This window comes from Lissotriton vulgaris, chromosome 5 (genome assembly GCF_964263255.1).
Source record: "Lissotriton vulgaris chromosome 5, aLisVul1.2, whole genome shotgun sequence".
Classification (NCBI taxonomy): Eukaryota; Metazoa; Chordata; class Amphibia; order Caudata; family Salamandridae; genus Lissotriton; species Lissotriton vulgaris.
The window spans coordinates 1,707,857,116-1,708,001,294 of NC_141693.1; the positions used below are offsets into that span (position 1 = coordinate 1,707,857,116).

The window sequence follows — 144,179 nt, forward strand, 5'->3', positions numbered from 1 at the left end:
TGTGGCTCACTGGTTAGAGACGGTAGACCCGGAAGCAGGTGGCAGACCCGGAAGCAGAGGTCGGCTGGGACCAGGGTTTGATTCCCGACGCGGCAGGGTCTTGAGCCATGGTCCGCGGACTCGATAATTCTCGCCTCGCCTACTCCAACCATGGGTCCCACTCAGCAACTCTTGGCAATAGCTTGCTTAATCTCTACTAACGGCCCCATCAGCGCTGAGGATGCTTGTCTTCACCTTGGAGATGCCCAGGAGGGACCATCTCACAGGGAAAGCCAGGATGGGTTCCCCAGCGGTATACAGCGCCGGGACGCCCCTTTGCTGGGGCAGCTGTGCGCTTTACAAGCATACGACATTTAACATATAGAACATTCTTGGTAACTTCTGCTCTGTAAAATCTATTGTCACAATCTGCAGATTACGCAGCCAAATAATGGTTATGTGGCAAACATGGATAATACATAATTATATGAAATGGTGCAGGCACCTAATTTCATAACTCCAGGGGCCATCATTATGAAAGGTGAGATGCGTTGAATGACAAAGAATGTGTCGTACTCTTGGCATAAATAAATTAATAACATCAGCAGAGACATTTTATAAATGTCTCAATATATGGGCACCATTAATCTGAATTGCAGAGGAATCCCAGTTAGAACTAGCAGTTATGTTATGTTAATTAATTTTCTAACGCGCACAGCTACTCCAAGGAGTTTCCCGGCGCGAGCACAGGGGACTGAAAGCACGACCAGTCTAAGCAAAGAGATGAGTTTTTAGCAATTTTTTTAAAAGCCACAGGATCATTGGGGATAGAGATAGTGTTACTCCCCTGAAGCAAATGCAATAACTTAAGTCACAGACCAACCAGACTTCCAGCTGTGGAGCACGCCCCGTGATCTATGCCTCACTACGCAGACTATGCGTGTGATAATCTTTCCCATAGCCGTGTGTGGATGTATTCATATATGCGTTCTATTTTTCTAGTGAACACCTATCTACAGGGCAATGGAGCATTGCACACTGGAAGGAGGTGTACCCATGGGGAGCTAGGCCAACTGGGGAGAAGCAAGAGGACTAAAAATTGGAGGATGGAGGGGAGAGAGTGGAACAGGGCAATGTATCATAGAGAGAGTAAGGGAAGGGTTCAAGAGGAGCATATTGTTTAGGTGGGGGAAAGTAAGTGGGAATGTGATACAACATGTAGAGATACATGCAGAGGGGAGGGGAATGGAGCCCTAGGAGGGTGGAAAGTGACATGGGAGAGACATAGGAGGCTACATGGTGACTTACAGCAGCGGCCGGTAGCTGGCAAGGGGCAGTGGGATGGGCAGTAAAGCAGGATACTGGGAACTCATGGGAACGGAGGTATGTATCAACTTAGGAGCTGAGTGGGCAGATCAGAGGCTTCAAGGGATCCTCTTCAGGTGAGCTTGCTGGAAGAAAGGTCGCCTAGTGGTGAAATCTTGAGTGAAGAGCGGGGTTTTGCGTTCCTTTCTGAAGGATGAAGTTGCCTGGCAGATTCCAGACGGCGTAGTGCGCACATCCTCACCACATAGCAGGTAAAGGCTTGGTGTCTGGTCTTCACCTTTTATCACTTTCAAGTCCTTAGCCTGTCGATACTGGGTGCCTTCTTTATATTAAAATACTCTAAATATTTATGCGTGTGTATAACAGGAAAACTTAGAAAGGAGCACTGGCTTCAGGTAACGCAAGGAAAGGGGATTGAGCACTCACACATTCTTCCTAAAGTTTGCAGTTCTAGGTCCAAGAAAAGCGATGACATTTTGAAAGGAACTTCCGCGTACAAATCGGAAACATTATTCACAAGCTCATGATTGCATCAAATGTCGAGTAAGCTAAAATCTTCTTGGTTTGTGAGTACAACGTTTGAATTTAGAAAAATGTTCACTCAGTGTACCTTTGCTGTGAGTTGAGGGTAAGAAGGCTCAAGCGCCAATAGACCTTATAGTCAGGAGCTTAAGTAAACTGGGTTTTTTCAGATCCCATGGCAAATATAATGTACATGCAGTGCATAACGACCAGCTGGTTCTAGCAAACATGACCCCCAAAGAGAGCTCGTGGCCCATCCAAAGGCCCATTCACGAGTCACAGAACCGCAGTTTCGATGTATTTATTTTTTGCAGTTTCATATGGGTCTTTGAGTACTAACTTTCCTGGTGTATTATATATGTTATATACATACTATTTGTTTTAAATTAAAACAAAATAAAAAAATTACATATGTAATTGATCTAGTGGTTTTGCCAGTGGCTTTTACAATGCTGCACATCATCCCCAATATGTCATGGCTAAAGAAGAATAAAAAACCTTATGACAAAGCCACTGTCGTCATTTTGGAGGTGCTCACATACATATGCCTTCTAGAAAATGGCTGCGCTTCTTTTTTTTGTTACTGAACCGAATTTGATTGGTAAATATCAAGAAAAACAATACACAGAAGTGTGTTTTTTTAAGTGGATGTGGGAAGCAACATGGTGGGGGAAGAACAGAAGCAACACGAGGAGTATGGATGGGGCAAGCAACACGGGGCGGTGGGGGAACCAACACACAGGTCACAGATGAGAGGGAAGTAACACAAAAGATGCAGGTGGGGAGGCATAGAAAAGCATGTGGGAGAGAGCGATAGCAATGAACAACATGAGGGGAGTAGCATACGGTCGAGAGACCAACGTGGAGCAGGGGGGAGAACTGCATGGGTGAGTAAGCAGTGAAAGCAACGCAAGGGGGATGCACATGGGGACTAGCACTTTACTGAGGGGACAAGGGAGAAGCACACAGGTGAGCAAGAGCAACAAGGAGTATGGAGGTGGGAAACGAAGCCCACTAAGGAGACAGCCGGAAAACACATGCACTGTCCTGAAGCACTTGAGATAAAAGAAAAAGTAGTTCCTTAAAAGTGAGCAGTGGAAGGACACAAGTAAATTGGGTGTGCTCTAGGGGAAGGACAGAAACAAGTTAAAAAAGGCAGGCCATCAATTATGAAGCAGGTAAATGAGTGACAGTAAAACCAATAAACAGTGAGCAACAGGCAGGCTGCAAGCCATGCTGTGTTCTTGTTCAAGCAAAAACAATTCCCAACAGGTATCATGTAAAGACAGTTTCAATAATGTATGCAATATGCATTACACAAAGGAAGAAACCAAGGAGTCATTTGAGTTTTTTGAAAGAAGGCAGTATTATTCACCAAGAGACAGAAGGGAATGGTCTTTCACATGGCAATACAGTTAAAACAGCACTGTACAGAGTAGATCATGTGACAACCCAGTGGCACTTGGTGAAAGGTGCTATATACAATTGGTGATGGTGAAGGTGCAAGTGCTAAAGTGAACAGCGTGATTGACGCATGAACTAAAGTATATACATCAAATAATAGCTCCACAAAAACAAGTTGTAATCACTTTAAAATAAGATTTGTCAACATTTGAGCAGGAGCACAAAGCGTGAAATGCGTCATATAATTCCAGCTGTGAAGTCGACGGCGTTTCGATCCCCTTTAGTCGGGATCGTCATCAGGACAGGGTTGTCGATGGAACCAGTGCTGAGGGCGAGAGAAGGGCAGTTTGAGCGGGGGACCGAGTACTGGGGTAGGGAGTGGGGTAGGTGAGTAGGTGGGTGAGTGGTCAGGTATAATTATCAGAACAGTGAAAGTCTAGATGTGGATGTGGCGTGATGGGGGTGGAGGCCGGAGCAGGGAGTAGTTGGAGTGTGGGTTGGGGGTGACTACGGTGAGTGTAAATGTCAAGAGTTGGACAGTTGGGATAGTATAATTCGCAGGTGAAACAGTAGAGTGAGAGTGATTCAGGATTACGCTAATAAGTGCGAGGTAAGAGTTGGGTGGTGTGGGAGTGCGGAGGTAACGGAAGGGAGAAAAACTTACAGTGGTACCCAGGCCGGGAAGCGTGGGTAGCCGAAGTCCAAGCGGTCGCTCAAAAAGTCGAAAGCTGCGGGGAAGCAAGCTGGGGTGGGGAGTTATGAAAACCTGGCCAAGTACAGGTTCTACCCACATTTATATCCTGGAGATTTTATGATATGCACATTCACGCATGTTGTTTACAGCATGAGCACTTTTCAAATACTGCGTGGACGTTGTATATGAATCACCTCGTTCAAAAACACTGACGTTCTTAAGCATGGTTTACACCCGGCTGCATATGACACTCTGGCATGGTATGGTTCATGAGAATTTAACGCAGTTGATTTAAAGGCCCTGTGTATTGACATGTTTATCCTTTCATGTTTTTTGTTTCCTACTTTCTTTCCCCCAAACATTTTCTATTTTTAGTATGGTACATTGTTTCCCATGCAGCAAATAATTCTTTGAATATGAATTATTTAGGCAAATTATTTGTGTCCTGAGGCTGTGGTTCGAAACGTCGTCGACTAAAAATGCACTAAATGCATAGCTGATACAATATATACATGCATATGTGTATTGCTTTTGATTGTCTGTTATATGACTTACAATAATCAGACTACGTGCAATTTGCCTGCAAAGAAATTTTGTTCCTTGTTTGTTGTTCTTCAAGTGTGTTAGCCAGACATCGGCAGGTGTTCTGCTTCTACCGCACCTTGTGTGAAATTGTTCTATGACATTTTCTCTATCTATTTAATTAAAGTGCCCGGCTGGGCATTTCTTATAACAATATAGCTCCATTTGGCCTATATTTATTGTGTCCTAATATTCCTTGACTGTCTAAGGACCGTTGTCTTTGAAAAGTAACATTTACCCATGGTCCTTAGCTTATTGCGCCTTGGGTTCCCTTGTCTTAAGTAAATAACAAGTACAGGGTATAGGCTAGATGGAAAACCACGTTTGAAGTGGTTGATCGTTGATTGTATCTGATCAGCGGGCGGGACTTGCAGCGCCTACGGGGAGGAAAAGTACTGGGAGTAAGAGAGAGTCGGTTTGCGTGCAAGACCGTTGATAAACCTCATACTCCGATCGCACCAAATGTGCGGGAATTGCGCTTACCTGAGTGAATCAGGGCTGTGGAAGGCAATTGGGGCTCTTCTGGCGGGTGGCTGCGAGCAGTAAATGCTGGAGCTACCTGAGCAGGTATGAAGTCTGCATATAAATGAGGAAGTGAATGGCAAGGGGCGGAGTGCGGTCAGCGCGGGAGGCGGGATAGGGGGCGTGTCGCGATGTTACCGAGGTAACATTGGCAAACAGGAAGTGGCGAGGTAGAAGAAAGAGATTCAGGGTTTGTCGGATTGTTGTCATGGCAACACTGACAGACAGGGCGCAAAGGGAGGGCGTGATGGATGGGGAGGTCTGCTTGAGTCGAGGAAGAGGCGGGGTTGTACACGCCGTGGTGGAATCGGGAACGGACACAGTACAAGTTACACAATCCATCATATATACATTTCATGGTATCAAATTAGACATTGAGGGATCGGTCAAAAATGAGCACGGGGAGGGGTATATGTACAGTTGAATGGTGTTCTGTTGGATAATTGGTCTGAAACCAGTGGGTTATTTACATCATGCTATGCTCTGTTCACAGGGGAAGAAAACATGGACATAACAGGTAGTAGGGTCCAACAGAGCACGCAGTTTAAAACCAGGGAGTTAAGTACATGGTGATGGTCTATTTGGGTAGGTAATGGATTCAAACAGTGATAGTATTTGTCCATTCATCAAGAGTGTTTAACCCATGGTTGACCGAGTCAACTCGTGCAATCCATTTACATTCAGCTCTATTGAGTAGAGTGGACCCTCTGATGGGTAGTGTGGGTTTTTCAATGACCATCCATCTGAGATCTGTGTCAGCATGTGATTTTTCCATGAAGTGTGTGACTAGAGGAGCAGTAAGTACTTTGCAGTTAATTCTGCTCTTATGTTGTATTATCCGTTGTTTAACCATTTGCGTGGTCTGGCCGATGTAGATAAGGTCACATGGGCAACGCATGGCGTAGATGACATTTTGTGTTTTACAGTTCAAGTGGTGGGAGAGTTGATGGACATGTCCATTGTAGATGAATTATTTTGTGTTTAGTGTCAGCTCACAGACACTACACGATTGGCATTTGAAGTGTCCAATGACTGGGTTCAGTCCCCATGCGGCTGTGATGGTGTGTTTTTCAGTTGTGGTGGTTGGCCAGGTAATAGCATGGACAAGATGGTTGGCGATGTTGTTGCCTCTTTGGTATGAAAATAAAGGTGGTGCATGAAATTGTTCATCAAACCGTAGCATATGCCAGTTGGTATACACCTGTTACAACGCATCTTTTACAACTACCTACTATTACAACGCAACTTTTACAACGCATACCATTACAACGCATTGCGCTGGGGGGCGCTCTAGGATAGGGAATAAGTATAATTTACTATCCAACACCTTCCCTAGTGTCCACGGGGACTGGAGTTGGAATAGTAAATTATACTTACCACTATCCAGCACCTCTAAGCGCTATGCGTTGTAATGGTATGCGTTGTAATGGTCGCGTTGTAATAGTAGGTAGTTGTAATGGTATGCGTTGTAACATGGTACATCCATGCCAGTTTTTCTTGATTATTTTAGCCACTTTGTTGCTGTCTGGGCTGAACACGGAGACAAAGGGGATTCTGGTCATAGATTTTTTGTTTTGATTAGGCATCAGTAAATCCTCACGGTGGTTGTACCATGCTCGCTTCTTTGCTTTTGTGGCGAAACAAGCGCCCATCGATACACCTTTGATTTGCAGGTAGTATGTATTTTTGTACATGAAGTAGTTATTTTGAAGGGCCACACGTAGAAGGTCCATGACGAAATCAACTACAAAAATACATACTACCTGCAAATCAAAGGTGTATCGATGGGCGCTTGTTTCGCCCCTAACTTTGCCATCCTATTTGTACATGACCTGGAGAAATCACTGATCCTAAACCCCATCAATCCATATCGGCCCCAAATCCATCTATGGCGCCGATACATAGATGACATTTTATTGATCTGGAATGGCACAGTTGATACCCTCCAACCCTTCATTGAATGGCTAAACTCTGCACAAGAACACCTCAAATTCACCAGTGAGTCCAAATCTAATGACCTACCATTCCTTGATGTCACTATCCACGCAGAAGAGGGGACCCTTGGAACGTCTCTTTTCCGCAAGTCCACAGAACGTAACACCCTGTTACATTACTCAAGTAACCACCCTAGAGGCCTACGCGATGGACTTCCTTTTGGCCAGTTCTTACGAATCCGCCGCAATTGTAAATGGCGTAAAGACTACTTCAGGGAGGCAGACGTCTTGGTTATGAAACTGATCAATAGAGGCTACCCACGACGCTTGGTCACAAAAGCAAAGAAGCGAGCATGGTACAACCACCGCGAGGATTTACTGATGCCTAATCAAAACAAAAAATCTATGACCAGAATCCCCTTTGTCTCCGTGTTCAGCCCAGACAGCAACAAAGTGGCTAAAATAATCAAGAAAAACTGGCATGTGCTACGGTTTGATGAACAATTTCATGCACCACCTTTATTTTCATACCAAAGAGGCAACAACATCGCCAACCATCTTGTCCATGCTATTACCTGGCCAACCACCACAACTGAAAAACACACCATCACAGCCGCATGGGGACTGAACCCAGTCATTGGACACTTCAAATGCCAATCGTGTAGTGTCTGTGAGCTGACACTAAACACAAAATAATTCATCGACAATGGACATGTCCATCAACTCTCCCACCACTCGAACTGTAAAACACAAAATGTCATCTACGCCATCCGTTGCCCATGTGACCTTATCTACATCGGCCAGACCACGCAAATGGTTAAACAACGGATAATACAACATAAGAGCAGAATTAACTGCAAAGTACTTACTGCTCCTCTAGTCACACACTTCATGGAAAAATCACATGCTGACACAGATCTCAGATGGATGGTCATTGAAAAACCCACACTACCCATCAGAGGGGGAAACATGTCCACTCTACTCAATAGAGCTGAATGTAAATGGATTGCACGAGTTGACTCGGTCAACCATGGGTTAAACACTCTTGATGAATGGACAAATACTATCACTGTTTGAATCCATTACCTACCCAAATAGACCATCACCATGTACTTAACTCCCTGGTTTTAAACCGCGTGCTCTGTTGGACCCTACTACCTGTTATGTCCATGTTTTCTTCCCCTGTGAACAGAGCATAGCATGATGTAAATAACCCACTGGTTTCAGACCAATTATCCAACAGAACACCATTCAACTGTACATATACCCCTCCCTGTGCTCATTTTTGACCGATCCCTCAATGTCTAATTTGATACCATGAAATGTATATATGATGGATTGTGTAACTTGTACTGTGTCCGTTCCCGATTCCACCACGGCGTGTACAACCCCGCCTCTTCCTCGACTCAAGCAGACCTCCCCATTCATCACGCCCTCCCTTTGCGCCCTGTCTGTCAGTGTTGCCATGACAACAATCCGACAAACCCTGAATCTCTTTCTTCTACCTCGCCACTTCCTGTTTGCCAATGTTACCTCGGTAACATTGCGACACGCCCCCTATCCCGCCTCCCGCGCTGACCGCACTCCGCCCCTTGCCATTCACTTCCTCATTTATATGGAGACTTCATACCTGCTCAGGTAGCTCCAGCATTTACTGCTCGCAGCCACCCGCCAGAAGAGCCCCAATTGCCTTCCACAGCCCTGATTCACTCAGGTAAGCGCAATTCCCGCACATTTGGTGCGATCGGAGTATGAGGTTTATCAACGGTCTTGCACGCAAACCGACTCTCTCTTACTCCCAGTACTTTTCCTCCCCGTAGGCGCTGCAAATCCCGCCCGCTGATCAGATACAATCAACGATCAGGTAACTCCACTTCAAACGTGGTTTTCCATCTAGCCTATACCCTGTACTTGGCCAGGTTTTCGTAACTCCCCACCCCGCTTGCTTCCCCACAGCTTTCGACTTTTTGAGCGACCGCTTGGACTTCGGCTACCCACGCTTCCCGGCCTGGGTACCACTGTAAGTTTTTCTCCCTTCCGTTACCTCCGCACTCCCACACCACCCAACTCTTACCTCGCACTTATTAGCGTAATCCTGAATCACTCTCACTCTACTGTTTCACCTGCGAATTATATTATCCCAACTGTCCAACTCTTGACATTTACACTCACCGTAGTCACCCCCAACCCACACTCCAACTACTCCCTGCTCCGGCCTCCACCCCCATCACACCACATCCACATCTAGACTTTCACTGTTCTGATAATTATACCTGACCACTCACCCACCTACTCACCTACCCCACTCCCTATCCCAGTCCTCGGTCCCCGGCTCAAACTGCCCTTCTCTCGCCCTCAGCACTGGTTCCATCGACAACCCTGTCCTGATGACGATCCCGACTAAAGGGGATCGAAACGCCGTCGACTTCACAGCTGGAATTATATGACGCATTTCACGCTTTGTGCTCCTGCTCAAATGTTGACAAATCTTATTTTAAAGTGATTACAACTTGTTTTTGTGGAGCTATTATTTGATGTATATACTTTAGTTCATGCGTCAATCACGCTGTTCACTTTAGCACTTGCACCTTCACCATCACCAATTGTATATAGCACCTTGCACCAAGTGCCACTGGGTTGTCACATGATCTACTCTGTACAGTGCTGTTTTAACTGTATTGCCATGTGAAAGACCATTCCCTTCTGTCTCTTGGTGAATAATACTGCCTTCTTTCAAAAAACTCAAATGACTCCTTGGTTTCTTCCTTTGTGTAATGCATATTGCATACATTATTGAAACTGTCTTTACATGATACCTGTTGGGAATTGTTTTTGCTTACACAACACACCCATCTCAACGAGGTTTATGGGTTCTCTCCTGTTGTTCTTATACAAGTGTTCTTGTTCATGCATAAAAAGAACAATGTCGCAACAGGTAATAGTGTATAGTCGATTAATTATGCATGCACACAGCATTGCTGACAAGGAAAGAAGGAGAACACTCTTTGAATTGAATAAAGATAGTTAATCATCCAGCAATATTCCCAGAGGATCTTCTCTCTGAGCTTACGAAATTAACTCCAGCACGCCCCTACTCAGACAACCAAGTCCTGATGACAATCCGAACTAATGTGGATCGAAACGCCGTCGACGTAACAGCTTATTAACAGGCGTATTTCTCAAATGTGGCTCAACACCAATTGAAAGAATTTTGTAATCTGTGATATCACCTTGTCACACTACTTGAGCGACCCACTGTAAATTATTTGCACTTTGTTCACAGTGCGCCGTCCATGCTGTACACTCCTTCACTTGCGTCGCCACTTTCACCACAGTCACGTTTTTGAGCACCAAGTAGATTATGGTTGTCACAAATTTGTTTTATGGAGTGCTGCTTGAAACTGTATATATCCGACCATGAACTTGTGTTACAATATAAGATGATTAACTATCTTTATTCAATTCAAAGAGGGTTCTCCTTCTTTCCTTGTCAGCAATGCTGTGTGCATGCATAATTAATTGACTATACACTATTACCTGTTGGGACATTGTTCTTTTTATGCACCTTCCTTACCTAGTCCCGATTTGGTATATGGGTCACACTCCTGTAAACCTTACTAGAGTGTTCTTGTTCAGCCAGTGGTCGAAGTGGGTGAGATCGGCAGGGCATAGCGTGCCTCTACTTCTTTAATTCAATAGATTCCGTTCCCCTACTTTTTTTAATTTTACACCTGCGTCCCAAAATGGCAGAAATAGCCAAGGCCAAAAGATAAGGCTTCATGTTCAGGGGCGGGCGAGGTGGGCAGAGAAGGAAAAGGACTCTTTCTTTTCCTTTTTGCCCAGTGAAGACCAGGACAGTGTCCACTTCTGCTTTGCCCCTAGCAGCTGCCCAGCTCTCTTTCTGTCTAGCTCCTCCTCACTTACTGAAAACCATGACTTCAAGAAACATTTTGCACCCTCTCTTTCCTCCATTCATTTATTTGTTCCCCTGTGAAATGGATCCAAAAAAGAAAACAAACAGTTGCTGGAAATGTGTCTTTTTCTGACATTTTTCTTTTCCAAAGTGCAGCCTCGGGAATAAAAGGTTTAAAATATGAAAAATAACTAAATTGAGCCAGACAGGTTTTATTCACACTCAAACACATTAGTGCCACTTTACAGAGTTTGCCAGTGAAGCGCTACTTTTATTTTCTTGTCTTTCTTTGAACAGCAGTAGTTTTCATGGGTGGGGAAGTGCTCCAACCTGGAGATACTGCAATGCCTGTTTGATGGTGAGATTGTAAAACAAAATGTGTGCAGCTCTGTGTTCACGGATGTGGTCTTTTTAAACTATATTGTGTCGGTTTTGCCAGGATATAAGCAATGGGCATTGAAACGGGTCCCTTCCGGGGCCTGTAGTCATGCCCTAACGTTTCAGGCAAAAGACCTCACTGATTTCTGAATAATGAGTGTAAAATTGTAAGGTAACCATGTTGTTCTGCATACATTTCACATGCTTTACTTACATTTCCATTCTCTATGAGTGTTTGCTTGTTCCAGGATGTTGTTACTTTTTTTTAGGCAGGATGTTGCTCTTGTCTAGTGCGTAATTTGAATTGAGTTGCATCCAGGTGTTTATAGCGGGCACAGTTGGGTTGTAGCTGAAAACAGTGCAAATTTCTTTTAGTGGGACAATATGGTGTTCAGTGAGGGAGAGGATATGGCACTATGGCCAGAGCTGCCGAATTTAGAACTAGGGAACATGGTTCAGCCTTTATGATCAGTCCACCAGACCACTCTCCTGATGGAGCGCACTCCCATGCTAGACCTAGAAGGCCCGAAGTCCTTAGAAACCCGGGTGTCTTAGCACCACAGGTGGACCCTAGCGGTGGCAAATGTGGCTTAACCTTGAAGGCTTGTTCACCACAATCTATACTGTAGTTCACCTTCAGTCTTGCAGGCAGGCCTATGAAGCAGCACACCCTAGAGCAGGGGTACTCATAGTACGGCCTGCAGGCCGCCAGCTGCCCGGCAAGCCTTCCCTGGTGGCCCGCGGACCTTGAGACATCCATGTTTTTACATTTTTTCTTAAAAAAGAGTTTCAGCAAACGGCAGCGCAACTCAGAGACCTCAGAGATTCTGCTGCTCTGTGGGGGCCGGGCGATTCCGGCATAGTCAGAGTGGGGCTGCAGGGGCGCTAAGTGGTGAAAAGAGCCTCATTAATATGCAAATGGTCTTTGAAAGACCTGTGAAGTGCTCGGGTGCGGCTGTGTGTGTGTGCCTGGAAGCTGTCTCAGCCCGGGCTGACACACAGGCAGGGTGTGATGAGAGAGGGTGACAGGGGGGAGGGAAAGGGAGGGAGACAGAGCCAGACAGAGGGAGAGCGAGGGAGGGAGTGAAAGCGATGGAGAGCGAGGGAGGAAGGGAAAGGGAGGCAGACAGAGGGAAAGCGAGGGATTGAAAGGAGGGAGGGAAAGGGAGGCAGACAGAGGGAGAGCGAGGGAGGGAGAGGGAGAGGGAGGGAAAGAGAGGGAGGGAAAGGGAGGCAGACAGAGGGAGAGCGAGGGAGGGAGGGAGACAGGGAGGGAGGGGGAGGGAAGGAGGGAAAGGTAGGGAGAGCAAGGAAGGGAGGTAGAGCGAGGGAGGGAGGGAAAGGGAGGGAGACAGAGGGAGGGAGACAGAAGGATGGAGGGAGGGAGACAGAGGAAAGGGAGGGAGAGGGAGACAGAGGGAGAGGGAGACAAAGGGAGGGAGAAGGCGACAGAGGGAAAGGGAGGGAGGAAAAGGGATGGAGAGGGACGGAGGGAGAGGAAGAAAGGGCGAGGGAGACACAGAAAGGGAAAGAGACAGAGAGAGGGAGGGCGACCTCAGAGTGAGGGAGACCTCCAAGTGAGGGAGAGGGAAGGAGAGAGAGGGAGACAGAAGAAAGGAGGGAGAGGGAAGGAGGGAGAGAGAGACAGAGGGAAGAAGGGAGAGGGAGACAGAGTGAGGGAGAGGGACACAGAGTGAGGGAGAGGGAAACAGAGTGAGGGAGAGAAAAACAGAGAGAGAAAGGGAGACAGAGAGAGGGAGAGGGAGGGAGGGAGGGAGGGAAAGGGAGGGAGAGGGAGACAGAGGGAAAGGGAGGGAGAGGGAGACAGAGGGAGGGAGGGAGACAGAGGGAGGGAGAGGGAGACAGAGGGAGGGAGGGAGGGAAAGGGAGGGAGAGGGAGACAGAGGGAAAGGGAGGGAGAGGGAGACATAGGGAGGGGGAGAGGGAGACAGAGGGAGGGAGAAGGAGACAGAGGGAGAGGGAGGGAGGAAAGGGGAGGGAGAAGAAGAAAGGGAGAGGGAGACACAGAAAGGGAGAGAGACAGAGAGAGGGAGGGCGACCTCAGAGTGAGGGAGACCTCCAAGTTGTTGTCCAGCCGGTCCTTGAATGCAGTTTTCTTAGTGGCGCGGATGAGTTGGTGGTGTTTTCGGGTGGCAAGCTTGAGGGCGGTCATGTTGTCCGGTGTTGGTTCCCTTCTCCAGGCTTTCTCGAGGGCTTGGCAGTTCTTCTTGGAGCTCTTGAGTTCGTCGGTGAACCAAGGGGCCTTCTTGCTGCTGGGTCTGCTAGGCGGGGTCCTCAGTGGGGCGAGTTCGTCCGCGCAGTTGATGATCCACTTCGTGAGGTTGTCGGCGGCCTGGCTGGGGTTCGCTGAGCTGGCGGGGGGGTGCTGGCTCAGGGACGAGGCGAGCTGGTCGGCTGTGATCTTGTTCCAGCTTCTTCGAGCAACCGGTTGCTGGTGGTGGTGGATCGTCGTTCTTCTGAAGGTGAAGTGGACTCAGCTGTGGTCCGTCCAGTGGAGTCCAGTGGCGTGGCTGAAGGCGATGTGTTTGCTGGATGAGAAGATGGCGTCGAGTGTGTGTCTGGCTAGGTGGGTGGGGGTGGATACCAGCTGCTTGAGTCCGAGGTTGGCGAGGTTGTCAAGCAGGGTGATGGTGTTGCGGTCGTTGTTGTTCTCCAGGTGGAAGTTGAGGTCCCCCAGGAGGATGTAGTCGGCGGAGGGGAGGGCATGTGGGCTGATGAAGTCGGCGATGTCCTCGCTGAATTGTGTGCGTGGTCCCGGGGGTCGGTAGATCAGGGTGCCTCTGAGGGTGGTCCTCGGGTCGGTGCGGATCTGGAAGTGTAGGTGTTCGGCGGTTTTCAGGGTGTCGTCGGTGTTGGTCGTGATGTGGATGGTGTCCCTGTGGATGATGGCGATGCCTCCTCCCATCTGGTTGGCGGTGCGGTCCCTCCGGGTGATCTTGTAGCCCTCGGGATGGCGATGGCGATGTCGGGCGCTGAGGAGTCCGTGAGGTTTCCGTGAGGAAGGCGACGTCAGGAGCTGTGGTGTCGAGGAGGTTCCAGAGTTCGATGGCGTGCCTGTGGACGGAGCGGGTGTTGATCAGGATGCACTTGAGGTGGTTGCTGCTGGTGATCGGCTTGGCGGGTGCTGGTGTGGGGCAGGTCCGGATGCAGGTGAACTTGCAGGCGTTGCAGCTGAAGGGTCCGTGGGTGTGCTTCGGGGTGGCTCGGTAGCATCCAGGGATCCCGCCGGTGTTGAGTGCGATGAGTTCGGTGGCGTTGTAGGAGAGTCGGGTCGTCATCCGTCGGTGGGGGCCAGGGGTCCTGGCGCTGGGCGCGGTCCAGTCGCGGACGGGCGCAGACGGGCTTACCTTTGGGGCGCCTTCGGCGCACAATCGGCGCGCCCGCTGCGCGAGCCCGCTGCGCGTTCGCACGGTCGCCATATATGGCGAAGTGCGAGGGAGGGCGGAGCAGCTGGGAGGCGGGAGCGGGGAGGGTACAGAAGGAAAAAAGGGGCGGGGTTAGCGGCGGTGGCGGGAAGCGGGGAGCGGGGAGGGATGAGACGGGGGCAAAATAACAGGCAAACAGGCACTGAACAAAACAATATTACAAAAGACAAATTACTACTCAATACAATAAATACAGGGGTACAAGGCAAGAAGCAGGTCAGGCGAGCACAGACCACGCCGCTCGATGGCAGGGGGCGTGGTCACGCGGCGGCAGCCGGAGCAGCGAGGCAGGCAGGCGGGAGGCACACGCAGCAGCTGGTGGCCGTGCGGCGCGGGGGGTGTCCTAAGCTAGGTCACACTCACCTGCGTCGCACGGTCGCCATATATGGCCAAGTGCGAGGGAGGGCGGAGCAGCTGGGAGGCGGGAGCGGGGAGGGTACAGAAGGAAAAAAGGGGCGGGGTTAGCAGCGGTGGCGGGAAGCGGGGAGCGGGGAGGGATGAGACGGCGGCAAAATAACAGGCAAACAGGCACTGAACAAAACAATATTACAAAAAAACAAATTACTACTCAATACAATAAATACAGGGGTACAAGGCAAGAAGCAGGTCAGGCGAGCACAGACCACGCCGCTCGATGGCAGGGGGCGTGGTCACGCGGCGGCAGCCGGGGCAGTGAGGCAGGCAGGCGGGAGGCACACGCAGCAGCTGATGGCCGTGCGGCGCGGGAGGTGTCCTAAGCTAGGTCACACTCAACCACACTTCTTGTGTATGACTTCACATGTTAACTGAGAAATATGAGTGCTGCCTAAAGGTCAGAGATACTGACTTTGGATCTGAGGAACCAGGTTTGAGTTGCACACATGCCAACAGAATCGATTCAGGAGGAAGACTTCCGATTTTAAAGCCAAAAAATGATTGCTTTCTTTTAGCTGTCTCTTGTCTGAAATTGGCTCATTTTCAATGTTAGTCTATGAGGAAAATAAATTTCCATGATTTGCATATAGCTGTGTCTGAATTAGTGTGGCGAAGTGAGCTAAAGAACGATGATGGATTCAACCCAGATCTGTGGCTGGTGGTGAGTGTCTGAAAAGTTTCAGCACTCCATCCATTATCTCCTTGTGTCTGCTTTGTTCACCCTAAGTAGGTAGGGTATGCCTAGACGTGGGTCCCTTGCTCACTTTACCACTGGATTCAAGCTAGCCAGGCTGATGAGGGCTCTGAACCCGAAATTGGTCCCAGGATGCTTGTTTCCAGTCCAGGGAAGACATGGCTTGGCAGTTTGGGCTGGATTGTTCCCATGAGGCAAAGGGTCAAGACTGATTTGCATATAGCTGTCTGAACTAGGGTTGTGAAGTGAGCTAAGGAACGATGATGCATTCAACCCAGAACTGTGACTGAGGATGGGTGTCTGAAAAGTTTCAACACTCCGTCCATCTTCTCCTTGTGTTTGCTTTGTTCGCCCTAAGTTGGCAGGGTATGACCAGACGTGGGTCCATTGCTCACTTTGCCACTGGATTCAAGCTAGCCTGGCTGATGAGGGCAGTTAGCTCGAAACCGGTTCCAGGATGCTTGTTTCTGTTCCAGGAAAGACATGGCTTGGCAGTTCGGGCTGGACTGTTCCCATGAGGCAAAGGGTCAAGACTGATTTGCATATAGCTGTCTGAACTAGGGTTGTGAAGTGAGCTAAAGAACGATGATGCATTCAACCCAGATCTGTGACTGGGGATGAGTGTCTGAAAAGTTTCAGCACTCCATCCATCATCTCCTTGTGTTTGCTTTGTTCGCCCTAAGACGGCAGGGTATGACCAGATGTGGGTCCCTTGCTCTCTGCCACTGGATTCAAGCTAGCCTAGCTGATTAGGGCAATTAGCTCGAAACCAGTTCCAGGATGCTTGTTTCTGTTCCAGGGAAGACATGGCTTGGCAGTTCGGGCTGGACTGTTCACATGAGGCACAGGGTCAATACTGATGTGCATATAGCTGTGTCTGAACTATGGTGGCAAAGTGAGCTAAAGAACGATGATGAATTCAACCCAGATCTGTGACTTGGGGTGAGTGTCTGAAAAGTTTCAGCACTCTGTCCATCATCTCCTTGTGTTTTCTTTGTTCACCCTAAGTTGGTAGGGTATGCCCAGACGTGGGTACATTGCACACTTTGCCACTGGATTCAAGCTGGCCTAGCTGATGAGGGCTGTCAGCCTGAAACCGGCCCCAGGATGCTTGTTTCCGGTCCAGGGAAGACATGGCTTGGCAGTTCGGGCTGGACGGTTCCCATGAGGCACAGGGTTAAGACTGATTTGCATATAGCTGTCTGAACTAGGGTTGTGAAGTGAGCTAAGGAACGATGATGCATTCAACCCAGAACTGTGACTGGGAATGAGTATCTGAAAAGTTTCAGCACTCTGTCCATCATCTCCTTGTGTTTGCTTTGTTCCCCCTAAGTTGGCAGGGTATGGCGAGACGTGGGTCCCTTGCTCACTTTGCCACTGGATTCAAGCTAGCCTGGCCGATGAGGGCTGTTAGCCAGGAACTTGTCCCAGGATGCTTGTTTCTGGTCCAGGGAGGACATGGCTTGGGAGTTCGGGCTGGACTGTTTCCATGTGGCACAGGGTCAAGACTGATTTGCATATAGCTGTGTCTGAACTAGGGTGGTGACGTGAGCTAAAGAACGATGATGCATTCAACGCAGATCTGTGACTGGGGGTGAGTGTCTGAAAGGTTTCAGCGCTTCGTCCATCATCTCCTTGAGCTTGCTTTGTTCACCCTAAGTTGGCAGGGTATGACCAGACGTGTGTCCCTTGCTCACTTTGCCACTGGATTCAAGCTAGCGTGGCTGATGAGGGCTCTTAACCCGAAACCGGTCCCAGGATGCTTGTTATCGGTCCAGGGAAGCCATGGCTTGGCAGTTCATGCTGGACTGTTCCCATGGGGCACTGGGTCAAGACTGATTTGCATATAGCTGTGTCTGAACTAGGGTGGCAAAGTGAGCTAAAGATCGATGATGGATTCAACCCAGATCTGTGACTGGGGGTGAGTTTCTGAAAAGTTTGCAGCTCTCCGTCCTTCATCTCCTTGTGTTTACTCTCTTGTTCCTACTCTTGTCTTGCGAAGGCTTCGATAAGAGGCTGTAACTGAGCATCGGGAGATAATGGCACTAGGATTGTGGGCAAGGTTTGCTTTCAGCCTGGTCTTCTACTCAATCATGTCATGCTGGCCTGTTGTGTCAGGAACACTACTCACTGCAAAGCAACTGACAGGAAGGCCCTGATGGCCGGCCTGTGAATTCCCTCTATTCATTTGCAGCCAAGCACCAGTCGTCAGCACTGCGCTCAGCAAAGATTCCCACAGTGACTGAGAAAGAGGTCAGCTCCAGTCTTGGCTTGCTCAGCTCATAGCTCTTGTGTGTCTGGAACACGTGCCATGACCGGCGGACCAAAGTAGCAGCATCTCCATTTGAATATGGAGAACAACAAATCACAAGATATGGGGTGGAACTGGGACAATGCGCAAACCATGTGGCAGGTTTGGGAGGGAGAAGTCAATTTCTTCTGCCATTATCCCAATCAAATCATTAGGTCCAGAGTGAAATGAGACTCGAATACGTACCAGATTTCAAGAGTGGTTGGGTGATGTTTCTTCTAATTGTCCAAGTCCAATGATTAGGTGAACTGTGGGTACCAAGACACAACTTCTGTGCCAGGACTCTGGAGCGATAGGGCAACTTGTTCTGCCCTAATCCAAGTCAATTCATCAGTCTTGCTTTGAGGTGAAACCTGACAGAAGTCCTGGACCAGAATCCATCAGTAATTGGGCAATAAACTCTTCCCTTAGCAACCCCTATTTGTTAAGTGCCAGATTTCATGACCGATTGCCTTCTTCACCCCTTTACCCAGCCAAGCCAATTGATGAGAGGTCAAGTACAATAAATACGAATCCTGTGCCCAGTTCCTGAAACAATAGGGCAACCTCTGTTGTCCTTCTCCCAGTTACATATTTGGGTGTGGGGTGGGAGTGGAATGATACATGAACCAGGCCTATGTCACGAATAGGGAGATCTCACCTGCTCTTCTCCTAGTTAAATTGCTGGGTGAAGTAGAACTGGGTTTGACGAGGGATAGGGACAGGGATACACCGAGAAAGCTGCAGGATGTGCATCTCTCTGGCTGAAAATATTGTGTGTCTTATTTTGCATGTTTTTGTCAGCAAAGTATTACTTTCAGATATGAAATACATAGTAACATGGCAGCGCAATAGATCACAGGCAGCAGAATGGTTACACAGATCAATAATGGGTGTGAAAGGTGATGGAGACAATCCAATAAGAGCACCTCACATATAATGATCATCACATATGCTCCCACTTTTGTAACAATATAGCACAGCAGCTTAAAACTTCAGACGCTAGGAGATTAAATGGCCGTGTAGCGATCTGAGCATGGAAAAAAGGGTAGTCTCAGTGTAATCTTAAGGATTTCTGTGGCTCTGAGCAAGACATTTTTGGGAGCCCATATTCTGAACAACTTTCAGTTTAATTACTCATTTTCTGCTAATTCAAGCCTGCATGATGCCAAACAAACTTTAAGTAATGGGCCATCTAAAATGTATGTCTGGAGCCCCCAAAACTCATCCAAATTATATTGGGCAAAGAGACAGAAGTAGGCCAAAAGAAGGAGAGATGATAAGATATAAAAATAGACAGAGGTGAGATTGCGAAAATGAATGTTAATTTTCCAAGGGGCCCCTTTGGAAACTAGAGGCCTGAACAATTGCCCACTTTGCCATTGCCTTATAACGTCTCTGGATAGTCTTACGGGTAGTTGGGTGCCTGGCTGAGCAGTTGAGATGACTGTCTGATCCTTGCACAAATGAACTGCACAGATTAATTCATGCCTGATTGGTGTCTCCAGCAGTGATGCATTTGATGCGTCATTGCCATGGGTGTGGGTCTTATAGTTCCACGTTTTAGTTGATGGAGTGGGCACAGGTCCACCACATCTTTCCTAGATGTTCCATGTCATAAACATTTCTGGATGTTTTAGCTGTTGCTTATCACTGATTTGTTTGCTCATAAAAATCATTTACATGACAAGCAGAAGGACATTAAATTGCCCATTTCAAGAAGGGTATCTCGTTTTGTTTGAGGTGGTTTTCCTTGTGCAGGCGTCACTATGCCTATACTTTTCAATGTTTTTGCAATATTTCAGTGACTTCCATGCTTGTTTCAACTGGTTCAGCACAGCTATGCACTGTCCCAATCTCTGCCATTTTCTGATTTTTCTTCCTGAATTGTTAAGGCACTTTCCAGCCTCCTTCTGAATCATGTATGCCTTCAGTGCAAGAGGTGTGGCGCAGCAGCCAGGGCAGCTGACTCCGGAGCATCGGGCTCACAGTTCGATCGCCGGCAGCAGGTTAGCCCATACCATGTGACTCTGGACAATAGCTCTCTTAATCTTCCCGACGACCCCCAGCGCCTTGACACCCTTAAGGGTAATTGTTCGTGCTTTACAAATACCGGTATTTCACTCCTTTTCATGTTCACTAGTTACTGGTGACATCACTTCACGACTGAAGCCTGCCACCATGGCTCTGCAAGGGGCACCAGGCCCGTCCTGCATTTCTGCAAGGAATCGTCCGTTGTTAATCCAGACATTCTTAGCAGGTGCCCTTGCTTGAGTGGGGAAATAGCAGCATGCGAGGCCTGTGATAAATTCATTCCTGTCATCAGTGGGCATGTAGTAGGCCACCTTCAAACCTAAGGCCTAGCATCCCACACTGAACCTTTTGATGCAGCTATAAGCCACTACATCCTACACCGGGGACTAACATCATCGATCCTACGATCAGAATCACCCCAAACATTAAAGAAATTGAATACCCATGTGGAAAATATGAAAACCAGATGATTTGGGACAATACCCTGAGAGGAACCAGAACTCACTCCGATGACGAACGGTCATGGTAGACACAAACACATGTATCCACCACCTCGCTCTACTTCAGGCAAAAGGGCAGCTACGTGATCGCACCATCCTCCTCCTACTGCTATGATCTCCCAATAAACACTTCATAGACCCTCCCATCTTCTATCCCTCCATTATCCTTTTCAATCCAACTAACAGACTCACATGTCCACTGCTAAAATTAACTCATATTTCCCAATACTAATTAACCAATAATTCTTTTTGAGTTCCGGAGTAGCGCGCTACTCGCCGAAAAGCGCTACGACGCCTCGTCAAGGATAGTATGCGCTGTCCAAAAAAAGGGCAACCAAAACTATCCCACATAGGCCAGGCTCATAAGCCACTCCCTTCCACACAAATACAAAAACAAAAAATATATATGATAAAGCTCAAGTGTTCTATCCCTCACTCATCTCAACCCACGTCATGTCATGACAGAATCAGTGCACCAGGCCTTCACGCGCACCAAAAATCTTCCAACACAGGCCTGGTGCACCTCAGCTTTCTGCCGCTGAGCACTCCTCGCAGTCTAAAATGCTATTACCCTTCTAATGCGCTTCGTCACCTTGTTAAGGGTACGAAGCACTACATAAATGTAATTACAATACACTCGCTCTGCAATCAGCAGCTGAGCAATTAGAAATAACATCTCCAAGCGTGGGAAGCCCAAGATGGTGGGAATGTGGTAATTGGATTGCCTTAAATTTCTCAAGTTTTATTTACCAAACCTGCACGAAAGTTGGCAGCAGGCCTCATGCCTTCCTCTGCAGCCAACCTCCCATTCCGCCACAAATAGCAATTACGAAAATATATACATCATTTCCAGGTCCACAGAAGCCACATATTATCTGCTGTAGCGCGCTCGCACTCACTGAAGGCCTCGCTGCCCGGGAGACGGGAGCAGGGCGTGGAGACGAGGGGAGACCCCTGGCGCCGAAAGCACGTTTGCCAATGACCTCATGACAGTGTAGGTATAAATCTTTGCCCGGCCCCACCAGGGACATCTTGGAACAAACCAATGGGAACAAAAGCCGAGGACACAAAGGGCCGGTTTTACGTCTGAGAAGTTCAGAAAATGTCGCAGTTGCAAGATTCACGAGCGGGATTCTGGGCAGGGACAGGCCCATTCATACTCCCATTGTGGAGGTGTCCTGCCCGGGCCTTGGGAGCGAGGCGCCGGGGCGGGGAAAGGTGGGCCGAACACAGCGAGATGGCGGGGGAGAGGGGCAGATCAAAAGTGCCTCCCCTCCCCCCGTGTCCGAGGTGGGGGTGGGGCGGTGGGCTGCTAAGGGACTTTCCTTTGTGAACTCAAGAGACAAAGTCTGGGAAACTGGGATTATTGAAAGCCAGGCTTTGGGGGGAGAGGGGAGGAGTCCATCCCCGCCCCCACCGTGCCCCCCACTTGTTGTCTACGGCCATTCCATCTCACAATGGAAAATGGGGGGTGTGGGTTAACGAAATTCAAAATGCAGCCTCGGCCACAGCTGGACAGATTCAGCCCTTGGTCAGCTGAAGTGCACGTGGGCATCTCAGCCCCATGGATTACCATACATGGTAATGTTTCACAATGCCTACTTTTATGATAGCCTCACTGCTGTTTTCCCACGCTGTATATGTCTACTCTCTCCCTGATGATTAAATATGTTGTCTATCAAACATCTGCATTGTGTCATCTAGTTGATGGGTGCAACTAGTTTCATTATTGTTACGGTTTTTAAATGTATATATTTTTGGGCAACGCCCACCCACCTTCCTATCAACCCCTTAATGGGTTATCCTGGTGAGTTTGGGAAGACAGATAACGACTGGGCCCATCTAAAAATCCTTATTAAAAGTTTTGTTATACCTACTACAATTGTAGCCCATCCTCATTTCCAGCAGGTAGTAAGTACCACACAGCATCTCTTAACAACGTTCACGTCTGACACGTACACACTGTTTGTATTAATGTTAAAAAACAGCACAGGAGTCGCTAAAAAGATATTGAACGCATCTTTGGCGACACTGCGGGCTCGCCCACTCGGCACTCGCGCTCACACACGCGCGCACTTGCTCACATGCCACTTCTTGGCGCACCAGACCCCTCAGGAACGCTTTGGGCAGAATGTTAATTGCCCCAGTAGTTACTGTTTTCCCTCTTAATTGGTTAATTGGGTTGGAATGGGTTGGAAGCTCCGCTGCGCCGCAGTGCCACCGCCCTGCAGCTCACAGAAGCCTCGGTAGTGACAGTCAGTTAGAGCGTGTGTGGGAAACGGTGGAAGTCGGTCACGGTGTGGCGTGTGATGCACAAGCTGCGTGGAGAGCGTTCCCCCAGTCCAAGGGCCGCCTCCTGCCCAGAGAGAGGCCTGTCTTCGGCGCAGTCACGCATCCCAATTAATCACACGCACAAAGGCCCGCTCCATTCAGCTCTGCCAGGCCGTGGCACTCAGTTTCCCTGTTGTATTCTGCTGAATTTGAAGGAATGAGGGGGATGTGGGGTGGAGGGGGTGGGGTGGAGGAATGAGCGGCCACAAGGGCATTGGTCCCCCCTTGCCTCCCCCTCAAGCTCATCTCAGAGGGGGTGGGCTTCCCTGTATAAAGAAAAGCTCCTGGGAGGCACACGGGTCTCTTTGGAAAAGTAGAAGGAAGGACTCTGTCGGTGGCAGCCTGGTTGGTTTGTTGTGAAGGATACTTTGGGAAGCCCTGAGAATGTCTTCCTACAGGCGCAGGTTTGGCGGAGAGACCACCAGCGTCTTTGTCAACCAGAGCCCGGTCTACACCCCAAGGAGGCGCCTGCGCTCTACCAACCCCAGTCCAAGGGTGTCTCTGACCAGGGTGACAGGCACCAGCATGAGCCCCCATTCCACCTTCCGGCCCATGCAGGATAAGGTGGACTTCACCCTGGCCGATGCCCTCAACCCTGACTTCAAGGAGACGCGCACCAACGAGAAGGTGGAGATGATGGAGCTGAACGACCGCTTTGCCAACTACATCGAAAAGGTGCGTTTCCTGGAGCAGCAAAACAAGGTGCTGGTGACCGAGCTCAACCAGATCCGGGAGAAGGAGCCCACCCACCTGGGTGACATCTACCAGGACGAGCTGAGGGACCTGCGGCGACAGCTGGACCAGCTGGCCAACGCCAAGGCCCGGACGGAGATCGAGAGAGACAACTTAGCAGAGGATCTGGACAAGCTGAGGCGTAGGTGAGACCTGAGGGGCAGGAGCAGAGGGAGGAGGCTCGAAGGCAGCGCTTAATCTCAGCCAGGAGTTGTGGGTGGTGGGCACCAGCTCTCGTTTCTGGGCACCAGCACTCATTTCTGGGGATTGGGGCTTTTCAGCTGCCGACTTTGGCCCAGGACAAATGAGAGAAAGGTGGAAAAGGGAGAATAAAGATGAAGAGAAAGACAGGAAAACAGTGACAAAGGGAGAATGTAGTGAATAAAAAGAACCTGCAAGAATGAGATAAAGATTTAGTGAGTGTTGGGTGGTGGAAGAAAGAAGCATGAGGTAGAATCGATTAAACAACCTTTGCATTTTGCCCCCTTCAGACGCAAGCTCCTAAGGAAACTTTGGCCTTTGCACTTATGTTTTTCCTGGGTTTTTGTGAGAATTTAAGCTCTATTCAAATGTTAACTCGATGGATCAGAGCTCACAATAGCACATTAAAGGTGATGAGAGAATGTGTGTTTGATGTAATGTCCTCGGTGTCCGAGGGTCCAACCCCTTGCTTGCTGTGCCACAAGATCCAAGCTATACCTCACTGAGGAGGAATAACCTAGTCAGAGGTTACTTGTGTTCCTTCTGCCAAAGCCCTATCTGTTAGTTCGGGATGGACTGTTCCCAGGAGTAGCAGGGTCAGTACTGGTTTGCATAAGGTGGGCCTCTGTCTAGAGTGGCACAGTGGGATGAAAACAATGGGGTGGAATGCTACTCAGAGAGACTGCCAGTAGTTAGAATACTTGCAAACAGTCTTCCCATCACCTTTTAATGTAAGACGTAGGACATTACTCTGATTTCAGACAAGCACCATTAACTCTCTAAGATAATCCACGTCATAACCAAGAGGTCCTATTTCCAATGTACAAAGTGATGTGCTACCCGTCTCTATGGCAGGTGCCACCAAACATCCCAAACTATGACTGTAACACAACCGGCTGCCATTTTGAATGGCTTCAACGAAGAACCTCACTGCAGGTCCAAGTTAGGCCTCAATCGGCCTGAACTTTGGACACTCTAAAGCCCTTCGGTTTCCAGTAACATCATCTCAGCAGATCACACTCCTCTTTCTCTCTTTAGGTCTGCAGAGTAACTCATAGCAGCCGACTGATGCAACCTGCATGCGCTCTATCGCTCTCTCCTTTCCCAGCACCACTCTTTAGGCACAGCTCCTCAAGACAGGGTCAGAGAGCCACTCTTGTCACTCAGGCATGACACCCAAATGCTTCTCACAGGCCACAGTGCACATGCAGCTTCCTTACAACCAAGCAGTCCCTCATGGTGTAGCGTGCTACGAAGCACTTCAACACCTCTCAAGAGTTATGAAGCGCTATACAAATGCAGTTACATCTACTGACAGGCTGGATTCAGTGCTTAATTTGAGCAGGTGCTTTCAGGTGCTCAGCACCGGCACTTCTTTCACAGGGCCGGGGCTACAATTTCTGGCCCTGCAGGTGGTGGTCTCAATATTAATTGTTCAAATTCAAAATGAAAAGAATAACATACATTGCATGGTGACTGGCTGGTAAATGTTCATAGACAGGCCAACATACACCTGTCCAGGCAGGCATGATTGTGTATCACCACGTTAGTGATGATGTCGTCACGCTGATCATAAATCCAAGAAGTCATCGACAAACTATGGCTTGCATTCTATTCCCCGAGTCTGCTGCACCCTGCCACTGCCTGGGCCTAAGCCTCTCATTGGATAATTGTAGCTGGTGGCTGGCTCATGATGGAGTTGAGGCAAGGAAGCTGCGAGAGCGCATTCGGAACTTGGGAGTGAGGGCTCTTAAGGAAGAATAAATGAAAGTAAGTGAGGACTTTCCACTTGCTGCGTAGCCAGAGTAGCATATCCTGCAGCCCTGCATTGCTGCTATCCTCAACGTGCTCGATGCGGCTGCGGACTACCACAACTTTTGTGAGCCATGGCATCACCTGTAGAATCTGTGCGCTGCACCGCAGCATGGTAATTGCTGAGCATGCGTTAGTCCAGTAGGCAGCACAGCCATACTTACCCGCATTGGCAGCATTACGGCTGGGGACAATGCCTGTGCTGTAGCAGGCATAGTCACAGCAAGCTGAGCAGTGGATGCCGATGCTGTCGCCATCCCTGGACCTACTAATTACAGGTAGCACTAGCAGTGACATCACCTGCTGTGCTTGAGCAACCGTCTGTTCCGCAATAAACCCAGTCAAACCGCACTGATTAATATATGCAAAAAAAGCATTTTCATTTGGTGTACATTTTGTTTTTGCACTCGGTGTAGGTAAGAAAGTAAAACACACCATCTTCCACTTGTTTAGGAATGACAACAGGAAAACGCAGAGTTCAAAATAGCAGGGACATGTACAGGCCGACGACAGGAGTCACAGGCAGCAGCAGTGTTACAGATGAGAGAGAGAGCAGGAGTAAAGAGAAGAAAGAAACGGGGGAGGAGAGAGATATGAAGGAGCTAAGTAGAAGAAAAGGAGAGCAAATCAGAAACAAAGAGAAAACAGCCATGATGTGATGAAGAGAGCATTCAGAAGAGAGATGATAGAATGAAAGGATGTAGAGGACAGGACAGAGTAAAAAAAAGCAGACAAATGATAAAACAGAGACACAGCTAATCACTGCTAGAAGAGTGATAGGAAAGAGCCAAGATCGAGAGGAGAGAGAGCAGAGCATGGATACAAGTGAAGAGGAAAAAGGGCAGGTCTAGAATGAATAGAGGGCAAATCAGAACTACAGGGAATAAGGTAGCACACCAGGTGTGACAAAGATGATAGAAAATAATTAGAGAGGTGAGAGGATAGACTCTTAGAAAGACTTAGGGGACAGACAGCAGATCAAGGTTAGAAGATAGAGACTGAGGCAGTGAGAGTGTTGACAGTCGGGCTCACAGGAGGAAGAAGTGAGCTGTGGCCTCCTTGGCAATTTTTTTTAGCACCTGCACTTCTTTTTTTTACAAATTAAGCACTGGCTGGATTGGTCCCTGTGTGAGCTCAGATTGAGATATTCCTTTAAAACTAGGCAGTTCGCATGTCACGCCTTATCCTCCCTTGGTCACAGTGTAAAGACATGCGTGAATGGCCAGTCACATTGTAGCTCTGACGTCACAGGCGAGCCTCCCTGGTTCTCTGGCTAAAGACTTACTCTTACAGCAGACCAAAGCGACGGCAGGAAGAATATGTGGTCGAGTGGGAGTCTGAGTTGTAGTGCTGTGAAAGGGGTGCGCACTGTGTCCCACACGGGGGTCTAACGGGGAGTTCGGGATGACGCTGCTACCGGAACTGGGCGGTCATTCCCACTTCCTCCCATGGTTTCCGGTGCCCACAGGCTCTCCCTCTCCAGCGGCACTGGGGTTTGAGTGCAAGGACAGAGGCCTGCAGTGGACATAAGGCTTCTGACCCCACTCTGTGGGGTCACGTCCATGCTACAGCTGGCCCTGTCCACTGGCACAGCCATTAATAGTGCAACAGGTGCAGCGGCCCTGTCCGGCCCACATTTGAGGCACTTGACAAAGACATCACCATGAACCGCATCATTTGCAGATTTCAACAAGATCATGTGCTTCGTGCTCAGAGGGATCAACAGTTATTCAAACTCTGCATATAATGTTTTATGCGGTTCCTGACGCTTTGACCTGTTGAGTGTTGTGTTCTTCTGCTAAAGAGGGAGGGTGTTGCCCAGATGATGTTAAGAGCCTAAATGGGTGGAAAGGAAACAAAACACTAACAAATGTAAATATATTTTAAACAGGGTAGTAATAATGAAAACAGAATGACACTTTTAAGCTGCTATTATGTTTCTATAAACCATTAAACTTCAGATAAACCGCCTCAAAGCACTATAACTAATTGGCGTTTCCATTACACAATGTAATTGAACTGATTGTTCTAACTTCTGAAGTGTGAGTTGGTCTTGCTGGGACTTAAACTAGAACATGAAGGTCACAGCATATGTTAGTTAACATCTTGTAACTCAAATAGCCAGCTTTGTCATAATATTCTTTTTTAAGTTTATGGCAATCGTATTTACATCACGCAGGAATGGTGCAACCTATTGTGGCCCTCGAGGCAAAACGTATTTTGCCTTTGGAGCGTTCCCCATTATCTAGTAATAAATCCATTTTGTGTTAGCTTCTTGTGATTTAAAGCCTCATAGTGGTTCTCTAAGGCAACAGATATATTCGTGCATGTGGAAAGGCTGGCCCTGACATCAATTCTTAAAACAGGTCCGTCTTACTCTAAAAAGGGCACCCAGAGTTTACTGAAGTCTCAAACATTTCGCATCTCTTTTAAAGCTTGTGTTTTAAATCTGGAAGCACATCCTACTGGGATACTCACAAGATAAATATTCTGTGTACACAAATGTCTGGTGGGTTGTTTTTTGGTGCAGTGTGCTTCTAGAGACTACAGCACGTCAACAGTCAACAGAGAATAAACCAAACTCAGTGCTCCAAAAGAGATTTTTTTTTACTAAAACAGGAATGCTGATATAGTTGTGTGTTCTGCTGAGTGCAATATTGTCTGTGCGTTCCACAACCTATTGTGCTGGAGGGTAGAGAACACAATTTCCACTCAATGGCGCCCCTGAGCTTCCATGGAAGGCAAAATTATCAATTGTTGGTTAAAAATATTTGGAATCTCATTTTATGAACACGTAGTTTTTTTTCTCAAGAAACGTGTACATTTGTAAAGTACTCAGGTTCATGTTTTAAGATACCTGTTTTAAAATGTGCTAAGGGCTACAGAATGCGCGGTATAATTTGTTTTTTTTAGCATAACATGCCATAATTCAGCGAATCCTGTTGTATAATTTGGTCAGCATTTCTGCATTTGTCTTGAAAACCATTGACTCTTGCAGAGACAACCCTTTGAGGCTTCCACTGCTCTCACTGGCATGGAGAACACTCACTATTAGCAGTGGGAAGAAACTGTGTAATTTCTCTATGAGGGAGCCCTGAATGATTCACAAACAAGTCCCAAATAACATAGACATAAAACCCCGAAGATTGCCCATACGGAGGCCTAAATGTTGCCCACACAGAGTACACTTCACAAGAACCCCAAAGCCCGGACACAGACTTCAACATACTGTGACTATGTGACCCTAGTATGCACGCAGAAACCCAGAATTCTACACACGGAACCACAAGTCGATGCACACACAGAACCACGAATACTGCACGCACAGCACTCACAGGCTGCACAAGTCAAACCTGGCATCACCAACAGGTTCCAAAACGGGTGCACATGCAGAACATGTAAGCAATCATGACTGTAAATGCATGTGTGTAAAAGTCAAAGCGTGCTGCAAACGGGTGCAGCTGTTAGTGAAACATAGTCTAAATATTACACTCTTACTAAACCCATAAACCTTTGTACATTGACACCCTAAATTGTATGTACATGGAGCCTCCATGCACATACAATTTAGGGTGTTTATGTACAAGGGTTTTCGGGTTTAGTATGTGTGTAATATTTAGGCTACTGTGTAGGTGTGTTTCAGCGTGTGCAGCATGTGGGGCATTGTGTGTGCAGACTTTTAGCTTCAATCGGTGTAGTCAAGGTGTTTGAGGCCCTCTGTGTGTAGCGCGGCCGTGGCTCTTCCTGCGCAAAACCTGGCTGTGCGGATGATTGGGTAGACGTGAAGGGGTGGAGGTGAAAGGCAAAGAAGGGGTTGGATGAGTCGCAGCGCTTAATTTGAGCCGGTGGTGCGGTGGAAGTCATCAGCACTCGTCCGTGTGTTCGAAATTCCATCTAGTCTTTGGGGATTCGCCTGTTGCTTCCCTGGGTGCCAGGAGTAGTTTTGGGGTTCCATCTCACGCAAGACCCCTCAGGATGATTAGAGCGCTCTACGCGTCTCTGATTGATTGTTGTTAAGCCTTTGGCGGTCCGTATGTGCAGCTTATGATGCCCCGTCGGTGCAGTGCGTGGGGTTCGGTGCATTTAGTGTCTGGGGTACCCTCAGGGCAGCCTGTGGGGATCACGGTCTAACTGGGAGACCGAGTTACTTGGATGTCTGTGGGTTTAGTTAGTACACACGCGTTCCTTCTGGGCCACCTTTTTCGGGTTCCGTGTACCCTGTTTGTTGGGCGCGCGTGGACGCAGCCTGCGGGGGTTCGTGGGTGTCAGTCAGGCGTCGTGTGTACCGCGCTCGGGCCCTCTTCGCTGCTTTTCCTCTCAATGCTCAATTATTTTTTATACCGTCTCGGTTGCTTCTCTTTGAAACATTGATTTCCAAGCCCAAGCTGTGTTCTACTTCCTGCTCACGATAAACAACTAATTAGACAACGGGAGCGGGCGAGCAAGAGAGACATAGGGAGGGGGCGGGGGCACAAAAAGAACACGAGGAGAAAGTGGGAAAGACAAAATACAGGGCACAGAGCCCAGGGAAGAGTATGCGCAGAAGAGAAAGAAAAGCAACGCGGCGTGACAGAAAGTTGGGTGGATGGGAGCGCGCGCCGTGGGTGGGTGAAAAGATAAATGGACTAAAGAGGTAACACATCTGTCGACGCACACGAGTCACCGTGTGACACACGATATTAGCTCTAGTCCCACCACACGGTATCCTTGTGATGAGCTGATATCACAAGGAGGCAGGAAAAACCACTGTAAATGGTGGTTTACCAGCTATTTTCCAAGACTTTGAACTTCCGACGTCCATTAGGGGTGTGATAACACCCCAGGATATCGGCACCAGCCTCTGCAAGCTTTTTGGGTTTTTTTGGGGGGCGGGGGGCTCGTAGGTACTTCTCGAAACGAGGTCCGCCCCCTCTTCACATGGTGAGATTGTCCTTCAAGTTGGCAGGTATGAGGTAAATGTACAGGTGCCTGCGGTCAGTGGACGGATGGGTGAATGAGGGATGGCAGGATAGACGTGGAGGTGGGCAGATGCTTTCCAGAAAAAACAGGGTTCTTACACAAGGGGAAAAGTTGGTTACAAGGTCTAACATGTTGGCGTGTGAACATATGGATTGATGGGTTTGTTCATGATGGGTGCATGAATTGATGGCGGATTAAAGAGAGGGCCAGTCAGTAAATAGCTGGATGTATGATGGGCAGGTTGACGGGTGTGTTCATGGATGAGCGCATATATTGATATATTATTGGGTGGCTTCGCAAGTGAATAGATGAATGGTTGATGGGCAAGTTGACATGTGTGTTTAGGATGGTGCAAGAACTGTGGGTGGGTTACAGAGTAAGTTGAAACATGGATGACAGGTACTTTGATAATGGATGCATGTGTTGATGATGACTCAAGAGATGGGTTAGCGGGTGAATTGATGGATGTGTGGTGGATTTGTTGATGGATTGGCGCATGTACCGATGATGGGAAATTCAGTAATGGGCATGTCCACTAGTTCACTGATGGATGAGTGTGCTTTTGGTGCATTTACTTGAAGTTGGACTGATGAGCGAACACAATAACACATAGCGCCCGATTATGATGTCGGGCGGATCGTCACCGACAACCCGTCAGTGGTGGTCTATCCGGCATCTCAGTCTGCAGTCCGACCGCCGCATATTGATGCAATCTGTCAGAGCGCACCGGCAGGGCCGGACTGGCCGTAGCGGGAACCAGGCATTTTCCCGGTGGGCCGGAGGGGTGGGGGCCGGTTTTGTGGCCACAGGGGGCTGCTTTTCTTACATGGTGCCGGTTTTTGCAGCAGTGCTACAAAATCGGCCCTCTGTAGAAAAGCGGGAGCAGTCCTTACAGGCTAACACCCACCTCCCCTCCCATTCCCAGGGCCGGTGGAGAAGCAACCTGCCAGGGCGGGTCCAGTTCCCAGTCCAGCCCTGCGCACCGGGCAGAGGGACTGACCGACGTCTCCGACAGGCTCAAGGAGCCAGTCAGGTTGTTGGTCAGAGTGTAATCCCTACAATGGGGGCAGTGCCTGAGGAGGTACTGGCATAGGGATTACGATGAACCTCTGCCTTTACATGGCATTCCGACCGCCATATGAAGGCAGACGGAATGGAACTTTGGAGGCCCTAGCAAAGCCCATGGACCTCTCCTATGAGCCATGGGGTGGCACATGTGGTGCAATCCCAAACATCCATGCATCATGTGCCAGGCACCACATGGTGCTTGGCACACAGTGCTTGGATGTTTGCGAACTGCCTATTTCCACTGCGGCTTGTGCTGGAGCCCTTTTCTAAGGCCGTGGCATCAGTAGCAATGGAAAAGAGAGGTTTTCCACCGGCTGCATGGCGATCACATTTAAATCGGGCAGGTTGAACATCCGACATACAGTCGGCCGGCACCAGCCCGCCCGCCATCGTAATGAGGCCCATAGTTACGTCAGTGGATTAATAAATGTTTTTTGGGTACATTTAATGAGTTTATAAAGAGGTGGGTTGAGGGGGTGAATAGAATTGCACATGGATGAATGTTTGAATGGATACAGCAGTTGATGGATGAATGAGTTTGGTGTGCATTTATGTGCTCTGGGTCGGTTGATGGGTGATTAAATGAAATGTATAAATAGGTGGAATAAATGAGTGAAATGGATGCATAAATGGATAGACAGACGGACACACTAATGGATACAAATATCCTTATGGACATGGTCGGGTGGGTGTGTAAGTGCACTGTGTGGGCTGACGGGTCGCCTGGCGGTGAGGTGAGGTGAGACAAAGTGTTTCAGGTGCAGGTGAATATCTGGGTGAGTTTTGATATGAGTGAGTAGGCGTGAATGCTTTAACTAGTGCACAGTGGTATTGGCCTGCTGGTAGGATAGTAATTATGTGGGTATGTGGGAAAAGTGGGAAAGGAAATGAAGCAAGGTACAAGGACAGAGTACTCATGTAATGGGTTAATGAATGCATGTAGGGATGACTAAGCAGAAGCTAGGAAGGATGAAAGCGAAAGAGGATAAAATGTATGGAACATGCTTAGGGATGGGTGGATGCCCTGCCTAATTTGTGCAGGTGGCTGCAGGTAGTGAGCAGTAGCACCTGTTTTTGGGGACCAGGACTTATTTTTCATCTCCGCTCTTTGACCTAGCGAGAAAAGCAGAAGAGGGAAAAAAAAGGAAGAATAGAAAGTAAAACCGTGATAAAGTGAGAATGCAGAGATAAAAAGAACCTGAAAGAGTGAGATAAAGGGACAGAAGAAGTAGGGAGGAGGTAAAAGAGGCATGAGGTGAATCAAAAGAAGGCAGCCTCGATATTCTGTCACCTTGGTATTCAGCAGCATCTACAAAGCGCTCCTAACTAAATCTTTGTGCCCCCTATATTTTTTTTTTTTTACAAATTATGAATGTGTGTATGGAAACCCCCTATTTCTATCTCTTTGCATTTAGTGTTATGGGGCACCAAATGACACATCACCACATTCACTGTGGAGACATATGTGTAGTACCCACGTCGTAATACAGCTGCAAGCCAAGCAATAGGCCAGATATACTAAGCACTAGTCACAATTTGCAACCTGTGTTTTGTTGATTAGTGCAGTATTTTGCTAACTGACCTACGTACTAATAGGTCGTTTCACAAAAGACTAAATTGTAGTGGATCAGAATTCGACCTGCTTCATTCATATTAATGAGGTAGGTCACAAATTGCATCCCAATACGGTTCACCGCCATCACAGGGATGGTGGCCTGCTTGGGTCAGCAGGCCACCTTATCTGTGATTGCTTTTAAATAAAGCAATCATTTTTTTTAATGCAGCACGTTTTCCTTAATGGAAAACAGAAGGTGCTTAAAAAAAAGAGAAGTTTAACAATCATTTTTTAGGTGTGGTTGTGGTTCATGGTACTACAAGGGGGGGGGGGTGTCCCCTATCAACCCCTTCCCATTTGTGAATGGGTTACCACCATCTTTATGCAGTCAATGATAGATAAATGTTTTACAGCTGGATTTTGGTTGCAAAATATGAATACATCCCATTTCCAATGGGTATTTCTACGGGACTCTCTAAACACGCTCCTTCCAAATTCTGATTCTGTATGTAGTCACACACCAAAATACTGTGATATGGAATTAAAATTTGTGTTTGCTACATACCAGAAGGTCTTTTTGAGATCGCAATCAGCCCGATTTTATGGATCTCACCCTTTGCGAACGCAAAAAGATTTAGTACATCTGGCCCTAAGTCTCTGGTTTTACCGCCCTAAAAATAAGGCATATGGTCGGATTCCCCAAACCTCCTATCTGCACACAGTCAATGAGCATGTCAGCTCCAGTGCAACATGTAGCATGCGTCACCCACCAGTCTGCTGTCTGTGGTGACGTGATTGTGACTCATCTGCTCAGTGGCTGGAGGGTCGCGCAGTGGGTTTGTGCTTGCTATAAGGGTGGGTTAGGGTGACATAGGGGTGAAAAGACTGTAGGACTTGATGTTAGTATTGGCATGCACACCTACAAGGGCCCATCCAGCAGGCATAGTTGAAAGGAGTTTGAAAGACAGTTGTTAAGAATTTGAAAATGATTGCCAACTAAATTGACAGTGTCTCTCAGTTTGGCTGGTGATACTTTTCCCACATTGAACGAGATGGCGAAGCCAAGAAGGTACGCAACATGCTGACTCGAGATGGCGATAGAGGGCGCACATATCTGGTTTTCCAGTAATAGTGAATGCCCTTCCCCTGACTTAGGAGTGTTGTCCTCTCTGGCCATGTGCAGTCTGCACTGTGGTGTTTGTGATGTGGCGGCTCAGGCAGTGAGCCCAGACAGTCAGCCTGCTGCAGGATAGAGCTATCCATTTTGTGCTTGTTACTGCCTATGGGGTGGATACCATTTCCTACAGTGACCACAGGTCTTAGCCTGGGAAGGGTTTGTTCACTTGTGCCAGAGATTGGGTATGGTTTCAACGCGGTAGAGTTGACTTTTAAGTGAACCCATCATTGCCATCCTCTTTCATTCGGTCACATGGCATCGGGTTTGCATCTGATGAGTCCTCAGTAGGTTGCTGATGTAATGTTTAGACTCTTTTGTTTTGTCCTTTTTTACTTCCAGTGTGCCTTTCAGGTACAAAGCTACCTTCTAAGGTGCAGTGTATGTATAATCGTTGCCCGTGTAGGAACCACAGCTACAGAGGTGCATGTTAGTTGCAATCTTTCTTTTATTTGTGTCACAAATCTACCAGTTTTTACATTGTGTCTGCAGCTCCTCCCTGATAGGTTTGGCCTGGAAGTGGACACAGGTACAGCAGTGCGTTGCGCTTCCCACCTAGTTTATGCCAAACTCAGCCCTAACCATGATGTCATGTCACTCCTGGTGGTGTGAACTCCATTGCTATCTCGCTACAACTCTCCGAAATCAGTAAAAACAGTAACTTACTCACAACACACCAATCAGGATCCAGAATGGGACATGGAATTGAAACACCATCATTAAAAATCCCGAACAACAGCCACCCATCCAGAATCATGCCAATCATCTTCAGGTCTCTCCCTGTGCTGGCGCACTCGAGGCTACCTAGCGCCAATGCAGACACCCTTGCACTATGGTACAAGGGTACCAAAAAGGGTTCACAAAAACAATCCTTACACAAATATTCCTCTTTCTATGTGCGCTGCAGAATGCGGCACAACTGTAAAAAGGGAGTAATGAGGAGTAATAAGGCTATTTTGCTCGTTACACCTCTGTCTGATAAGCGTACCATTTTGGCGTAAATTCAGGTTTACAAGTCTTTGTAAATCTGGGTTTGCGTCATAATACATGGGGGGGGGATCATTCGCGGCTCCTGCAGGTAAGCTCTGTGGGGCGGCGGGCCTGGGTGCGAAGGAGGAAGCTGACAGACGTTGGAATAGGGAAAATAAAATAAATAAATACATCCTATTCTGTCTTCTGTTGACTCCCTCCACCCCCACCCGCCTTCCAACCGAGCTTACCTGCAGGAGCCGCGGCTGGGGTGAATGCATGTGAACCCCCCTGTCACACCCATATAAGCATCCCAGACACAAAGTAACTCCAGGCAGTGTGTGATTTGAATTTACTAAACCACACAAAGCCACTCAAATTGAATTTGCGTGGATTTGTAAATGCCAAAAAGGATGTTGCAGCGCCGCTTTGCCACAAAAGTGACGCAATCCCGAAATCATAGTACATATGGGCGTTGGTTTTACTTGAGCCGGCCTCACCATGTTGCCCATGATACGTTGATTCCTCTGCATCCGCACCCCAGCCCCCAAACACCCCGGCGGAAAATTAGACTTAACTCGAGTGCAGTAATGATTTCTGGATGGACGCCGAGAAGGAGGTTTTTCCAGCCTCTTTGCCTTTCAATGAAATTAAGACACAACATACTTTTACAGACATTTTTCAGAAAGTCTGCTTTCTGATGGTAATTAAGTGCAGAGGCGCATTCCCAACTGTATTAAATTAAATGCAAACTTTAAATTATTTGTCTTGCTCCCGATCAGGACAAACAGAATATTTCAGAACTCTGACTTTTGCTGGCCGGTATTTTTTATAAAGCAAAATTTGTGAGCAGCGCATCTGAGACCCTTGCTCAACAGCGCCACCGTATGGATACAATCCGCATTATTCAGAGGAGCGAAAAAGCCAATTTTCTATACATTTGTTACAAAGAGTGTTCGCCATACCGCTCTGTGATATTTGGAGAACAAAAGCTCCAGCAAATAAGATCCACCATAATCGGCCCTCGCTTAAAACCAGCCGCCATCAGACACAGCGGTAGCTATATAATTCTTACTCCTTCGGTTTTACTTATTATATAAACTCAGAAGTTAAACGGGATTTTAGAAGGCTCATTATGAGGGTGACACAATAATCCAGTGGTATAGCTTCCGCGTTTCTAACATAATTAAAGCAGGCGACAATAGAACCTTGAAACGTGGGCACTGAACATCACTGGGAAACCTCCTAAACAAATCCGGGGTCCACTATAATCTCTATGCAGATGACACTCAACTCTACCTCAAGGTTGCCTCCACTCATGATCTCTCCATCCTAAGATCTACTCTTGACTCCATTCAAAACTGGATGTCATCTCATCAATTGATTCTGAATCCCTCCAAAACTGAATTCCTCCTCTTCTCCTCCCCACTCTCTCCTCCCCCGGTTCAATCATGGATGGATCAGATGAATCTACTAAACAACAAACCCATCATTGTCGACAGCGCAAAATCTCTTGGTGTCATTCTAGACAAAAAACTCAATCTAACTCCCCACATCAATTCTATTGCAAAATCTGCTCGCTACCAACTGCGCCTTCTTTGGGGAATCCGTCGCTTCTTCCCGGAGCAGGACCTTATAACCCTGGTGCAATCGCTGGTCCTCTCCAGACTAGACTACTGCAATTCTCTTCTTACTGGCCTCCCCAAATCTCACCTGTCCCCACTTAAGTCTGTCTTCCATTCAGCAGCTCGTTTCGTCTATGGGGCCAAAAGAAGCGATCACATCACACCGATGTTATCCACCCTCCGCTGGCTTCCCTTCGAGGCTAGAGCTATCTACAAGACCGCTTGTATCACCCACAAAGCCTTGCACTCCTCCTCTCCCCGCTACCTGGCGAATAAACTGAAACTCTCTGGAGGCTCTAGACCTTCACGCAATGCCGAAAATCTACTGCTTGAACCTCCCACTTTCAAGAAGGAAAGAACAATGGCCCAATCCTTTTCAGGCAACGCAGTGAGAATCTGGAACTCGTTTCCGCCTGAGCTCCGGACCACCGCCTCCTCCCAGGCCTTCAAAAGGGACCTCAAAGTTCTCCTCCTCCAGAGACACCTCCAAAAGTAATTCACGTCCTCTTGCTATTCGGAGGAAGACTTCCCACTACTGATATTTTCTACTTTCCATGACCATGGGAGTGCCTTCCCAGTGTTTTCCTGTGGTGGGAGTGTCTGCCTTTTTGCAGTATTCTCCATGTACTTGTGTTCGGTGCCCTTTTGTAACGTGCACATAACACTTTGCCCTTATAACACACGGTTGCTACCTCTCACATGTTTTTACCTTTGATACTTGCACAAGTGCCACCTTGCCTACGTAACGCCTGTTCTTGTGCCTAGCACTTATTGCAGTATTATACCTCAAATTATACTCTGTTTTCTCTTATAACTGCACACTTGTCACTTTTCCTCTTGTGCACTTTTGACTACCTCATGTATTTTTGGTTGTTCACAATTTTTACTACCTCAAGTATTTTGTTTGCTCACAATTGTCACTATTACCTTTACTACCTCATGTATTTTTGGTTGCTCACAATTTTTACTACCTCAAGTATTTTGTTTGCTCACAATTGTCATTTTTACCTTTACTACCTCATGTATTTTTGGTTGCTCACAATTTTTACTACCTCATGTTTTTTGTTAGCTCACAATTGTCACTATTACCTTATGTAAGTAACGTATGTTTTAGTAATCTGCTCTTTTGTAATGTTTCTCATTATGTTTCATTTCTGTTCCTAATGTGAAGCGCTCTGACGCGTTCGGGTAAAGTCTGCGCTATATAAAAATGCATAAATAAATAAATAAATAAATACAACTTCCTGTCAATGGGAGGGAGAGGAAGTGCATGGAGGAATAGAGAAAAGTACTCCCGTCCAGACAGTACTGTACTGAAGTTGTACAGTAAGGTGTCTAAATTGCGTACTACCGCTGTGTGGGGTTATGAAGCACTTGGTCGCAGGGGTAGCACGCTACATCGTGCAACCTGTGTGGTTGGAAGGGTGCTGCCCTTAATTTGATCCTAAGTGGGAAGTGTTTCCATGTTGTGTGTTATATCCACCAGCCTGTGGTTAACATGCTATGGGAAGCAGCGCTGGTGTGATGAATGAGTGAGAGTCAGATGCTCAGGTAAGGGTTAGCAGTATCTTCACAGCTTTGATCCTCTCTGTAGGTCCCGTTATGGTATGCTTTATGCGCACAGTTCACTATGCTGTTTATCGCACAGGGTCGACCATTCTGAGATTTTGTGGTCCTGAGAAGGCATAGGTGGGAGAGGGAGATAAAAAAAAAACACTGATGGTGATGGACTCAATGTTACACATTGGCAAAACATTCACCCCCAGTCACAGATCTGGGTTTAATCCATCGTTATTTTGCTCACCACGCCACCCCAGTTCAGAGTCAGACATGCCATATGCAAATCAGTCTTGACCCTGCGCCTCATGGGAACAGTCCAGCCCGAACTGCCAAACCACTCGACGCAGTCTTCTCCTCCAGCACAGACATCGACTTCAGCCACGCCACAGAGCTTCAATGGACGGACCACAGCTGCGTCCACTTCACCTTCAAGAGAACGACGACCCACCACCACCAGCAACAGGCCGCCCGCAGAAGCTGGAACAAGATCACAGCAGACCAGCTCGCCACCTCCCTGAGCCAGCACCCTCCTGCCAGCTCAGCGAACCCCAGCCAGGCCGCCGACAACCTCACGAAGTGGATCAACATCTGCGCGGACGAGCTCGCCCCGCTGAGGACCCAGCCCAGCAGACCCGGCAGCAAGAAAGCCCCGTGGTTCACCGACGAACTCAAGAGCTCCAAGAAGAACTGCCGAGCCCTCGAGTAAGTCTGGAGAAGGGAACCTACACCGGACAACAGGACCACCCTCAAGCTGGCCACTCGGAAGCACCACCAGCTGATCCGCGCCGCCAAGAAAACTGCTTTCAAGGACCGGCTAGACAACAACGCACACAACAGCAAGGAACTCTTCAACATCGTGAAAGAGCTATCCAACCCCAGCGCAGGAAACAACGACATCACCCCATCGCAAGACCTCTGCGATTCCCTCGCTTCTTACTTCCACAACAAGATCGCGGACATACACAACAGCTTCAACAACCAACCAACGCACACCATGACCGAACAACCACCCCCCACCACCACCCTCCACGCCTGGACCCCGATCAGCACCGAAGACACCATCCGCACGATGAACTCCATCCACTCCGGATCACATACCGACCCCTGCCCTCACCACATCTTCAACAAGGCCGACGCTGTCATCGCACCCCACCTGCGAGACATCATCAACACATCCTTCGACACCGCCACCTTCCCTGAGAGCTGGAAGCACGCCGAACTCAGCGCTCTACTCAAGTAACCAACAGCGGACCCCACCGAACTCAAGAACTACCGCCCCATCTCGCTCCTCCCGTTTCCAGCCAAAGTCATCGAGAAGTCCGTCAACAAGCAGATGGCCGCCTTCCTCGAGACGAATGGATCCCTCGACCCCTCACAGTCCGGCTTCCGAGCCAACCACAGCACCGAGACTGCCCTCATCGCCGCCACCGATGACATCCGAGCCCTGATGGACAACGGAGAAACAGCGGCCCTCATCCTCCTAGACCTCTCCGCGGCATTCGACACTGTCTGCCACCGCACCCTAGTACAGCGCCTCAGCAACGTCGGAATCCAGGACAAGGCGCTGGAATGGATCATCTCCTTCCTCGACGGAAGAACACAGAGAGTCCGCCTACCACCGTACAAGTCAGAGGCCTCCAAAGTCATCTGCGGCGTCCCTCAAGGATCCTCTCTGAGCCCCACCCTCTTCAACGTCTACATGAGCCCCCTCGCGGCCATCGCACGCCAACACAACCTCAGCATAATCTCCTACGCCGACGACACCCAGCTGATCCTCTCCCTGACCAACGACCCCGCCACCGCCAGAGCCAACCTGCACGAAGGGATGAAAGAGGTAGCCGAGTGGATGACGACCAGCCGCCTGAAACTGAACTCGGACAAGACGGAGGTCCTCATCCTGGGCTCTTCACCCTCCGCCTGGGACGACTCCTGGTGGCCTCCCGCCCTGGGCACCGCACCCAAACCGACAGACCATGCACGCAACCTGGGCTTCACCCTGGACTCCTCCCTCTCCATGACCAGGCAAGTCAACAACGTCTCCTCGGCGTGCTTCAACATCCTACGCATGCTACGGAAGATCTTCTGGTGGATCCCCACCGAGACCAGGAAGACCGTCACCCAGGCCCTCGTCACTAGCCGACTGGACTACGGCAACGCCCTCTACGCCGGTACCACGCCAAGCTCCAGAAGAGACTCCAGCGGATCCAGAACGCCTCAGCCAGACTCATCCTCGACATCCCACGATCCAGCCACATCTCCGGACACCTGAGAGACCTTCACTGGCTCCCCGTCAACAAAAGAATCACCTTCCGCCTCCTCACCCACGCACACAAAGCCCTACACGACCAAGGCCCGAGCCACCTCAACAGCCGGATCAACTTCTACGCTCCCAAACGCCACCTCCGATCAGCCAACCATGCCCTCGCCGCCGTCCCCCGCATCCGAAGAGCGACTACAGGAGGAAGGTCCTTCTCCTACCTGGCCGCCAAGACCTGGAACTCCCTCCCAACCGACCTGCGCCTGACCCAAGACCACCTCTCCTTCAGGAAGAAGCTGAAGACCTGGCTGTTCGAGCAGTAGCGGCACCCCCCCTCCCCCAAGCGCCTTGAGACCCTACGGGTATGTAGCGCGCTCTATAAGTGTCATTGATTGATTGATTGATTGAAACCATGTCTTCCCTGTATCGCACTCGGGAGAGGGAGATAGCCATAGATATGCCAGGATGGACTGCGAACGTGAGATAAAGTGGGGTGGTGGAATGAAGAGGCATACGCTAAATCAGCCCCAGAGACCCACCTAATGCAAATCAGCACTGGCCCAGCTCCTCAGGTGAGCAGTCCATGTAAGACCTTGGTCATCTCCCACCTTCACCCTGAAGCCCTGCCTTTTTATTTGGGGAAATTTGAAATTCACACCTACCGAATCTCACTCACTAAGCTACGCCCCTGTATACATGGCATGAAGGCACGTGTACTAGAAGCTCGGGTCAGGCACAATGACTGTCTTCTGTTGTAACTTGCATCAGACTGTCCTTTGCTCTGTGCTGCTTCCATGCGTGTGCATCACTTCCAGAGAGAGCGTGCCTTCTAGCTTCACTGGCACCAAAGCTGCAGTCCTCGCTGTGCCGGTGTAAGTCAAGTGGGCCCAGAGCACTGCATAACTGAATGGCGATGCTACGTTTACATGTGTGTTCACTATTGATATCTATGGGGAAAGGCAATACTCTAGTGACATGTGTGATACGTAATACTGTTGATTTGTCTGGGGAAAACAGCAACCATCTACAGACATTCGTTTCCAGGGGTGTAGCTCCAAAGGGGGTGTTTGGGGTGTTTCACCCCCCTAAAAAATGTATTGTGCAATAAATAGTTGGGTACAACTGCCTTCAGTCGGGGAATGTAAAGTGTCTGTCATTTTGTTACACATTTGGAAACAAAACCCTGCCTGGACAGGGTCCAACATCCAACTTGTACAACAAATTACGACTGCACCCGCCTAACACTGCCCCGCTTTCTTCCAACAACACCAACAGAATGCCACTTCTAAAGGGTAGGAGAACAACGCGGTGGAAGCCATTTCTCACAATGGCTACCCCTGGAGTCAACATGGAATGTGTCAGAGCTTTGCCTCAGAGAAGACAGACCAATTTAAGTCCTGCTTAATGGAGAGTTGGAACAGTTGGAATAGTAGAGCGCACATTTAATTTCCTTGCATGATTAAGGGTGGGCAAATATGCGATTTTTTTCAACATAATGTACATTTTTAGTTAAAAAAAATTACACGTTTTACTTACATTTTACTTGAGCTATTGTCTGCATGAAAACTGTATGCAAGGTGTGTCCTCAAGCACAAAAAGTCATGCAAGAGAATTATTTAATGTGGTACCGCTTGTGCACCCACAGCGGTCTATGTCGTGGGTACAGAGGTCTTGTCACAGACCTGCTCAATGGATTTGGCAGGCAGGCAATGTTTTGAGTTGTCGACTGAGTGACATTTTCTACTTCAGCCAGTGCTTTAAATGGGCCGGTACTCACCGGTACTGAGTACCGGCACTTCCAAATTTTCTAGCCCTCAGTGCCACCACTTTTCTTCAGTCAGGGAGAGTACCAATACCCTGATTGGTGGCACGGCCGGCTCAGGTTCCTTATCTCCTACAACGCAGGACAGATGCCGCTCTGCTTCCGGATCTCGCAATCACACTGAGCCATGAAGTCGACTTTTGCAGAGACGCTGATAAAGCCCAGTTGAGCTCCTTTGCAATTCCTCACACTGCAGTGGTTTGAGAGGGCTTGTGTCACACGCTATGTTTAACAGAGCAGGGTCTAGCCAGACCTTGCCCTGTTGATTAAGTGTGTAAATTAGGTGCCTGGGCTGGTGCTGCACTGGCCACACTTAAGCGAGTGGCAGTTCAACACAATCATGTACCTTATCTTTTCATGTTTGTTTTTTACTGCGTAGGTGCTGCTTCCCTTTGTGTGCCCCATCAACTAATCGCTGCATTTACATAACAGTGAGGGATCCATGGGTGTGAAAGTAACCATGGATAGCAGGAAACGCTGCAGCACTCCAGAAATGACCTCCTGTGACAACTGGCAATGGATCTGGCTGGGGGGAAACGAGATGCTGAACATATTAGGAAGGGGAGGGGAGGGATGTAAAAACGTGAGATGACACTGAAGTTGAGATTGGCACTTTTTTTTCAGTTAAAAGTACCAGATATTTGTTCAATTGTTCAGTTCAGAAATCGGGGCTTAAAAATGGCATTTTAACACAAATTAGTGCAGAGTTCAAAATCTGCTGTATTTCTTGTTAACTTTCATTATCATTTATAAATATATACAGTGCTTTAAATGGGGAAAAATAAGTGCAGGTACTCATTAAAATAGAGGTGTGACAAGTGGGCGGAGCTAGGGGCGGGGCTTAGGCCTAAATATAATCATACATATTGACGTACCAGTTGCAGCACATATTAAACACATGAGAAACGATTTTATGTAAAAAAAAAATTCATTACACAAAATGAAAGCCACGATGGCACTTTCACACGAATGGTCGCTGCGCACCTGATTGACAGTGCTGGGTCTGTCTAGAGACCCTGTCCTTTTAATCACAGCGTGACACACGCCCTGTAAACCCCCTGCAGTTTGGGGCCTTTCAAATGGGCGCTGCTGGAATCTTTACCAGCAACTCTGTAAATGGCTACTTCAGCCGAGCTAATTACAAGCTCCTCGGAAGTAGTGCAGTCTCTGCCCTGCACTGGAGGAGAAAAGTTACCTGCGCCTGCCATGGATCAGGTTACCGGTACTCTTCCTGGCTACAGAGAAGTGCCGGTACTTACGGCAAAAAAAATCAAAAGTGCCGGTACTCAGTACCGGTGAGTACCGGCCCATTTAAAGCACTGAATATATGTATATATATATATGTATACGTAAATACTTTTGTACTTTCGCAGTGATTGAATGATTTATGCTTTTATTTACTGTTATATATCATATTATGTATCATCATGTCTTGCCCTTAGCCCCGCCCACTTGGCACACCTCTACCTCCTTTTAATGAGTACCTGCACTTATATTTTCCCATTTAAAGCACTGACTTGAGCCACTCTCCAACATGCAAATACTTTATAAATAAACAAAAATAAATAAAATATTTAAAAAAGCTCAAGTCCAAGTAAAACTAAAAATATGTCGAATATGTGAACCGTGCTAATCAGAATCTCTGTAAGATTATGCTTGTGTAATAAAATGTCTACTCGTGAGCTATGGCCTAGCCCTAACATTGCCAAAGGCCAACCTCCAAAAGGAAAGTGTACTAAACAGACAGATGTTAGATTCAGTTATGGGAGCTAAAAAAGTGCACACAGAAAAAGCAAAGTTGCGCGCGCAGGCAGGCAGGCACGCACACGCGCGCGCCAGGACTTTTAGAGATGCACCGCTGTCTCCGGCGGGAGCAGCCGGGGGAGAAACCTCCCAGCTCGTCTGGATAATGAAACAGAAAATCGTTAGTGAAACCTTCCCCAGACTCAAGCTTCGCTCTTTCTTCTTTCTGTTATTTGTAAGGTTACAAGACGAGATTAATCTTCGCTCGGAAGCTGAAAACAATTTGTCTTCATACAGACAGGTGAGCAATGTGAGGGGGATGAGAGGAAGGGAGAGGTGGTAAGATTGTGAGAGAAGGGGAGGCGGAGGGCAGGCGAGGGCTTGTGGCGGAGAATAAGAGAGAGTGATGGAGGAGGGGAGTGATTGAGAGAGGGCAACAGAATGATGGGAACAAGAGGGAAAGCGACAAAGGAAAATCATAAAGGACAAGAAATGTAAAGCGATGGGGACTATAGGACCCAGATAGTAATGTGGGATGTGGGAATATTGAGAGACACAGAAGTGTGGAGAGCTACGTGGGGGGGGGGGGGGGGGGGGAGGGGGAGGGAGGGAGCTGAGGGAACATGGTAAATATAGAGACAGAAGTGTGGAGAGCTGGAGAGAAGGGGAGTATGAGAGAACATGGTGAATATTGAGACACCAATATGTGGCGAGCTAAAGAGAAGGGAAGGATGAGAGAACATGGTGAATATTGAGAGACAGAAGTGTAAAGAGCTGGAGAGAAGGAGTGAATGAGAGAACATGGTGAATATTGAGACACCAATGTGTGGTGAGCTAAAGAGAAGGGAAGGATGAGAGAACATGGTGACTATTGAGAGACACAGAAGTGTGGAGAGCTAGAGAGAAGGAGAGGATGAGAGAACATGGTGACTATTGAGAGACACTGAAGTGTGGAGAGCTAAAGAGAAGGGAAGGATGAGAAAACATGGTGAATATTGAGAGACACAGAAGTGTGGAGAGCTACAGAGGGTAGAGGGGGAGGTGAGGGAGGGCTGAGAGAGCATGGTGAATATTGAGAGACACTGAAGTATGGAGAGCTAGAGAGAAGGAGAGGATGAGAGAACATGGGGAATATTGAGACACCAATGTTTGGCGAGCTAAAGAGAAGGGAAGTGAAAACATGGTGACTATTGAGAGACACAGAAGTGTGGAGAGCCAGATAGAAGGGCAGGATGAGAGGCATGGTGAATATTGAGAGACACAGAAGTGTTGAGAGCTACAGAGGGTAGAGGGGGAGGGGAGGGAGGGCTGAGAGAGCATGGTGAATAATGAGAGACACTGAAGTATGGAGAGCTAGAGAGAAGGAGAGGATGAGAGAACATAGTGAATATTGAGAGACACAGAAGTGTGGGGAGCTAGAGAGAAGGAGAGGATTCGAAAACATGGTGAATATTGAAATACACAGAATTGTGGAGAGCTAAAGAGAAGGGGAGGATGAGAGAACATGGTGAATATTGAGAGACACCATAGTGTAGAGAGCTACAGAGAAGGGGAGGATGGGAACATGGTGAATATTGAAAAACACAGAAGCATGGAGAGCTAGAGAGAAGGGGAGGTGAGAGAACATGGTGAACATTGAGAGACATAGAAGTGTGGAAAGCTAGAGAGAAGGGGAGGATGACATAAGATGGTGAATATTGAGAGACACAGAAGTATGGAGAGCTTGAGAGAAGGGGAGGATGAGAGAACATGGTGAATATTGAAAGACAAAGAAGTATGGATAGCTAAAGAGAAGGGGAGGCGAGAGAACGTGGTGAATATTGAGAGACACAGAACTATGGAAAGCTAGAGAGAAGGGGAGGATGACATAAGATGGTGAATATGGTGAATATTGAGAGACACAGAAGTATGGAGAGCTTGAGAGAAGGGGAGGATGAGAGAACATGGTGAATATTGAAAGACACAGAAGTATGGATAGCTAAAGAGAAGGGGAGGCGAGAGAACAAGGTGAATATTGAAAGACACAAAAGTATGGAGAGCTAAAGAGAAGGGGAGGCGAGAGAACGTGGTGAATATTGAGGGACACAGAAGTGTGGAGAGCTAAAGAAGGGAAGGATGAGAGAACATGGTGAATATTGAAAGACACAGAAGTGTAGAGTGCTAGAGAGAAGGGGAGGTGAGAGAACATGGTGAATATTGAGACATGCCGAAGTATGGAGCGCTAGAGAGAAGGAGAGGATGAGAGAGCATTGTGAATATTGAGAGACACAGAAGTATGGAGAGCTAGAGAAGAGAGGATGAGAGAACATGATGAATATTGAGAGGCACAGAGGTGCGGAGAGTTGGAGAGAAGGAGAGGATGGCGTTACATGGTGAAAAGTGAGTAATACAGAAGTGTGGAGAGCTAGAGTGAAGGAGAGGTGAGAGAACAGGGTGAATATTGAGAGATACAAAAGTGTGAAGAGCTAGAGAGATGAGAGATTGACAGAAGATGGTGAAGATTGAGAGACAGAAGTGTGGACAGCTAGAGAGAAGGGGAGGATGAGAGAACATGGTTAATATTGAGAGACACAGAAGTATGGATAGCTAAAGGGAAGGGGAGGCGAGAGAACGTGGTGAATATTGAGGGACACAGAAGTCTGGAGAGCTAAAGAGAAGGGGAGGAGAGAGAACGTGGTGAATATTGAGGGACACAGAAGTCTGGAGAGCTAAAGAGAAGGGGAGGCGAGAGAACGTGGTGAATATTGAGGGACACAGAAGTATGGATAGCTAAAGAGAAGGGGAGGCGAGAGAACGTGGTGAATATTGAGGGACACAGAAGTCTGGAGAGCTAAAGAGAAGGGGAGGCGAGAGAACGTGGTGAATATTGAGGGACACAGAAGTCTGGAGAGCTAAAGAGAAGGGGAGGCGAGAGAACGTGGTGAATATTGAGGGACACAGAAGTCTGGAGAGCTAAAGAGAAGGGGAGGCGAGAGAACGTGGTGAATATTGAGGGATACAGAAGTGTGGAGAGCTAAAGAAGGGAAGGATGAGAGAACATGGTGAATATTGAAAGACACAGAAGTGTAGAGTGCTAGAGAGAAGGGGAGGTGAGAGAACATGGTGAATATTGAGACATGCCGAAGTATGGAGCACTAGAGAGAAGGAGAGGATGAGAGAACATTGTGAATATTGAGAGACACAGAAGTATGGGGAGCTAGAGAGGAGAGGATGAGAGAACATGATGAATATTGAGAGACACAGAAGTGTGGGGAGCTAGAGAGGAGAGGATGAGAGAACATGATGAATATTGAGAGACACAGAAGTGTAAAGAGCTAGAGAGACATAGAAGTATGGAGAGCCAGAGAGAAGGGAAGGATGAGAGAACATTGTGAATTATTGAGAGGCACAGAGGTGTGGAGAGTTGGAGAGAAGGAGAGGTGAGAGAACAGGGTGAATATTGAGAGGCACAGAAGTGCGGAGAGCTTGAGAGAAGGGGAGGCGAGATATCATTGTGAATATTGAGAAAGAAGTATGGGTATAATGGTGAATATTGTTCGGTTGCGGAAGGTCAAGCCGGGAGCCTAGGAATAACTGAGAAGTGGATACTGAATAATGAGAGAAAAGGGTGTGTGAGATAAAAAGTGGCGAACAATGAGAGGACAATTGGATAGGAAAAGGTGTGTCAAAAAGACCAACAGAGGGGAACGAGTACATTAAAAAATAGGAAAAGAATAGTTTAATAACAGCAGAGGAAAATGTGATTGGAAGAGAAAGTTTAAGAGCTGTAAGTGGGGCCGTTGATAGAAGAAAGTGTAAGGCAAAGAAGAACGTATCCCAGTGAAGGAGGGAAAGAGAATTTGGTGCACACGTGCTGGAGTGGGAAGACATGGGTGAGTCTAGGGATGGTGGGCAGCAGTAGCAGATGGCAGTGAGGTGTTTCCCATGGATTGATAGTAGAGGAAATTTTGAGGGTGCGTAGAACTGCATCTGGAGTGTGGTTGAATGGGTTAGTCCTGCAGAGAGGTAATGGAAGCCTCAAGACTTCTATTGCGTGATGATGGGTTAGGCCCGAAGAGCCAGGATTGATGTGGTTTGGGTAGAGTACATCTAAATAGATGAAGCTAATGAGGAGTAGCTTTGAAGTGGGTGATATTGACGGGTGACAGATTTTGGTGATGGATGACTTAGTTTAACAGTAATACCCATATGGTAGAGGAAAGGGTTTAGATAGCAACATGTGGGAGGGTTCTACAGTGGGTTAGAATAGGTGGGATACTGATTGGTATATGCAAAGGTTGTGTTAGCAGGAAACCTTGAGAAGGATTTGGAAAATGTTGAGGTGGAGGCATTGATATGAGAGGGAAAGGATGACTTAGAACACATTTAGAGGTGTCTGATGGGATTTTAAACTTGAGGGACCTTTGTTGACAAGGTGATAGTGTGAGAACAATGTATGTGTGACAAACCAGTTGAGGTTGGTAGGGGTAGCAGAGGTGCAAGCACAAAGGCACGTTTCAGTGTGTTTTGTACAATGTATGTGGAGAGTTTGATCAATGTTAGTGTGTGAAATTTCTGTGGGCAGCGAATGAACTTGGAAGAATGTGTGTATTCCAGGGCCTTGTACAGGTATGACAAGGAGATGTGAACACAGGTTTGAGAAGGAGATGTGAACATGGCAGTCTTCTGTGGTGCGTTGGCGACAGGTGGGTAAAAGAGAGGGAGGTGTAGGGATAGTCTTGAACATAAGCCCCCCATGTGGGGAGGTTAAAAGGTGTGAGTGAAAAAAGGCAGACCGAAGGTGAGCTGAAAGTGAGGAGGACTTTGAGTGTGGACGTGGTAATAATCCCTCTGATGTATGTTCCTCTTCTGCTTTCATTAGGATGTGGATGACGCGTCCCTGATCCGTGTAGATCTGGAGAGGAAGATTGATTCTTTGCAGGATGAGATCAACTTTCTGAAGAAAGTCCACGACGAGGTAAGAGGCAAACTTATATATACTCTTAGCTTCACTTCCAGTTCTGTGCCATGGATTCTCTTTAGATAAACTGTGTCTCTTCCTGATTCCCTCTCAGCACTGATCTACTGTGATAGGGTTACTGCATCCAAGTTCCCTTCACCACACTCTAGGTGGTGCACTGGTACTGCTGACAGCATGTGATCTACACTTCCTTCAAAGTAATAATTTGATCAATGGATTGTTGTCATGGGATATACTGTCACACAAAATCATTCTTGAATAAGTTCCACCTATAAGGCAATTAAGGAATGAAGTAATTAACAAATGTCCATCCTAGCGTGGCTGTGCAAACCAGGTAATCCCTAGGCTGAAGGAAGTGTACAGAGGGATAAAATAATGTGTTTTGCATTTTTTTTACAAGCCATGGTGGGCCTGGGTGCGGGTGGTCATTGAGAACCCATTACATGGCTGGCGTTCTTTTCCTGCTGCAGCCTATTTAGAAGAATGTTTTTGTCAGATGGTTGCATGAAGTATTCTGTGATACAGTCCAGTGGTTTTCTTATGAGTTGTTTGGGGGTCCTCCTATGGATGCATTTGTGGAGGATTTTTGACAGAAGATGGTAACATCTGTGGGATATCCCAAGACATTGGTAGTACTTCCCACCCAGCGTCATTGTTGAAGACCGCCCTTGTTAGGACCCATGGTTAGTACAAGTAGGACACTAGTTACTGAGACACTCATTACTGTCTGTCTCTTCAGGAGCTGCGAGAGTTGCATGACCAGCTGACCCATCAACAGGTTCACATCGAAAAGGACTTGGTGAAGCCTGACCTGACCGCTGCGCTACGGGAGATTCGTGTTCAGTATGAGTCTCTGGCGACATCCAACCTACAGGAGACTGAGGAGTGGTATAAATCCAAGGTAAGGCAGCAGCCTGATTTGACACCCTTCTTGGCCGCTTGGCTTACATTCACTATAAGTATGCTGAAGCGGCTCGATTCCATTGTGACAAATTTCCAAAATGAAGAACGCCAGCCTGACAAAGCCTGTCTGATGAAACTGCACTGTGGATAATTGTCTTATGGGCTAAACTCTGACCCAGTGTTCCTGGTTCTTAGGCGGCATGGTAGTCACTAGCGTGTCAAAATAGTTTCCATTCTACCTTGAAGGTTCTACGTCTAAGGCCTGCTTCAAGTGCAGAAGAAAGACATATTGGTGGCTGACATAATGAATGAATAAATATATTATTGTATGCATATGGCACACTCCACAATCTAAACCATTTCCAGGCACTGTTTATCCATCTCCTACACAAGCTTGAAATGTGTGAACAGCAGCGTTTTCAAAAGGTAACTAAATACTCCAATATATATTCTTTACCTTAAGGACAGAAGTAGACACGCCCAGAGTCCTTGGACGGAAAAATGTCCTTCAGCTTTGGACTGTAGTCTCGATTGGAAAATAACTGAAAGCCTTATCCATGGCTCTGAGGGCTCAGTTCATGGAGAACAAGACCTATTGCATTGCAAATGCTTTTTTTTGTAAAAACACCCCATGCCACACTTTCTCTTTAATGCCAGCTGCGCCCCTTTCTTTAGACGAGCCACGTCTAAAGAATGGGTCTGGCCACCATTAAAGTGAAAATGCGGTATGGGACGCTTTAAAAAAAAAAAAAGCATCTTTGTCAAGTTGTTAAACAAATGCTTTTTTTTGTAAAAGCCCTTCATGCCGCTGTTTCACTTTAATAGTCGCAATGCACCTTTCTTTAGACGCGGCTCGTCTAAAGAAAGGGGCGCAGCCGTCAGTAATGTGAAAGCGCAGCATGGGAGGCTTGCAAACAACAACAAAAAGTGAAGAAATATAAAAATAAAAACTTCCGGAAGTGCTCGCTGCCGCAAATAAACCAAAGGCGCAGCCGCCAATGTATCAGCATGGCGTGCCGCGCTATAGCAAAAAAGGAAAAAAGCATTGCGGGAGAACGTGTTTTGCCTGCAACAGCAGGCAGTTGTAAACCATGTGACAAAATAGTGCTCGGAGGCTGTAATTAAAGCCTTCCGAGTAACATGGGGTGTCCTAATGGGAGGTTACAAAATGAGACAAGGCGGTACTAAGGAGGGACTACTAAGCCTATTCACTAATGAAAATCCACACTTTACAAAGGACGATGACACAAGCCAATGAAAAATATGGGTAGAGAGTGGGCGGAGCTTCAAGCATACCTGAATACAGCATGCCTCGCAGAGTAGCGCATGCGTTCTCCAGCCTTGACCTTAAAACAGACTCCCCTCTTCCCGTATGCTTAACCCAGTTCAAAGACGCTTTGCGCATGCATGGAGCCAGACTGAATTAACGTGAGATACTTCTGTTCATTAAAGAGTGTACTAACTTAGGTCAAGAAGTAATTTCACTCAAAGCATGGTACTTTGGTGGTAAAAGCCCAGAGAACGAGACACTCATGCAGTGACTGAATACCACCAGGCCTAACCAAGAAAAAACTAAGTTCATATACTATCTTCCCAGCTTACCCAAAATGTGTGATCCTATGCAAATCACTTTGATTCACATACCTCATTTTAATTGAGCATCAGATCTGAGACCATTATTAAATAAATGTTTTTTTTTTTTAAAACACATTTTTCCTGATGAATTTGCCTTTTTTTTCGCAAGGACTGTTTATTTTGGATTGTTGCCTAGTTTTGATTAAAAGGGTTCTTTCATGTGTTGCCTGCCAACACCAATTTCAAGTTTTTCCGTTTAGTAGTGTTTTATAAAGACGTTTTAGTATATGTAACATCACTGTCTGGTCCTGAATTGTCATGTGTTTTGCATTATGCTTTCTGTTTCCTCCACTCCACTTCTTGGCTGTAGCCTTCGGGTCGGTCCCTGCTACCAAAGGACATTAAACTGCTTTTGCTGCACCACTGGTTGCTACGCCCCTGACTTTGAGTGACACATCTTCGGCCCAGACTGCTCATCTCTGCCCTGTGCCACTGCACCTGCTGCACCAACAATCTCTATGCCCCTGACTGTGAGTGATGCACCTTCGATCCAAACAGATAACTCATCCTGGCGCGGTCCCACTGCACCGGCAGCACAATGGATATCTAAGCCCCGACCCTCACTGTGAGTGACACATCTTCGACCCAAACAGTCAACTCATTATGGCCCGGTGCCACTGCTCCTGCTGCACCATTGATACCTACGCCCCTGGCTGTGAGTGATGCACCTTCAACCCAAACACTCAACTCCTCTCGGCCCGGTGCCACTGCGCCGGCAGAACCATTGATATCTACGCCCCCTGACTGTAAGAGACACAGCTTTGGCCCAGACTGCTGATCGCTGCCCGGTGCCACTGCTCCTGTTGCACTAATGATATATGCGCCCCCTGGCTGTAAGTGACACAGCTTCAACCCAAACAGACAACTCATCCTGGCCCGGTGCCACTGCCCCGCAGCACTATTGATATCTACGCCCCCTGACTGTGAGAGACACAGCTCCGCCCCAAGACTGCTGATTGCTGCCCGCTGCCACTGCACCTGCTGCACCAATGATGTCTGCGCCCCCTGGCTGTAAGTGACACAGCTTCGACCCAAACACTCAACTCATCTCAGCCTGGTGCCACTGCTCCTGCTGCACCAATGATATCTACGCCCATTGGCTGTGAGAGATACAGCTTCGGCCCAGACTACTCATCCCGGCCCGGTGCCACTGCCCCTGTTGCACCAATGATATCTACTCCCGACTGTGAGAGACACAGCTTCGACCCAAACAGACAACTCATCCTGGCCTGGTGCCACTGCACCGGCAGCACCAGTGATAAATACGCCCCCTGATTGTGAGAGACACAGCTTCGGCCCAGACTGCTGATGGCTGCCGGTGCCACTGCATCTGCAGCACCAATGATATCTACGCCTCCTGACTGTGAGAGACACAGCTTCGTCCCAGACTGCTCATCTCGGCCCGGTGCCACTGCACCTGCTGCACCAATGATCTCTACGCCCCGCCCCTTGACTGTGAGTGACGCATCTTAGACCCAAACAGACTACTCATCTCGATACGGGTAACCTTGGTCGGGGCAATGAAGCTTCTTTTCATACCGACCATCGGAGACGAGGAGTGCCCTTCTGACCCCTTTCTGCACCCCTTTTGAGCCACTGTCACTGTGCTTTGTTTCCGAGTTTGTGGCATGTAACATGACAATGCTTTCATTGCAAGTAAGTGTGTCCTGCTGTGTTGTATGGAGTGACCCAGCTGCAAGCAGCATGTCAGAGCAAGTGTGAAATGGTCGTCGTGAAGGTAAAGGGCTATATTTGAGTAGAATTGTAGCGCTGCAAAGCCACCGTGTTTTAGGCGCTTAGACGCATATCTTATTAAACCTGACAACATTTCTGCATGCCATCAGCACAAGCCATAGAGTCCTTGTTTAACTCTGCATAAACATTATCCCTGCTGCAGCAGAATTGTAACTCACAAAGAAACATGACTTTAAATTGCATTTGACATAGGTAGCTAATTCAAGCCAAACTCTTTCATACAGAACACAGTGACTGACTCGGCCATTGTCTAGTAGAGTTGCTGGGATTATTTTTTCTTTTCCACATCTCATCCTACATTCATACAAATCACGCAGATTTATTGCATTCAAAGCTTGAAGAAGTTATGAAACCTAGCCCCGCACCTTGCCCCGCCCATGTCCTCAGCCCCAACCTCCACACCTACTCCAAAGCATCTAAAGCTCTGCCTGGATCCTCCCCTCAGCTGGCTGTGTCTGTGTGGTCCTGTGGCTCTCAAGTGCAGCAGGCACCAAAACAGAAGCGATTGACAAAACACCTGCCTGCTTAGGTCAGACTGCTCCCCTGAACAGAATGCGCCTGTACTCACATTCAACCCTTGTTGTGAACAATCTCTACCTTGCGAATTCTTCTATCCAACTCATCAGAATTTAGGTTGCTGGCGTGGATCGAGATTCCTAAAATGCATAATACTCTTCAGAAATACTTCAAAGAAAATAAAATGCTGTTTCGATGTGCAAGCAGCAGTCACCCTTGACCTTCTGTGTATCAAAAGCGTGTGTCGTGTCTCCGGCTAGTGAACCAAGCGTCACCTACGCTCGTCACATTGAGCATTTACCCCACATATCCCACAAATTGCGCTTCTGACTTGCACACTTCTGTAACAGATGTAACTATCACCGGACAGTTCTGTGGTCCTCATTGTGCCGACTCCATAAGGTCGAGAGGCTGGGTCGGCTCCAATGATGTTCATGCCTGTAACGTGCAGCCTTCCCAGAGATGTGTGTGCAGCAGAATGAGCTCTAAGCTGCCAAACTTTCCTGTCTCAGATGCAAGCCTTTGCAGTTTAACTATTCCTGCATGTTGTGAAGCATGCAAGTCTGAGGGGAGTGGACTCGGCGCCAGCCTCGTGGATTTTGTGTCAACCTTGAAGGATGAGGTCAGCCTGGCTGGTGATGAGAACTTAAGCAACATGAGGGGGGGCAGTGGCAGAGGAAAGGCACGTGCACTTCTATCCTGCCTTTAACCATTCTGCATTCCTTACATTCCTACAAGCTTTGCCATCTCCCTCCTGCTCCTGTAAAAGGCAAGCGTGTGGTGGGAGCGTTTGAGGCAGAGGAGACACCATGCTCGCACATCGCATGTCCGAGCGCGCTCATGGTTTGTCTCCCTTCCAGCACCAAAGCAACAACAATAGTCTCGCCAAGCAAAGCAGCGTATGTGCTGCGTTCGCTAGCGAGACCTAATTATGGGATTTCAGTTAGAAGACGACTTATACTAGCCTGCTACAAGTATTAAAATATCACGTATGGCAGTCTGAAAAAGACTTTGGTTTCATAGAAAACCATAACTGTACCTTGTCTGCTGTTAAGACATAATCACCCCTCTTAAAGGAGACCACCGTTCAGTGCTTAATGTCAGTTGTGCTTGCGGGTGGTGGGCATCAACAATCATTTCGACTTTGACCAGTGCAAGACAGAGAAAAGGGCACAAGAGGGAGGAAGAAGGAGGATAAGAAAGATAGCAAAACCGTGACAAAGGGAGAAATCAGGAAAGAACAAGAGCTACAAGAGTGAGATAGAAAGGACGTGCAGAATGGTGGAGGAAAGAGGTATGAAGTGGAATCAAAACTAGGCGATAATCGTAATAGAAAAATCCCAGTTCAATCATGCAACAGTGTACTGCCAACTTTTGAGACAATGGAAATGTACCAGCATATAGGCAAAGCAACAGCTATGTCTACCTACTACAGCCAATGCACATCCTACGATTATATTAAATGCATTTATTTGCAAAAAAGAAAGTGTAACTAAGTGCTGTCAGCATTAAACTCTTGCCATTGCTTGTTTCGAATGAGTGACAGTGTTGCAGAACAAACTATGCAGTGCTATACAAAGTAACTTTTTATTTCACGTCTTGTTCACTGTCTCTCATTGAGAAACAGACTGATAAGTTCCAAATGGTTGTGTCTCCATTTCCTACATACTGTTGAAACTTCACATAACCCTGTTTCCTCCACCCCTCTTATTCCGCCAATAAGCTTTCAAGCTGAAAGCAGCCCCCACTTTGTCTTTCCACTTTAGCTTTCTTATACCTTTTTTCTCTTTAAATCCAGAAGACTTGGGTGACATCGGAGTCTATTGTACTCGTCAGGCCAGATCCTCTGAAGATGTTCAACAGAGGCCTCATATACTAGTTAAAACCTATTATTGAATGCGATGATACCCGCCGTAAACCATAGTTCAAAAAACACATTTTGGAAAAAAGGCCTCAATCCTACTCTGTGATTTCTCGATCCCAGGTAGTCAGAGAACCAACTAAGCACAGCGGAGGTCATCTCCAGGGGCCGTCAGATGTTCCAGCATTGCGCAGTGATCACTGTACCACTGATGACAAAAGATGTAGTAACCTCACTGGATCCTCCATGGACTTTGTAGTTGATCTCTGACAGCAGACACTGAGAAAGAGTGTTAATGAATGGACGCAAGAAAAGTTTTTGTTGCGTGATGTTGAAAGTAGTGGTCAGCTTACAAGTTGCTCCCGGTTATACCACTCAGCTTAGCAGAAGAGTAATTTTCAATTTCCTGGGATACGATTTCACAATGATCTTATTATTTACCATCATGAAATTTTGCGGCTGCCGAGATAGCTCAACATTTTCCTCAGAGGCAGCATTTCATATAAGTACATCAATGCAGGATTCAAATCAATAGACTAGCTCATCGTTTTAAATTTTGCTAATAAAGTTTCACATTTATTTAGAGAGAAAATGTGAAAATGACAACTATTCGAGGGAATCAGATTGTTGAGCAGCAAACAATTAACAATCCATCTTGTTTATAATACACATGAGCCGATGCAAAATCTTAACACCTTGGGATGAAGATGATTTATTTTATCTTATAAACAGCACAACATATTTTAAGATGGATTCAGATATCACAATTTCAGATAGATCTTAAACTCAATTAATAATAAATCATTCTAGCTACAATAAGGTGGCTTAGCACTATGGTTGATCTGGTCCTTGAATTTCTCCTTTAATTTTTCAATCTTCATTTAAACAGTCGATACTGATCAATGTTCAGTGAGGCAATCTCCTGACATTATTCCATTTCCCTCTCATTAAAGCTCTGCAGGGGCATATAACCGTGCTGGCAATACCGTCTTTGAATGAAGCAGCACCTGAAATTATAGACAAAGGCAGACATTTATTTCCTAAGTAGCCCTACCTAGAGTCTTCTCTGGTGAAGTTATGGTCACTTGAAAGAGATCTAGACCTAGTGTGGTGACATACCGATTTGTAAAATGACATTGCTATCTGCCTATGTGTGTTCCATCTGTAGATTTTTTACAGTGACAGATGATAAAAAGGAGTGAAAGGCTCTGAATCTAATGTACATGGGTACAGGGAATTGCTACCCGCATGTTTCTGCATGAACCCCCTTTTGGCAGCTGTCTGAACCATGAAATTTAACTAGTCTGGCTACCAATATTTTTCTTTTCAGCCATCTTTTTATTGACTTTTGTGAAGGAACTTTAAAACATCTCAATAAAACACTCCTTATGCGCTTCATCCCTGTCTTCCAAGTCAGGGGAGGTCTGTCACTTCACCCATTGTTCTCTTCCCTTCCCTTTCTTTCAGGACACCCATCTCCAGCAGCAGCCTCCTCTTCTCTAGAATCGACCTCACTTCACCTAGTCGAATGGTGTTAGCGTTGGTCTTGTCTCTTCCACGCATTCACTCGAATTCTGCTCGAGTGGCCTCCTTGAGAGAACACGGTACTTCTGATAGTTTGAAGGAAGGTTAGGAGCCTTACTTTTGATAACTTTTAGAAGTTAGTGATTTGTGCCTTTTACAGGTCGCTTCTTGTTAACATGCTATGGCAATACGTTTTACTTATTACTTAAAGATTGTTTATAAAAGGGCATTTGTCTGTCATTGGTGGGCAAAGACTGTGTGGTTTCGCTTCCCACAATGCATCTGGGGTCAAAGGGCATTTAATGTGATTTTCTCTACTCCTGTGATTTTGGTATTAGGCAGTAGCAGCTGGCGTCAGGGCACTGTGGTGGGGCAGCGCGGGGCTGTGCAGTGGGTGAAGGCCACTCAGAGGAGCAAAGCGAAGGGGCTGAGATAATAAAAAACGCTCTGAGTACCAGCTGAAGTTCCCAGATTCCCCAGTGGCCAATCCCGATGCTGCTCTCACCATGAGAACAGCATACGGATTGGGCGGAGCACACTGGTTTTGCACGCCATCGGGAGCTGGGAGCCTGTCGTGCTGATCTCCCCACCCAGCAACACATCTGGGTTGGAGAAATGTCAGTGTGCATAACAGTTTGGCCGGCCTGAGACGGCTGGCCAGACCGTCATGCACACTGACTGCTGGGCCAACCACTGCTCCTCCCTCTGCTGCAGTGCTGTGGCCCCACCTCCCAAAAATATGTCAAAATAAAATGATCTGCATTTAGATCATTTTGTTTTCCTTTTGCCTTTGCAGGCAGTGGGGCGACGCTCACTAGCCATAGTGGAGGAGGCGCCGCTGGTAATATGATGCTTAGGCTGAATCCTTTCTCACTCCTTAGAACAAAGTGTAAAATACCAATGTCAGGGGTAGGGAGAAGATGGGATAAAACAGCTTCTATATGTAGGATGATTCCTTTCTTGTCATTGTTCCTCCCTCTTAGACTCTGATGCACCTTTATCACAATGTCTTTACTCTTTTCTTTCATTTTCGCTTCTTAATCTGTTTTGCGTCACTTTCCTTAATAGTCATTAACCACTTCTCATTCATTCTCTTTTTCATTTTCTTACTATCATCCTTTCCCTACTTTCCTCCACTCTCCTGCTCTTTCTTGGCCTATTTTTTCTTCTTAATATCAGTCTCTGTTATTTTCTTCTCCCCCCCTCTTCTTCCCTATTGCATCTTTCTAACCACTTGTCTCTTGCTTGCTCTTCGCTTTCCCCCTTCTCTGCCTCTCAGTCCATCTTATCTCACTTTCTTCGCTTTCCCTCTATTGTCACATTTGAATCCTCTATCCACCTCTTTTCTTCGGCAATATCCCTTTTTGCCACCCATTGCAATGGTGACGTAGTCAAACAGATGTAGCCTTTGGATTGCAGGGCCCAGAGATACTAAGGGTTTGTGTCACCTTTGCATCGTGGAAGGCAATGCAAGCCCTCAAGTCAAATTTACTAAGCAATACAAAGTCACCTTGTGTGGTTGTGCATGGTTTAGTAAATCTGGAGTGGCTCAAAGCAGTGCAAGTCGCTATCATGAGTTACTCTGTGTTGGGAAGGCATTCCTCGTGTAGAGTGTGGGGGTTAGCTCGCATTCTCCCATGGGTTTTAGCTCATTCCCAGATTTACTAAGACTAGTAAACCCAGGAATGCCATCCCAAGGGAAGCGGCAAAAGGACACATTTCTTTATACCCCCTTGTTATTTGCTGTTTCTTACGTGTGCTGCATTCTTCAGCACACATGGAATGTGGAAAATGCCCATTCCTGCACAAAAACAATCCTGCCTGTAACTCAGGCCCCCTTGCACCATGGCTCAAGGGTGCCTGAGTTGGCGCTAGGCTGCACTCAGTTAGCCAGCACATGGAGAGAGCAAGAATGTGTTGTATCTTAGTAGATATGATGCATTCCCGTTTTCTCACTGCCACACAGCGTAGAAAGTTGTATTGCTGCGTTGTGTGACTTCTAAGGAAATCTGTCCCCTAGTTTCTGCCTAGCAGACTCAATGCACACCGTTTGACATCAACAAGGTGAATGTAACACTTCAATGGAGGTGTATGATAGGAATCTCGGCCTATGCAACACAAGGAACAATTATATATTAGGGTTCCAATCACAGTGGGTAATTTTGTCATTGAAAGGAATTTCTCTTATTCAGCCCAGATCTATGTTTGGGTGTGGATGAGTTACCTGTCATTACAATTCAACATATATGTAAGCTCTTGGAACAGGCCAGGGTGCTTCAGCGTCCTGTAGGAGGTTAAAACATCCACTGATTATCCTTGGTAAGTACCAAGGAGTTAGTTACAGACAGGTAGGTCCAACATTTGTAACATTTAGTAGTTCTCTAATTCATTTTTTGGTTCCATTACAGATATATTAATCTTCCATGTAAGATGCATTCTTGCCAGCAAGTGTTTCGCAACAGTCTTAATATATTGTGTTGCTTCTTCTGGGCAAGGCTAGCTTTTGGGCTTCTATTATTTATATGTGATTCCTTTTTGTAGACAGCTCTAGAGAACCCTGTTCCGACTCTCTTGCCTACTGGGTTTGATATTCCTGCTTTTCTTGTTCAGACAAAGCCGGTGGTCATGTCAGAACTCCCTTTATACTGTCGCAGCCCTTATTGAAGTGTTCACAATGCGGAGGTTGCTTTTTAAACTCTGGCCTGAAAACAGTGCTAGAATTCATTGGTTGGACTCTTTCACACACTGCGTGTGCTAGTGCCGCTTCCCAGTTAAAGGAAAACCTAATGAATTGTGCAGTTGCTAGTCATGTTAGTGGTTATTGCCCCCAAACAGATACAACCCAAAGCATGGCCATCGGTAGGTGTGAGAGGGGCATTAAGATGGTCCTTTGCTCGCGGTAACATTCACTTGTCCCCTGAAGATACCGTTTGCGTTCATCCACATCTCAGGGGTGAAGGTGGCGAGGAACCATGCCTACTTCTGATGCATAGACACAAATAACAAACATTAACAATCAACCTCTGGATGACGCAAAGGACGATGCCTGTACAGATGTGCATCCTTCAGCTTGGCTCGGCTGGGATTCCAAGCACCAAGCCTCAATTTGTGTCAGGAATGTTGCATTGAGTTCTTGTATGTGTCCCGCGCAGGAACGAGGTGTTGGAGGATAGGATCCACCTAAGGCGAGACTCCATGCTGTGCTGGTACCATCGAAGTGTTTCTTTTGGTTGCCCCAGAGCTGCGGCTTGCCAGCAATACCTTGAGATCTGTTAAGGGATATGAAAGAGCCCTATTCCTTGGACTGTTTATGGCGACAGCTCCTTTGCCTCCCTCCACCAGTGAACATGGCTATGTGGAGAGAGCTAGATAAGGAGGTGGGGGGGAGGGGCGCATACATGGTGGTCCAATGAGAAAGGGAATGTTGCTCAACCTGTTGACACTTTTACCTAATCCTATTTTCTATCTCCGACATATCTCCGTTCAGTTGTTCCCTCATTCATACATATACAAAATATGGGCAGCTGGTCAGGTCGCTTGTGGTGGGGGATTAAGTTTAGTGCAAATGTGTTAAAAGAGAAAAAGTTTGAGACATCTCCTAAATGACACTCAGCACACACTATGTTCCATGTAACCCTAATGAGAGAATCACTATCACTGAGTCCCTAATATTATACACGTATATATGTTTAAATGCTTATAGTCCCCCCGTTTTTGCTGCTAGACCCACATGTTTCTTCTTCCTATTTTTCCTTTTTGCTTCCTTTTTCTCACATTTGTTCCTCTTTCCATTCCATATTTCTTGTCTGACACCGATATTTTGGTTCATTGTACTCGCAGCTGATATCTCGTTCTTTTTTTTAGCACGATTCTGTAGTTCCTTTTTGACTTTTTTCTTTCTTCTGGTCCACCTCCTTCCAATTTACTGCTTGTTATTCTTCCTCGTTGCTTTCCTGCCTCTCACTTCTGTTCTTTCTGTGCTTCCCTATCTATCTCCACTTTCTGTCTCCTTGCCTCTTTCTGTCTTATCCCTCGCCTAACAAAGGTGTTGTTGACAAGCACCCATATAGTATTTTTTCAGTCTCCTGCCTACTTCAAATCTTTCTGCCCACTCTCTCCAGTCTCCACTATTCACTACTTCCGCTCTTCGTCTCGCTTCTTCTTTCTTTCTGCTCATGACTTTTTTGTCACTCTTCTCTCACCATTGCCATTTCTTTACCCTCCACTACCTTGTCTTTCTCTTTTCACATCAATACACCCCTACACTCAACTTTTTCTTTTTCTAGTTTTGTCTCGCAGACTCATTTCCTTCTTCTTCCTCCTTCATTTATTTTTGCTTTTTGCCCTTCAGTTTTTTTTCATCCCTCTTGCCCCTCATTTTTTTCAGACTCTTACCCATTCTCTTCTTTCATTTCTTGCCGCTCCCTCCCTTCTTCTGCCCTCTCTTGTACTCTATCATCTATTTCTGGCTTTTCTTCATCTACCCAATCTCTTCTTCCCTCCCATATCCTTTTCAGTCTCTCACTTGCCGTCTTTTTTCTTTCAATCTCTGTTCCTCTGTTTTTTCCATTGCCCACTTCTCCTCTGCTTGCTCTACCTTACATGTTTGCCTCTGCTACAATTCTATTTAATGTAACATATTGCAGTTCACCTATGCCTTACTGGCATGTTTTGGGGTTACACGTGTTGCCAATGCTGTACAGACGTACACAGCAGAATCGCTGTCCATTTAAGTTCTAGGGTCTCTGCTGTTGTCACAGTTGGAAAGTTCCCCCTAGTCCCCATGGCTTCACTGGCGGATTCATGCCTTGACCTTTGTAACATAGAAGCTAGCAGAAGCCCCTCTTGGAGGCATTTCTTGGCTTTGGTGAAGTTCCAACATCTGCTGAATGATATTCCCAAATTAATGTATTTGCTTGTGTGTTCGGGAGTCTCTGTATTATTGCAAACTGGTAAGGGTTGGCTGATAATTTTTTGATTGTTTCTGAAAGAGCACGATTTTTGTGTTTGCTTTCTTTAGTTTTAGTCACCATATGTCGTGGTGTAATGGCTCTACTTTAGGCTGATGTGAAGTTAACGAAGCATAAATATAAAGAGATTGCAAGTATTTTTTATTTCCAACCTTACACAACCTCAAGTCGCAGTACCTGACTAAACAGTCGTTCTGTGCCAACATTCCGGCACAGAACGTACCACGGTTAAAGGGAATGAGGAATAGGAAGGGGCAAACCAAAAGGGCAAAACTACACCGAAAAATATAAAGCAGTTATGTGATTATTCATTGTATAAATACAAAAGTACAAAATACCAGAAAAGCATATGTTGCACATAACAAGCCATTACAACATATCTCCTTCCCATGAAGGATTACTTGGAAACATATTCTCGGTGCCACCCAAGTGGGTGGTGTAGACGGGATCTATGGGTCCTCATAAACTGGTCCTGACTGGTAGGAGAATATTCACTAGTATTAGAAATCTTCTCTATGGAAGAACTATATTGTGAAGACACATCCAGGTGGCTTTTATTTTGTCTAGAAGTACAGACCACCAACTCCTGCTGCCAGCCTGCTGTTACTCAGGAGTCAAACTGTCTCAACAGAATGCTACCATGGAGCTGGATTAGCATGTGCATGCAGCACTACTTAAAAGATCACAACACACTACCACAATTGGAAATTCTGTCCATGCTCCACACTCTTCCGTCGTCTGTCGTCAAGCATCACCACATTAGTACTGACCTTAGTTACCCAGTCACCCACTTTCCGTTTACCACCAGCCACACCATGTTTAGTCAAAGGAAGAGTGTCCATAAAGACAAGGTATATAAAAAGGTGGTTGTAGCACGTGAAGTCTGAGGTCAGTTGTAAGTGGTCCAGTAGTAAGACCAATTTCATGAAAAAATACACTGTTTTTTCAGAAAACCCTCACTCACCCTAGTGGTGACATGCTTCATCATCGGGTCCACCGGGAGAGATCGAGTACCTCCCCGGTGTGCTGCGACGCCAGGAGACTGCGGAGCAGATTTTTGTGTGAAGATGAAGTGAGAAAAATAATAATGAGGTTAAAAATGTCAATGGTTGTACCAAAAAAACTTTATTCACTGGTCAACCTGACATATTAAAAACAGGTTATGTGAAGGGAAACTAGCCAATTACTTTATACTGGTGTTTACCCTGTAAAGAAGGTCAACATGTTTCTGCCCGTTCTATGTGTTACTTTACTGGGCTTTCATCAGGACCGGTAAGCGAGTGTGCCAATGACAGGAGGGGCGCGCTAAGGCCCGCCCTGCCAATGGTCGTGAAAGTTAAAAATAGCACTATGTGTAAAATGGTGCAAAAAAGAAGGAAAAACAAACTCATAAGTTGTGGGGTTTTACCTCTTTTGCGAGGAACCTATGCATGAGATGCGCATCTCATGCATACCGGCCACGGCCCTTGATAGGTATGCAAGCACGTGTCATGCCACAAAGTCACTCTTTATGGCCACTGTACATATGCACAAACCATTGATTGGACATCTTTGTGTCTATGTTTTTGTTTGTCTGTTTGTCATTTTCTTCCCACAGACTCCTAGGTTCCTCGCAAACATTCAGTTTACCCTTTCCACTAGTCCATTAGCCTTTGGGCAATACAATGCAGTTTGAGGTGTACAATAGACAATTTCAATAACTGATCTTTCATTCTTTCTAAGGTAAACTGGAAACCGTTATCATTCCCAATGGAACTGGGTATTCCTTCTAACATAAAAGTATCAGATAGGAAGTCAATCATGTCCTGTATAGTGATGTTAACCGCTTTCACCACAATCCAATGCAAATAACAGTCCACCAATACAATGATAAACTTCCCAGCCCACGCAGAAAAACCTAAGAGGACCCACTTTATCTATTCCACATTTGTCCCATGGCTTGGTAGGAACCGTTACTGGGTACAAAGATGCTTTCCTTATGCGCTTACTTTTGTCACTCATAGAACACATGACGCATTCCTTGACCTTCTCTTCCGCAAGAATATCCAGACCAGGGAACCAGTAAATTGCTCTCACTTTGGATTTGGTAATGCTGCATCCTAAGTGTCCTATATGTGCCAAATCTACAATTCTCTCCCACAGGCCTTGTTCATTTTCCGGCAGAAGTACACACCGTCAGGCTAGAGCACATAAATAATATGAGCCAAGGGCTGGTGACTCTTCGGAGGTGACTGCCAGACTCTTCATGTCATGTTCAATCATGCCATTGCTCTCTTTTTACTAGGTCTGGTAAAAAAAATTATGACACTGGAGTAATCTGGGTAATTTCACGTTAATCTTTAGAGGCAAAATTAACAAATATTACACAATTATGGCCATTCAACCAATTATGAGTAATTTGAGACAACAATTCTAATGCATGAGTAACAACAAACTTAGCGAGTATGAGTGGCTACTGGCTTCTGCTATTTGTGTTCCATTGCATTCAGTGCTAATATCTTAGCGTAAATGCATTCTTTGGTCCATTTTGGAAGCAAGGATGCATTTTGTGCTAAGAATATAGTGCTAAATGCTGAGTTAGATTATTTGCATAATTTTGCTAAATTACACCACATCAAATTATGTTAGTTACGTCCACCAGTACTTTTTACCTCTCTTCAACTTGTTTGTTTTGTCTGTTATGTCTCTCTTTCTCTCCCATCTGTGTTTCTTCTCGCCTCTCTTTGCCCTTGATTACTCTTGCTCCAGTTTCATCCTTTCATCTTTTTTTCACATCTTTTTTCTCACGTTTTCTTCACTTTGGCTCCCACTTACTTCAAGTACTCCTTTTTCCTTCACCATTATCTTTATTTTTACCCTACCCTCCACATCCACCTCTTTCCTACTTTTCTCTCTTTCCATTCTGTTTGCTTCTCTCTTTCGTCCCTCACTCCTTCTATCACTCCTTCTATCACTCGTACTCTCTTCGCTCCTCTTTTTCTCATCTCTTGCTCCCATCTTCTTTAAGCCATCTTTCTTTATCCTCTACTTTCCTGTCTTTTCAACTTTACATTTCCATACCATGCTATGGTATTATGACTGCAGTCCTGTTTTCTAGTTTGCTGAGATGACCGATGCAGCAGCGCGTAACAATGAAGCTTTACGCCAGGCTAAGCAAGAAGCCAACGAGTACCGGCGTCAGCTCCAGAGCCTCAACAGTGAAATGGAATCACTTCGAGGAACGGTAGGTGGCACTCTGATGGGTGGTGGGTTGCATTCAGTACTATCTTTTCAATTCTTATCAAGTAGAACTCTTTCCGGTCTAGTAGGTTGTGTTATCTTGTACATGATTAGACTTGCTTAGTATTTCATATATCTGCCCCAATGTGAGGTATATGCATTTTAATAACATTATGACAAACACTAGTTGGGTTAGAAGAAAGGAATAAAAGAAAACCCTAAACAAGAGGGAAAAGGATATAATTTAGCACAGGATCAGAGGAACATTATCCTCTAAGTGATGAGAAAGTATAGCATTTAACTCTATAAGGGAGGGTAGTGATAAGGTTGTGAATCCTCTTCACTAAACCTGGCCAACTAGCAATGAGTGTATTCCTACTTCCGTCTGCATTTTCATAAAAACAAATTCAATAATAAAGTCAAACCAACACTTCAACGAGATACTGACTTTGACTCCCTCCTAGAGTTTTGCATCAAGCACTATCAACTCACATCCATCTCATGGTAGATAACTGTTGACACATACTTGCAGATAACATAGCTGAGCATGGTCCCAGTGAAATATTTGGATAATTCAAAACAGAATGATGAATTACAGGGAATTGTTAGGGTTTTTAGGCTTTTGACAGCACAACTGCAGTAGACACTAATTTCCAGCAATGAAGGCTCAATCAACCAAAAAATGAAATTAGTTATTTGGAAATCAAAGAGCCATCTATAGTAATGAATGTCAGAAATTACTAGTAAGTCAGTGGAATGCACCAGTATAAAAGGAATCTCTGTCTCTGACCATTCTACATGTTGTCAGACTAGATAGTCAAGACTAGTTGAGAAGTCAAAAAGAGGCAGTGACGTTAAGGTTGGTAATGGAAGAGGGATAGGGGAGGGCTGGTTAGTGAGACAATGGCAGAGAAGTGTTGGTTTTTGAAGAGCAGTGAGAATGACTGATGGAAGAGAAGAGTGGCGAGGGGTGCTGTCAGTACAAGCGTAATAGTGGAAAAGTGGTAGATGGAAAGATGATGGGAGAATTAGTTAAAGAAACATGATTCGGGACTTGGGAAGTGAAAGAGTAGTGACAATGTGTTAGTTGAAGATAGATACAGATGCACTGGGTAGTTGTAGAAACATTGGTATGCAGTGATGGTCAAAAAGTGAATAAAGGGATTGTTTAAGGAAGGCTATTAAGTATTGTTGGTCCATTCGTGTCTGGTGGGAGTCGGTTAAAAAGGTTTATTAAGGAATCAGTGTTTAGCGTTCTTGGTCAATGTGGTGGGTATACTGAAAGACAGATTGGTATGATGCTTTGATTAAAGAAAAAGTAGGAAGTGGTTGGTTTATTGTATGTTGTTAATGATTGTTGATTAATATGGTGTGGTTGACATCAGTAAATGAAACAGTGGTGAAGGGCTTGGCAAAGAGAAGAGTGGTTAGGGATATTGGTCAAGGTGAACAAAGTTGTTCGAGAAAAAGTGAAGAAGTGATTTGCTAATAATCGAATGACACATGACCGTTACTGTAGTTAATGATACTTCTCCTTTGCCAAAGAATGAGTCGATGGAGAGGCAGATGCGGGAGATGGAAGATCGCTTTGCTGCTGAGTCCTCCAATTACCAGGACACAGTGAACCACCTTGAGGATGATATACGAAGCCTTAAAGATCAGATGACACGGCACGTGCAGGAGTATCAAGATCTCTTGAATGTAAAGCTGGCTCTGGACATCGAAATCGCCACTTATCGTAAACTCCTGGAAGGAGAGGAGAGTAGGTGCGTCTGAAAATATCTATAGTTCTTCACATCGACTTTTACCCTGATCTTGCTTTCAACCATGCACATATTCAGTATCTAGTAGTTCAGCCTACTGCAGAGGAAAGGTGGCTGGACATTGCCAGTTTATGGGTGTATAAGATTACAGGGGAGCTCCTGGTAATGTTTGTGATGCCTATGTGTTCTATTGTGGTTTCAAACAGCACTCAGTGAGATAGGTATACAATGAAAGGAAGCTATGCAACTTTTTGTAGGCATGGCATTGTATCTGTCCTAGAAGCCTTTCTTGAGATATTACATTGTTTACCATTTGTTTAGTGCATGATCTGCCTTTCGTATGGCATTGCAATACTTTTCAAAAGTCTGTGTGAGACCTACATTACATAACAAATTCTGATGTTTCCCTCACAGACTGGAGTCTGATTTAGTTTGTAGAGATGCATGGTTAGTGGTGTGTGTTTGTGTGGTAAATATACATAGCAGATAGTTAAAGATTTAAAGCTATGTCTGGGTCATGCCATCCACCTAAGCAAGTTTTGAAATGTACCCTTCTTTTCCCCCTTTCTCCAGGATCACTGTTCCTGTGCAAACCTTCTCCAACATGCAACTTCGAGGTGAGGACACCACATGTGAGAATGTGGGGAAAGCAATTAGAAATAAGGTCTTATGAGCCTAGACGTGGTGATGAATTCAGTGATAGGGCAAAAGACATGGTACCTTTTTTATTGCTTCCTCTTAATTTTCAACGGCATCAAAAAAAGGTGCTAAATGGAATGTTTGAATTAATCTCGGTCACTGGCTATAACTCGGGACCACATCCCAATCCATTGCTTCTTTCCCATCATGCCACCTCAGTCTGGATTCAGCCATATGCAAATCTGTTTTGACCATGCTCCAGTGGGAACAGTCCAGCCCGAAATGCCAGGCTGGGTCCTCCCTGAAGCGGAACACAAGCATCCCAGGACTAGATTCGCCTTTACTAGGGCTCATCAGCCAAGTATCGCTTGTCCCCTAAGACAGACATGGATCCTATGTACACCTGGCTGAGGACCCCTAATGAGGGTAAAACCGGTCATAGGTTGCTTGTGTTCCAGTTCAGGAAGGACCTGGCCCGGCACTTCGGGCTGTACTGTTCCCTTTGGAGCAAGGTCAAGACTGATTTGCATATGGCTGGGTACAAACGGAGGTGGAGTGGTGGGTGAAAATTAATGGCTTGGGATGTTGTCCTGAGTAATTACCAGTGTTGAGATTGAGTCAAGCATTCTTATCCATCATTTTTTGTATACGTCAGTGTGTCACTGTAAGTGGAACGGGTATGCCCAGGAATGGATCCTGTGCACACTTGTTCACTGGAACCAAACTATACCAGGCTGATGAGCTCTAATCAGCACGAAGGTGGTCCTAGGTTGCTTGTGTTCAGATTCAGGGAGGACCTTACCTGGCAGTTTGGGATGGACTGTTCTCATTGGGGAAGGGTCTGAAGAAGACTGATTTGCATATGGCTGGCTCCAAACGAAAGTACCATGATGTACAAAATAATGATGGACTGGGATGCATCCCCAGTAATTACTAGCGGCTAAGATGAATTCAAGCATTCCGTCCATTACTTTTTGTATACGTCTTAATTTTCAAGGGCTAGCAAAAGGAACTTTTTTCACCATACTGAACTACAGATCATAGATTGTAATCCTTTTGCAACGTCTGGTTGGCACCATGAGATTGAGTAAAGGAGCATTATCTTTAGAAGAGGATTGGGAAAATGCGGACTCATTTAACAAATGATTAAGTACCAACAATTAAAAGGAAAGGTAAACCTCCATATCTCTAAGCAGGTGAGTAACACAGTGTTCTTTCGAATGACCATACCAGGTGATTGCATGCAGCACAACTGTGATTGGTCATCTTGATTAGCAACCAGGTTTAAGACGAGCAATGGTTAGCGTTCTCATTGGGTTTCAGCCAAATATTGAACCATTCCGCATAGAAGTCGTATAATGAAGCTGGTAAGACCATGGATGGATGCAGCTTTATGATCTGGGTAAGAAAGTCGCTCCAGCAGAAGGGCAATTACTTTCAAATGATTGAGTAATTTGGCGGGTGCTGTAAGGATCTGCATCAAGCTGTTTTGTTTCAATGTCAATCGGTAATAGTGCCAATGTTCGTGAACAGAGACTGTAGAGATATCAAAACTGAAGGATTATCTAAAAGTTATCTAATTCTTTTGATGACCATGTGGTCAACCAGTGTGGAAAGGTTTCAGGGAAAATGTAAGAAGTGTTTGATGTTTATAGGAAAGATAAAGCCAGACTGGAAAAAGGATGTTACTTTATTGACATGCAAATACTTGACAGTGCTTTGCTTGGGAAACTGTCTCAGGTTTTGGTTCAGATGAACTATTAATTACTAAAAGATGTTACTTTATTGACATGCAAATTCTTGACAGTGCCTTGCTTGGGAAACTGTCTCAGGTTTTGGTTCAGAGGAACTATGAATTACTAAAAGATGGGGAAAAGTTTTGGCGTGGCCTGCACTAACAGTCCTGTGAGAAGAGATATGATTATGAGCAGCCTGCTAAAAGGAAGGTGGGAAGAAGTAAGAGACATGTCTATTCCAATTTACGATGAGTACAGTAATAGTACTTTTCATGAGCAGCGGTATTTAAAACAGGTTGTTATTAGATGAGATTTGAAGGGAGGCCTAGTACAAAACAGGAGCATTTCATACCAAAAACAAAGTCAGTGAATGTATGGATCCAGCTTTCTGAAAAGATGACTAGAATAAATAAACTCAATGGACAACGCAGGCATGAGTGATTAAACTGAGAATGACAGCAAAAGCAATAGTAATTTTGCAGGCTGTGTTGGGTTTGTAATGATATTTAGGGCAAAGAAATGGACTTGAAAGGTCGTTGTCTGAAATCAATATTTCAGTTATTTACAGTTAGGAAAGTGTAGTTTATGGTGGTAACAGGGCAGATAACTGGATATATGAGTACATGGTGTGTGAATGTCTGGTGGCTCATTGTAGACTGGTGCATATATCTAGAGCTAGGACAAAATGAAGATCTTATGCACGTGTTTCTCTCATAGGATCCAAAACCAACTTATCGAGAGCAAAGCATTCCTTCCTTTGCAGGGTTTTAATGCACGGCATTATTTATCTACTTTAAATTCACTAACTCCTTGGTCCCTGTGGTACAGTGTGTGTCTCTTGCTGTAGGTTTGCCACAAGATGGGTCTTTGTGGGGGTGCCCCCGGACATGTAATGGTTCTATAATAGTGTTGTATGAATGTATGTGAGGCTTTCCCAGCAGAGGGGTCACATGGAGGAATGTCTTGTACCCTACTACCCAAAAGCATAGTGAAGTTGATTTATGTTTGGGACCTATGACCCTCTACATAATCTTTGTCAGGTGTGGAAGTGCAGCCCATTGCTTGGGGTTTACCAAGACTCCTGTACTGTGTTAGGTATTTCATGTGTAGTTGTTCTTCAACTGAGTCTACAGCTGACTTTTTTCGTGGAGTGCCTGTTTTTCTCCAGATATAGGATTAACTATGTTGCCTAGTGTTCCAGGGACTTCAGTCATTCCTTTACTCATGATAGTATATTACCCAGCCCCATGACGCAGGTTCCCTGCACTGTGTCCCCTTTTTGTTTTCGAAAGACTTGGGGGCATTTTACCAACAAGTAGCGATATTTATCTCTAAATAGGCTTAACGACGATTTTTTTATCGCTGCCTACCGCTGGATATGTTAGCGGAGAAAACATGCTATTAGCATCGTTTTTCTCCATTGTGCTAAAATATCCTGCGATAGCAGCGAAATGCGTGAATATCGCTGAGAATACAGAGATTTTCACGCATTAGCGACAAAATGGTCTTAGCCATATTATCCACCTCCCATAGGATAACATGGCTAAGAAATGGTTTGGGCAGGTGTTAGTATTTGGAGATATTCTCGCTTAGCGTGAATATTTCTAACGCTACGCCTACCTTGCTAATAAGCGATAGCGACGTTAGTGACTGCTTTCAGTCGCTAACTGGTTGGGTACGCCCACTTTGCATGTCATTAGCGATAAACATCGCTGACATGCAAAGCGGGTCCCAAACCACTCGCTATCGCCTAAAAGCTGTCTCTAACATCAGTTAGCGACAGCTTGCTAATAGGGCGATAGAATTAGCGCCGCTTAAATCAGCGATAATTGCCTATCGCCCCCCTTGGTAATATGCCTCTTGGTTCTTATTCTTGTAAGGTGCTTCTCAGTGATTTGATGAGTTATTCAGAAACCAAACAGGTGGCAGAGTGTTACCAGCAGGGTATAGTCTGCGTAAGTGACTTTTCGAGGGGTCTTTAGCATGACATCTTTGCCATCTGAAGAGAACAGCAAGACTTTTCCTAAAATAATTTGGGAATCTGTTGTCGGCTGTGGAACATGTTTAGCGATTAAGAGTATTGCAGCTGTTCCTGCCAGACTTTGACCTCTCTGTGTGTAACTTAAATAAAAAAGAAGGCCTTCAATGTGTTCCTTGATCTTAGCAAATATATAATCACTTATTTGTGATAGTCACAATGTGTTACCCTTGTTGTCTGAGTAAACCAGAAACCCATGATCTTTGTGTTTCTTTCCCTCCAGAGACCAGTTTGGACAGCAAGTTACCAATAGAAACTCAGAGGAAGAGAACTATCGTTGTCAGGACCGTGGAGACTAGAGATGGAGAGGTACGTGTTGACTACGCCCTCTCCACAAGGAATCAGAAATTCATGATGTTCAGTATTTCTAGTGGAGTTTGAATAGTTGGGGAGTTTAGAACATGAGAGGTACATGAGGTAACCCCTATGTTCGAGGCATATGGGCTGCAGATGGTACATTATGAATAGATCGCCATCTGGTGTTGGGCTCGGATGATTGCACTTTGTTTTTCTCTTGGAGAGTCTTTTGTCTCTTGGTGACTCCTCCCTTGGTTGGTAGTGCGCATGGGCATCGGCTCCATCCTTAGATTGTTTTTTTCCGCCATCGGGTTCGGATGAAGATCGAGACGCTCCAGATCAACTTCAGAAGAAAGTGATTTTCGGCGCGTATTCCCTTTCCAATTCGACGGTATTGTTATTCGAACGCGTTCATTTCCATTCCGACGCGTTACAAATTCAAAATAGAGAGAAAAACTTGGATCTACGTCGAAGAACAGGAGGCCTTTCTCGACGCAGTCAAGCCCGGAGTCCATGGAAAGGACTCCATTCAAAAAATGTCCAACGTGTGGTGCTAAGTTCCCACACAAGGACCTACACGAGGTGTGCAACCTCTGTCTATCGCCTGAACACGAATCCAGGGACTGCGAAGCCTGCGCAGCATTCTCCTCCAAGCTAACGATTAGAAATCGTCGAGCTCGAAGACACGAGGTTTCCAGAATGCAGGCGGAAGCTATCCCGGAGCTGTTCGGAGACGAACAAATCGAGGAAGAAGAGGACCAGTCGGGGTCGGAAGGGGACCAGTCGGAGGTTGAAGAACTCATCGAGCAACAAACCGTGAGTGACGACGTCCCCTTACCGAAAAACCGACCCCGTGCGGTAACGACCCCGCCCTCGGGCCCGGTCAAACCGCTGAAAAAAGTTTCCGACGCCCCGCCCTCGGGCCCGGCAACGAAACCGAAACTGAAACCGAAACACTCGGACTCCCACCATGTCGGATCCGAGAAAAGGGCGACATCGACTTCGGCACCGAGGCTACATACAAAGGAGAGCTCGGTATCGAAACATTCCATGTCGAAACATAAATATGACTTATCGCCCAAGAGACACTCGATACCAAGAAAGTCGGAATCGAGCAGACATTCGGTGTCGAAAACAACAAGATCTGACGATCGAAAACAAAAGCACCTCTCGGAACCAGGACCCTCGGTACCGATTCAGGAGCAACAGACAGATCCCAAACAAAAGATCTTGTTTATTGATCCACAAACTGGGAAAGTGGTCACGAAGAAGAGAAAGAGTGAACAGTCAGAAGATAAACCTCTTCCTTCAAAAAAGAGAACAATGGGGACGAATATAACTCCTCCTGCTTCTCCTCGTCCTAGAGTAACACCCTCTTCTCCTATTCCTCACAATAGGTCAAATATTCCTACACCTTCCACACCAAGACCAGCTACACCTCAGTCAGATGTAGACAGTGATCTAGGGGAGGGAGAACCTCAAGGGGATGACAAAACTATCCCAGATGAGGAGGATCCATGGGAAAATTATGATGTAGGGTCAGATGAGGACAACGACCCAGAGCTATATCCCTCAAAGCCTTCACCACCTGATGATAACACAGGTTTTGTGCAGCTCATTAATAGGGCAGCAAAATATCACAAACTAGATATGCATACAGAACCTCAAATAGAGGATTTCTTGTTAGAGACTCTACCTAATGCACAGAGAACATTAGGTACTCTTCCTATGTTGAAGGGTCTTCTTACTCACACAGAGGAAATATTCGAAAACCCAGTGAGAGCCAGGGTGTTAAACCCAAGAATCGATAAAAAATACAAAGCGGCTCCAAAGGACCCAATATTTATTAGAGGGCATGTACCTCTAGACTCGCTGGTGGTCTCAAACGCTCGTAAAAGAGCAAACTCATTATCTACAGGAGAGGCTCCTCCACCAGATAAAGAGTCGAAGTTAATAGATGCATCAGGCAAAAGAGTAGCATCACAGGCAGCGAATAGCTGGCGTATAGCCAATACACAAGCACTACTCGCACGTTACGACAGGGCACATTACGATGAGTTAGAAAAACTTCTCACACATCTCCCAAAAGAACATCAGAAGAAGGCAGACCAATTAATACAGGAAGGTAAAATAATAACCAATACTTCCATTAAGTGTGCATTAGACGCAGCAGAAACTGCAGCAAGGTCGATTAACACTAGTGTCATGCTAAGAAGGCACGCATGGCTTAGAATCTCAGGATTCAAACAAGAAGTACAAACAGCCCTACTGAACAAACCATTTGATCAGAAGACATTGTTTGGTTCAAGCACAGACGAGACATTAGAAAAAATGAAGAAAGATACGGAAACGGCTAAGTCAATGGGATCATTGCAACAGCCAACACACAGAGGTTCCTTTCGTAGATCCACCTATAGAGGGGGCTCAAAGAACACAGGAACGAATCAGCAATCCACATCTTTCACACCAACATCACCCAGAGGTAATTCAAGAGGCAGTTACAGAGGTAACAACAATAAGGGAAGAGGCCGCGGAAATAATAACAACCGCAACGCCTCAACACCAAAACAGTGACTTCATAGACCTCCCCCCAGACCACATAACACCGGTCGGGGGACGTCTATCACAGTTCCTACCTGTCTGGGAAGACATCACGTCAGACAAGTGGGTGAGACAAATTATCCAACATGGTTATTGCCTAGAACTCACAGCTACCCCACCAAACATCCCCCCAAACAGCGTCCAATGAGTCAAGATCATCTGACATTGTTAAGAGAAGAAGTACTAGCACTTCTACAAAAGCATGCAATAGAGAAGGTCCCAAAAGATCAACAAGGAACAGGAGTATACTCTCTATACTTCCTGATCCCCAAAAAGGACGGGTCCCTAAGACCAATATTAGACCTCAGACCTCTCAATGCTTACATAAATTCGGAGCACTTCCACATGGTCACGCTCCAACAAGTACTTCCTTTACTGAAGAAAGGGGACTTTCTTTGTACACTGGATCTAAAAGACGCTTACTTTCATATCCCAATTCACAAAGCCCACAGAAAATACCTAAGATTTGTGTTAGAAGGACAACACTATCAGTTCAAGGTCCTTCCGTTCGGTGTCACAACAGCACCGAGAGTTTTCACAAAATGCCTAGCTGTGGTGGCAGCACACCTAAGAAGACAACAAATACATGTCTTCCCATACTTGGACGATTGGCTAATAAAGGCCAAGTCAAAGGAAGAATGTCTTCACAACACACAGAAGACAATTCAATTGCTGCACCACCTAGGGTTCACAGTGAACTACAAAAAATCACACCTGCAACCAAACCAGATTCAGCAATACCTGGGGGCTACAGTAGACACAGAAAAGGCAATAGCATACCCCAACCCAATCAGAGTACAGACAATGGTCGGGTTAATACAAAGATTTCAACCACAACACTCACTACCAGCACGAGTGTTTATGCAACTATTAGGCATGATGTCCTCCTGCATACTGCTAATACCACATGCCAGACTACAAATGCGCCCACTACAAGAGTGTCTAGCGACACAGTGGAATCAGGCTCAAGGTCAGATTACAGATCTGGTGTTGGTAAACGACCGGACGTATCGCTCTCTGAAGTGGTGGAACACAGAAAACATTTCCAAGGGACGGTCGTTCCTAGAGCCAATTCCACAAGTAATAATAACAGCGGACGCATCGCTCTCCGGATGGGGAGCGCATATGGACAGATACACAGTACAGGGGAAGTGGAGTGTGCAGCAAAAGAAACTGCACATCAACTACCTAGAACTATTAGCAATATTTCTAGCACTAAAAGCTTTCCAAATGCAAATAACAGGCAAAGCAGTCCTGATCAGAACAGACAACATGACTGCAATGTGTTATATTCAAAAACAGGGGGGGACACACTCTCTCCAGCTGTCCAGACTAGCACAGGACATATGGAGATGGGCCATTCCTCAAAAGATCTACCTGTTAGCGGAACACCTACCAGGAGTTCAAAATCAAATAGCAGACATCCTAAGCAGACAGTCAGAACAAGTACACGAATGGGAGCTGCACGACCAAATACTACAGCCATTCTTCCAAAAATGGGGGCAACCAGAGATAGATTTGTTTGCCAATCATCAGAACGCAAAATGCAAAGAATTCGCATCCAGGTACCCACACCAAAGGTCCCAGGGCAATGCACTGTGGATAAATTGGTTCAACAGATTTGCTTATGCGTTCCCTCCTCTACCACTAATTCCATTACTGGTTCGGAAACTGCAGCAACACTCAATGACAATGATACTAGTGGCACCCACGTGGGCAAGACAGCCGTGGTTCACCACGCTGCTACAACTCTCACAAGTACCACATCAAAAGCTAAGGTTTTTACCCATGCATCTTACACAGAACCATGGAGAAATAATGCACCCAGATCCCAAACAACTGAACCTAGCGATCTGGCTCCTGAGGTCATAGAGTTTGGGTATTTAGATTTACCACCAGAATGCATGGAAATCATTAAACAAGCAAGACGTCCTACCACCAGAGCATGCTATGCAGCAAAATGGAAGAGGTTTGCTATACACTGTAACAGTAAGCACATCAACCCTCTGGACGCATCCACTAAACAAATCATTTGCTATTTATTACACTTACAGCAATGTAACCTAGCATATACCTCTATCAGAGTTCATCTCGCAGCCATAGCGGCGTACCTACAAAACAGGCAACATCTGTCACTGTTTAAAGTACCAGCAATTAAAGCTTTCATGGAAGGACTCAAAAGAGTCATTCCACCAAGAAGACCACCTTCCCCAGTCTGGAATCTCAACATAGTGCTTACCAGACTAATGGGGCCACCATTTGAACCTATGCATAGGTGTGAAATACAATTCCTCACATGGAAGGTAGCCTTCCTCATAGCTATCACGTCACTTAGAAGAGTAAGTGAACTGCAGGCTTTTACGATTCAAGAACCATTTATGCAGCTACACCAAAATAAAGTGGTTCTTAGAACAAACCCAAAATTCTTACCGAAGGTTATTTCAGCATTCCACATCAATCAGTCAGTGGAATTACCGGTTTTCTTTCCAAAACCACAAACAGTAGCTGAAAGAGCCCTACATACACTGGATGTTAGAAGGGCCATATTGTACTATATAGAAAGAACACAAACTTTCAGAAAGACAAAACAGCTATTTGTTGCGTTTTCTCCCACACATAAAGGCAATCCCATCTCCAAAGCGGGCATTGCCAGATGGATTGTAAAATGCATTCAAATATGCTACTTAAAGGCAAAGAGAACATTAACTGTTCCTCCTAGAGCTCACTCTACACGTAAACTAGGAGCATCTATGGCATTTCTGGGAAACATTCCACTAGATGACATATGCAAAGCGGCTACCTGGGTTACACCGCACACCTTCACAAAACACTACTGTGTAGATGTGCACGCAACACAACAAGCTAGAGTGGGACAAGCAGTATTAAAAACATTGTTTCAGACAGTTGCAACAGACACGGGCGACCACCGCTAGGGAGAGAACTGCTGTATAGTCTATTCATAATGTACCATCTGCAGCCCATATGCCTCGAACGGAATATGCTACTTACCAGTATGCATCTGTTCTTGGCATAGAGTGCTGCAGAGTGGTACATGCCCTCCCAGCCTCCCCGGAAACCTGTGTCTGTTCCAACATTATCTTATTTAGATACACTTACATGGGCACTCTTATCTGTATTCTACTATACTACTCCATCTAACCCTACTATGGCAAAACAATCTAAGGATGGAGCCGATGCCCATGCGCACTACCAACCAAGGGAGGAGTCACCAAGAGACAAAAGACTCTCCAAGAGAAAAACAAAGTGCAATCATCCGAGCCCAACACCAGATGGCGATCTATTCATAATGTACCACTCTGCAGCCCTCTATGCCAAGAACAGATGCAGATGAACTTCAGACCCCAAATCCAGTGGGGCTAACTTTGGCCCGACTCTCGATGTGAACGTCCAATTTCTATTTTTGACCCTTCTTGCTCTTACCCCTGGGTGGTTCCTAAAGGTCCTTCCTAGAGAGGTAAGGCTCAACCCATCTACCTCTTGCTTAAGTCCATCTGGGATTCCATACACAATATTAACAACTTAACACACAATATTGATTACTTAGCGAACAGTGTCCATGGTTGTGGGTGGGACCGAGACACCCAACAAAACTAAATAAAGGAATAATACATGAGCATCAGGGGCCACTCATTTATCATTCACTGCTCCAGTGCAGGCTGTTGATATAGGATAATCATGGATAGAGTCCAAGGCAGTAGAGAGCTTCACGCAGATGAGGAATGAGGTTGCCATCTTGTGTGCTTTTTGGAATAACTTTGTTACTGCACAACATTTCTCCATCAAAAGAAGTGAATCACTTGGCTGAAAAACTGGGAGATGGAAGCCTGTCAAATTTATTCTAATTGACTAACGCCTCATCACCAATAGTTAACTGGTTTACCTTCTAAATTATCCGGTTGCAACCTCAGTGAGAAAAGAACGCACGTGGTAACTGACAATGAAAATTAGTATTGTCCTGCTTGCTGCACAGTAGAGTTCCAGACTACCTTCCTAGTAGTAGCAAGAGTTATCTTCAGTACATTTGAGAACCTCTGCCTCTACCCCTTTTATCTTCATCTCGTATTGATTGTTCCCTGACTTCTGTCGGAAGTAAGGAGTTTCTCCAAGAAGTCTTGGTGCTGAGGGTCTGAGAAGAGCTTGTCCGATAGAAGTGCCTGACCTGCTTGGCAGAAGCTTGTCAGGAGACTCAGGCCCATGGACTCCAGAAAGGCCCAAAGGTAGCAGCTCAGAGAAACTGCTAAATAGGCCAGCGTTTAGTAGAAATAATCCTGCATTTGTACGGAGTATTTTACAGCATATCCTGAAGACTTTGACTTCTGAAGCAGAGACCATCGATAGTGACCAAGCCAAGCCAAGTCTTTTTTAACAAATGATATTTAAGTAGAAAAGCAACAGACCAACTCCACACAAAGCATGCGACTACGAAATGTCTGTACATGATAATAACACGTTTGACTAGACACCGCATAGGAATAACTCAGAGCCAACAAATCGTTTGTCTTTTTGAATGTCGACTCATATACGTGCTAGGGTAACTTAGAAGAGGCAATGCTTGTTGCTTGATTTTCTACCTTTTTTTAAATAGAAATACTGACGTTTGCTGGTACCAAAGTGAAACGTTTTCTCTTTCAATATGTGACATCTATTAGATGAAGGAAAGTGTATCCCTGGCCTTGCTGTGCTCTGCAGAGGTATCCCGCGAGGATGCACACTATGGACATTGAATTGCATGGGACTGTGGGCGCCAGGAGAACGCCCTGCAGCCCATGTTTGCTCATCGAAGCCTTACTTCTCATCCTAGAGACTCACCTGGTCACTTTCCATGCTCTAAGACCATGTCACAATAGCCAGGAAAGAACACTCCCAGCACCGCTCCCCTCACAAGGGCTCTGCTTCACTGTAGCTAATCACATGCACGTACATATAGGTAGCCTCTTGGCCATCTAACATTAGCCGTGCCTCTAAGCCCATCCCATCAATTCAGCTATTCAGAATTGTATATGTCTATGGTCCATGTGCCACGCAGACACAGGTATAGACAGTGATATTCATGCACTCTTCAATGTAAAGGATGCACTCTACTAAAGTAATGAAAAGCCTTGTCGCCTGTGGTGTAAAGTCACAATGCAGCGAAAACTAACAAGTCACATTGGTTACTTGTTGTTGAAAGTTATGGTCATCTCACTGCCTTTGTTTCTCTGGCCTTCTGCAGATCATCAAGGAGTCGACACAGGAGCAGAAAGACGTGGAGTAGGACTCAAGCCGCAGAAAGGTGGAAGCAGAATCTAGTAGCTGTAGAACTATAGCAGTCTTAGGTCCAGGGGACACTCCTCGAGGGAGGTTACGCTCTGAAATGCAGGTCCATTTTCTCCAGCGGAAAACGCGACACAACAAGCAAACATCAAGACCATGCTATGGGCGTGACTTGCAGAAGCCGACATTTGATGCCTCGGCCATGACGGTGACTGCTGAAGAGCCAAAAGAATGAGGGCTATTTCTTAACTAACCAATGGCTTCTAATGAGACTAACTCTGAAAGGCTAGATTTAGTGTGAGTGACTGGCCGGTCACGCTGCACCTGGTGAATTCGCAGTGGCCAAGGTCACATCTCCTCCTCTCTCACCCTATAACTAATCCTAGGTATTCAGCAAGGAAAGAGAAATACAATAGAATGAGCTGGTTATGTTTTGACACAGAAAATTTGGAATGGTTTAATCTGCAACAATTGTGAATAAACTCATTGCTCTTTCATCTTTTTTCTTTGTTTCATAATTTTGCTTGTTGAAGTCCTTAATTGATGGTGCTACATCTCCAAACATGGAGATATAGACATTGCTCAGCCTTACTTCCTCACCATGGTCACAGATTGCCATAATTGCATTAACACCTCAATACATACCATCTGGCTAGGACACAGGAGGGAGGTTGCATATGCTACCCCTATCATGAATGTCTCTTCAGGGATGGCGAAGATGGTACAAGGGGAAACTTCGAATAGGACTACAAAAAACCTTCCTCAGTGCTTCCAAATCACATAGTTTTTCACTAATAATCTCTACATTTCCATTTCCAGCCCTTGCCAGGAATCTTTGTGGAACTTTGTACACTTCCCTCTCTGCAGCCACACAAGCCACCAAGGTTGTCTCATCCGGGAGTCATGAAATTAAAGATCCTTTCCATATAACCTTCGTGCAAAAATGTAAACGTCCACAAGGGAGATAGAGCCCAAGTGAAAGAGGTCGTCTGGAAGGGTGGAGCATTACATGCCCCCTCTTGCCTTTAGGGTGGGTCTGCACCAGGGAAATCCGGGTGTGTGAACACCGAGCCACTGATAATTATGCAGAGTGGAATACCACCCAGAAATTCCCCTCTGCACAACCTGTAATCAAGGCCTAAACAAGGCTTCTTTTTCTCTCTCTTCTTGAAAATAATTTCATATAAAGCAAACAAGAACCTGCAGGTATCCTGCTCAGGTCTATCCAGGAACCTAATGTATAACATGATGGGTGCCTAAAGCAAGGAGAGTTAATAAACACGAGAATGTTGGGAGCAACAATTTACTTTATTTGACGCCAATGCAGCTAGCTCTGACCTGCGCCCAGTTTACACTTGGTGTGGTGGTCGGTGTTGCATGTAAGAGTATCAAGTTTTAAACGTGATGTCACAAAAGTATCCACTACCAAAATATTGTGAGGGTAAGTAGATATATGGAAGTCTAGATTTGCTATTCTTCACACCACAGCTGTGTATCCCGAAGATATATATATATATATATATATATATATATATATATATATATATATATATATATATATATATATATATATATATATATATATATATATTGTCATGGTGAATATATGTAGAGTTAAGTATACTGAATCTATACTGATCTCTATATACTTACCTTCATAGTATTTTGGTGTCTGCGTGGGATATTTTATTTTTGTAGCATATTTCAAACTCGATATTCTGGTACCTTTACCATGTCTGGAATTGCCTAATGAGTGATTGTTCCAGGTGCATTAAAGGATATCTTGGTATGAAACTCATACCCATCCACATGGCATCTGCTCTTTATCAACCCCTAGTGATAGTCTCTGTATTCACAAATGGCGTCCGATATTCTGTTTTGGCACATTGATTGCTTGCTCAGAAAACATCACTTTCAACATACTGAGTACTTATTTTGCTACCTAATCCCTTATGGTGGCCATTTGGGCATCAGTTCTGTAGTCTTTTCTTTGGTGTTCGTGTTGGTGGGACCAATAGCAGTAGTAGCTACTGGTAGGATGTTTTGTGGGAATGTGGTGGGACCAGTGGTATTAGAAGCTACTGGTAAAATGTTTCGTCGGAATATGGTGGGACCAGTGGCAATAGTAGATTCTGGTAAGATGTTTCGTGGGAATGTGGTTGGACCAGTGGTAATAGTAGATACTGATAAGATGTTTCGTGGGAATGTGTTGGGACCAGTGGCAATAGTAGATACTGGTAACATGTTTCGTTGGAATGTGGTGGGACCAGTGGCAATAGTAGATACTGATAAGAAGTTTTGTGGGTATGGTGGGACCAGTGGCAATAGTAGATACTGGTAACATGTTTCGTGGGAATGTGGTGGGACCAGTGGCAATAGTAGATACTGGTAAGATGTTTCGTGGGATCATTTGACTGGGGGTAAGTGTTTGATTTGCTCAAACGCTCCGTCTATCATCCCCTTTGGTATTGCTTTGTTCGCCCTAAATTGGCAGGGTATGCCCAGACGTGGGTCCCTTGCTCACTCTACCACTGGATCCAAGATAGCCTGGCTGATGAGGATTATGAATCGGAAACTGGTCCCAGGATGCTTGTTTCCGGTCCAGGGAAGACATGGCTTGGTAGTTCGGGCTGGACTGTTCCCATGAGGCACAGGGTCAGACTGATTTGCATATGGCCATGTCTGAACTGGGGTGGTGGAGTGAGCTAAAAAATGGTGATGGATTAAACCCAGATCAGTTGCCTGGGGGTGAGTGTTTGATTTGCTCAAACGCTCCGTCCATCATCCCCTTTGGCATTCTGTCTTGCACTTCTGGCATGTGATTCCTATTAGGCACTATATAAACTAATAGGGAGTTATGTTTCATTGTATCACGGTGGGGAGTTTTTTTTTTTATTGTAACACAACTCTGATGATTTTTCCCTCTGATCCATCAGGGTTCAGGGTTTGTTCCACTATTCCATTAAAAGGTTTCCAACACAACAGCGGTGATCAGGTCAGCTGGGCATGTGGATGACTCTGGGTGACTTCCCCACCTCCAGTTTGCTTGTGCATTTCAATGTTTCTGAGACAACAGTTGGTTGGTGTAGAGTGATCTGGGCCAATCACTGGTGTAACTTCACTCACTGATATCTTACCTCACCCATTAAAGACGGAGGACAGAGATGGGTTCACATACTCTATAAGGTTTCTTACATTTTCTCTGTGTGTGGACAGACCCAGTATAATTTGGGACAAAGTGGCTTTCTGGCTAAATTTTCTCTCAATGTTCAATTTCAATAATGGGATTTGTCCTTGGGTTGTTATCTCATATGGTAAAGCTTGCAAGGCTGCCACGTCAGCTCCAGGTATTGTGGGGACAACATTTTACTTTACAAGATCCTGGCCTCCTCTTTGGGGTTGAGGGTGATTCATTCTTTTGAGTCCCAGAATAGTGGGGGTAGATCTGGTGGCCAGTGAGGAAGAGCTGCAGCGGGGGCGCAGGGGCCGTAGAAAATAAACAGCATCTCAATTGTGCACTCTGCATTTGGGTGGATCAGGTGTGGGGTTAACCTTCAATCCCAAGACACTGTGCCCCAGAGACAAGCTTCAAAACAGCTTCTCAAAATAGTCATTTTACGAAAGGATTGATTCAATAAGTGAATTCTAGAGTGGAATTTATAAAAAAACATGAAAGTTTAATACAAAATTTAAAAAGTTACATTACGGAAATGCAGCAATAGTCTCTTTTAAATGCATAAAGTCATTGCCATGAAGGTTGTCAGTAACAGAAACAATGCAGAATAAGAGGCAAAACCAGAAATAGACTAAGGACCTGACTTAAATATATTGGCAGAAGGGCTGCCGTTACGCCTTGGGGATGGAGTAAACTACTCTGTCCCCTTGATGGAGGGACTTCCCACCTAATTGATAAATTACAGCTAAGCTGGCGGTCATTTATAAAATCATTGTCAGGAACCGCCATTCCTGTCAATGCATATCGCTGTTTGGTGCAGGGTTGTATTAGCATGATGCAACCCTGCACCAATTTTGTAATAAAAAAAACAACAACCTGAAATAGGATTTTCTTTTTGAAAATAAAAAAACATAATGTTCCTCAGCGCCAGAGTTTGCCTGGATTTGAAGAACAGTTAAAAATGGCTATATGGACAGTCGGGGCGTAGCTAAGATGGCGGAGTGAGCAGACGTACTGCTCCGGAGCTCCCGCCGACGGCCTGCATTAGCACCAGCTTTTTGGCCGTAATTGCTACAGTCGGTCCTTATCTTGGTGGAGAATCTGTCCGGGGCCCATCGAGTGCAGTTTGGAGGCAGTGAGCGGCTTCTGGAGGATTGATTTGGCCCCGAGCGGCGGGCAGGTCATCGCTGCGGCTGGTGGGGAATCGGTGCGGCCTGGAGCCGCGCCGGAGTGGCGAGAGACCTGCCGCGTTGCCCCTCGCCCTTGCCTGGCTGGCGTGCCCCCAGATCTGTAGACGGAGAGGTGGACTGCGCTGGGGCGGCCCCGGCGAGGCGAGCTGGTGCTACCCCCCCTGTGTGGCCGGGTACGGTGGCTCCACGGCGGAATAGAGTTGGACCGCCATTTTGTACAGGGCCCGAAGCGTTGGATTTGACTGCAGGCAGGAACGGCCTGCACATCAACTCGCTGCCACCGGTGAGTCGCGGAGAGCGTAGATTGGCACCGGAGCAACAGAGACTGGGTGCTCCCTTGGTGGCGGGGTCCAGTGGCGGCACTGTGTAGGTGAAACGGGGCCGCCATCTTGAGGCAGGCCCGCCGCGCCCGGATCGGCGCAGGCATAAGCGTGGCCCCCAGTGGTGTTGCCGGTGATTGGAGGGCCCCGATACGCAATGCCTAAGGAGCGGCCGAGTACCCCCCATGCGATACAGACTGTCCAGTTGGAGTGCAGGCGTGGGAGAGGCTCGGAGCGCTGGTTAGCAGTGGACCCACGGTCGGGCCTGCTGCTTGGATTGCTGGTTGGTGACTGGAGACCGCAGAGGAGTCCGTTAGCGGTGGGCCATTGCAGATACTGGTGAGTGGGGCGGTGGATGGCTGAGCGACGCTGGGCGGTGGCAGAGTCTGGTGTGCCACCACTTCTTGGACTGCGTGCCACAGCCACGAGAGGACTGACTGAGTGGGACCCTATCCGTTTATAGCTCAACACCGGGGGACTGTCTGTTGGATTGGAGTGCTGCTTCGTGGGGTTGCCCCTCTATGAGTGATGCCTCTGGTGTGTGCAGCGGCCGCTGGCGTAAATGGTGGTGGAGGGAGATTTGACTGTAGCTTAGGGACCCACCGAGGCTGGAGGAATGCCCGGGAACCGCGGAGACCGGTACCCCTAGCCTTGGGTAGATTGGCGGCGACATTGCGGCAGCAAAGGGAGAGTGCAGCGCGATTGGCTATGGCCCGAGCATTATCCTCTCACCGGCTTCCCCAGCCGCCCGGCTTGGGCTTTGAGAGACGAGACTGGCTACCGAAGGGGGTCATTGCGACTTGCGGTGGTGGTACCGGACGGATGCAGTTGAGAGCGCCAAAGACTGTGCACGTTGGGCGTGTCGGTGTACCATGGGGAAGAGTGGCTGGACTTCGGCCCGTGGGACCTAGCGTGAATCCTGGCAAAGCAGAGAACCCCTGAGTGTTGTGGGGTCAGCAAGAGCAACACCTCTCATAACACCTCTGGGAGCATCCCGGATTATTGCCTCCTCTGTCGGTCGGGGGGGACGTTAATTGTCGCCAGCTGTTGCAGGGGAGCCGATCGCAGTGACAGGGGGGGCCCTTTACGACTCTCTTGAGCCCAACCAGAGAGTGCTATGTCCTCCTCCAGAAATCGGAAGGACAAGACCATTAAAGACTTGTTCGTCAAGGCGCAAGCTGATCAAATGGCCTCCAACATAGCGGCTGGGTCCTCGGGCCCAAAGTCAGGGAAGGAAGAAGGGGCTGAACCCATCATCAAGGTGTTCCTCGAATCTATGTTTGTCGCTCTAAGAGATGGCATTCATACCCTCAAGCAAGAGTTCACCAACAGTTATTTATTAGTTCAATATACATTAAAAGTGACTAATACTTGCAGCTCAAGATATTCTTGTAGCTTTATGGGCCTGGAATAGTCTGAAGTTTCACACTTGTAGTGTGATAGTAGTCAGGCAGAGGTCAGGCAGGATGTGGACGGCATTGGCGAGAGAGTCGCTGATCTGGAAGGTAAAAGCGATGGGAGGGACACAGAGATAGCCGCTCTGCAACAAGAGATTCTCAGGATCATGACCAACAGGTAGACCTTCAAGCACACGTCGAGGAACTGGAAAACAGGTCCTGACGCCACAATATCCGCATCAGAGGCATGAAGATTGACTAAGACTCGAAGGATATATTCGCCTACTCCAGAGAACTTTTCAATCACAAACTGGGCAGACCACTGGAGACAGAGCTGCGAGTGGACCGGGCACACAGAGTGGGTCCCCGAGGGCTCCATCGGCCCCGCCACCAGACATGCTAGTCTGCGTCCAAGACTTTCGCACCAAAGAGGCTATCCTCCAAAAGGCGCGTCAGTTGCACCCCCTGCAGTTTCGAGATCATACTCCAGTACTTTATCAGGACTTGTCCGCCCTCACCTTGCAGAGGAGGAGAACCTTCAAGCCTATCACTAGGCACCTCCAGCAGCGCAACATCACCTACAGCTGGAGCCATCCATTAAGACTAGTGTTTCGCATGGATAACAAACTGTACCAGCTGCGTTCTCTGTCCGAGGCATGCAGGCTGCTGGGTGTGGAACTACTGGAGTCGGAAGGTGGAGATGAGGATTCCAAGGAGGAAGTTGACGATTCCATACTCCGATGGCGTCAGCAGGGCCGCCGGCGGCCCCTCAGGAAACCCGAGCCGCAGAGGTCATGGAGGGCAGGAGGTCAGCTTTGGAAGCCGTCTCTGCGGACTTCCCTGGCACCCAGCCTGGATGACTTTGGACATTATCCTTGACCGATTGTCTGATTTCCTAAGGTCCAGGCCATTGGCGGGATGGGGATACCATTCCTGTTGGTAATCTACCCCAATATCCTCTCTCCGATCAACCATTGTTGATGGACTATGTGTCTTAGCCTCTTTTTACTTCCTTAGAATGTTTTATAGTTTGGGAATTGTTGGGGGGTGGAGGGGGGATGTCCAGTGCTCCACATCCGACTTTCTTTTAGTGCCAGCATAGCTCCACATGTCTGTGCAGCCCTTCCCTGCCTAGCGGTCAAATGCACCAGCGACGCCACACATAGCTCCCTACATTCAATTCTGACCCCGCCGGATTTTGGGCATGCCTGATACCACCCTTAGGGTTCTAACCCTCAATGTGAGGGGTCTTAATAATCCGGGGAAATGCAGAGCTGTACTGTCGTGTTTGGATACCATGCAAGCAGATAAATGCTTACTTCAGGAGACCCATCTGGTGGCGCGAGACTGTCATAGGCTGCGGTCTCGCAGGTTCCCCACTCAGTTCTTCTCCTCATGCTCTACTAAAACGGCTGGGGTGGTGATTTTGGTGGCACACGGTTTAAAGGGGAGGTACTGCATAAAGGCGCTGAGATTAAGGGGAGACTTTTGACCTACAGCTTCGCCTTGGGCGGTCTGACGTTTACTTTTGGCTCCCTGTATGCCCCGAACGAAGGCCAGGAGAGGTTCCTACACTCCGCACTTACTGAGGCCACAGCCCTATCGGACCGTAATATCATTTTAGGGGGGCGACTAGTGCTTGATAATCTTTTGGACAGATCCAGTCAGCGCACTCACCAGGTGGGTGTGCTCTCTGCAGAGGGGCTCGAGCGTTTGAATGACCTAGAACTCCACGACCTTTGGCGCAGCTTTCACCCCTAGATAGGGAATACTCTTACTACTCCAATGCACATAAGATCTACACAAGACTAGACCATCTGCTGGTTTTGGCCCCAATGCGCGCGCTCACGACTACAGTCGAGATAGGGGTGGCCTCACTATCGGACCATGCTTCAGTATTTGCCACTCTCACCCTCCCACCCACATCGCAACCCTCCAGGGTATGGGGTCTCAGGGACACTCTCTTACACAGGGCTGATGTAGTAAAGCACATACAAAGCTCCATCTCTGACTACCTTTCTCATAATGCGAACTCGGACAAAACCCTTGCAACCCAATGGGCAGCGCTGAAAGCCGTAGTTAGGGGGGAATTTATCGCTGTCTCGGCTGCTGACAAAAGAGAGCGCCAGCGCAAGCGAGATGAGCTCACGCAATGGGTTTGTGAACTGGAGCAGATACACCAGAGGACGGGAGCCCGAGGGTGTGGCGACAGCTTAAGACTATGCACCACCAACTGGCGGTGCTTGACCAAGACAGGGCAGAGTTTGCAGGTTTGCGACGGAGACACACTTACTATACTGGGGTAGATAGGTGCGGGCGCCTCTTGGCCAATATGTTGCGAGAGTTCGTCAACAACAAGGGGTCAAGGAGATTGTCCGATCAGATGGAACTAGCATATCGGAAGATGCTGCTATAGCGGAAACATTTCGTGACTTTTATGCTACTCTCTGCACTGGGGGCCTGTCGGATAGCTTTGAAGGGGGTGCCTTTTTGGACTCAGTTTCCCTGCCATCACTGACAGCCGCTCAGGCCGAACTCCTAATAGGAACATCCAAACAGAGTAGGTTAAAGCCGCTATATCTCGCCATTAGTTGGCGAAAGCCCCAGGGCCGGGCGACTTCTTTGCTATTTTCTACAAAATGTTTTGTGCTGTGCTTGCCCCGCTCCTTACCCGGCTGTTTAATTCCTTTGCTGAACAGGGAGCGATACCGAGTGACCTTTTAGGAGCCTCAATAGCAGTAATCCCTAAACCTGGGAAGAATAGAACTAAATGCGGGGCATATCTCCCAATATCCCTTCTCAATGTTGACCTTAAACTGTACACAGGGATTCTTGCTGCTTGTCTGGCCCTCATATGCCCGGCCAGAACCCCAGACGTCGGATAACACCAAGCGGATTCTCCACCTAATAGAGAAAGCTACTCGGGTGCCCGGGGAATACATGATGTGGCCATAGACGCCGAAAAGGCGTTTGGACGCGTTCACTGGCCCTATTTGGAACTGGTGCTGGAAAGGGTGGGGATAGGGGAGAAATTCCGTACCTTTATTTTTAATTGCTACAAATTCCCTATGGTCACGGTTAGAGTGAACGGATACACCTCCTCTAAATTTTCTATCGGGAGGGGTACGAGACAGGGGTGTCCGTTGTCACCCCTTCTCTTTGCCCTGTACATAGAGCCTCTGGCTCAGAAAATACGACAGAACTTGGCGATTGAAGGGATCAGGTTTGGCGGCTATATTCACAAAATTAGTGTATTAATCTCACTAACTAACCCGAGGAGAGCCCTTCCGGCGTGCTTGGCAGATTTAGATGCCTTCGCCCGGGTTGCCGGGTTCAAAGTGAACTCAGACAAGTCGCTGGCCCTAGACTTCTCGTTGTCCCATTCCACCCGGGAATATCTGCAGAGTTTGTTTCCTATTCAATGGGCGGTGGATACAATCCCATATTTGGGGATCCAGCTGGCCTCCTCCTTCCCTGCTATGGTTACCACCAACTATGCTATACTACGCGGCAAAATCTGCTGCCAGATTGGCCAGTGGAAGCACTACCCTCTTTCCTGGTTAGGCAAAATCGCAGCGGTCAAAATGACTGTTTTTCCCCAGATCCTCTACCTCTACCGTACACTTCCTCTCCGACCGCCTGTTGGGTGGATTCGACAGACGCAATCCGATCTGGCCCAGTTCATCTGGAATGGTCAGAAACCGTGAATGCGAAGAACGCTGGTGACACTTCCCCCGGAGGCAGGAGGGCTGGAAATTCCTGATCTCCAGTTGTACTTTCAGGCGGCCCAATTGCGATATTTGGTCGAGTGGAGTAGATGGGAATCGGAGAAACACTGGTTGGTTCAAGACCAGGCAGTGGCAGCAAAACCATTCCAGGAAATCCCTTTCCTGTGAAAGTCTCAAAGGGCCCCCTAATTTGTATGCCTCACACATAACGCGGGTTCCCCTTGAGGTGTGGGACGCCACAATATCAAACACGAACTTACAACCTTCCCGTCTCCCCTCACCCCGTTGGTCGACAACCCTGATTTCACCCTTGGCACAGTAAAGGCGGCTTTTGCACATTGGAGGCATGCTGGTTGCCGGTTCTTGTACCACATGTATGGAGCCGAGGGGGTCATCCCATTCTGCCAATTTAGGCAGGAGTATGGTCTCCCGGAGACTGAAAGACTAAGATACCTACAGGTGCGGCATTGGGCACTCCACCCACAGGTGCGAGCGGGCTCGGATAGACGCCTTTCCCCATACGAAAGATGGCTCATCACCCGCACGTCTGATGCCAAGCTCATCTCTGTTCTTTACAAGATGTTACAGGTCACACAGGCACACACACATAATCCTGGCAGGGAGCGGTGGGAGAGAGAACTAGGCAGGACACTAAGCCACAAAGAATGGGAAGGGATATATTATAGGGCCCGGCACTCGGCGTACCATATGGGACTCACGGAGAGACTCACGAAAGTTGTGACATACTGGTACTATAACCCGGAGAGACTGAATGCGATAGACCACAACCGAGAGGTGACCTGCTGGCGTGGCTATGGCCAGGTAGGCAACCTAGTGCATCTGTTGTAGTAATGCGTACATATTCAACCCTATTGGACTCAGGTGTTGGATGAGGTGGATAAGCACTTAGAGACAGAGATCCCGCGCTTCCTGGCTTACGTACTGTTAGGTCTTCCTAATTCCCTGATCTACCCACTAAGATCCCGTAGAGGCAGGCAGATGGCCATTGCACTGGGCTCAGCAGTACAAAACATACTTACACATTGGCGCACACTCCCAACGCACCTTTCTTTGTAGGGTGGCTCCTCCGATTACGGGATGTGCTCGGGATGGAGAAGTTGACACTCACTATGGCGGGGGAGGGATCCACATATGACGACCTAGGGCACCCATTCTTGTCGCTCTTGGCTACCGAATTTCGAGAAATCACATGCCCCAGATATCTTAGACTGCTGCATCTCACGGAGCCACGGAAGACGGACTGTTAAGAGGGTCACTGAGGGCTTAGCATAGTTTAGGGAAGGGACATGGTGTTAGTGGGGGACAAAGGGCACTGGATGGGGGAGGGAGGGGGTTTCTGGGGAGGGTTGTTTTCCCTTTTTTGCATATACCTACAGTGTTTTATTCCATGTACGTGAAATTGGCCGATCATGTTTCAATGCTGGGCTCGCGCCCTCAATTGGCTCTGTCCGGTTGTACTGTTCAGACGTTGCTTAAAGACAGCTAAACGTACATGAATATGTTTGTGTGTTGCAAATTAATAAAGACATTTAAACCACCCAAAAAATTGGCTAAATGTGCGCCCATCACATTTGGGCATGTGAACATGTAGTCATTTCTCTAGCAGCCCTTACTCCGCAGGGCCGTGGGAAAAGTTTGGCATTGGTGGAGACGTAGTAGTTTCCACCATGGCCAAACTCAAGGTCTGCCAGCATATAGATCGGGCCAGAGGGTCATTATGATGATGGAGAGAGAACTCAGTTGATGCTGCAATGGAGTTCCCTTCCCACCAACATATAACTCGGGCCCTAAGTCTCAGATACACTGCAACATCAGTAGGAAATCGGGCAGAAACCCTGGTAGGAACCCAAAAAGATCCATCCCACCCCCAAATTCAAAAGTTTATATAACCATTTGCTCCATAGAGAAGCATTAGAACCGCAAACTCATTATGATGTGAGCAAATATTTACATTTTCATCAAAATGTAGATTTTTAAATGTCACATAACCCTACCACCTTAGCCCTTACCCAAAGCATGAATATTGATTAAGCCCTTGTGATCTAACGTAATTCTGAGGTGTTAGTACAAACCAGCTACATAAACCACAGTAAACCACCGTGAATTAATGCAATACCGAGTACATGAAATAGGTACTTGAGAAAGTGTTACAGTAGGCCCTCTGGCAGGCATTATTCGGGAACAGTGTAATTCAGCAACAAACAAATCCACATTTTGCTCAACTACATGCACCAGAAATATAAACATGATGAGATATCCATTATGAACAAGATGGAGTTGAGGTCTAACTGTGTCATAGTTAGCCTTTAGCAGATCATACCAAATTATTTTCAATTGCATTAGCTCCATGTCAGTATACACATGTGATTTAAAGTGTAGATTAATTGCTATGCGCAATATTAATAATGCACAGTTTTATTTAAACTCACAAATGCAGCATCATTTTTAACAGGCAGGAGTGAGGTGTGCAACAGGAAAGAGTACCTACCCGTAGGCCCATCCCATTTGCTGTAGTGCCTTATGGGGAAAAGATGTTTCAGCAGCCATGCTTTCCTTATCCATCTCTTAAGATGTGCCAATTTTCTCTCAGTGAAGCTGGCATCAGGTGTACTTTGGATTGGGCCCAAGCATTGGCTCTGCAGATGCCACTCACTATCTTAGCCCAAATGTCTTGAGAGATACCATTAGGCCTCTTTTGGATCCAGTTGCCTGCCAAGTTGCTTCCTGATTTCATGCATAATAGTTATAGCACTTGCAGTTCTTTTCTTGCTGCACCGAGTAAACCTCTTCAGGAGATTTGGATTTCTTCTGTTTCCCCTGAATTTTTATCATCAATTGATTTTCAAAACTTTGCTCCCCTTTACACTTTCATGCTGCTAAACAGAACCACTGAAGGATTGACATTAAAGAAGAACTGAACAAATGGGTACAGGCCATTTCAGGCTTAATTCCAACTGTTGACCTAATGACAGCATAAGATATGTGCTGAAGCTGTACATGGCTTGACTTTATTGAGGGTCATACATGTAATATGGCTGTAAAATGTTTGAAATATTAGGTTGGGAACAGACTAATAGAATAGGGATGTGGTAAAAATGTGATCAGGGTCTGCCTAACATTTGCCCTAATCTGCATATTATCTGCTGAGCTGCTTGTAATAATTATGATTATTCTGATATGCATGAAGTGTAGACAAATACAGCACAATAAATTATCATATAATTGTATTATTTCAGTCATTCTGTGTGTACTGATTTGGGAGTACAATGCTGGGGCTCTGCTTTATCAAATCAGGGGTTCTCTGATAGGTTTATCTGATTTGTATCACTCCCTGTCTAACAGATCACAACTCACGAAAGAAGCGGTAAAAGATACCGGCCAGTCCACTTTTACGGTAAGAGTACATTTTCTACTGGGGCTTAGGCACTCTCCTTGGTGTGAAACCAATAAAATTGAGATGGACACGACCTCAACATCATCTCCTACGCTGACGACACTCAACTGATCCTCTCACTCACCAAAGACCCTAACACCGCCAAAACCAACTTACACGAAGGAATGAAAGAAGTGGCCGAGTGGATGAAGCACAGCCGTCTGAAACTGAACTCCGACAAACAGAAGTCCTCATCTTAGGCACCTCCCCCTCCGCCTGGGACGACTCTTGGTGGCCAGAAGCACTTGGAAAGGCACCCACCCCGACAGACCACGCACGGAACCTGGGCGTCATCCTGGACTCCTCACTCTCGATGACCAGACAAGTCAACGCCGTTTCATCATCTTGTTTCAACATTCTTCGCATGCTCAAAAAAACATTTCGCTGGATCCCCACCGAAACTCGTAAAACGGTCACCCACGCACTGGTCACTAGCCGCCTGGACTACGGAAACACCCTCTACGCCGGTACCACCGCAAAACTCCAGAAAAAACTCCAACGCATCCAGAACGCTTCTGCCAGGCTCATACTAGACATCCCGCGTAAAGAACGCATCTCTGATCACCTGAAAAACCTCCACTGGCTCCCCGTAAATAAGAGGATTACTTTCCGCCTCCTTACCCACGCACACAAAGCACTTTACGAACTTGGACCTGAATGCCTCAACACACGACTGTCCTTTTACACCCCCTCCCGTCAGCTACGATCCTCCAACCAAGCTCTTGCCACTGTACCTCGCATCAACAAAACCACCATGGGAGGCAGATCCTTCTCCTACCTTGCAGCTAAAACTTGGAACTCTCTTCCTACTCACCTTCGCCTTACTCAGAACCACCTATCATTCAGAAAACAACTTAAAACTTGGATATTCGACAAATAATTCCCCACCCCTCCTCAAGCGCCTTGAGACCCTATGGGTATGTAGCGCGCTATATAAATCTTCTGACTTGACTTGACTTGACTTGACTTGACATGGCACTCAACATGGGACCTGGCCCCTGTAAGTCCTTGATGGCCCGGGACCTCTGAAAATAAGTGGTATACACAACCGAATCGGAGACATCCGCCGGTATTTTACGATCCTCCTCATTACAGGACAGTCACCAGCATTCTCTGCAACATCAGCCAATGTTCTGACGTACAGATTGAATAGTAGAGGGCTAAGGATGGAACCCTGGGGTACCCCATAAGGTGAGAGAAGGGTAGCAGAACTAGAAGTGGGAGAGAAAACTTGGAAGGATCGATTGGCGAGAAAAGAGATGAGCCAATCGAGGGCTGATGCCCAAAGATCTTAAGCTTTCCACTAACGCAGTGTGAGACACCATGTCAAAAGCTGCGCTTAAATCAAGCAATATAAGGTCCACAGTGTCACATACTATGTAAGTATTCAATTCATTGATTGAAATATAGGCTGCAGCTGTAGTGGGCCATTCACAAAAAAATAGATCCTCCAAACCTCTGCGATCCATATCTTTTTTTAAGTGCTTTTAAAATATTGAGAAAACACAACTCTATCCCAAGACACAATACCACGTGATGCAGAAAGTACGCTTAGATACTCTGACATTCCAGGACAGACATGTCCCACCTTAGTGACACACACACTACATTCAGAAATGGATCGACTTCAAACAGGGGAAACTAGAGAAATGTCCACAGAAATAACAAACATATACAAATAGGAGAGTATGTTTCCTAAGGTCACAGATACTATTCAGAGACCTAAACTAGCACAAGCAACTGCCATTAATCCACAGATAATAAATGCAATAGTGGAACACTGTCGACTTAATGAAACTACATTCCTTTTTTGGGAACCAGGAAAACTTGTCAGCTAGAAGCAGTGTAGCATTATTTGATCCCACAGGTTAAACACTGGATACAGAATATGTGCCTCCCAATGAGAACAGTACCAAACCCACAATAATGCCAGTTGTGGAGAAGTATAGTATGGACTAATGTCCTGAAAAAGATGCAGCAGTTCCATGATGCTGCATCTACAGTGAACCTAGAAGTGAAACTAATAGGTAACATTGGTACTGTAGATGAAAATATTCTTAGAAACATAAAGAGTGATGCAACTCTATTGGTCATGCGGCTAGATACCCTGAAACCAGAAGAAGATGGAGTCACCAAAGATTTACTCTCAAGTTTGTCTTCATAGGCAGAGGCATCCGTGGCACAAAGCCCACAGATATCCCAATTAATACTCAAATTAGAACATGAGAGTAATCAGAAGAAAAGGAAAGAGGAAACAATGCCAAGTGAAGAGTGTGAAAATCTGTAGTATTTTTAAGAAAAAGAAAAACAAATTCTACTTAAGGGATGAAGTACAAGGAGTGTTATCGGTAACATAGATCCAGAAAATTGCAATAAAAAGGACCTTTTAAGGGTCTTTGGGAACCTGAAAATGATACTAAGAGGTATTTTTGTAAGCCATTAGGTAACTTGCAGTTGAATAGATTTTCAGCCCCATGGTTTAATGATGCCTGCAAAATGGCTAGAACAACCCCGATTAGAGCAGTTAAGGAAAGTTCCTGCTCTACCATAAGAAAGTGCAGGAAAAGCTATCAAAAAACACAAAGGGAGGCCGGGAGTGATTGGGAAATTGAAAAATGGAGACTTCTGGTAGTGGCCTCCCATCAAAAGAGTAGTAAAGCTTTTTGGGACCTTTTAGCTAGAGATAAATCTGGGGAGGTGGCTCAATCTGACACCCACCTACAGCCCCCAGGTATGGGAAGACTATTACGAACAGCTTTTTGTAAACTCTGAGGGAACAACAAGCCCCGTTTTATGCCCACCAAACATTCAGTAAAGGACTTCTATGAGATCAATGTTAGTGAAACCACTTTGGCTTTAAATATGTTAAAGAAGGGGAAGGCCTCTGACCTGGACAGACTTCCAGGTGATCTTTTTAGTTCGGAGCCGGTTGTATGGGGCCCGGTCCTGACTGTAGTTTTCAATGCTATACTTAAGGGAGGTACGCTCCCGCCCACATGGTTGGGCGCAGAAATTATTCCTATCCATAAGAAGGGGGACAAAGGGTTACCAGAGAATTACAGGCCAATTAGTGTAATTGTGGTCCCCCAAAACATTTTTGGTAAAGTAATCCTAAATCGAATTCAAGACTGGATGGATGAAGTAAATATTCTGTCGGACCTCCAAGCAGGTTTTAGGGAATCCACGAGCACAACAGACCAGGTCCTCACGTTTATGATGGTGATCTGGAAAGAGGTCACCATCAACAGGGGCCACCTGTATGTTGTGTTCATGGACCTGAAGACTGCTTTCGATTCTATAAATCGGGAACAGCTGTGGGCTACCCTGAGGGACATGGAGATGCCGGTTTATTTGGTTAACATCTTGATCCGCATGCACCATGAAACCCCAGCAAAGGTGAGATGGCATAATGATGCTGCCCTTTCTGGGAAATATCTATACAGAAAGGAGTACGCCGGGGTGTGTCCTGGCACCTACTCTTTTTATAAATGGCATTATAGGGTAGCATATTAACTGTGGTGGCGACCCCCCAAAATTGGCTGGTCAACATATCCCTTGCTTATTATTTGCTGATGATATGCTACTTATTGCAAAAACTCCCAGTGGCATCCAAAACTTGTTAAATAGATTTGAAAAGGCTTGCAAGAGCAGGGGTTTAATGATAACCTGTGGTAAAACAAAATACATGGTTTTCAACCCTTATAAGAAAAGTATAGGGCCCTTGTTTCTGGACTCACAGGCTCTGGAGAAGGTTAAAGCCTTTGATTATTTGTGTATCAGGATAAGTGATGATGTATCCTGGTCAAACCAGATTAGAAAGAGTACTTTGACCCTCCAACACGTCAATAGAGCAGTTTTGTGTAAGATCAGAACTTCCCCAATAGGCCATTAGCGCCTATCTTAGAAATTCATAAGGCAAAGGGCATAGGAGCAGCCCTTTATGGGGCTGAGCTTTGGGGTATGGATAATGTAAAATAGTTGACCAGGGCCGAAAATAAGTTTATAAGGGCAATTGTGAGCGTCCCAGAATGTACTCTTCTAATACCCGTTAGATCTGATTTAGTGTTAAGATGCATAGAATATTATGCTATCCTAAGGGCGCTCACCTTTTGGTTAAGAATTTGGGTGAGTAGAACAAAGGTACCATTATGGTGTGCTATTGGCGAACTGCTTGATTTACATTAAAAAAAACGGGCGCATCAAATGGCTTAAACAATTGAGGGATTGGTTCACCAAGCTCAGTATGAGCTATTTATGGGATGATCCAGAGTGTATCCAGAAGCCGACTATTCCGTTTTTTAAAAAAGGTTCTGGGTTTTTATGGACAATGAATTCTTGTTAAATAGTACTAATGGTTCGCTCACAATACATTTTCTTAATTTCAAATGCGAACTTACCTTTGAAAAGTTTTTAGATGATATTGAGCCCCTTCAGGCTAGAGCTATATATTTGCAGTTCAGATATGGGATTTTACCATTGTACACTAGAAGAAGTAATTGGGCTAATGCACTGGTTTTATCTACATGTCCTCTGTGTTTGGACAAACCAGAGACCATAGAACATTTTTTCTTTTTCTGTACTGCATATAATGATTATCGGAAAAAATGGATCATCCCTGTTTGTCGTATTTTATCTTGTGCTTGCCCCTTTGATGCCATTAGGATATTTACGTATGATAATACCAGGTGGCTTGTATTTGCACTAACTAGGTATCTTCTGTATGCGTAGCGGAAACTTTTGACGTTTTTTTTCAAATTAATTTCAGTATATGTAAAACAGTATTTATTGAAATGAACTGTTATTACTTCTTAATTGTAATTGTCCCTATTTGCTACTTGATGTTTTGATCTAATTTTATCCAACTGTTATCTGATATTGTATTATGATGGCTTTTAATCATGTAAATGATCAATTTTTCATTTGATCGAATAAAATTACTTACTTACAAGGAGGGTATAATTTCAGATGAAAAAGCTATTTACCCACAATCTTTCTAGTGGATACTCTATCTACCTGCATATTCATGTTAAATTATCCCAAGCAACAGACTGGATTCAGAAACTTCAAAGCTCTTTGACGCCAGTTGGAGGCGCTGGCACAGTGTCTGCACTGGAAGTGATGCCTGGTGGCATCACTGAATCCATATAGCGCCCACCCCTGTGCTACAACATCAGTTTTTATCTGTGTTTTTTCATCCCTTCGAGGCAAACAGATGGCGCAAAATTGATCAAATATAGTGCAACACTAATTAGAACTTCATGAATACTTTCCTCCCTGCATTTCCATCCATCAGACAGGGAATTGGGTGGTATCCGGATCTATCTGCAGATTTCTCATCTGTTGAATAAATTCCCAAGCAGTATCTCCCCAGGAGGCAGACTGATGCATGGTTAGAAGAGAAAATTGTGTAATATTGGTCTGGCAAAGTTCCTGTCCCTGTGCATCACTGAGTCTAAATATTAGTGTTTAGCATACGTGTGAAGGGACGCAGATGTTACTGTCTTATAAATCTCTGGAATTAAAACAGGGCACAAGGCGTTTTTTCCTGTGGGCCGGAAGGGTGGGGTCTGGTTTTGGACCCGCGTCGGATGTTTTCGGTACAGGTAGCGGGATTGCAGCAGTTCTGCAATATCAGCCCCCTGTACCAAAAGCAGCAGCAGTGTTTCCCACCACCTCCCCCCATCCCCCGCAGCAGGTCAGACTTAATTGCCAGGGCCGGTTTGCATTTCCGGTCCAACAACTCATTTCTTGGCCCTGGTGGAATGACCCTGATTCACTCAGGCGGTTCCTTTGCAGCAAGGGCATAGCATTCAGATGCAGAGGATGATCCAGCAAGACCATGTCTGCATCTGAACCACAGTGTTCTTCCTTCTTCCAAAGTAGCCAACAAAGAGCTGGCCGTCCAATCTGATGTCCCTGTTGCAGTGGATATAGAACCTGAAACTACCTGCCTAGGACGTAGGTGATACAACCTCTCCTCCTTCGTGGAAGATGGAAGAGTGATGGACTGATCTAGGTGAAAGTGAGTAACTACAGTGGGAAGGAAAGTATATCTAGTTGGCAATACCAGCTTATCCGGAAAAAAGGTTGGGGGAATGGCAGATGGACTCTCAGTGCTTGCAACTCATTAACCTGTCTCGCTAAAGTAATGTCAACCAAGAAATCAGTCCTTAAAATCAACGACCGCAATCAGCAACTGTAAAGGGGATCAAAAAGAGACTCCATCAAAAAATTAAGAACAAGATTTAGGTCCAATGGGGCGTAATAAAAGGAGTTGGGGTACAAATTGGTCAAACCGTTAAGGAACCTTAGCACAGCAGGTGATTTGAACAGGGGCAGTTGGTCTTATGGACGGAGAAACGCAAACAGTGTAATCAAATAACCCTTGACAGTGGCCACCGCACACTCTCTCTGAGCCAGAGAGAGCGCAAACTGGAGGACCTCTGACAATCGGGACCGCTGGGGATCACGTTGTTGTACATGCACCCCGAGACAAACTGTTCGACCTCCCAGAAAATAGATTTTGTGGAGGGACAGCAAGTGGACAAGATTGCATCGACCACCTGCGGCAGCAGCAGAAAGGAGCTTAGCTGTCCCCGCTCTATATATAGGCATGAAGGTGGAGGCTCTGAAGATTTGGGTGCAGAACCATCCCCCTGAACTGGGAGAGGAGATCTGCTCTGAGAGGCAGACGGAAGGGGGCGCACAGGCTAAGGCACACAGGGAGAGGTGCAGAAGGTCTGGGTCCCAACACCTTGTTAGGCCACTCTGGGTCGATATGAAGGAATTGAGCAAAGTTTCCTCAGACCTCACGGAACCAAGGAAACGGGGGCTGGAGGGGAGAGAGGTTGGCCACAGACTGCCATTCGTTTTGGGAACAAGGAAATATCGCAAATAGCATCCATGCCCAATTTCCTGCTTTGACACCGACTTCATTGCTCCCTTCAGAAGCAGTGCTGCCACCTCCTGCTGCTAGATGGAGAAGTGGTCTCCAGAAAGTGAAGACGGTTGGGGCGGGATGGGGATAGAGCCTGAAGGAAAGATAGGGCATACCCTTCCTTGTCTTCTATCTGTAGGACCCACTGTTCCAAAGGGATGGCCTTTTACACTCATAGAAAAGAGGACACCCAGCCTTCCACCAGCTTCTGATTCTCTGGTAGGAGCAAACTAGAGCTGCTTGCCTGATGGTGTAGGGGATGAGAAGGTAAAGGACGAAGAGATAAAGGGACATTTAGACCCTCAGTTTCCTGTACCTCTGCTGCTGTATTGTCTGACAAGGGGATTTTGGGTCTGCTGGGATTCAGCAGACTGCCTCTGGCTAAAGTTAAAGCCACTCAAAAACAACAAAAGCGATAGAAATGCCTATAATCTCTCTGAGGCTCATGTTGTTACAGGCTTAGAGAATGAGTCTTGAAGCTTTCCAATGCAGAATCAGATTTGTCACTGAGCAAACGTGTGGCCTCCAAGGGGAGGCATATGAGAGGGGCCTGAACATCTGCGGAACATCCCAATGTGTAAAGGCAACCACTGCAATGCACAGTGACAGAGGACCCCTTAGACCAAGCAGCCATAATGATGGCTATCAAGACCATACTTTATTATGTGTTGAGAAGCACATTGGCCATCCTTTATAACCTCATAAAAGTAGATTTGAAGTCATGAGAGACATGGGGGATGACTAGTTGGGCCACGTCACGAAAAACCCTTCTCACTCCAAGTCTCCAGTCACTTAGACTCTCTGGCCGATAGAATGGGTGGGATGTTTCCAAAACAGGACCCAAAGAACAAGAGATTTGAATTACCAGACTCTCTGGAGAAGGATGTGCGGGTAAGAGGCGGGGTCCCTAGCAGCAGAAGCGGGATTCTCACATGCGGACAGCATTGGTTCTAACAAGCCTCATTGAAAGGGATCAATGTTTCCAATAAAGGGGTAGAAGGCTGAAGAACTTCTGTGAGCACATTCGTTCTTGACTCATTAAATCCATAACCTCAGCTTCCTGACTCACCACAGAATGGAAACGTGTAACCTTAGGAGCAGGGGTCCCTGAAAGGAACTCCATCTCTATCTCAGGCCAGGTATCAAGACCATTGGGCAAAGGTATGCCAGCAGACTCAGCAGGTAGGTCAAGTGGGACCCTGATCCCAGGCTTCTCCAGTTCCATAAAGATCCAGGGGATCAGAATTGGAACCGAAAGGATCGCATGTAGGGAAGCCACAGATGAGAGCAGTTTCCTGGCACTAGCTCTCCTCCAGTAATCTTTTGGCATCTCTTTCAGATCGGTGTTTTTCCCTAGAGAATCCAAGCAATGAATCAGCAAGAGTGGTGCTGGAGGTGCCAAACCGTGGGGGAGGCTGCACCAGCAGCCTCAGGGGTAATGCCATTTCATGTATACCTGAGAATAATTCTGGAGTCTGCAACAATGGTGTGAACATAGGCCCCCCAAGGTGCTCAAGAGCGGGCGGCCTTCCTGGAGAAGCTCCTAAACATGGCGTTCAGAAATGCAACTGAAGAGACCCTTGGTCTGGGGAGTCAGGATAAGGCTTAGGTGCCCGAGGCTGCACAGGCTTTGCTGGTTTGCTGGTGGGCTCCTGGGACGGTGCTGAGGGTAACTCCACTGGTTTGGAAGATGTCAGAGATACCAACTCTGAAGATTGAGAAACTGTGAGAGTAGGAGGACACCTGGGTGACTTACCTCTTGCTAATGCTTTGTGCTTCTTGTGTTTGTTTTGCTTTCCCCATCTGCTCTTGGAGTGCAACGTTGATGACCTCCATCAGGCTCTGGAGTGACACCTGCCTAATTTGTCATTTCGGTGCAATGAAACATTTTGCCTTCCCCCCTTAACAATTTAAACTCATTATCTAACCAGAGGCACTATAGGCAGGTAGAGTGAGGGTTGCGATGGACATCTGATGGTCATCTATCCCTGGCAGTCACTACTGGGCTTAAAGCAATTTTACTAAGATTTGCGTTGGGGTTGCATCACTTTTGTCACGCAGTCTCGACATAAAACTATTTTAGAGATTTGCTTAGTTCAAGTTCAAGAATTTGTATAGCGCACTACTCACCCAGAGGGTCTCAAGGCGCTTGAGGGAGGGTGGGTGCATTACTTATCGAAAAGCCAGGTTTTTAGCTGTTTTCTGAAGGAGAGGTGGTTCCTTGTAAGGCGGAGATGAGTGGGGAGAGAGTTCCAGGTTTTGGCCGCTAAGTGGGAGAAGGATCTTCCTCCCATGGTGGATCTATGTATACGCGGAATTGCGGTGAGGGCTTGATTGGATGATCGTAGTTGGCGGGTGGGTGTGTAGAAGGACAGTCGTGTGTTGAGGCATTCGGGTCCTAGGTCGTAGAGGGCCTTGTGTGCGTGGGTGAGGAGACGGAACGTTATTCTCTTGTTGACGGGAAGCCAGTGGAGGTCTTTCAGGTGATCGGAAATATGAGCTTGACGGGGGATGTCCAGTATGAGTCTGGCTGAGGTGTTTTGGATGCGTTTAAGTTTATTCTGTAGTTTGGCTGTGGTTCCGGCGTAAAGGGTATTTCCATAATCCAGTCGGCTAGTGACCAGTGCGTGGGTGACTGTCTTTCTTGTTTCGGTGGGGATCCTACGGAAGATTTTTTTGAGCATGAATAGGATGTTGAAGCATGAGGATGAGACGGCATTGACTTGTCTGGTCATTGAGAGGGAGGAGTCTAGGATGAAGCCCAGGTTATGTGAGTGATCTGTAGGTATGGGTGCTGTACCCAGGGCCGGAGGCCACCATGAGTCGTCCCAGGCAGAGGGGGATGATCCTAAGATGAGGACTTCTGTTTTGTCCGAGTTTAGTTTTAAGCGGCTGTTCTTCATCCATTCGGCTACTTCTTTCATTCCTTCGTGTAGATTGGTTTTGGCGGTGTTGGGTCTTTGGTGAGGGAGAGGATCAGCTGGGTGTCGTCTGCGTAGGAGATGATGTTGAGGTTGTGTTGGCGTGCGATGGATGCGAGGGGACTCATGTAAACGTTGAAGAGGGTGGGACTGAGTGATGATCCTTGTGGTACGCCGCAGATGACTTCTGTGGCCTCTGATTTGAATGGGGGGAGGCGGACTCTCTGGGTTCTTCCGGCGAGGAATGAGATGATCCAGTCCAAAGCTTTTCCTTGTATTCCGACGTTGCTGAGGCGTTGTATGAGGGTGCTATGACAGACTGTGTCAAAGGCGGCGGAGATGTCAAGTAGGATGAGGGCAGCTGTTTCTCCGTTGTCCAGTAGCGTTCGGATGTCGTCTGTAGCAGCGATGAGGGCGGTTTCGGTGCTGTGTTTGGCTCGGAAGCCGGACTGTGAGGGGTCGAGGGAGTTGTTGGATTCAAGGAAGGCGGCCAGCTGACTATTGACGGCTTTCTCAATGACTTTGGCAGGGAATGGGAGGAGTGAGATGGGGCGGTAGTTCTTAAGTTCAGAGGGGTCTGCTGTGGGTTTCTTCAGAAGGGCGCTGAGTTCGGCATGTTTCCAGCTTTCCGGGAAGGTAGCGGAGTTGAAGGAACAGTTGATGACATCGCGGAGATGTGGTGCGATGATGGAGTCTGCTTTGTTGAAGATGTGGTGGGGACATGGGTCGGTTGGTGAGCCTGAGTGGATGGAGTTCATCAGGCGGATGGTGTCTTCAGTAGTGATTGGGTTCCAGGCGCAATGGTTGTGAGAGTGCTGTTTTGGTTCGGAGGTGGGTGGAGTGGTCTGATCTTCGGACTGGTTTTCAAAGCTGTTATGTATGTCGGCGATTTTGTTGTGGAGGAAAGAGGATAAAGAGTCGCAGAGGTCTTGGGAGGGAGTGATGTCGTTGGTGCCGGCGATGGGGTTGGTAAATTCTTTGACGATGTTGAATTGTTCCTTGCTGTTGTGGGCGTTGTTGTTGAGTCGATCCTTGAACGCTGATTTCTTGGTGGATCGGATCAGTTGGTGGTGTTTGCGGGTGGCATCCTTGAAGGTGGTCAGGTTGTCAGTGGTTGGGTTTTTTCTCCAGGTTTTCTCGAGGGTACGACAAAACTTCTTGGATTTCTTAAGGTCATTGTTGCACCAGGGGGCCTTTTTGCTACCTTGTTTGATCAGGTGGTTTTTCAAAGGTGCTAATTCGTCAGCGATGTGGGTGATCCATTGTGTGAGTTTGGTGGCAGCTTGGTTTGGGTCCGATGATATGGCAGGAGGGTTTTGGTTGAGCGATGTGAAGAGTTGGTCGGTGGTAATTTTGTTCCAGTTCCTTCTAGGAATAGGTTTTGGGGGGTTGTGAGTCGTGGTCTTTTTGTAGCTGAAGTGAACGCAGCTGTGGTCCGTCCAATGGAGAGCTGTGGTGTGATCGAAGGAGATGTGTTTGCTGGAGGTGAAGATGGGGTCGAGCGTGTGTCCGGCTGAGTGGGTGGGGGTGTCCACAAGTTGTTTGAGTCCGAGGTTGGCCAGGTTATCCAGAAGTGTGTTGGTGTTGTTGTCGTTTTTGTTTTCCAGGTGGAAGTTGAGGTCGCCCAGTAGAATGTAGTTATCGGATGTGGGGGAATGTGGGCTGATGAAGTCAGTGATGTCTTCGTTGAATTGTGTGCAGGTTCCTGGTAGTCTGTAGATGAGGGTGCCTCTAAGTGTGGTTCTGGGGTCGGTGTGGATCTGGAAGTGAAGGTGTTCGGCGGTCGCGAGGTTGTCGTCGGGGCTGGTCGTGATTCGGATGGTGTTCTTATGGACGATGGCGATGCCTCCTCCTGTTTGGTTGATGCGGTCCTTTCGGATGATCTTGTAAGCGTCCGGGATGGCTATGGCGATGTCGGGCGCCGATGAGGCGTTCATCCACGTTTCTGTAAGGAAGGCGATGTCCGGTGAAAAAGTATCGAGTAAGTCCCAGAGTTCAGTGGTGTGTCTTTGGACCGAGCGGGTGTTCAGCAGGATGCACTTCAGGTGGTTAGAGTCGGAGCTGTGTTTGGAGGAAGTGGATTTGGTGTGGGTCCTGATGCTGGTGAACTTGCAGGAGTGGCAGGCGAATGGTCCGTGGGTGTGTCCCGGGGTCGCTTCGCAGCATTGTGGTGTGCGACCGGGGTTAAGGGCAAAGAGGGTAGCGGAGTCATACGTTATGCGGGTGGAGTGGGATTTGCGAGGACCAGGGGGTCTGACCCTGGGTGCGGTCCAGGCGCGGACGGGCGTAGACGGGCTTACCTTTGGCGCACCTTCGGCACGCAAGGGGCGCGTCCGCAGCGCGTGAACGCTGCGCACAGATGCATCTGTCATAAGTGGATGGTGGAGGGGGGAGGGGCGAGGGAGGGTCAGCTGGGAGGCGGGGGCGGGGTGGAGGTCCGGGCAGGGAGGCACAACAACAAACTACAAGATGGCAGCAGGCCAAAAACGAAACTGGATTGGGGCACAACCTGAAGACAACGCTATGCAATAATGCAGTGAAATAATTTAATCAAAAGGCACAATGCGATTCTACTGACTGCGCGCTTTTTAAATATAGCACTGCGGTAATTAAATTCACACGACAGCAGACAGGCACTAATGCGCGTATTCGAGGCTAAATTAATTGAATATTAAACAGGAAGCAATGAGATATTAGCAATGCTAGTAAAGGCGAACTGGCAATGCGAGTAAAGGCAGACTGGAAGTGTGAGGCGCTACGATACCACAGCAGTCGGTGCGGGGAGCTGCGTGGGGAGCGACCGCTTCTGGAGGACGATCACAGAGAAGATGCCGGAGGGTAGGGCCTGTAGTATCAGTGGGGGGGAGGGTCAGCTGGGAGGCGGGGGCGGGGTGGAGGTCCGGGCGGGGAGGCACAGCAAACTACAAGATGGCAGCAGGCCAAAAACGAAACTGGATTGGGGCACAACCTGAAGACAACGCTATGCAATAATGAAGGGTGAGTTAACCTGGGAATGCGTCAAAATACTATGTCTCCCAGAACCAGGCGTAACGAGTAGAAATTTCTTTATTTGTCCTCAATACACCGTCTTTCTTGAATGCTGCATTCTGCAGCACACATAGAAAGAGGAACATGCCTTAAAGGATTGTGATTGTGCAGGTAGGTTCTCCCTTCCAGCACAAAAACAACGATGCCTGTAACACAGGCATCATTGCACCATGGTGCAAGGGTACCCGCGTTGGCTTTAGGCAGCACACAGTGTGCCAGCGATAGAAGACAGCAGAAATGGGCCATATCTTATTTGATATGGTGCATTTCAACTATTTCCTCTTGATGCAACGTAGTACAGCAACTTTGCTTGCTGTACTGCATTGTGTGAAATGTAATTAAATATCCTCGTGAGTTGGATACGCCAGCAGCCTTGCTGTTACTAGATATGGACAAAGCATTTGATTCGGTCACCTGGACCTACATGTTATTGCAACATCTAAACATGGGGCTTAGGTATATAGCATTAATCAGACTATTATATACAGTCCTTACGGCCACGTTGCGAGTCGCAGGAGCGACGTTGGCTCGCTTTCTGATTCAGCGTGGAACCAGGCAGGGGTGTCCTCTCTCCGCTTTACTTTTAGCTTTGGCCATTGAGCCATTGGCGATCTGGGTGAGAAAGGATGCATTATACTGAGGCTTTGAATGGACCCCCGAAATGTCTGACCGCATTGCCTTATATTCGTATGACATCCTGTTCTTTATGACCGATCCACATCGATCTGGCCCCAGAATACTACAAATCATGTGGGTGTTTGGGGAAACCTCTGGTCTATAGATGAATGTATCTAAATCATTGCTATGGCCGTTAAATGGATCAATGGGACGTAGTCAGTGGCCAGAAGAACTTACGACGGTGACAAATGGCTTTCAATATTTGGGAGCTAACGTATTGGATAATCAAACCATGGCCTGGCAGCGTAATATTGTGTCAATGACCGTTAAGGTGAAGCGCGAGAGTAAACATTGGTCAATACTTGCTCTGTCGCTCTACGGAAGATCGGCTATCTTTAAGATGGTCTTTCTGTCCAAACTGTTGTACCAACTACAATCTTACCCATATTCAGTCCCAGTGGCATGGTTTTGCCAGGTCGATGCAATGCTGGGCCACTTAATGTGGGGAGGTGATGTGGCCAAGGTGGCCCTACGTACATGCATACAATCCACCTATTGCTGTGCTATAGCCGCAGCAGACATGCAGTCCTACACTTGCAAATACTGAACAAATGGTGGTATGGGTCCAAAGAGGATCTGGCATATAGACTAGAACAATGGATCATGGTTGAGCTTTCTATTCACTCATTCCTCTATTGTAGGATTGACCCCAAAGATCTTCCCCCGGCGACAAGAGTGGTAGTGGTGATCATGACCTGGCGGAGGACCCTCTGTAGAATTGGAAGGTGAGGGCTCCTAATGCAGGCCACTCCGCTGTGGCAGAATCGTCTTCTCCCACAAGTCATGGATCCCCAGGGGTTCAGAAGCTGGGATCAAATTGGAATCTCTACCCTTGGAGATGTCATGAAGGGAACAGTTTTAAAATCGTTTGAAGGCCTCGGCAAATAATTTGCTATGCCCCAGACGCAATTCTATACATTTTTACAACTGCGGGATACACTTCACCCATATATCAGGGACATGACTACTATCCCAGAATTTAGCCCATTAGATGACAAACTATTTGTGGGGGATCTAGGGGACCATAAGATCTCCAAAATATATCAAACCTTGCTCACCAATAGCCCCACAATATTTGACTCCCTAAAAGCAGCGTGGGATGCTGATATTGGTCCGTTTGATGGAGATGACTTGGCGTAGGCGCTCTAGTTGCCTCAGGGGATGAAGTCTTGATCCGACTAAACTTAATCCAGTTTAAATATTTAATTAGAGGGTATTATACCAGACATTGGCTATGGAGGGTGGGGCTGGTCGCGGCTCCGCTTTGTCTTTGATGTCATGTAGAAGATTGTACCTTTATACATCCGGTATGGTCGTGTTCAGTTCTTGAACGTTTTTGGTGCAGGATATTAAACTGTCTGACTGAGGTACTAGCTTGGGACTTACCAAGATCTGCAAAACTAACACTATTGCATAGCACCGACACTGTAGGAGGAAATTGATACAAAAGGCATCTGCTGTTCCTAGGTCTCACCTTAGCAAAACAAGATATTGCAAAACTATGGAAAGCAGAGAACCCACCAGAGTGGTGGTATGGAAAGCAGGTTTGGATTTTATTATGGAACTGGAACTCCCTGTCTTCATCACCCGGGGAAGTCTGCAAAACTATGCCAAAATATGGGCTAGATTGATCACTTATAGAAAAATGCCCTTGGAATTACACCACCGTGGAAAGGACCATATGCGGAGGTGATAAATTACTTAATAAGATAGTGGGTCTACCAAATCACTCACAAATACATCACGTAAATGCACAACCAAGACTGAACATATGTTGAGGTATAGGTATAGTTTGACTTTTGTTTTTAAATAGAGCGCATGTACTGGGGAATTTTGCTGATGCAGGAAGCACACGAGAAACTAGACCAAAAAGTCGATATATGATGACTGCTGTTAATGTTGAGTTGTTGCATGAAAAATATCCTCATGAGTGCTTTGAGACAGACATCCTAGCACGGCACTATTAGAATTTGGTTGCTCTTTGAGAAAGCGAGTTCCAAATTTGTGTTGAAGATGTGGAAAAAAGGGAACTGATGTTGGCCTGGGTCTGGCACTATAAGACTTTAGGTATGTCACTAAAGGTAAAAAAAAACGTTGAAGTTTCTAGATGCACTCTGATGACTGTCATAATTCAACAAAAGGGGAATCTGCAGCTAGGAAAATCCATCAAAAAGGAGGAAAACTAGGGCTCCAGAGAGAAATCAATCCTCTGATGAGCATTATTCCAATTTACCACAGCATGGTGGAGATAAGAAACCAAGGGCCGACTCTTAGCAAGGGCCTGACAAGGGACATGCCCATCAGCAGAAGAAAGGGGACAACTGGGGATCAGGAGGACCACCTAAGTAGCACTTTCAAAAGAAGAAGGTAGTTGCTACAAGAAGACAGGAGGACACACAAAAAGGGTCAGGATGAAGAGCAGGGCATGAGCAGTAGTTGTCCTAGACATAGCCCACCTGAAGCTCAATTTCCTCCTCGACCTGTAGGTAACTAATGACTTTTTTCTAGTAGAAAGGCTGGATGGGTATTTGAAGGACCTGGTTTGGCTGACAAAGTCTAGATTCTAATTGAAGGGGATATTGAGGGGACAATCTCAATGATCTTCTGGACTCAATTAGCTGAGTCTTAATTCACCAGTTATGGGTAACTGAAGTAACTCACCCTCACATTGCACTGCTTATAACTTCACATATTGCATCACTCATGACATGTTTTATGACATCGTTGACAACAGAAATGCGACAACTGAAAATACATCATTGATGACAACACTGCACATGGCAAGGGCATAAGTTGTAGTTACTTCAGTTAATTATAACTGGTGAATTTCAGTGGCTTTTGAGTTTAAAATGTAACATTTTAACTGACTATTTCACTATATTGTCACTTTAACTTTTGGTATTTCAAGTGAAGATATATCTATATACATTATATATTTCTTTTTAAAATGAGGGTAGTAACCTTCTACGCAACCCTAAACCATAAAAACCCGGCCCTACCCCTTACTCATACCCAAAACTAAACCTTGAAAATCCATTACTAGCCTTTACCTTTACCCATTCCTAAATCCTAAAAAACACCTACTACCCCTTACCCATCCATGAAGCCTGCAAACCTCTTAATAGCCCTTACCCCTAAAAACCCCTTACTACTGATTATACATACCCATCACTGTACCCTAAAACCCCTTACCCCACCTATCCCTAAACACTAAAAACCCGAACCCTAACTGCTTACTATCCACTTACCCCCTACCCATCCCTGAAAGTTGATAGCACCTAATTGTATTAAAAAAAATTATGTATACATATGTATGTATTCACTGAAAAAACAAAGGTTACACAGATGTTATAGTTAGGTTCAGATTTTAGTCACACAAACTATAGAAATTCAGCAGTTATAGTTAGAGTTATCTCTAGTAATTAAAACGCGGACCACCGCCATGCACAGTTTTCTGATCAATAATTTTACAGCATATGTTGCTGTGATAATATTAATGGTGTCAAAGAGGATGTAATGAGTGATTAGCAGTTGGGATAATTAGATGTAGATGGCGAGGGCGTGAGTTATAGTTACCTGAGCTCTAATGATAACTGCTGAATTTCTATGGTTTGGGGTGTATACATTCTGAAACTACCTATAACGTCCCTGTAACCTTTGTTTTTTTTGCAGGGAATTTGCAAGGTTTTTAAATTTTTATTTCATAACTATAATGTCCCTGTAACTTTTGCTTTTTTTATTTTTAGGTTTTAATTAAATTGTCACCCTCCTCCTTCTCGGTGTTGCTGCTTTATAGGCCACCAGATTGCTCCCATAGCTTCACGCCGAATCTGGCAGATTGCATCGCTCAGATATCCACATGCTATGCCAACCTTACTGTACTGGGGGATCAGTACAGTCGACTTCATATCGACGACCCACAATGCCTTCACAGTATTTAGTCCATAACTGCTCTTGCAGGCTTCAACCTAGCTCAGCTGGTCTCCTCTCCCACTCACAAGGCTGGTCACATACTTGACCTCATCTGCACGAACATGCAGGAGCTGCATATCATCTGGTCGGTCCACTTGCTGGTCCCTTTCCGTTGTTCCTGAGGACCACGCTGATGGCCACCATAAGATCTAACGAAGTTAAAAGGAACTGGGGGTAGGGCCATCCATGTGAAACTAGGCCCTATGTTTGATGGCTGTAGGCCACACCTTACTGACAACCCCGACCATGACGCAGCGTGTTTTAACACGTGGCTGATGGCAGCGCTTGATAAAATTGCCCCTCTGAAATCTGTTTGCCTATCCAGATCTGCCCCATCCACCCCGTGGTTCTCAGAGGAGGTCACACAGAAAAAAATCACTTGTAAAAGACTGGAACGCAAATGGAGAAAGTCAAATTTGCTGGACACTAAAAACACGTATAAAAACGCCTTCAAAGACTATCATAAATTACTTAACTCCAAGAGAAGAGAATTCCTGGCTGACCGTATTGCCAGCACTAAAAACTCCTCAAGGGAAGTTTTTAGGATAGTGAAATCCTTCACTCATCTCGCAGCAGTAGAGCACGGCTTCCGACCTTCTCAGGAACTTTGCACTGGTCTTTCGGACTTCTTCGAAGAAAAGATTATGCAGCTCTCCTCCTCTTTTCCCTCTGCTTCCGATCCCAGAGCAATTGGAGATGACCTTGACTCTCCCAATAACCAGCATGTATTTATATCCTTTCTCTCTATTCCCGCAGAGGTGTCTCTGGACGATCTTCGGAAATGCAAATCAGCGTCACCTGGGGATCTCTGTCTGGCTCAGCAGTTTAGGCTGCTGGCTGAGCGGCTCAATCAGGTCCTAATTCATATTTGGAACACCTCACTTAGGTCTGGAATCTTCTCAGCCTCATGGAAACATGCTTATCTGCTACTTCTCTTGAAGAAAGCCAATGCCGACCCGGAAGTAATTAGCAACTTCAGGCCTATTTCCCTGCTGTCGGCACCGGCTAAGGTACTAGAGAAGTTGACTCTTTTACAACTAGCCAACTATGTGGAAACCAATCAGTTGATTCATGACTCTCAATCGGGATTCCGTGCAGGGTATAGCACGGAAACAGCGCTGCTTGAAGTAGCAGACTCCATCCGACTGCCTGTGGATGCCGGTTCATCAGTCATGCTTGTGCTATTAGACCTTTCGGCGGCGTTCGATACGTGTCGCATGTAATACTGCTAGAAAGACTTACGCAGAGAGGAATACAGGGGACGGCACTCAAGTGGATTGCCTCCTATCTCAATGGCCGTAACCAGCAAGTTTTCCCCACCCATACACCTCCTCAGTTAAGCTGCTCAGATGAGGCGTGCCCCAGGGTTTGGCCTTAAGCCTGTTGCTTTTTAACATCTACATGGCTCCATTGGCAGCTCTAATTGCAATTAGAAAGGTCAAGGTGGTCTCAAACGCAGATGACACCCAGCTGGTGTTCTCCTTCATAGACCACACTACCTCAGCTTTTGACTCTTTCAAAGACTGTTTAAAAGACATAGCAGGTTGGATGTCCAGAAACTGCTTAAAACTGTATGCCGATAATACGGCGGTCTTATTATTTAATCAATAAAATAATTAGACCGCAGTTCGCAGGGCCACCTTCAGGCGTATGGTGACCCGGGGAACTTGGCTCCTCACCAGTGCCCAAGGACTCGGTGAAAAACCTTGGAGTCAGGTGGGATAAGGACTTGAACCTTTCAACCCAAGTCTGGCAAGTTTTGACAGCCTACTTTGGAAAGATGAGAACCATTAGGAAATTTGTGGGCTTCCTGCCAGAAGAAAGCCAGAGGATCACGGTTCATGCCCTGGTGACCTCCGACCTCGACTATGCCAATGGCCTCTACCTGGGATTACCAGATTTCTTGATTAAAACGCTATAAATGGTGTAGACCCGGCATTAAGGTTAATCAGCAAGGCCCACTGCACCAACACAATTCCCCTCACCTTAAACAACTTCATTGGCTCCCAGTAGCCAGGCGGATCGAAGTTAAAGCTCTGATTATTGCTTTCCGTGCCGCTCATTGTAAGGCCCCAGGCTACCTGAGGAAGCGACTTTGCCCGTCCTGCCAAGACATTAAGATCCAACCTCCGACTTTACCTTGCTGTCCCTTGCTTCGCCAAAGCAAGGAAAGGGAGTAGGTCTTTCTCAGTTGGAACTGCCAAACTGTGGAATAACTTGCCTCCCTATCTACGCATGCTGAACTTGGAGCAGGATTTCAGAAAGGCGCTGAAAACCTGGCTTTTTAAGCAATGGGAATAGCTGCTTGGGCTTTATTCTCTGTAGTCTGCCACGTTACCGTCGGGACACCTCGCCCGAGGTAGCCGTGCGCTTTATAAATATTCTTCATTATTTTTATCTTGTTAATATTTTTTAACATAAAGTAAATGTAAATGTAAAATTCGTATTAGTAAAGCGCGAACTACTCACCCTTATGTGTCTCAAGGCGCTGGGGGCCGTCGTGGAAATTAAATGAGCTTTTGCCCAGAGTCACATGGTGCTGAGCTGAGCTCCGCCAGAGCTGGGGGTTGAACCATAAACCCAGTGCTCCGAAGTCAGCTGTCCTGGCCGCTACACTACACCTCTTCAAAGTAATATTCAATTACAATACATGAATCCAACAGCTGCCATGCAGGACCAAAGTCTGCATGCAGTGGGGGGGTTGGATGCAGGGCGGGGCCTAGGCCCAGGCCCTGTGGCCAACCCCTCAAAGACAGGCAACGCAGGAAGGGAGCACACAGCTCCCTTACCCAGGGACACCATCCTCTCAGGCCCCCCTCCCTGGGCCATATTTGGCCCCAAGGACCAAATATTGTCCTTAATTTATGGGGGAGTGGGGCATACAGCGCCCCTCCTCGGGCCGATTTCGGCCCATTGATCCCATCTCCCTGGACCCAACCATATTGTAAATGGGAGTGGTGCATGCAGCCTTCCTCCCTGGGCTGATTCCTGGTCCCCCGACCCCCATCTCCCATAGCACGGCCATATTTTGAAGAGTGAGGAGGCAGCCCTTCCACTGGCCAATATTGGCCCTGGGGACTCCATACCCCAGGTCCCAAATGATAAAGGGGAGGGGGCCACAAGGCCCCTTTGCTGGGCCAATTTTGCTTTGGGACCACCTTCCCCCTGGGCCCGGCTAATTGGTGAAGGGGAAGGGAGGCTCCACGGACGCCCTCCCCGCTGATTCTGGGCCCGGGAACCCAATCCCTGAGGCCCTGACGCAAACGCAGGCGGCGAAATTTGACAAAGATGATCGCCCCTTTGTTCCAAAGCACAATTGGAATAAGAATAAAAAACAGGGGAAACAGCAAAGAAACAGGGTTCCGGTCCTGCTTCATCAATACCTGCGTCTACTGAGCGCACATATGAATTGCGTGACCGCACTACTATTAAGTCACCTGATGTTTTCAGGTTCCTGAACAACGTTCTCCTCGCTCTTTGCAGGACACTTCTGTCTCACTCACCGGTGGAGGAGACGGCGGAAAGGAATGGGTGCAAAACAAGAGCAACCCCGCAAGACAGACGGTAAAGGCAAGCAGGACAACTCTACACATCAAATACCCCAGTTTCAGAAAAAGAAAGTTGCTGCTTAAACAGCGAGATATGCCACGGATAGTGAGAACACAGCTTTGGAACCTGACATGGGCGCTGACGCTACTAGACGATTCAGAAAAGGGGGTGGTGATGAACAGAGTGTCTGAATTAAGAGACCACTCTTACCCAGTCCAAAGATCAGGGCTTGATCCATCACCGTTTTTTAGCTCACTGCACCATCCCAGCTCAGAACTTGGCTGTATGCAAATTAGTCTGACCCTGGCCCAGTGCATCATGGGAACAGGGCAGACCAAACTACCAAGCCAATTCTTATACTGGGAAGGAAACAAGCTACCGGGGACCGGTTTCTGGCATTTCAGCCATCTTCGGCCCGGCTTGCTTGAATCCTGATGGTGCAATGAGCTAGGGACTCACATCTGAGTATACCCTTCCACGCTTATGGTGGACAAAAATGATTCAGAAAAGGGGGTGGTGATGAACAGAGTGTCGAAGTTAAGCAGACCACTCTTACCCAGTCCAAAGATCAGGGCTTGATCCATCACCGTTATGTGAATCCCTAGCTCATTGCACCATCAGGATTCAAGCAAGCCGGGCCGAAGACGGCTGAAATGCCAGAAACAGGTCCCCGGTAGCTTGTTTCCTTCCCAGTATAAGAATTGGCTTGGTAGTTTGGTCTGCCCTGTTCCCATGATTGCCTGGGCCAGGGTCAGACTAATTTGCATATAGCCAAGTTCTGAGCTGGGATGGTGCAGTGAGCTAAAAAACGGTGATGGATCAAGCTATATGCAAATTAGTCTGACCCTGGCCCAGGCAATCATGGGAACAGGGCAGACCAAACTACCAAGCCAATTTTATACTGGGAAGGAAACAAGCTACCGGGGACCTGTTTCTGGCATTTCAGCCGTCTTCGGCCCGGCTTGCTTGAATCCTGATGGTGCAATGAGCTAGGGATTCACATAACGGTGATGGATCAAGCCCTGATCTTTGGACTGGGTAAGAGTGGTCTGCTTAATTCAGACACTCTGTTCATCACCACCCCCTTTTCTGAGACGCTACTAGACAGCGCAGCGTAAATTACCATAGTGCGGGAAGCATTGCGTCCACTTCTGAAGGTGACAGCAACTGACAGTTTTGTTGTTGTTGAGACAGCTGACACTAGAGTGGCTCCTCCTGAAAGACTTTATGAAATAGTCCTTTTAATTGAAGGTGACATACAACATACTGTAAAAGGGGTATTTTGGGAAAATTTTAACTACTACCTATGACATTTTGTTAGTAGAGGCTGATTGGCACCCACCCTTCGTTCTGTCTGCTCCACAAGGAGAGGAGGTAATCCTCTCTGCTTTCGCGCACACAGTGTCGAAGGAGCAGGCCCTGCAGTTTGCAGAAGAGTAGGCTAAGGCGCTTGCGCCGGCTTTGTACCATACTCACTGTGGCTGGGACAAATTTTCCCCCAACATGAGATACCATTGCGGTCTATGCCACAGCGTCAACCCCAATATTCTTTGTGGCGTGAAGCAAAATCTCATGTGGCAGAAATCCTTGACCAATTGAAAAATCAAGGTGTGATTGAAACATGTGAGTCTCCAATGAATAAACCTCTTTTTACTGTGACTAAGCCTGATGGCTCGTACCGTTTGGTATTGGAGTATCGGCACTTAAACTCCCATTGTCGTAAGTGGGCTGTACAAAACACTCACAATTCCGCCCTTGTGGATAGTCTTGTGTGAAGACTATGCTTGACATATCCAATGGCTTTTTCACCCACAACCTGTCCTCTATTAGTAGTCAATGGACAGCTTTTGCAGTGGTGGCAAAGAACGCCAGTTCAGACGTTTGGCTATGGGCTAGAAGAACAGTCCAGGCTTCTTTGCCGCCCGCATAGTCTCTCTTTTGGAGGGACTCGACCCAGATGCATGCTCGTATGTGGATGGCATCTATTTCACAGACAACGAATTATGGCCGCATTTGTGTCATGTTGACCGCATAATTTGCCATTTTGCGGACTTTGGCTATTAGTTCAACTTTGCAAAATCTCACATTGCAGAGTTCACAATGCTGTTCCTGGGCTATGAGCTCAACAATGAAGGTCGAGGCTTAGCACCTCACTTCCTGGACATATGTGCACAGCTGCGCACTCCTACAACACAGAAAAAAGTACAATCTTTACTGGGATTTTTGAATTTCTGGCGTACTTACATTACCGGCTATGCCCAGCGTATCAAGGCTCTTTACGCTTTGGTACAACCTACTTTTTCCAAATCATTCTGGCTGCCGGCTCAATAAGCCATTTTGGAAAACTTTGCAGGCTGATCTTCTAGAATCTAAATTCTTATTAACTTGTGATAATCACACCAACCAGGGGATAAGAATCATACCGGGAGCGGTGGGTTTCACGTACCTGACTTTTATGAGGGTGACATAGTCCCTATCGCTACAAAAACCACAGTTGATGGTGAATGCAGAACAATGTCATCCATTCACCCCAGTACAGAGATGTGGGCCTAAATCCATCGTTTTTTTGCACTCCACACCACCCCAGTTCAGACATGGCCATATGCAAATCAGTCTGACCCTGTGCCTCATGGGAACAGTCCAGCCCGAACTGCCAAGCCATGCCTTCCCTGGACCGGAAACAAGCTTCCGAGGACCGGTTTCTGGCATTCCAGCCGTCTTCAGCTCGGCTTGCTTGAATCCAGTGGTGTGGAGAGCATGGGACTCATGTCTGAGCATACTCATCCCACTCGGGGTGACAAATGCAAAAACCACAGTTGATGGACAGAATGCAGAACAATGTCATGCATTCACCCCAGGACAGAGATCTGGGTCTAAACACATTGTTTTTTTGCACTCAACACCACCCCAGTTCAGACATGGCCATATGCAAATCATTCTGACCCTGTGCCTCATGGGAACAGTCCAGCCCGAACTGCCAAGCCATGCCTTCCCTGGACCGGAAACGAGCTTCTGAGGACTGGTTTCTGGCATTCCAGCCGTCTTCAGCCCGGCTTGCTTGAATCCAGTGGTGTGGAGAGCATGGGACTCACGTCTGAGCATACCCATCCCACTCGGGGTGACAAATGCAAAAACCACAGTTGATGGACAGAATGCAGAACAATGTCATACATTCACCCCAGTACAGAGATCTGGGCCTAAATCCATCGTTTTTTTGCACTCCGCACCACCCCAGTTCAGACATGGCCATATGCAAATCAGTCTGACCCTGTGCCTCATGGGAACAGTCCAGCCCGAACTGCCAAGCCATGCCTTCCCTGGACCGGAAACAAGCTTTCGAGGACCGGTTTCTGGCATTCCAGCCGTCTTCAGCCCAGCTTGCTTGAATCCAGTGGTGTGGAGAGCATGGGATTCATGTCTGAGCATACCCATCCCACTGGGGTGACAAATGCAAAAACCACAGTTGATGGACAGAATGCAGAACAATGTCATACATTCACCCCAGTACAGAGATCTGGGCCTAAATCCATCGTTTTTTCGCACTCCACACCACCCCAGTTCAGACATGGCCATATGCAAATCAGTCTGACCCTGTGCCTCATGGGAACAGTCCAGCCCGAACTGGTTCATGTTGAAGGCAGCTCCAAAACTCTTTTGAAAAAGTTTTCTTACTTTACTGATTTTTCAATCCAACCATGAAGCATTTTATTTTAAGATGACTGAGAAGTCCTCTTCCAAAGTTAAACTTACCCACACAAAATAGTTATATTCCAAGTGCTTTATTGACCAATTGGCTGATGGGGGCTATGAGCTGTGGAAAGATTTCAAAAGGGGGTGGGGTCGCACACCACTCACTCACCAGCGGGATCGCCCCTAAGGACTATGGTCAGTGTAGTTTAGTATTCCGCGATGTATCCTTCTTCGCCATCCCTGGACACGTGTTTAGGGGTATTTACCCCTCATCAGCAGGGAATAGGCCATCTTCTTATCTTCTGGGGTTGCCGGTGGCTGCCAAATATTGCCAGGTCTAGTACCACACAGGCGCGCAGGTGCGGGGTCCCAGGCTCGTCAGCCCGCAAGCTCGAGGGAGCTTTAAACATTTCAAAAGGGGGTGGGACCCCGCACCCGCGCGCCCGTGTGGTACTAGACCTGGCAATATTTGGCAGCCACCAGCAACCCCAGAAGATAAGAAGATGGCCTATTCCCTGCTGATGAGGGGTAAATACCCCGAAACACGTGTCCAGGGATGGCGAAGAAAGATACATCGCAGAATACAAGACTACACTGACCATAGTCCTTAGGGGCGATCCCGCTGGTGAGTGAGTGGTGTGCGACCCCACCCCCCTTTTTGAAATATTTAAGCGGGCTGACGAGCCTGGGACCCCGCACCCGCGCGCCCTTGTGGTACTAGACCTGGCAATATTTGGCAGCCACCAGCAACCCCAGAAGATAAGAAGATGGCCTATTCCCTGCTGATGAGGGGTAAATACCCCGAAACACGTGTCCAGGGATGGCGAAGAAATATACATCGCGGAATACAAGACTACACTGACCATAGTCCTTAGGGGCGATCCCGCTGGTGAGTGAGTGGTGTGCGACCCCACCCCCCTTTTTGAAATATTTAAGCGGGCTGACGAGCCTGGGACCCCGCACCCGCGCGCCCGTGTGGTACTAGACCTGGCAATATTTGGCAGCCACCAGCAACCCCAGAAGATAAGAAGATGGCCTATTCCCTGCTGATGAGGGGTAAATACCCCGAAACACGTGTCCAGGGATGGCGAAGAAAGATACATCGCGGAATACAAGACTACACTGACCATAGTCCTTAGGGGCGATCCCGCTGGTGAGTGAGTGGTGTGCGACCCCACCCCCCTTTTTGAAATATTTAAGCGGGCTGACGAGCCTGGGACCCCGCACCCGCGCGCCCGTGTGGTACTAGACCTGGCAATATTTGGCAGCCACCAGCAACCCCAGAAGATAAGAAGATGGCCTATTCCCTGCTGATGAGGGGTAAATACCCCGAAACACGTGTCCAGGGATGGCGAAGAAAGATACATCGCGGAATACAAGACTACACTGACCATAGTCCTTAGGGGCGATCCCGCTGGTGAGTGAGTGGTGTGCGACCCCACCCCCCTTTTTGAAATATTTAAGCTGTGGAAAGATACTATTTATCATAAATCTGTTTGGGGTTCTAAAAATTGGCAAGTGCAAGGCACTGAGGCTTTGCATTGTGCATGTCTCATCCCGAACCATATGTTTTTTCTGAATTTGACTATTTCGCAAACCACCTGCTTTGGATTGGCTACGTCTAAAAAACTAAATGCTCCCTCTATTCCTAATTTGGGGGAATACCCCAATTGGAACAATCATACCATTAGCCCCTTGGTGATTTGCAGACTCTGCTACTAAATTTGTCTTTTAACATTTCCAGTTTGGATCCCCAAGGTTGGCAGTTATAAAAAAAGTGCAGATTCATGCCAGCATCATTTTCTGGGTTTGGCCCCTGCATATACACAGGTTAGGGTGGATCCCCGTTTTGAGAGGGACCATTCTCTAGGCAAGCTATGTCAGACCTGGCTCAAACACTCCACTTTAGCGGCAGTTAAGCTTTATTTGTCTAAATTGACTGACGATGTTCATTTGAATGACTTTGTGAAAGGTCCTGCAGCCGGCAGGTCCAAAAGGTGGATTTATGCTGTTTACAACGAAGTTTGGAAACTGTCCCTAATTGAAGCTGCTTCTAGGTTAAGAGCTATTGATCAAGCTAATTTAGAAAAAGTGCTTGCAGTCTTAGATAATATCATTAACACACTTTCTTCCCGAATTTACACATTAGATAATATTGTTTCTTCTGTTGTTGATATTGTGCAAGATGAAGTCTCAGTTTTGTACCATGGTCAAAATGAATTGCGTTCTATTATGTATTTTGCATGGACTTTACAAATGTTGAAGCCTGTGAAAGTGCCTTCGGAATACATGAACACTTCTTCGCTATTTTTGCCCTTTAATTTGACTGTTAAACATCAATTCATGTCAATGAAAGATGCTACATTTTCACTATTGCATATTGAAAAGTTAGAACCCTTACCATTTGCTGTGGCCGAAACAAATTCTGCAGTTTGGCTTATTCAAGGGTTAATAACGCTACCTTTTCCACTGTTTAAATTCGAAGCATGCATGAAGCACTATGCCATAGCCAGATATGAACCATTAGGTAGCGCATATCTCCATGAAGTTTGGTCTCTGCCCTTTACCTACAGGTGCTTAAGGGTAGGAAAGGAAGTTTATTTGAAAGGTGAAGATTGCATTTCCACACCAGATGACTCATTAGTCTGTAGGAATATACAATTGCATGGTTCTTGTAATCAAGAAGCACCGAATTTGGCCTGTATTTTAAAAGGTACACACGCCCCAGCAATTACACCTACTTTCACATTGTTAGTAAACAGTCGTTATTTGTTATTAAATAGTGACGATTGCTGTTGTATGCTGGCAGGGATACCGTACATAGTGACTGTCTCCCAACGTGTAGTCTGTCGTAAGAATGTCCTGTTTCCTTCTCCACATGGATATATCCATCTGGCCTTCCATTCCGACCTTGAAAGCAGAGTTCAACAAGATGAGTAGAATAAGGGCTCTTTTGTCTCAAAGAGAAGTCGCCCTTACATCAGCGCGTGAAACATTCGTCCTTCACGTGTCTAATACTCGTACTGAGGTACATGCTTTACTTAATACAGATCTCCCCCTGCATTTTGGGGCGTTGATTGACACTATATTCAATGCCTCTTCAACCACAGGATTGGTACACTTTTTTAAAGAAGTAATTTCTGTCCTTGCGACTTCATTCCAAACTATGGGGCCGATTATGATAGCAGTTTTCCCGCATCCTCCGGGCCGGCGGAAGCCACCGCCGGCCCGGAGGATGCGGGAAAACTGCTGCGGAGCCTCGAAAGACCCACCGCCATATTAGGATGGCGGTGGGTTTTGAAATATGTCCGCAGCCTTTCCGGCGCGGTCGCCTTCCAACCGAGGCGGAAAAGCTTTAACATTGCTGGCGGTGTCTATCAGACACCGCCAGCCATATTAGGATGGTGTAAAATGTATGCTTTTCCGCCTTGGAAAAGAATACGGACCTTCACTTCGGGGGCCCGTTGCGGGACGCCTGGGTGAAGGGGTGGTGGGGGGTGCACATGGGGGTACTTATGGTACCCCCCTGCATTTGCGTGAACAAAGCAGCAGGCACCGTGCGGTGCCTGTGGCTTTGTGCACGTAAATGCGGTGCATGCATTTTTAACATTGCTGCGGGTGCAGTTTGAAGCTGCACCCGCCGCAATGTTAAAGATAGAGGATGTGACCGCCACCCTGGCGGTCACATCCTAATCTGCACGGAGGGAACACCGCTGCCCATGTGGATGTTCCCTCCTACTCTGGGGTCACGGACGGACTCAAGTCCGTCCGCGATCCTGTCCGCGATCCTAATGACCCCCTATATTTGGTGTGATACCGGCATTTTTTCATTCTATTTTTTCCAGCGTCTCTGGCGGTTTTCCGTTAATTCTCACCTTGGCTGCCAATTTACTGCTGTTAATATGCTTGCTCCAAAATGGTTGCACATTCCGTGCCCCACGGCAATTTGCCCCGGCTGCTCCAACTTCGTTACCGGATGCTTGAATACTGTGGATCGCTGCCTCTGGCTACTCTGAGTGTGGCGTATGTTTTATATTTCCGGTTTTCGTACTTTACATGCGTGCAGCCAGTTTTCCACTGCCTGGAATGCAATTTTGAGTGGGCCCTGGATTTGTGTCTCTGTAATACGGTGTCTCCTAACCGGGATTATGATCTACTAATGAGTCCCTTAGTTGCTGATGAACCAGACTGTTCTGGTGTCAGGATTATGGCCTGCGCAGCGGCGCATGGAGTCCTGGGCAATTGAAATATATGGTCTGCCGACCATGATTTTCTGGCATGCAGTTTTCTGAAGAACATCTGAGTTGTCCTCTGATGGTGCTAGAGGCTCTGGCTGTTGAAGAACATGTGTGTTCTTTTTCATTATTGAATTGGATAGCTGAAATGTTCAGTGAAGATAACAACGACTTCCTATTGGTGGCAGTTGCAACGTACTGTGCCTATACGCTGTGGAATTGAAGTGACGATTTCTTTCTCCTTCATAGACACATACTAAACTAATGATTTTTGTTAATTTTTTTCTACACATTATAAGGTTTTTGATACAATATACCCCTGTTGCATTTTTGTTTTTCCATTTTTTTGGTTACTAATTCGGTTTTACTTCCAATTATGCAATTTGGCATAATTTTGAACTTGGTTCTGTCTCATTCGAACTTCAACTCTGCATTCTAAAAATTGCCCCCACTTTTGTGCGTTCTCCGATCAAGGGAGGGTGTAGTGAGGGCTGAGCCTAGTTGCGCACATTGCTATGTTAGCATAGGCTTATTAGAAGTTTAAACACCATTTTACCTTTTGCTGCTTTTGCACACAACACTGCATATAACTGTTGTTGTAAGTTAGGTTGCATGATTTGCTTCACATGAGAAAGGCTTGTTTTCGGCATCCCTAGACTTACATCGCGACCCTAGTCTGCACAGTGAGTGCTAAAGCCTCCAAGGTTATCATAACAAAGTAGCTGTTGTTCGGGCTGATCGGCTCACGTTTTAGCCACAACATACATGCAGCTGCAGCCAACATGATTCTGGTGCCTTTAATATTGCACTGTAAGCATGATTTCAGGCACTTGGAAGAATTCCGTTTCCAGAGAGAAAGAGCTTTTGCAGATCCTGATGTAATACATTCCTGCTGATCTTAGAGGTATAGGGTCCCCCACACAAGCCTAAGAGACCTATATTTTATAAAACATAGTTCCTAGCAAAGGAGGGTGATTTACTTGGCGCTATAAAACCTGTTTTCACCATCATTGTAATATGATTTCTCCTTTTGTGTTTTATGGAGTTGTAACAATGCTGATAATATTATTTCTAATCATATGTCTGCTTATGTTAGCAAAAATACTGCATCTTAGAGCATATCGTTAAATAAATATTTTAACCTTTCCCATGTCTAAATTTTTACTCCTGTTGTGGACTGGTATGAGAGTATAATGAAAGAGTGTTCTTGCTTCCCACCATTCCTGAGTATAACCTAAGTCGCATGTTCTGGGTTGTCTAATCATTGGTTCCTTTGCTGTAGGACAAAGAGCTATTGTGACACTTATACTAGTTGGTTAGGGTTTTTAGGTACTGAGGTGAGTTTTTTAGTCCACCACAATTCACTGAGGTCCTGGATCTCGGTGCACAGTTCTGTGTAGGAGTAGAATCCCTACAACAATAGCTAACTCTTGGGGAATGCAAGATTAAGTAAAGTAGGTGAAATAAGAGAGGAACTAAATCGCTGAAATGCCTTCCGTTAACTTTTTTAACATTCATTGTTTGCAAGTCAATCCATGTTTTTGGCATCAGTGTTAACTTAGGGGCATGAAGACATGGACAGTTTTAATTTCATACACCAGAGAACTGTCCACTGGAAGCACATATTTCTCATCTTGCTTGACTCGGATATTTGGATCAACATCGCCAGGGAACATGCATCCTTCTCGTTATTGGGATCCATTTTGCAGGAGAACAAATACAGCAGCCCCACTTCTAACGAAGCCAGCAATCTGCAGCGAGTGCCTTGGGGTGTCACAGTGGGGGAGGTTAGCATGATGAGGGGTCTCAGCACAATATATATAACACAACATTGGAATGCAAAGACTTACCATTACTGAGAACAAGGCACCACTTCACGTATGACGAAAGGGTGGGATCTATGCCTTTGAATGACGGATATCTGAAATCACACAGGGATGAAGTCTCCGACACCTGAAACCATGACTCGGATTTTGTCACTGGCCTACAGAGTGCATACAACCATACAACACAATGGCAATGAAGGACTTTAAAACAGAAAGCCCTGCATCTTGTATCACAGCTCAGAAAGTTGATTTACTGCCTGGCTTCAGTCTCTTGCTTCAGAGCAAGGTGGAGCAGGCAGCCATAAATAGAGACAACCCAGGCTTAAATACATCGATTTATTTAGAGATATCTCTAAATAAAGCCATCTACTTAATGTTTTTATGTAAATGTGTAGGAATTTCAGAGGGGCACAGCCCCTGAGCCCTAATGGAGAAACTGCCCCTTCCCCTGGATGATGTCTATGGTCAGCGGCCCGTAGATGGCCAACCCACTCCAGACATGTCCACCCTTTCCTTTTTTGTTAATGGTTTTCAGAACCCACTGGGCTCTTGCAGGAGCCAGCATGGCCCCTGTGACTCAGTGAGACTGTTGCAGGAATAGATTGGTCCCCCTGGCTTCCGCAAGAGTCCTGCGGGCACCCAAAAAATGATGACTTTAAATATAGCTCCATCTCCAGGTCCTTAAATGACAGCTACAACATTTCTCCTAATCTTGTGGCCAGGCAATCAGTATTCGCGTTCAATATGAGTGAGATGGCCGACGGGAGAAGAGACCCTTTGGATAATCAGATTGCTTTATTATTTCATGTTTTGCGCTCGCAGGACTCTTGCGGGAGTCCAGATATGCATAAATTTGTAACCTCAATTTGTCAAAAACTACTGAAATGATTCACACGAAATCACAAAAGGCACACTTTCTGCATAAAGATCTACATTTCTGCCAAATTTGTTGTCATTCCTGTAGGAAGGTGGCTATCTGACTATGGTTACCCCAAACTTTTTGCCTGGTGTTTTGCTGGTTTTTCGACTTAGTTGACCTGGGACCCTGCTATTCAGGGCCCCAGGCCTAATGCTCTCTCTGTAAAATGGATTTCATGTGCCTTAGGTACATATCTAATTGGATACTGAGTCACCTTATCAGTCCCTGTACAGTGTACCTTAGGTACCCAGGGCATAGGTGTACCCAGGGCCTACCAGGGGCTGCAGCATGTATTATGCCACCCCTGGATGGCCATCCAAATCTGACACAACTGGCTGCACGACAGCTGGGGCAAGGTGGTGTAATCACCCTTTGCTTTAGATATAGTATCCCTATATCTAACCCTAAAATGGACACATGTATTCCTATCAGTCACTTCTATGGCAGGCCTTAACAATCCTGAAGGCAGAGTGCTTGGAATTATGTGAGATGGTGCTCTGGCATGAGCTGAGCCCGTTTGCAGCTTGCGGAACCAAGTCCTAATAGCTGTTCCATGATAACGCGTACCATATACTCTTAAGTGCATTATAATCCTCACGGTTATTTGCTATCTTTGGTATCGCTTTATCAAAACATGTCGAGTAAGGTGTCATACGAATGGGAATACTAACCCCTCACCAATTCTGGCGACGGGGTTAGCATTCCACCCTTCTAGAGGGACACAACATGTATGTAACTGTGAACCCCGGTTAAAGTTAACTCGAGCCTCAGCATCACAAAATGGATGCTGCCACTACAGACACAAGTCTGACCTCCTGCTGCTGGGAGTCCTTCCAGCGAGGAGAGCTTGGACAAAGGGTTTCCTGTCAGGGGCGGTGCTAGCACCATCCCAGACAGGGTTTTGTGTATCCCAGGTAGGCAGGGCTGAGAGGAAGGTGACTGCAAGTGGCACCCCGGTGCTCACTATGCATCTGCCGGTTTGAACCAGTTCCAGGGGCACACCTGCCCCTGAGCTGGGGAAAGTCCGGACAAGGGAGAGGGGTGTAACCACCCCCCTCCTGGTCCCACCCATGGGCAGGACCTAGTCGCGTGCCTGCCCCCTTTTTTTAGAATAAAGGTAGGAGCAGGCCCCCTTCCCAAATTAGATAATTCTGAATCTTGACTACTTTCCACGAAAGAACTCTTGAACATTTCTGAAGACTCTCCCTTGTGGCTAAGGAGTAGCCACCCTCACCTGCAGGCACCATCTAAGCATCGCGGCTTGCTGCACGTCCATCCTCCGGATCAAGACTGCCCAGCTCGACGAGACCCAGATTCCCTGGCATCTCTGACCTCTACCTGCATCATCAGCCCAGCTGAGATTCGTGGGTGTGACGAGACCTGAAGGGACCGGACATCTTCAAAACTGCACGACGCTTAACCAGCACGACCGCCGAGGGATCCTCGAGTGAGTGCTTTGGGGTTTGAGAAGCCCTGACCCTGAGCAGCTCCAGCACCGAAGTCCAGCCCCCCAGCATTCACGAGATCTGCGTGGGGCCCTTCTGCTCTTTGCTGCTCACCGCGTTGTCCAGTCAATTGCCTGCTGGCTAGTGGCCCTCCTGACGACGAACTACGACGATTACACCGCTGGTCTGGTTGCTCCAGACTGGCCCTTGCTCCCTTCCAAGAGAGGAGCACCCCGGACCCTCCTGGTCTACTCCAGACGCCATCTTGACTCCACCGCGTGGGCTTGACTTTGCCAAGGTTTGTTGCCCCAATCCTGGGCCCAGCATCGCCGACAGCAGACACCTTCGTGGGACAGCTCGCACCTCCATCCTGGTCGCCGACAACGCCTCCTGGTTCGAGGGACAGCAGAGTCCAGCGTCGCCCACTCACCTGGTCGAGGTGACTTCATCCGGTGCCATCCTGGTGCCCACCTAATCACTGGCTAGTGATTAAGAACTGAGTCCCCTCTGCTTTCAGGTCGTCTCCATCATCGATCCAGGCTTGGATCACTCCGAACATCATCACTGGTCGCCTGCCAGCAACTTCTTCTTTCAGGCTCCATAGACTTTAACGAGGATTCCCGACGTCTTTTGAACCCATGCAGCCGCAGCCCCTGGGCTAGGTAACTTGAGCATTTAGGTGCTCCAACATAGGTTCACTATCTAAGTGTCCAGATCCTTTTACGTTTTCAGCCTATCTAGTCGGATTTGGATCGTGTTACTTACCTGCTAGTATTTTGCATTCCACTTTTAGTGTATATGGTTTTTCGTGCCCCTCGGGCATTTGTGTAAATTGTGCAACTTAAAGTATTTTCCTAAGAGTTTTGTTGTGAGCTTAGCTCCCTGACTCATAAAGAGATCAGGGTAGACTTGTTATAAATAAATATCCTTTTATTTTCATAACAACTTGTGTGGTGTCCTTTCACTTGGTGTTCAAGGGGTATATGTGATGGTATAACAGCTGGCTTAACACGCCCTCTAGAGTTTAGCCTAAAGACTGCTCTTGTCCATGCTACTAGGATAGCTGGTCTATAAGGTTGACTTACAACCAATCATCAATAAGGGTTGTTTGGAATGATACACAGTGATCACTAGAATAGTGAGCACTACATATCAGGCCAACTTCTCACAATTCCATTCAGCTTTTTGAACTGTAGTTCTATGCAAAAATCCCTATGTAAATAGCATGGGTAAATTGTGTTTGATACCCCCCCTTTCCCTCGGCTCTCGGTTGACAGATCACCCTGAAACATTTACGGTAGGTCATTCCAATTGGTCCTTAAGACAACCTAGTACTATCACCTACAGGTTGAAACATGTAGACCATCACGTTCACTATAGATACCATTGGCCACTTAAGCCTCCGAGGGTATCACACACATTTTTAATCTTGTCTTATTGCTCTGCATTATAATTCAGGGAGTACAATAAAGACAATTTTAACACACTTTTCACCCACTTGCACTATTGTAAAAAAAAAACAACTCCACTGTAAATCAGCTGCACGCCAGGGTAACATTCGGTTACTCGGGTGGGACCCTTATGATGAAGCATGTCACCAACTAGATTGGTGAGTGAGGGGGCTTTTTCTATAAAGAATTTCTTTTTCCTTTTTTTCACTTTCATGGTACCTTGCGGATTTCATCACTGTTTTCCTCGGGGAATTACTCCTTCCATTGTTTACTTACCCAGTTTCAGTTGACAAACAGCACTCACTCGGGTGAAGTGAAGTAGCTCAGTTTAAGTATGGGGGACTGACTGCATGGACTTTCATTAGAGGATCATTCATTTGCCACCTCTTCTAGCAATAAAGCAGAAAAGCCCTGCAAAAGAGATACAGGTGATAAGGTGTAGTGTTGTGAGGGGATAAGGCTACTGCAGAATCCTGTGTGTCCCTATTCCCTGTATGAGTGAGCTGGTGTCTGGAATGTTGTGGGTGAATAATGTGATAGAATGTTGGTGTGTGGTTTGCAATAGAAGCTAGGAGATGGGGAGAGGTGGAGGGGGATGGAGACCTGGCAGGACTTACCTGCTGGTGCTGTAAACAAAGAGTCCTACACGAAATAAAGAACATATTTCCTACCAGAATTGCTCCAGACACTTGTAGAACGACCCTGCCATTTGACTACAACAGCTAGATGATGTAATTATTTGTGTGGGGGTAATGTTTGGAAGTGTGAGCAATTAAGTGAGGTGTGTATGTGTGCGTGTGGCGGCGGTTGTTGCAAAAGTGGCCTGATAAGTTGTTTGCAGGGGAGAGTGAGGTGGGAGTCCATATCAAAGCCACTCCCATTTGCTAAGGGCGGCAGCATCACCCTCACCAAACAGGACCTGGAAAAGATCAGAGGACAAGGAATAAATGGAACCACTACCGAAAGCAAGAACCCCCACTGGAACACCAATCCCAAACAGACACGACCAAGTTAAGCAAATAAGAGTGAAGTGTCTTTGAAGGACACTCCATTTCTGTTTTTCCATATAATCAGCGAATAAGCAAATGTTCTGCTTGGGTCCTATGTATGAAATGTTTATCATGGTAGACAGTTACCCGAGCACAAAAACATGAGTTACCTTGAGAGCATCATTAGCATAACCTTCTTGTATGGAGTCAAGTGTATTAATGTTGCAAAGTATAATCATTTACTTGTAACTACCATCTTGGAACTTGACAAATAAACCTCTACTTTTACTTACCTCGTGACTACGATTATACTTTACAACATAAAGCTTGTGAAGTACGCCTAGGTTGGCAGGGCTTCAAAAGAGCTATGGTATTACATTGAAATAAAAACCATCAAGCCAAAGTACAGAGAATGTTTGCTCAGTCACTGATATAATTTCGAAACGAATTTGTATATTTACATTACTAAACAGAGTAAAACACATAGCAAGGTCACAATTGGGAATGGATGCACTGAGAGCTCTACCTTAGCCACATCCGCACATGTAAAGGATGCATTTGCAGATGTGGATTATAACAAACAAGACGAAGAGGAATAGATAGCTAACTAGGATGAGCTTCATCGCAAAAATAGTCTCTGGGTCACTGATTGAGCGAACCCGCGTTTTTTTGCGAAGCACGAAAAGATGAAAACCAGCAGTCCGCCTTCCTTCAAGCCAACAGAAGTAAAGCCCTTTGTCCTCTTCCATAGTATATGTGATGTGCAACTGGTTTCCATGGTCAATGTAGATTCTCCTAGATCGATTTCCCCCAGAGAGATACTCTGACCGGTACAGTCGCTTATCATCTTTATCCCAAGCAACAGCACTCTCTGGCCTTGCATCTGGACAGCTTATAACGAGTGTATAGCCCATTTGCAGGCTGTAGAACTGTGTGGGAACATCTGGGATGGATATGGTGGAACCCATCTTGGCGATAACATTGTTGATTTTCTGGGTCAAGAAGCTTTTTATCCTATCCTTCTTCTCTTTTCTGCAAGGCATGGTGCAGCTCCGGATTAGGATCTCAGTCTTCCGAGCGGTCATCATGCCCTTGAAGCGTCCTGGTACTGCAGCAGAACCACAGGAGGCCACATTCTGAAGGGCCTTGCGGTATCGAGTGAAGAGGTATTCACTCTTCACATAGCACATCCCAATCCTCCTCTGTTCCCCTCTGACCCCACAGCGGTCACATATGGTCCAGTCCCAGAAGGTGGTGAAGACTGAGAAGCGCTTCTCCTCTTGGTCCTTTGTAGGATGCTGGTTCCAGTCTGCAAAGAGGATGATGGCATCTCTTGAACTCTGCACATCTATGTCATAGCCATAAAAGTATGCCCCTTGCCGATTGCCACATATGTAGTGGCCTGTGTCCTCTACCTGTGCCTTGAAAACAATGAGGCTAAACATCCGTATGGAGAAACGCAGCAAAACGCTGGTGCCTCGACGAATGTTGGTTGAATCCACAAAGGTTGTGCCATTATAATCAGTCAGGACGGTGGTCTCATTGCTGCCGAGGCGTCTCTGGTAGTACCAAACGACAGCAGGAACCTCTTCTGGTTTGCAGTTGCAAGGCAGCTCAAAGGTCATGTCTTCCAGGTATGCTGCATTTTCAAACATCAAAAACGCAGGGCAGGGTCTTTGCCTGAATATGTCTACCTTTCCAACAATCTCAAAGGCAACTGATGGTTGACAGTGCCACAATACAGCACCAATGAGAAAAAAGTGAACCTGAAATTCCAAAAGCCTCATCTTGCCCTAGTACCTCAAGTACTCAAAACATTTGTTCACGTAGGTGGTCTTCAGGAGATCCAAGTAGAAGGCCTGGATGAGACGTAGTGAAAAGATGCGTAGATATGGAAATGTAATCAAACCTAGATGAGATATAGGTAGAAATAGGCGTATAGAATGGGTTGCAGTCGAAAGCCAAGATAGAAGAGATGGATAAGATGCAAACAGAAGGCTGCTAGAAAGATGACCACAATCAAATACAATGTCTAGATGAGAACCAATAGGATGCTACAACACGTCTCCAAGAATGGTTTCTAAATGAAGTCCAGCTCTGGACCTTACAGAAGACTCAAATCAACAGCTTGTGCCAGACCTGGTTGAAGGTACACTTATGATAATAAACATAATGCTTACATAAGACTTCTGGTGTCAACACAATTGAGATTGCTCTTGTGGAGACAAGGGTGGAGGCTTGCAGAAGATCCAGGTAGAAAACTGTAAAGAGGCACAGATCTGGGTAAGAGGCCTAAAGGACATGTAGGTAGAAGGTGTACAAGGGGTCCAAAGAGGCATTCTGGCCGGAAATCCACATGATTCAAGTAGAAAGCTCAGTTGAGACACTTGTCGTAGGGTAACAGTATATCCTTTGAGGAATTCTTGGTTGGCAGCTTCTGAATAAAACAGCTGGTCTTTGAGGAGGTCTCAGAGGAAGAATTTTAGAAGAGAATCAGGCAGAAGGTGGAAATCATATTGTTTCACTGTGACTTTGCCAGTTGACGTTTCACTTTATGTCATCTGTGGCTTTCATAACTACCTCAGTAGAAGTTGCAGCAAACGCCCTTGATATCAGTGGATCCTTCCAGTCTGGTAAGATGATTTGATGTAGTGGCAGGTCAAAAGGTGAGGGTACCTTGCCAGGAACACGTGTCCAGAAGAGGCAGTTATGCACACTTAAGAAACCAGAAATCAGGAGAAGGTTAAGGAATAATGTGTGAAGATTACACACTTGGGTAGAAACAGCTTCTAAATAAATCCAGAGGCAGTAGCGGCTTTCGTTTATGAACTCACCAGCTTGGGAACATTCTAGAATGGCTTTCTTTGTTCTGCATACACAAGATTCTCCTTCACAGAATGCTAGCAGTTCTACTAAGAACCAGGGCAGATGTCGTAAGAGGCCTGCCAGAAAGCACAGGAATAAAAAACTCCAAGGGGAATAATGAGGGTGCCCTGAAAGTATTCGATTCAGCTCATGAAACAAATAGCACTTAGTCAGATCATTAAAAGAAAAGCGATTACTTTTTGTGTCCTCCTCCCACTTCGGCATTAATGTGGATCTTGTTTTTGTCAAATCTGACTCTAGTCACTTGACAACAAAGTCATGTTTTACCTCACCAAGAGATTCTATTTTATTTTTGGGAATTTATATAGCGCATGGCTATTCACCGGGCCTCCTAGTGCTGGTAATAAACCTCTGCTGAAGGTACTGCTTGCCTCCCTAGAGATTAGAATATGTATGTTTTTCAGCTATTTTCTGAAGCTGATTTCTGATTCGTCCAGCTTGATGTACGTTGGCAGAGCGTTCCAGAGTACAGGTGCCAGATATGCAAAGGAACTTCCTCCACATCGTGCTCTCTTGACCATGGGACCTGTAGTATCACAACCCTGCTAGATCCAGTAATCCAGTAACGGGTTATTGTTACTAGCACAGAATAGCGTCCTATAGGCACGATAGCGCCAGTTCAACTGCAGTGCAGCTAGGAATTCCAGTTTAACATTCACCTGGAGTCCAGAACGCACTCATAAACATAACATGGAAAGTGCATTGAATGTATGCAAATATATTCTAATACAAGTAACAATGCAACACATCTTTCCTCTTGAAAACAAAAACGAAACGAAACAACAACAACAAATGGAAAAACCCAATAAACTAAAAAAAAAAAAAAACCTAATCTAAAAAGGAGGAAGAAAATGGGAGAAATACATCTCCTAATTTACAAAATCCGCAAATTTTCTTGGAGAATGTCGGACTCTGCTTCCCCAATTAACCCTGGAAGCCACAGAATCAGCTAACACTTCAATAGGGTCATGCGACACCATACTTTCTTTGCTAGCCACATCATAGTAATTATGTGGTACTCTATTGTCAAGCTTCAACATGAACCCGTTGTGTCTTTCCTCAGTGTCCTCATTTCCCCATATGTTCTTACCGCTCATGCTCTCACAATTACACCTTGCGACCCTCCTCACATTCCATACTTTGCCATCTTGGGTAATCACACAGTTAGTAAATGCCTTCATCACCTTCAAAACTTTTCCAAACCTGGATAATTCATTATTAAAAAAAAAAACAGGTTTGAGAATTCTCACCCAATCTCCAACATCAATATAATGAGAATTCCCGTTCCACTTAGTAGCATACCATTCCTTGGATTTACTCTGTTTTCTCCTAACTCTTTCAGCAACATCTGTCACATTCCACTCAGCATCTTTGCTTCTCCACTTCTTCTTAAACCACCACAGATACAAGCAAGAATCAGGATTTCTGCCTTTTAGTAATCTAAATGGAGTGACCTCAGTGGTAGTATGTGGGGCTATACGGGACAGCCGTAAAGTCTCCCTCAAAATATCTTTCCAATCATCACCCTGACGATGTACTTTCACACCATAACCCTTCAATATGCGGTTGAACCTATCTACTTGACCATTTCCATGTGGCTCATAAAAGGCAGTAGTTATATGATTAACATTGCAATGCTTAAGAAAGGTCTCAATTCACCACTAGTGAGCAGCACCCTATTACCAGTGACCAGCACTGAGGAGCATCCTACTCAGGCAAATACTTCGTTAGAAAATGCAACCATCAACCCCTATGGTAGTTTGTGACACTAATTTGACCTCTGGCCATTTTGAATGATAATCTATTGAGACTAACGCAAACAGAGAATTTGTAGGTAAAAAATTGGAAGGTCCAGATATATCAAAAGCCATGGAAAATTACGCCACACACAGCTTTTCATGGGAGGGGTACTGATCCTCAACATCTTCTCACTTCCCGCACACACTTCACAATCTCTCACAGTCCTGTAAATCATCCTATCCATTCCTATCCACCAAAAATGAATATGAACAAGAGGCTTCATGGCAGACATTCCCGGATGCCCCTTGTGAGCTAATTTAAGAACACTGCAGTCGATTTATCACATATTTGGGACTGTCTAGGTAGAGGGAGTATAAATAATCCAGACAAGAGTTGATTAGTCCCTGTACAACCGCTCTTTGGAGTGGAGCTGGGAGTCAGCTTAACAGTTTCTAAGAGTACGGAGAATTCCAAAACAGCATGCAGAATGTTTCTTGGCCTGAACCTCCATGGATAGCCTGTTTCTTTTCAGAATCCTAGGCCCTTGACTGTAGGGGAGGGTGAGGGAAGTAGACCAAGACAATCATGCCAGTGGAGTTAAAACCAGTGAGAGGGGTTGTTTCCTATGACTAAAACCTCAATTTTATCCCCCTACAATTTCAAACAGCTGTCAGACATCCAGTTTGTTACTTGTTTGAGACAGGTGTTTAGCTGATTAGAGGTTTTGTTAGTGTCTGCGGCGAGTGATATGACGATCTGTTTGTCATCTACATAGGAAACCAGAGCAATCACATGAGCTTGCACCATGTTTTCCAGTGGGTGTCCCTAGAGGTTGGATAGAGTGAGACTTCAGGAAGATCCCTGTGCTACTCCACACTTCAATGCATGAGTTGAGGAGAGCCATGAATCCTCCTTCACCTGAAACCTCCTATGCTTTTGAATGGCTGTAAGCCAATTGAGAGCATTTCCGACGATTCCTTCTTCTTTTAGCCTTTGAATTAGGACAGGGGGTGAAACGGTGTCGAAGGTCACACTCAGATCCAGCAAAATTATTGCAGCTGAGACACCTTGGTCCAAAATAGTTCTGAGTTCTTCCATTGTGGCTAATGGTGCAATTTGTGTGCTACTGCCCCCCTAAACCCGAGTTGGGTGTAGGATGGTGGGAGCCTCCAAAAAGGCAGACAGATGCTTGTTGACATATTTCTCCAGGGTCTTACTAACCCCCAAAAGTAGGGAAATGGGCCAATAGTTCTCTGCGTGATGGGGATCACCTGAGAGCTTTTTCAGAGGGGTTTAACCACTGCATGTTTTCATGCCGGGGGGACCATGCCACTATTTAGTGAGTAGTTATATATGTCTGTTATTGTGGAAAGATTGTGTTTCCTCTTCTTCTTCATATATCAGGGACAACTGGGTCGATCGGGACCCTGATTTGATGGTCCTGAGAATTTCCTCAGTTGCTTCCCTGCTCATTTGATGGAAGGCCGCCAGTGTGATTTTTGCCGGCATTGCTGCGACCGGTGCAGAGCTTTGGATGACATCTTTGGGTAGGGCTAGCAGAATGTTGTTCACCTTTCCTAAGTAAATGATCGCAAGCACATTACAGCGCTCCTCTAAGGGGGTAATGCCAACTTGACCCTTAACTGGTGTCATAAGGCTAGTTACGAGTTTGAATAACTCTTTTTAAGAGTTTGGGGCATTTCCTATTTTGGCACTGAAGTAAGAGACTCTTGCTTCTCTTATCACACATTTGTATTTTTTAATGGTCGTTTTTGTACAATGCCTTCCTGGCCCACCATACGATTTTCTCCATTCTATTTCTAGATTTTTTGCTTCTTATTTAGTTCCTCAAGATTTGCTGAGAACCAAGGAGCAGATCCAGCTGGGCGACTTGTCCCCTGGAGCAAACTTGTTACATCTCTCACCAATTTCCCCTTCCATACTTGGGGTGGATTTGGCTAGAGAGCTTTTTCAGGTTGCAATATCTAGTTTTGACCTGCATCACCTTAGCTTGGCGGGAATGGACAGTTTAATTTTATGCAGGAATGTGTGCAGAGAAAAGGGCACTTAGTGGTGGTTCGACCAGTATTTTGGGATAAGCATATCCTTATGAGCCAATTGATATTAGATAAGATAGGTTCTAGTAGGTGGCCCAGTTTGTGGGTGGGTTGCTTTATGAGTTGAGTCATCTGGATGGCTGCCATTTCGTGAAGGTTTTTTATGTTTTCATAGCTATCATTGTCAAAATGTAGCTTGAGGTCTTCTAGTAATGGAAAATTAAGCTTCTGCAGGCTAAGTTCAGCACTTAATTCTGGTAGCCCTTGACGGTATTCTGAGGCTGGACCTGAGGGATGATAAATCAGTGTGCCTAAAAAGGTGAAAATGGCTTTGAGCTCGAGTGAGAAAAGCAAACATTTGTTTCCGGGAATTTTTAATAGGAGTTTATAGTAATTTTAGTGTTTTAAAAAAAAAATCACATAACAAGTCCTTTCATAAAAATTCCTTACTAGATGAGATTGAAAAACTGAAATATACCTGCAACACCATTGTGAGTAAAAGGGCATATCTGAAAGAGACTATTTGTTATAGATTCCTTACCTTAGAATTACCTCCTAGAATTACCTCCAGGCGTCAGACTGGAGCTGGAGAATTTCAGCAGTACTTGATTTTGGTAGACTTCACGTTCATCTTCAGCGTTGTGATTGCTGGGATGATGTTGCGGTATCTACTTAGACACCACCCCTGCGCTCTGACGTCAGTTCTTTCTTTTTCCGCACCAGCCAGCGCAGATCCAGAGAGAGCGGTACCCTTAGTCACTTTTCTTTTTCGGCTTTTGTTGATCTCTTTTTTCGAGTCGTTTCAAATCCTGGTGCATGAGGGATCTCAAGTCTTTGACCCAGATTCAAGCCTTATGACTCCTGTCACAAGCTGATATTGGTCACCGATCTGCATCTCCTGTGCATTTGGTGCCTGGGGCGCGACCTTGACCCGAAGTCGTGCTCCGACTGCCGGACTCTGAATCCTAAATCTTTGCGGAAGCGGTCCCGAAAGCTTTTAGAGGCCCAGCAGTCGGCTCGCCACCGTTCTAGGTCCCGGTCGAGGGGAAGGTTGTGGGACCAGTCACGGAGCCACCACCACTATTGGTCCTCGAAGTCTTCGTCTTTGGGTAAGTCGAAGCACAAGAAGAAGGCGAAGGAGCATTGTCGCTCTTCGCCTTTGCCCTGTTCGTCGGCCAACACAGTGCAGGACACGGAGGGTCGTTGTTCCCTGGCTCGCCCCTCGGAGCTTGCTGGGATGGCTCCCTGCTTCCCTCCCTTTCCGGGAGCCGGTGCATCCCCTACCCAGCTTTGTGCATTTTACGAAGTCCTCTATTCCATCTTTGCAGCCCGACTCGGCGTGCCTTCCGGCCCCACCGACTCAGCTGGGGGCCCAAGGCCTTCGATGCCGGTGGCTCCGGCCTTGGCTCCGAAGGGCCCCCTGGGATCCAGGCCTGGATCTGGATTGGTGCCCGTATACCTCACTGTAGCTTCCCCGGCGCCGATCTTTCTGATAACGCCTCCGCCTCCTCCAACACCAGTTGTGCCCCTGGCTGCCTTCGATCCCGGCCTCCTTCCTGACTTGGACACGGAGCCAGACCGACATCGGATGGTACTTTTGTACCACTGTTTTACCCTAGTGTTCCTGATCACCCTGAGTGACAGACAGAAGAGGGTGAGGAGAACTGGGAGGGGTTTGTTGACCCTCTGGCAGACCAGCTTGAAGAGCAGGACTGGGTGAGGCCAGTGGTTTGGATACCCAGACCTTGGAATGCTTTCACCCCGTACCGTGGCCACGGAGGAGGGAGCCTCCTACGCTGTGGTGTTGTGTAGGGCGGCTGAGTTCTTGAGCTTCCTACGCTGGCAGTCAGGAATAATCTCCAGATTGAAATGCTTCAGCTGGCAGCTGCCTCTTCGGAGCCCCTACTGCCATTCAATGAGGCCCTCACAGATACCCTTCTGGGCACTTGGTCCAAGTCCAGCACAGGGGCTCCTGTGGATAGGATGATTGCCCAATGCTACAGCCTGGCTCGGGGCAAACCAATTTTCCTCCCCCAACACCCTACCCCAAAGAGATTAGTGGTCCAAGCCTACTACTCCCCCAGATAGGTAATCCAAGAAGCTAGACCATCTTGGGGAGAAGATGTTTTCTTCCGCCAGCTTAGGACTGCGATTGGTGAACACTGCATGCCTCTTGGGTCGTTACACCCACTCTGTGTGGGACACGGTTGTGCAAGTGCTGCCACAGTGAACGGAGGAGGCCCAGGTCGTACTCTCCCATACTGTTGCAGAGGGTAGAGATGCAGCAAATTTCACCATTTCATGTGGGCTGGATACTGCCGCCTCGCTGGGTAGAACAATTTCTACATCAGTAGCCTTGAGGCGCTACGCCTGGCTGAAGTCCACTGGCTTCTCCGGGGATGTCCAATCAATCCTTTTGGACATGCGCTTCGATGGCCGTCACCTGTTTGCCCATAAGGCGGACAATACACTTGAGCGCTTCAAGGACTCTAGAGCTACGGCCAGATCCTTGGGCCTCGCTGCCACCTCTCGCACAGTTCAGTTTGTCTTTCGTCCACTTTGTGGCTATGGAAGGGGTGCCACACCATGTTCCACCCAGGGCCACAGCCTCGGAGGGGCAGGGGACATTGGACCCAGTGCCGTGGGTCTGGGTGGCATATGCAAACAAAACAGGTGATGGACCGAATGTGGATCAATGTCACACACTCACCCCAGTCCGAAGATCTGGGCCCAAATCCATCGTTTTTTTGCACTCCACACCACCCTGGGTTAGACAATGGCGATATGTAAATCAGCTCAGACCCTGTGCCCCATGGGAACAGTCCAGTCCGAACTGTTCCCATGGGGCACAGGGTCAGAGCTGATTTGCATAAAGCCATTATCTGACCCAGGGTGGTGTGGAGTGCAAAAAACGATGGATTTAGGCCCAGATCCTTGTACTGGGGTGAATGTAAGACATTGATCTACATTCTGTCCATCAAATTGTTTTTTGTAATTTTCTCCCTGAGTGTACTGGGGTAGCTCAGACGTGGGTCCCAGAGCCTCCACACCACTGGAGTCAAGCTAGCCGGGCTGATGAGAGGTGTTACCTCGAAACCGGTCCGGTCCTCAGATGCTTGATTCCGGTCTGGGAAAGATATGGCTGTTGTAGTTCGGACTGGACTGTTCCCATGGGGCACAGGGTCAGAGCTGATTTGCATAAAGCCATTATCTGACCCAGGGTGGTGTGGAGTGCAAAAAACGATGGATTTAGGCCCAGATCCTTGTACTGGGTTGAATGTAAGACATTGATCTACATTCTGTCCATCAAATTGTTTTTTGTAATGTTCTCCCTGTGGGTCTGGGTGGCAGCAGGCGGGCCATTCTACCAGTGCCCCTTGGCAGAAGCCTACAAACCTTGCTAGTCTGACCTTTCAGGACCACCAGTTGCCAGTGGGTGGCAGGATCAGCCATCACCTCCCCTACTATTTAACAACAAGGGGTGGTGATGGACAGAGTTTCTAAATTAAGCAGAATACTCTCACCCAGTCAAGAGATCAGGGCTAGATCCAACACTGTTTTTTAGCTCACTGCACCATCCCAGCTCAGAACCTGGCTATATGCAAATTAGTCTGTTCCTGTCCCAGTGCATGATGGGAACAGGGCAAACCAAACTACCAAGCCAATTCTTACACTGGGAAGGAAACAAGCTTCCGGGGACCGGTTTCTGGCATTTCAGCCGTCGTCGGCCCGGCTTGCTTGAATCCTGATGGTGCAATGAGCAAGGGACTCACATCTGAGTATACCCTTCCACGCTTATGGTGGACAAAATATTTAACAACAAGGGGTGGTGATGGGCAGAGTTTCTGAATTAAGCAGAATACTCTCACCCAGTCAAGAGATCAGGGCTAGATCCAACACCGTTTTTTAGCTCACTGCGCCATCCCAGCTCAGAACCTGGCTATATGCAAATTAGTCTGTTCCTGTCCCAGTGCATGATGGGAACAGGGCAAACCAAACTACCAAGCCCATTCTTACACTGGGAAGGAAACAAGGTTCCGGGGACCGGTTTCTGGCATTTCAGCCGTCGTCGGCCCGGCTTGCTTGAATCCTGATGGTGCAATGAGCAAGGGACTCACATCTGAGTATACCCTTCCACGCTTATGGTGGACAAAATATTTAACAACAAGGGGTGGTGATGGACAGAGTTTCTGAATTAAGCAGAATACTCTCACCCAGTCAAGAGATCAGGGCTAGATCCAACACCGTTTTTTAGCTCACTGCACCATCCCAGCTCAGAACCTGGCTATATGCAAATTAGTCTGTTCCTGTCCCAGTGCATGATGGGAACAGGGCAAACCAAACTACCAAGCCAATTCTTACACTGGGAAGGAAACAAGCTTCCGGGGACCGGTTTCTGGCATTTCAGCCGTCGTCGGCCCGGCTTGCTTGAATCCTGATGGTGCAATGAGCAAGGGACTCACATCTGAGTATACCCTTCCACGCTTATGGTGGACAAAATATTTAACAACAAGGGGTGGTGATGGACAGAGTTTCTGAATTAAGCAGAATACTCTCACCCAGTCAAGAGATCAGGGCTAGATCCAACACCGTTTTGTAGCTCACTGCACCATCCCTCCCCTACTGGCACAACATCATGTCAGACAGATGGGTTTTGCAGATCTTCCCTTCGAGACTACCCCTCCATCCATGCCAACAACACTTCGTCGCATGTCGGAGGATCACTTGGCCCTTCTCTGTCAGGAAGTTACGGCTCTCTTGGCCAAGGGAGCTATCGAGCGAGTCCCTATGCCAGAAGTAGGTTGTGGCTGTTACTCCCACTACTTCCTGGTACTCAAGAAGGACAAAGGACTGGATCTTATCTATGAGAAAAAGGGGTACCCCTGACACAAGTTGCTAAATCAGGGAGAGTAACTAGGGTGTAAATATCACAATTTTAGGAACAATGGAGATAATTATGGACCTAGACAATATCAAAAAATATCTACATGCAACCTCTTTTCAGTAGTATCAAAAATAGTTTTCATTATTATTTTTTATAGATAATTTAGGCTAAATACACAAACAAGGATAAAACATATAGTCCTCTGTATGTATGTTTACACTGAGTTTAAGAAGTCATTTCTGGCAGAAGAGCCATGCCAGAAATGATTGTCCTCTGAATACATTAATATGATAATTTTGTTTGTATGTTTTTAATATCAACTGTATCTTGTTTAACAATTCCCCATATATCAATGACTGACACTGTGTAGAACATATATATTTGGTCAAGGCAAGAATTCCTTTTCTGTAATTTGACTTGTTAAACTCAGTGTAAACATGAGTCCTGTCTGCCTAAGATCCTGGAGACTGGATGGTAGTGTTGGACTTGCAGGGCGCTTACTTCCACATTCCCGTCCTGCCAGCCCACAGGCATTACCTACGGTTCACGGTAAGCCACAAGCATTTTTAGTTTACCATGTTCCCTTTTGGCCTTATTAGCGCACCTCTGGTGTTCACGAAAGTGATGGCGGTGGTCGCAGATCATCTGCGCAGATCAGGGGTTCCAGTCTTCCCCTCTCACGACCACTGGCTGTTGAAGGCGGGCTCGTCCCAGGCTATTGTCTCCCATCCGCAGACTATGGCGTACCTCCTGCATTCGCTAGGGTTCACTATTAACGTGCCAAAGTCGACCCGATTCCCTTTCAGAAGCTCCTTTTCATCAGAGCAGTTCTGGATACAGCGCAATTTCGGGCTTATCCTCCCGAGCAGCGAGTCCGGGATATTCAGGCTATGATATCAATGTTTCAGCCTCTATCCCGGATTTTGGTGAGACTGACCCTGAGGCTACTGGGCCTCATGGTCTCCTGCATTCTGCTGGTGGATCGTGCCAGGTGGCATATGGGGGCTCTGCAGTGGGACCTGAAGTTCCAGTGGGTGCAGCATCAGGGGAATCTGTTGTGTGTCGATTTAGATACCGTATACAGATTTCCTAATATATGCCCTTATATAGGTCAATTCGCAATGCCCTTATTTAGGCATAGAAATCCAGATTTTTATTTAGGCATTGCTTATACTAACCACATACAGGCATGGTCAACATCCGATCCTTTTCGTCACAATGAGTTCTTGGAACACCAGACTCTTAAGCCTATAGGACTTTGTTTGGATATTGATTTCTTCAAGAATTCATTTATTATGCATGAACACCTATTCCTTAGGGGTTCATTCATGACGTTCATATGCTCGACTTGTATGTCAATACAGGCATTCCTAAACACTTTCACTGTATATATATATATATATATATATATATATATATATATATATATACACATTCTCTTGCTATGGCAAGGCACTGTGCGGCTACCTACTTGCACAACGCGGGTCGCCACAGCAAGTCCAGAAGGAAGTCAAGTCCCCAACTGACGCACCGACGAGACGCTGTATTCCTCCTCGCCTAGAATTCAGCCCCAGTGTTTCTGACTCCCCTTGCGGGGTGTTAGAGATAGAGTCCCGGGAAAGAGATACCAACCTCTCTCATTCTAAGGTATGGAGCTGATTAGAACTAGAGAAACTTTTGGCAATTCTTGGAAAAACTAAACTATAGCTAAAACAGCACCTACTTCTTCCCTCATACTAGACTTAGGTTAGGTACACCGGTATAGGATTATTTTAGAAGCACCAGTTGGGTATTTTAGCCTGTGTTATTTATGTATGTATTTTTATATATGTCATAGCTACAGACCATGTTATTACAGTATTATTTTATATTACTGTTTACGCCGTACGCAATATACTTCGCATTCTGTCTTACAACTGTAGCAGTTCATATCTCTTGCATGAGAAAGAAGACTGTTCAATTAACCCTTTTTTATTGAAACACCTGTCTCACTATTTCTGTGCAACTCTGTAGAAACGAAGCATGCACGATTGACTGCGAGAAACTGTAATTTATTGTTTCCACGACTCTGAAGATATTGTACCGACTCTCAGGGAAACAAAGTTCTCATGTTTATGCAGTTGTCAGAAACGAATCCCTTCTGTTCATTCGAGAAAGTTTCCCTACAAAAAAAAAACTCAATTCTAAACTAAATGTTAAATGCCTATGGTCCTAAAACTTAACAGCAAAAAGCGGCTGCTAGGTTTAGCCTCGGGGCTTGAGTTGGCCCTTAGTGAGGCATTTTCATGAAAAATTACCTAATATTTGAAGCGTGGTGATAGGGCCTCATGAGCCTGCGTCTTAGGGTGATTAGTTGACTGATTAGTGACTGCATGCCTAATCTGGCTTTATTCCATACCCTTCAGCAGCTCCGTGGATGTGGGATCAACAGAGGTCCTGATGAGTAGGCAGGAGGGGTCTGCCTATGAAACATGTCATGTCGACAAAGTAGACCACACTTGTAATTCTACTTGCTAACCCCCTTTTTAATGTTCACAGCTTGCGAAGCCATTAAAGTGAATTTTTTCGACTAGCCAGGGAATTTTTACCCTTTTTTTTACACTACCATTCACGTAAATAGGTCCCTACACTCCCTAACACATATCACTATCCTCATCACATCACATAGCCTATTGTCAAAAATATAAGTGCTCCCGCGTTACTCGTAGGTCGAAGCACGCCCCGCCCCGTAGAGGGACGGGAAGACCCCAATGATGGGAGAATGACACTATGGGATTCATAGTGTGTGAGGGGTATTTTAAAAACACACAGTGCCCTCATTCTGCCACTCGCAGAGGCCTGATTTTCAAATTGCAGTGTATCCACGAGTTTAGAGAATATACAAAATCATATAAAATTAGTCACCACTCACATTGATAGAATCCCACTGTCATCTTGGCAGCCAGGTATCCCTCTACTAAGACAGTATACACCTGTAGATGGAACAAATTTGTGGCATGGTGCACAGCGAAGGCTGTAGATACCCTTTCTGCTCCTCTTTCAAAGTTTTTCCTCTTCATTCTATCTTTTCCCAGCAGGGCTCTGCTCTGGGTACTCTTCTTGGCATTTCTTCACTTTCCTGATCAGCCTTCTCTTTTCAAGTCCCCTATTGTTACTAGATTTTTTAAGGGTATTACTTTCCTCTTTCCTCCTATTCCTTTCGTAATGCTCCAGTGGGACTTGAATCTGGTCTTAGCTTACCTTATGTGCACTCCCTTCGGGCCACTACATAATTGTCCTCTCAGATTCTGGACTTGTTTTTCGGGTTGCCATCACCTCTGCTCGCAGGGTGAGTGAGCTGCAGGCTCCATCTTCTAAATCTCCTTTCATTGCTGTCCATCGGACAAGGTTGTCCTTCAAACTAGGCCTTCTTTTCTACATAAAGTGGTTACCTCTTTCCACATAGGACTTTAATGAAAGGCCCTATTCCAGAGGCCGTGGTTAAGGTAGAGGGTACCAACAATACAATGTACCTCAGTTCTACACTCAACGAAGTAGAGGACAATCAGGCAGAGGA

The 144,179-nt window shown here is 46.6% G+C and overlaps 2 protein-coding genes across 2 annotated transcripts; one reads left to right on the forward strand and one right to left on the reverse strand.

The window, feature by feature from the left end:
- Positions 1-23,246: 23,246 nt before the first annotated feature.
- GFAP (glial fibrillary acidic protein) lies at positions 23,247-80,626 on the forward strand. The gene is made up of 9 exons (XM_086923878.1): positions 23,247-23,841; positions 44,681-44,741; positions 49,302-49,397; positions 50,140-50,301; positions 65,662-65,787; positions 67,329-67,549; positions 68,120-68,163; positions 72,183-72,268; positions 80,091-80,626. The coding sequence occupies exons 1-9, from the start codon at positions 23,348-23,350 to the stop codon at positions 80,130-80,132; spliced, it is 1,332 nt and encodes a 443-aa protein (XP_086780004.1). The 5' UTR covers positions 23,247-23,347; the 3' UTR covers positions 80,133-80,626.
- A 48,956-nt stretch (positions 80,627-129,582) lies between these two features.
- Positions 129,583-130,842, reverse strand: FAM187A (family with sequence similarity 187 member A). Its single transcript, XM_086919833.1, has one exon. The coding sequence runs from the start codon at positions 130,840-130,842 to the stop codon at positions 129,583-129,585; it is 1,260 nt and encodes a 419-aa protein (XP_086775959.1).
- Positions 130,843-144,179: the final 13,337 nt, after the last annotated feature.

Excerpts from the sequence above, each read along its gene's own strand:
- GFAP (XM_086923878.1), top strand. The coding sequence starts at position 23,348 with ATGTCTTCCTACAGGCGCAGGTTTGGCGGAGAGACCACCAGCGTCTTT. Across the intron at positions 44,742-49,301 it reads ATTTGTCTTCATACAGACAG|GATGTGGATGACGCGTCCCT; the intron begins GTGAGCAATGTG and ends TGCTTTCATTAG. Across the intron at positions 68,164-72,182 it reads CTCCAACATGCAACTTCGAG|AGACCAGTTTGGACAGCAAG; the intron begins GTGAGGACACCA and ends CTTTCCCTCCAG.
- FAM187A (XM_086919833.1), bottom strand. The coding sequence starts at position 130,842 with ATGAGGCTTTTGGAATTTCAGGTTCACTTTTTTCTCATTGGTGCTGTA.